General features: G+C 33.8%; 7 protein-coding genes and 1 long non-coding RNA gene across 11 annotated transcripts; 3 read left to right on the plus strand and 5 right to left on the minus strand.

Moving 5' to 3' along the window:
- Positions 1-1,268: 1,268 nt before the first annotated feature.
- LOC117692383 (uncharacterized) lies at positions 1,269-12,726 on the minus strand. The gene is made up of 12 exons (XM_066085239.1): positions 12,457-12,726; positions 11,039-11,248; positions 10,579-10,899; positions 9,542-9,645; positions 9,283-9,442; positions 9,066-9,169; positions 5,789-5,837; positions 2,822-3,031; positions 2,358-2,678; positions 1,935-2,038; positions 1,672-1,831; positions 1,269-1,562 (listed from the first exon to the last, which is right to left on the minus strand). Exons 1-12 carry the CDS (start codon positions 12,458-12,460, stop codon positions 1,456-1,458), a joined length of 1,854 nt encoding a protein of 617 aa, XP_065941311.1. The 5' UTR covers positions 12,461-12,726; the 3' UTR covers positions 1,269-1,455.
- A 1,164-nt stretch (positions 12,727-13,890) lies between these two features.
- On the minus strand, positions 13,891-39,320 carry LOC105323293 (sulfotransferase 6B1). Its single transcript, XM_066085435.1, has 6 exons — positions 39,013-39,320; positions 16,559-16,768; positions 15,452-15,772; positions 15,141-15,244; positions 14,874-15,033; positions 13,891-14,756 (listed from the first exon to the last, which is right to left on the minus strand). Exons 1-6 carry the CDS (start codon positions 39,251-39,253, stop codon positions 14,650-14,652), a joined length of 1,143 nt encoding a protein of 380 aa, XP_065941507.1. The 5' UTR covers positions 39,254-39,320; the 3' UTR covers positions 13,891-14,649.
- Positions 26,562-28,186, minus strand: LOC117681287 (uncharacterized). Its single transcript, XR_004595933.2, has 2 exons — positions 27,572-28,186; positions 26,562-27,259 (listed from the first exon to the last, which is right to left on the minus strand). It is a non-coding gene; the product is annotated as an uncharacterized lncRNA (long non-coding RNA).
- Positions 39,321-45,565: 6,245 nt separating the features above from the next.
- Positions 45,566-48,620, plus strand: LOC105323266 (uncharacterized). The gene is made up of 5 exons (XM_011422335.4): positions 45,566-46,073; positions 47,047-47,128; positions 47,620-47,769; positions 48,071-48,165; positions 48,394-48,620. Exons 1-5 carry the CDS (start codon positions 45,798-45,800, stop codon positions 48,460-48,462), a joined length of 672 nt encoding a protein of 223 aa, XP_011420637.3. The 5' UTR covers positions 45,566-45,797; the 3' UTR covers positions 48,463-48,620.
- A 241-nt stretch (positions 48,621-48,861) lies between these two features.
- LOC105323264 (ras-related and estrogen-regulated growth inhibitor) lies at positions 48,862-55,237 on the minus strand. The gene is made up of 5 exons (XM_011422333.4): positions 55,047-55,237; positions 54,584-54,950; positions 51,494-51,550; positions 50,787-50,860; positions 48,862-49,607 (listed from the first exon to the last, which is right to left on the minus strand). The coding sequence occupies exons 2-5, from the start codon at positions 54,675-54,677 to the stop codon at positions 49,182-49,184; spliced, it is 651 nt and encodes a 216-aa protein (XP_011420635.2). The 5' UTR covers positions 54,678-54,950; positions 55,047-55,237; the 3' UTR covers positions 48,862-49,181.
- Positions 55,238-62,655: 7,418 nt separating this feature from the next.
- LOC105323263 (uncharacterized) lies at positions 62,656-66,739 on the plus strand. 3 transcript variants are annotated; one of them, XM_020065262.3, is made up of 7 exons: positions 62,657-62,808; positions 63,532-63,629; positions 64,598-64,717; positions 64,893-65,003; positions 65,299-65,412; positions 66,216-66,315; positions 66,534-66,739. In XM_020065262.3, the coding sequence occupies exons 2-6, from the start codon at positions 63,532-63,534 to the stop codon at positions 66,298-66,300; spliced, it is 528 nt and encodes a 175-aa protein (XP_019920821.2). In that variant the 5' UTR covers positions 62,657-62,808; the 3' UTR covers positions 66,301-66,315; positions 66,534-66,739. The 3 variants fall into 3 exon arrangements, 2 of the variants coding, with proteins under 2 accessions (XP_011420634.2, XP_019920821.2); XM_011422332.4 differs by lacking the exon at positions 64,598-64,717 and having other exon boundaries at positions 62,656-62,808; XR_899260.4 differs by lacking the exons at positions 64,893-65,003; positions 65,299-65,412 and having other exon boundaries at positions 62,658-62,808.
- Positions 66,740-70,972: 4,233 nt separating this feature from the next.
- LOC105323262 (uncharacterized) lies at positions 70,973-85,805 on the plus strand. Of its 2 annotated transcripts, XM_066085445.1 has the most exons (20): positions 70,973-71,061; positions 75,438-75,487; positions 76,664-76,760; positions 77,209-77,350; positions 77,797-77,908; positions 78,415-78,503; positions 78,727-78,820; positions 79,195-79,348; positions 79,664-79,793; positions 79,947-80,093; positions 80,427-80,490; positions 80,693-80,802; positions 81,132-81,278; positions 81,521-81,601; positions 81,853-81,988; positions 82,680-82,779; positions 83,117-83,217; positions 83,416-83,498; positions 84,032-84,110; positions 84,463-85,805. In XM_066085445.1, the coding sequence occupies exons 1-20, from the start codon at positions 71,000-71,002 to the stop codon at positions 85,773-85,775; spliced, it is 3,291 nt and encodes a 1,096-aa protein (XP_065941517.1). In that variant the 5' UTR covers positions 70,973-70,999; the 3' UTR covers positions 85,776-85,805. The 2 variants fall into 2 exon arrangements, with proteins under 2 accessions (XP_065941517.1, XP_019920811.3); XM_020065252.3 differs by lacking the exon at positions 70,973-71,061 and having other exon boundaries at positions 75,353-75,487.
- LOC105323261 (endoplasmic reticulum chaperone BiP) lies at positions 71,428-75,172 on the minus strand. Its single transcript, XM_011422329.4, has 7 exons — positions 74,943-75,172; positions 74,493-74,746; positions 73,640-74,119; positions 73,294-73,524; positions 72,881-73,040; positions 72,619-72,768; positions 71,428-72,494 (listed from the first exon to the last, which is right to left on the minus strand). Exons 2-7 carry the CDS (start codon positions 74,636-74,638, stop codon positions 71,691-71,693), a joined length of 1,971 nt encoding a protein of 656 aa, XP_011420631.3. The 5' UTR covers positions 74,639-74,746; positions 74,943-75,172; the 3' UTR covers positions 71,428-71,690.
- Positions 85,806-144,179: the final 58,374 nt, after the last annotated feature.

Here is a 144,179-nt window from a genome sequence, read left to right on the forward strand (position 1 = left end):
GTAAGTGAAAATTGCCAAATATTACAAACAATGTGGAGGACGAAATGAACAGTAAATATTAAATGAGTACAACCTGTGGTGAGAACAATTTGGACACCGACATTGCTATGGTGTCTGAATTGTTTTTACCACGGTGATTGCTACAGAGCTGGCTCTTTTGACTTTGGCTATCCTGCTCATTTTTGGTGTTTACATTTTAATCATTTACTCAAGACTGAGTACCGGTAATATCAATCGCAAAAAGTTGCCATCGAAATGAAGCATGCGCTAAAAAATACCAATTTCTTGTTTTAAGGTTTTGGTTTGGTGAAAATGGCGAGTGGGCGGGCAGCTGCCAATAGGGTACCTTTATTGTTTAAGATAGATGGGGAGCTTTTGTTTTGCAGATCAATTTGTGAATATATCAGAAATGTATATTGAATATCAGTTAGATTTTGATTTTTTGATAATTAATACAAAAATACCAGCCGTTGAACTTAGTCTTTTTTGGCATAGTATTGCATGTATAAATATGTGCCTATTGCATTTTCAACCTTATTATATATTGGGTACATGATATTTTCCTTAATGAAAAACAACAAAGAAAATCCTGTTCTAAAGCTCTGTAGAGTGCAAGAAAGTATTTACAGAATAAGTAAGGGTCATTTTATAGGTTATACTAAAGCAATGCGGGGTTCCAGAAATATGAATTTACCAGCCGTGTAATGGAACCAACAGTTTCGAAGTTCAGACAGGAGTGAGACAGGGATACACTACGTGTTATATCTGGGTTCCGGTTCATTATTGTGATCGACGGGATATTTCGGAACAAAAACAACAGGAACAGTAGTATCTGCTGGAAATTTTTGTCCACTCTAGAAGACAACGAATATGCTAACGGTCTGGCAATCACAGCGACATGCAATTTTAGAACAGCAGGATAAATAAAATCAAAACCACAAGATATACGGGACTATAAAACAAAAACAAATACGACGAGGACAAAATAGCATCAGTAAAAACAATAGTACTATCAACTGGAACAAAAGACTATCATCTGTTAAATATAAAGTCATGGTTGTTTTCAATGATTATATAAGATTATTCGAATTCCAGAGTAGAGAAATTGACCACCCTGCCATCTCTTGAACTATTTCAAGTTATGAAATGCTTCTGTTTTATGACTAAAGAAGCTGGTTACAAGATTGTTTAATATTCAAAATTTAATTTTCAACGCAATCTATATCATAAACATTAACGAGAACATGTTTCAAAACATTAAAATACACTAAGTTTAAGATTTTTATTTCAAAAACAAAAAAATTACAAGCACTGATGTATACACTCGTCAGGTACATGAAAGAGGAATACATTTTTACAGTATAAAGCGTATTGGTGATTTAATGGACATGTATTTTAGTGACAAAAATTTCATTCATGTATTTATAATCTGACGCCCAGAAAAGTAGTCCTAGTCTAGATATCATACGTATACACCGAGGTCGTTGGATGACGCTGTAAATACTGGTCAAACTTCTCGTTAAGCGCAACGGTGAAATGAGTTTTCCAGTCTCCAACCTTTCCTAAAAATAGTATTTGAATAGTGAGTAATAGGTATTTTTATTCGTTAAGATATACTGACCAACACTTTTCAAAACAAAAGCATGGCGTGAATCAAAAGTAAAAACGCACCCTTTCTGAAAACTGTCCAGCTCTTTCCCCCTTTTTTGACTTTCAAAGTTGCGTCTTTAAGATTTTGAAACGAGCATTTTTCGGCAATGAGATTGGCCAGTTTATCGTCACATGGTGTCTTCAAAAAGGTGGCAAGACGCTTGATTTCTTCGACTGCATTCTATCAATGAAAGTGCCCATAGTACATGTACATTTTTTTAGATTGAACAAAAACATTACTTTGACAGCAATACCATTGCGACATATTTCACCAAACCACACACCTGTTGAAGTTGTTCGTACATGATGCAATGAACAGGATGATCTGGATTTTCTTTGATGAACTGTTCCCATTCTAATGTATATTTGTACCAGGCGCAGTGATACACTACAATGTAAATATCATAAAATTGTAAAACTGCTCTTGTTTACATTTCTATAATGATAAATGTCGCAAAAATATTTTTCAATTTTACTCCCAGTAGTAACAGTGGTGTTAATGGTGCCACTGACACGACCGAAACACGATCTAACTTGTTTAAAACACTTTATTTGCGTTTATGAACAGAAAAAAGGTTACTTGTTATAAGTAAGTGAAAGTAAAAATTGTTCTTTCGCAAATACGCATTTACCCCTCTTCAATGGTATACACAATACTTTCAACAGCTGCAGCACACCTTTTTGCTGCTATTTTAATTGAAATTTACCTGGTTCATCTTCTTTCAAAAAGAAATCCATAAACTGTTCAAAAGTGCCACCAAATTGGATCAAGTTCTTACAGTGGTAATAATATGATACCGCTATATCTTTAGGGTTACGTTGAACAAACACAGTTTTGCATCGTTTCTCAAAGAACTGTTCCGGCAGGTTATTTGGACGGACGTGGGTGTTGAACACACGGGGTCGTTCTAAAGCCTGTAGCGTCTCTGGAATATGGAACTCGTACATGTGACTGTCTTTTTCGCGGGGGTGATATTCAGATCTCTGTTGCAGAAGCATGGTCATAATTTCCCAGGTCCAATGTGTTCCTGTTATGAAAAAAAAACCCCAAAACTAGCTACTATTATCAGTGTTTCAGTATGCTCTATCATGTTTTTAGTCTATCCATTCAACTTTGTCATTAAAATATTTCAGCAAGATTTTCTGCTCTTTTTTTCTCACTACACCATACCTGCTTTTGGATATGCACAGAGAAAAATGTCATCTTCGTTGACGTTCATCTTTCTCAGCCTAGGGATGTTAGTGACGGGGTTAGGGTACCTCCCCGACCTGACACTGCTCGCGCTGAGGTACTGACCCCCGCTCCCCAGTAACTCTATGGTGTTACCATGGTCGTCGTGAATTCTGATGATGTCATCTTCTGATACATTTGTTTCGGACGCTAAGAAATATGGAAAATAATAAGTAGCTGAATAGTTAAAAGGCGAGAGCCCATAAAATCTGAACAAAACTGTTCAAATAACGAATGACAGGCAAGAGTTTATAAGAAAATGTACGGGAACCGAAAATACGGAATCGCTTGCTATATTCAGGATTGTGGATATATTCATTTTAAAATATAATTCATTATTTATCAGAGGAACTATACAAGGTTCAGTATAGATAACTCATAACCATAAGTTATACACACAAAAGCATTAAATAGATGGCTTTGCCATTAATAGTTGGCCAGAGATTTTTTTAAACAAGACCCGAAAACACCATTGTGAGACGAAGATGTGGCAGCTGACAAAGTTTTGCACATGATCGAATATATGAAATGTTGTATAAAAAGAATTTTGCTGCATGACTTCTTACGGTACATATACAATATATAACCACCTTCCAAATGGCCGTAAATACCGGTATGCCCTCCTATTAATAGCAGCCATTAATTAGAATTGACTGATTTACAAACTAACTAGTAACCTTCAAAAGATTTGAATATTGAAGTTAAGATTTTTAATATTTCAATATATTATATGGACACCGATAGAGTATGTATCTTCTCAAAGACAATTTTTTTAAAAAGGAAGAAAAAAATGTTACACTCAAAAATGAATTGACATGTATTCAAATTGGTTTTTGTCACTATTGGTTTGGAAGATTTGCCTTGAACTTACATGGATCCTTTATTTAGGCATGAAACGGAGTGAATGATACTGTATCCATTTACTTTTGATTACCCATCACATTTTTCAATGCTTTTTTAAGGTGCATTGCTCTACACATCCATTCATTATTTGATAAATTTATTCATAACCTCTTTTAAAACATGGTATGATTTCACATTTTAAGCCTTATTCATTTAATTCGATTAATTTTTATTCATTTTCTGTTTTTTGAGGAAAACTGGTAAAATTGTATAGCTTGCTGATAATATTTTGAGTTGAATATTAGTAATTTCTGTTAATTAATGTATGATATGATTATTAGCATTTTAAAATGTAATTATTTTAAAATCAAACGTGCCAAAAAGAGTCAGGTATACTTTTTAATTACTGAATTAAAAATATATTGCTTTATATATATGACTGTCGATAATTGTTATACATGTATATAAGTCCCATAAACTTGAAGATTATATTCTGAGTATAAAATATCAACAATTTATTTTTCACTAATAAGAGCTTCAATGTTTTACTACTAAATTGACATAAAAGATTATGGTCTATTTATAAACATCTGACGGTAGTTGTTTTGGTAGGGGAAGTTATTTAGAGGGTGTGTTTTAAGCTAAATTACATAGTTATTGTCCTGTATAAAAATTGGTTTGCTAAATATTCCTTAGAAGAGAATATTTCTTATTATACAATTATATAATTTTTTAAAAGTCTTTTTTTTTAATCATGATAATACATGTAGCAGTTTTTTCAGCAAAATAAAATTCTTAAAAATACAGCTCAAATCATTAAAAAGCTTTGAATATTATTGAAAGGAAATTTCAAATCATGACAATAGCTATCGAATTTATTAAAGAGGTTCGTTCCTCTGATTTTGGGTAACCATTTTCGGTCACATCTAGTCTGGAAAGTTTGTGTCATAAATGAATTCTACTTGTAAATTCTTTTTTTTTTCAATGCCAAATACACTATATTAAATGAAATAGTTAAGGAAAATTGCATATTTACAGAGTTTAGTGAGGAACTGTATTTTGTGGCGGAAGGTTTTTAGGAAGAAAATGAACATTTTTCATAACTCAGTTGTTTAAGAGTAGGCCTACCGTAATTTTAGCGTTCTTTTTTTTTTTTTAGTGAAGACCAAATTTCCAGATATAGTTTATGCATTGGGATATCTTCGTGTTGTTTCAAAAAACATATTTTAACAATATTTTAATATTTCTATCGGCATTTATTAGCATATTCAACTGATATTTCATAAAAGTCAAGAAAAAATAAACTAAAATTTCCCCATAAAATTTAGCTTATTTCATTCCATGATTCGTAATTTACATTATAGACCAATATTTTTGGGGTTTTTTTTCTGAATTTGTAAGTTTTTTTTGACAAGTCTGTCATAATTTGAGAAAAAGATTGACTTTTAAATAATTTCATCGCATGTTAATTCGTTTATAAATAGTGGGTTTTTTTCAGTGCATAAAGGTAAAAAATATCAATTAGGTGAAGAAATTGCAAACTTTTTCTTTATGATAATTTTAATTTTATTAATTCTAAACAATGTAAATATAAATTTGATACCATGGTTCATTTCGATAAAAAATTATAGAGGGAAGCGATTTTTGTGCAATTTGTACTTTCAGTGCAGAAAGTACGTATATTAAATACACAGTAACGCCAAAAGGTACCAAAAGGAGCATATAGACCCCAACATTTTGTTTTGAATTTTGGTTTAGTTATATGTGTTGATGTTAAAAAATACTTTAGAAAAAAAAAACTAAGAGACGGTTTGATCGCAGGATCCAACGTCCTTAAAAGTAAAAACGTAAGGTAATGCAAACCCTACTGAGCTTCCGTAAATGTTTGACACAGATAAGATTCACGAAGCGGTATAAGTCGTATTTGATATCATTATATTAACCAAAAATAATTTTTAAGTTTCAATATTGACAAAGAAGGCTAAAAACATTCATTACTATAACTGTAATCGCATTCGTATGAGTAATGTATTCAAACATTGAGTAATTGATTTGTGTACATACCCATTTCGTCACCCAAATGACCTCCTATGTGGGACCGTGTGTACGGTAATCATATGTACTCGGAAGGACGAGCGTTTTATGTGGAAAGTCTCAGCAGTAAACCGTTTGTATATAATAGTACACCATATATACTACAAACCACAAGATTCAGTAAATGCTGAATACCCATTGATTAGGAAATGTCTATTTAAACTTATTAAGAACATAATGTTAAAAATTATGGGGCGCCGTTTTAATATTTTTGAGGTATTTTCTGATATCAGAATGATTTTTTGATATCAAGAATTAGAATTTCTGATATCAGAAAATGATTTTTTGATATCAGAAATTCTGTTTCTTGATTTTTTTATATCAGAAATTCAACTGATTTTTTGATATCAAGAATTTTATTTTCTGATATCAGAAATTCAAATAAAATGGTTAATAAATTTCACATGATTTATGAATACTCCCTTGAACCAAGATTAAATTGCTTAACTACAGAGTCCGATTTGCATTTTAATATTTGTTGTTTGTTATTTGAATATTTATTTAAGTAAAAATCTATTAAATGTGTTTATGTATTGAAAGCGCTAACTGTACGCCAGTATATTTTCCTTTACATTATGCGATGATGTCATCATTTCTTAAAGGGAATTCCATTCAGAGAGCATTGCTAAACATTGTATATATGGACAAAGTTGCCAAAATGAAACCAGGTTAAAAAATTAGGCATTCAATATCATTTTTAACAGGCATCTACAGGTTTTTCTGATATCGGAAAATACAAGTGATTTTTTGATATCAAACAATTATTATCTGATATCAATAATTCAATTTTTTGATAACAGAAAATCAACTTTAATTCTTGATATAAAAAATCTATCTTATGATATCAGAAAATATTTTTTTGATATCAAGAAATCGAATTTGTGATATCATAAAATGATTTTCTGATATCACAAAATATTTTTTTTATATCAATAATTGTTTTTATGTCAATAATTCGAATTATTGATGCCATATCAAATACATTTTTTTATATCAGAAAATACCTCAAAAGTATTAACACGGTGCCTCATACAAAGTATGCCCATGGATTTATACAGGTTGTTTGGAAATTGGGGTCAAAAAATAAATGCTTACTTGTTGATACAAGCACTAAGCTTGGATAAATACCGGTCATGAAATTGTAATGATAAAGGCAGCCTTATATTTAGGTTAAAATGATTTGTCCATATCGATGACCAACATCTGTACAAAAATACAATGTAATTTACTATTTGAGTTTTCTATTCCAATTTTGGTTTTTTGTTTTAATTTTTTTTCAACTTGTTGATATTTTTCTTTTGATATTTTATCATAGCAATCAACTCTAACTTTTGCATGAATAAGGAAGTATATACATGTACTAGTATATCGCCTACCGTCAAGAATACGAAAATCAATAACAACGAATACGCATTTTCTTCTATCAGGATACATTCAAATTAACTTGAACATTAATAAAACATTGATAAAATTTAAATTTTTAAGAATGACGGATGGCGGTGAGGATCCGATCCTAAATGGGACTTTTCTCATGCATAGTGTATGTAGTGTATGTATTGTTATCTTGATTTAACTTTAAAATGTAATGGAAGTTTCAACTTAGCTACAACAGTTCTCATGGAAAAGGCCAGAAATACTTTAAGATGAACTAGATAACCCATGTAAACTTTTAGAAAAACTGTTTAACTCTATAGTAACACCAGGTCTTCTCTGATGAAAATTCTCTTTCAACCATCGGGCTGATATTGGAGTCTCGGGCTGATACAAGATGTGATATTGAGAAAGGGTATGTATTATACTCTGTGTGATAAAAAAATACTTCTGTTTATGCATATAGCAGGCCTTTGCCAATTATTGTAATTGTGTTTGTATCAATAAAATATTTGTATTTGTATGCATAGGGTATACATGTTATGTACTGGTCAATATTTGATAAACGATCATGTTATTTTAATTTAAAAAAAAATAAAATATAGTAAAATCAAAGGGGTTATTCATATATCTTTTACTTTTTACTTTTTGACAACTCCTATACTTTAATTTATATTATATAGGGGTAATCAAAAAGATATCATGATTTAGTTATGTTGAGAGGACATATAAGTTACAAAAGATTGATAAATTCATTTCATTTTATTACATGGCTTTCATATTATTCTATATATCAGGGTTAACTCTTCAAAGTTTTGTTAAGTGTTAACCTACTCCATACAATGATATCTAGAATATTCATTCTTAAATCTGACATAAATGTATTTTACTAAAAAAAAGTACCTATGGGATTTGATAATCAATTCTGTGTCCAACCCTTGTTGAAGGCACAGATATTGTTAAAGGGATCGCTAAAAATTTTACAATACTTAAAATTTGGGATTTTTGGACATTAAGATAGTTATATCACATGAATAGCTGCCCTTATGATTTATTTAATTTGTATTTTAACTTCATAAAATTATGATACAAGTCATAATTTCCTCCATGAAATACAAAGAAAACCATATTCAAAAGCTCTGTAGAGTGTAAGAAAGTATTTGACAGCACAGGGACAATTATAGGTTATATTAAAGCAATATGGGATTCCAGAAACATGAAATTACATGATGTGTTATTGAGAATGGGAGAACAACAGACTAGTTTAAAGTTCAGAGAGGAGTGAGACAGGGATGTGTTATATCTGGGTTCCTATTCATTATTGTGATCGACGAGATATTAACAACAGGAACAGTAGTATCTGCTAGAGGATTTTTGTCCACTCTAGAAGACAATGAATATGCTAACGGTCTCGCAATTACAGCGAAATGCAGTAGAAGAACAGTAGGATTAATAAAGCCACAAGATGTGTGGGACTAAAACACAAAAGCATGAGGATTTAAAAAAGACATCAACCTATAACTAAACAACAAGGTTATGATCTGTGAAATATAAAGCCATGGTTGTTTTCAATATTAACTATTAAGATAATTTGATTTCTAGGATAGAGGGATTGATCACTCAGACAATCTTGAACTATTTCAAGTCATGAAATGCTTCTGATTCATGAAATAAGAGGCCGGTTACAATTTCAAGATTGTTTAATATTCAAAATTTAACTTTCAACACAATGTACATGTATATCTGAAACATTAACAAGAACATTTCAAAACATTTATAATGAACTGAATTTAAGATATGTTGGACATTTATTTTAGTGACAAACATTTTATTTCTGTATCTATAATCTGACACCCAGTAAAGTAGTCCTAGTCTAGATTTCATATGTATACACCGAGGTTGTTGGATGACGCTGTAAATACTGGTCAAACTTCTCGTTAAGCGCGACGGTGAAATGAGTTTTCCAGTCTCCAACCTTTCCTAAAAATAGTACTTAAGCAGTGAGAAATAGGATATTTTAATTCATTAAGATATAATGACCAACACTTTTCAAAATAATATAAGCATGACGTGAATCAACAGCGTAAACTTACCCTTTCTGTAAAGTGTCTCGCTGTTTCCCCCTTTTTTGACTTTTAAAGTTGCGTCTTTAAGATGTTGAAACGAGCATTTTTCGGCAATGAGATTGGCCAGTTTATCGTCACATGGTGTCTTCAAAAAGGTAGCAAGACGCTTGATTTCTTCGATTGCATTCTATCAATGAAAGTGTTCATGGTACATGTACATTTTTTAAATAGTTAAAAAACATTTCATTAATAGCAATACTTTGCAATACTTCACCAAACCACGCACCTGTTGAAGTTGTTCGTACATGATGCAATGAACAGGATGATCTGGATTTTCTCTGATGAACTGTTCCCATTCTAATGTGTATTTGTACCAGGCGCAGTGATAGACTACGATGAAAATATCATATCACTGTTAAATTGTTCATGTTTACATTGTTATGAAAATAAAATATCGCAAATAATAATTTCAATTTTACTCTCTAACAGTAGTGTTCGTGATGCTACTGACATGACCAATTCACGATCTAACAAGTTTAAAACACTTTATTTGCGTTTATGAACAGAAAAAAGGTTACTTGTGATAAGTTAGTGAAATCAAAGTACTGAAGTAGTACTGAAAGCCGGGCTCTTTTGATGTGTCATTATGCATATTTTGAAGTAAAAACTGACAATCTCTCTCTCTCTCTCTCTCTCTCTCTCTCTCTCTCTCTCTCTCTCTCTCTCTCTCTCTCTCTCATGCTTTTAATGTCGGAAACGCGTCAGAGAGCGACTGAATTTTTTTGTTAGTGGCTATTAATAAAAATATGCCTGTCTAGTGGGAAAAAAAATCAACAATTGCATTTAGATTTGAAACACGCGTTATAAAATCATCCCCCTTCCCCGCATTTCTTCTACGTGCAGCTAAACACCAATGCTTTGTAAAGTAGTCAAATAAATTCATGCGCATTGTTGTGCCCAAAACGCATAGTCTTGTTTAAAAACACGTAATTAATAAGAAAGGAAAAAAATTCAATGCTAAATCTATTCGCAAACAAATAAAAAACCAATATATTTGACAAAACATGGCTCTCTGTGTAACTATTTGGTATAGCGGAAGATTTTACTTTGACGCTGCTCGGTTTTTTGTTTACTTCTGAAGTTGTGCTTTTTATTGTATCATTGGCGATTTGCCTGCCTACAGCCAGGACCCTGCTTTCAGTAAAGCCCGGCTAAAAAATCGTACTTTCGCAAATATGCATTTTCCCCTTTTCATTGGTTTACATAATACTTTCAACAGTTTCAGTACAACTGTTATATAGCTACTATTTCAATTGACATTACCTGGTTCATCTTCCTTCAAAAAGAAATCCATAAACTGTTCAAAAGTGCCACCAAACTGGATCAAGTTTTTACAGTGGTAAAAAAATGACACTGCTGTGTCTTTTGGGTTACGCTGAACAAACACAGTTTTGCATCGTTTCTCAAAGAACTGTTCCGGTAGATTATTTGGTCGGACGTGGGTGTTAAACACACGGGGTGGCTCTAAAGCCTGTAAAGTCTCTGGAATATGGAACTCGTACATGTAACTTTCTTTTTCGTGGGGGTGATATTCAGCACTCTGTTGCAGGAGCATGGTCATAATTTCCCAGGTCCAATGTGTTCCTTGCATTAAAAAAAATAAAACTAGCTACCATTATCAGTGTTTCAGTATGCCCTGTATCATAATGTTGGTCTATCTTTTCAACATTGTCATTAAGATGTTTCAAAAAGATTTTTGCTCTTTTTTCTCCTTTTATCATACCTGCTTTTGGATATGCACAGAGGAAAATGTCATCTTCGTTGACGTTCATCTTTCTCAGCCTAGGGATGTTAGTGACGGGGTTAGGGTACCTCCCCGACCTGACACTGCTTGCGCTGAGGTACTGACCCCCGCTCCCCAGAAACTCCATGGTGTTACCATGGTTGTCATGGATTCTGATGATGTCATCTTCTGATACATTTGTTTCATACGCTATGAAATAGGAACAATAATAAGTAGCTGATTAGTTAAAAGGCGAGAGCACATAAAATCTGAACAAAACTGTTCAAATAACAAATGACAGGCAAGGGTTTATAAGAAAATGTACGGGAACTGAAAATACTGATACGCTTGCTATATCCATGATACTATAAGTTAAACACACCAAAACATTAAATAGCTGACGTTGTCATTAACTGTTGTGATTTTTAAAAACAAGACCCGAAAATCACCCTTGTGAGACGATGCTTTTTTAAAACATGAGTTGATTTCATATTTTGAACCTAAATTTAATTCGATTTTTATTGGTAATATAGATTGCAGACAATATTTTAGTTGAATACTAATATTTGCTGTAAATTGATGTATGATTTATTTACTAATATTTTAAATGAAACGTGCCAAAAAAGGTCAGGTATACTTTTAATTTCTGAATTAAAAAATATTGCTTTAAATATGACTGTTGATAATTGTTTTAAATGTATATAAGTCCCATGCAATTTGAAGATCATAGTCTGAGTATAAATTAACAAGAATTTATTTTTCAATTTTAATAAGAGCTTCAATTTTTTACTACTAAATTGACATAAAATATTATGATCTATTTATAAACATATGCCGTTAATTTCTTTTTTTGTGGGGAAAGTTATTTAGAGGCTATGTTTGAAGCTAAATTACATAATTATTGTCTCGCACAAAGCTTGGTTTGTTAAATATTCCTTAGGCGATAATATTTCTTTTTATACATCTTTTTTAAAATCCTATTTATGATAGTGATTTGGGATAAATGCAGAATTATTATAATAGCATATTTTTGCCTCAAAATAAAATTCTTCAAAAAAACCCCGCTCAAATTGCTTTTAATATTATTGAACTGAAATTTCAAAAACTGCTTTTTGAAGACCTGGTTAATTTATAATGAGAGCAAAGTATCATGTTAATAGCTATCAAAGTTATTAAAAGTAAAAAAAGCAAGTAAATGCCAACCCTTCTGGGCTTCCGTAAATGTCTGACCAAGATAAGATTAACGAAGACATTAAATACGGTAACGTTATAAGTCGTATTTAATATGATTGTATAAGCCAAAAATGATTTTAAGATTCAAAATTGGCGAAGAAGGCTAAAACATTCATTACTATTATTACAATCGCATTTGTATAAGTTCTCAATTCAAACATGGAGTAATTGATGTGTGTACATACCCATTTCGTCACCCAGTTGCACTCCTATGTGGGATCGTGTGTACAGTTATTATATGTACTCGGGAGAACGAGCGTTTTATGCGGAAAGTCTCAATAGTAAACCATTTGTATATAGGCCTACACCACATGTACTACAAACCACAACAACCAACAAATGCTTAATTCATATCCATTGATTAAAAGGCGAAAAGGAAATATATCGAGAACACGTACGTACAATGTTCAAAGTATGCCCATGAATATATATACAAGTTGTCCGGAGATCAGGGTCAATACATAAATGCTAACTTATATTTGCCAAGCTTAGATAAATACTGGTGTTGTAATGATAAAGACCGCCTTATATTTACGTTAAAATGATTTGTCCACATCGATAACCCAAAATCTGTACAAAAATACAATGTAATGAACGATTTAATTTTTCTATTCAATTTTTCCAAAAATTTTTGTTTTAATCTTTTTTCAACTTGTTGATATATTTTTCAATATTTTATCATAACAATAAACTCTAATTTTTGCATTAATAAGGTCCGAAAAGGAAAATCAAAATACGAGGGTTGTCCCAAAATAGTATAGACAGAGCACAAAAATTTAAATCAGCCTGTTTAATGCATTTTCATCAGACTTCAATGGTTTCTTCAATTACCATTTAGTAAACAATTCTCAGGATTTCATATCTGTACTTTATTTATTTAGAGAAAATGAATAATTTGAATTAAACAACAAATTTTGCCGGGCGGCGCAATGTGCGACGTTGAAAATTTCCAGTCTTTTTTTTTGCTGTTTAACTTCCACAACGTTTTCGAAAACATTTACATTTTATTTCCGAAAATGTCTTGGAAAACATATTTTCTTTGAACATGTACCACGAGTGCACACCCACAGTACATTTCTAGTTAAATAAATATTTTAAGTACAAACGATCTGCTAATTCCAAACTTGCTTGTATTTCTTGTTGTCTAACGTCCGTCTTACCGAAATGTGTCGTTTAGCATTCTGACATCCATTGCTATCGCTCGGGGTTTCTTGTTTCACTTATTGTCATCTGAATTTCTTCAATTTTGTTAGACCACTGATTCACAAAATGCAGTTTTAAGTTATGTTGGATGTTGTTAATTTAATGTACTTTAAAAGTCGCTTTGGACTTGTTTCAAGGCCTTTACAAAATTTGTTCCGTTACCGCTGCGCCACCTTATAAAACGCCGACGTCGTCATTTTACAATGAGTTAACAGTTCAACTTGTCACATAACTCGCTATAAAATCTTGAAAAGTTATGTTATAGCCAAATTTTTAATTGCGAAGTTTAGGAAGAAGTGAGACAGGGAAGTGTTATATCTGGGTTCCTGTAAAAATATCACAGATATGCATGTTACTTAGATTTCTGATTTTTGATAATTTATACATTTCATTTTTCATCCCAAGTTGATGACACTAATTTTGTTGAAGGAATCGCTATACATTATACAATGATAAGAATTTGCTATTTGGACATTGAGATAAGTATATCACATAGATATGTACCTTCATGATTTATTTATTTCATTTTTAACTTAATATATAGGATACACATCATTTTGTAAAAGGAAAAACAACAAAGAAAACACATTTAAAAGCTCTGTAGAGTGCAAGAAAGTAGTATCTGCTGGAGATTTTTGTCCACTCTAGAAGACAATGAATATGTTAACGTTCTGGCAATCACAGCGACGTGCAATAGGAGACCAGCAGAATAAATAAAGATATTCGGGGTTAAATAAAAAAGAATGGGGATTAATTTTTTTTAAAAAGTACCATCAATTTAAACAACAAGGCTATCATCTGTGAAATATACAGTTCTGGTTATTTTCAATGGTGATGAGATTATTCGATTTTCGGGATAGAAGGATTGACCACTTTGCCAATTTTGAACTATTTCAAGTTATGAAATGCTTCTCTTTCATGAGTTAAGAAGCTGGTTACAAGATTGTTTAAAATTTAAAATTTAATTTTCAACACAATGTATATCATAAACATTAACGAGAACGTGTTTCAAAACAAATAATACACTGATTTTAAGATTAAAAAAAATCACTAGCAATGGTGTATACAGAACATGAAATAGGAATATATGTACATTATGCGTACTGACATGTATTTTAGTGACAACCATTTTATTCCTTCATTTATAATCGGACACCCAGGAAAGACGTCCTAGTCTATATATCATACGTATTCATCGAGGTTGTTGGATGACGCTGTAAATACTGGTCAAACTTCTCGTTAAGCGCGACGGTGAAATGAGTTTTCCAGTCTCCAACCATTCCTAAAAATAGAACTTTATTAGTGAGTAATAAGTTATTTTAGTTCACTAAGTTAAGTAAGATATACGGACGAACATTTTTTATAATACACATGACGTGAATCAGATGTGTAAACTCACCCTTTCTAAAAAGTATCTTGCTCATTTCCCCTTTTTTTACTTTCAAAGTTGCGTTTTTGAGATTTTGGAACGAGCATTTTTCGGCAATGAGATTGGCCAGTTTGTCGTCACATGGTGTCTTCAAAAAGGTAGCAAGACGCTTGATTTCTTCGACTGCATTCTATCAACAAAAGTGTTAATAGTACGTTTTCAATTTAAAGATGTAGGTTTTTTTAAAAGTTTCATTGATAGCAATACCATTGCGACATACTTCACCAAACCACACACCTGTTGAAGTTGCTCGTACATGATGCAATGGACAGGATGATCTGGATTTTCTCTAATGAACTGTTCCCATTCTAATGTATATTTATACCAGGCGCAGTGTAACACTACAATGAGAATGCTTGTATTATACCTTTAAATTGTTCCTGTTTACATTTTGCAAATTTTATGAAGACAAAATGTCAAAAAGGGGTTATTTATAGTAAGAAAAAAAAGTACTTCCGCAAATAGGCATTTTACCCTCTTCATTGGTTCTATTTACATTTGCAACAGCTGTAGCATACCCTTTTGCTGCTATTTCAATTGAAATTTACCTGGTTCATCTTCTTTCAAAAAGAAATCCATAAACTGTTCAAAAGTGCCACTAAATTGGATCATGTTCTTACAGTGGTAATAAAATGATACCGATATATCTTTTGGGTTACGTTGAACAAACACAGTTTTGCATCGTTTCTCAAAGAACTGTTCCGGTAGGTTATTTGGTCGGACGTGGGTGTTAAACACACGGGGTGGCTCTAAAGCCTGAAGCGTCTCTGGAATCTGTAACTCGTACATGTAACTTTCTTTTTCGTGGGGGTGATATTCAGCACTCTGTTGCAAAAGCATGGTCATAATTTCCCAGGTCCAATGTGTTCCTGTTATAAAAAAAAATCCCCCAAAACTAGCTACTATTATCAGTGTTGCAATATCCCCTGTATCATTATGTTGCTCTATTTTTTGGGAGTTGATTTTAATCAACTCTCCTATGCAGTCACTCTGGCAAACCGAAAGTGAAACAGTGTTTGGACCTAAGCCTAATCACCACCGCTGACAAGATTTAGTTCTTGAAAATAATAGAAAAAATCGATGTAATGTATGCTAGAGCATTGTTTTTCAAGGAAACTTATCTATAAACACTTCGAAAATAGTCAGATTTAATATAATGCGAACAAGTTAGATATTTTTGTAGTCTCATGTATTCCTACGCCAGAGTTTAATATAGTCTCGTTCAAAGAAACGCTCGGCTGTCTCCGTTAATCTCCGACAAGCAGAAAGGCTCTCTTGCTTGTCGGAGATTAACAGAAACAGCCGAACGTCTGGTTGAACGAGACTAGAGTTCGATATCAAAAGTGCTTGGATCCAAACAATTTTTAGAATTTTTTCGATTACTAAGTAATTATACGTAGTTTAAAATCCATCTTTAAATATTACACATCATGATTTATATGGGGTTTCTCGAAATTTTTGTCAGAAAAGTCGAAAAAATCCATATTTAAAAAAGTGCGTAATTCAAATACAGATTAGAAACTAATTGCCATGCAAGATAATAAATGATAATCGATAAAATCAACTCCCGTCAGTACTTCAGTACTTTAATTCAACATTAACATTAAAATATTTAAGTAAGATTTTAGCTCTTTATTACTCCCACCACATCGTACCTGCCTTTGGATATGCACAGAGAAAGATATCATCTTCGTTGACGTTCATCTTTCTCAGCCTAGGGATGTTAGTGACGGGGTTAGGGTACCTCCCTGACCTGACATTGCTCGCGCTGAGGTACTGACCCCCGCTCCCCAGTAACTCTATGGTGTTACCATGGTTGTCGTGAATACTGATGACGTCATCTTCTGATACATTTGTTTCGGACGCTAAGAAATAGAGACAATAATAAGTAGCTGAATAATTAAAAGGGGAGAGCCCATAAAATCTGAACAAAAGTTTGTTCTAATAACAAAAATGACAGGCATAAATAGAATTTTAAAGTAACCAGAGGAACTATGCAAAGGTCAGTGTAGTTAAGGTATATATATATATATATATATATATATATATATATATATATATATATATATATATATATATATATATATATATATATATATCCCTCAATCATCTAAATACAACAAATTTCTCAAAATTGACGTGTTACATGTAAAACCCTTGTTTATTTACGGATCGAAATGGTGTTGCTATGCGAAATAAAGTTACTATACTGTTGTACTGCGAATGTCTAAAAACATAATAATATGTTAATAATGAAATAACTGAACACATGTACATTGAGTTAAATGACATAAAGTGTATTACTGTTATTCATACATATCATTATGTGAACAATTATACAAAGCCCATTTATTATACTTTAGATCATTGTCGGGTCCAGCTTTTTTAGAGGTAGTTCTGAGAAGGACCCCATCCCTTTTTCAAGGCATATGTTTTTGCTGGTGTATTACTGAAGATTCCTTATTTTAAGATTTTAAGAGAGTACCTAATGCCTTAAATTTCGATTCAACAGTTTTGCATCAAATTGCGATCGCGTATATGGGAGATAAAAAAAAAAGTGGCCACATGCCTATTTTCATTTGCTAAATGTCTGTTTGAGGCAAACATTCCCAGATTTAAAAAAAAGATATGATGGTTATAGGTAATAGCAAAGTTGCTTTACATTGGAGTCGATGTTTAAGCGTTATCGCTTTGTTACTTTTTTTGGTAAAATGATTATGACGTAAATTTTAATGAATATGATCTATTACATAGTTTAAGTGTCGGACAAGCGCAGACCAGGAATTACCAATAAAAATCCGATTTTGTGCATACAAGTATGCATACACATAGATTACTAGTCTATTAACAAGAACCCGAAAGTGATAATTTGGGTTAAATATATAAGCACAGTCTTGTTGTTTTGCACTAAAACGAGCGATATCTATTTAAAAGTGTAATCCATATAAAGAAATGCACATGTTTACATACGCGCATTTTTTATACTTTCATTGCGTTTCAAAAGAGACTTGTTACTTCTAAATTATACACTATAAAATATATTTTAAATCAAAATGGACTGGTTAAAAACATTTTATTTTCCTCGAATTTGTTTTGTTTTGTTTAGTTTCGGTAGGTTCCGTTTCGTTTTGATTTCGTTTTGTTTCGTTTTGGTGGATCTCGTTTCTTTTCGGTAGATTTCGTTTCGTTTCTATTTCGTTTTGCACTTTACAGGTACCCGGTTTTTGCAGCAAAAAAGGAATCCTAAAAATACGGCCCAAGTGCTTAAGATACTATTGAAATATTTTTTTTTTAAATTGAATGATATTTGAAGATTTTGTTCATTTGTAATGAAAGCCAGTTATATGACATTAACTATCGGTAAAAAAGGAAGGTAAACCATACTGGATTCCGTAAATGTCTGACCCAGGCCGTAAAATGCTGTATCAGTCATATTTAATATAATCATATAGGCCAAAGATAATTTTGAAGTTACATTATTGGCAAAGAGGGCTTAATAAAAAAAAGTATTTTCTACAACATTGTATTAAACAAATCGCTTTCGTTAAAGTTCTTCATTCAAACATGGAGTAATTGATGTGTGTACATACCCATTTCGTCACCCATATTCAGTGAACTTATACTTGGAGTGACGAGAGTTTTACTGATAAAGGTCACCTTATATTTGTACGTTTAAATGACATGTCTAGTCCTAATTTCTAAAAAGAGCTCTAGAATTACGTTTTAACGGCAAATAATTATTATTTGGTCCAGCATGGTATTTTATCATAATTAAAGTATGCTGAGTCTGAAAAAAATATGCTGGCCTTCATGAAAATGGCGTTAAGTAGGTCAAGTGATGCTTTTTATGTCAAAATGGCGGACAGCAAAATATTATATTTTTTTCTTTAAAGTTTCTTAAAACGGAAAAAGCATGAGACCAACAAGTTTTTGGTCCAGCAAAGTTGTTCTGAGACACGCTGAGTCTTAAGAAATATGCTAGCTATGACGGAAATTCCCTAAAATAGGTAAAAATGGCGTTTAAAATGGCCTACAGCCAGATTTTTTCATTTTCTAGGTAAGTTTTTTTAAGCAAGAAACAAAGCATTAAAACAATTATAGTCCGGTCGAACAAAAAGTTTTTATTCATAATTAGGGTATAATGAGTTTGACGATATATGCTTACTTTTACAAAAATGGCGTTATTTGGGTCAAAATGGTCGACAGCCAGAATTCATAATTCTCTTTTAAAGCCGTTAACAGGGATGAAACGTGTAGATATGCACATGAAAAATTAGATTGGAACACTTTAACGAAGAAAGAGAACAGTTCAATAATTTACTAAAAATTGTTAATTTCTTCCGTTCTGTCATATAAACATTCTGTGTTTATGATTTTCAATATCCGTCTAGTTCCTAAAACTTTCTGGGTTTTTATTTTAATTATACTTTATGAACCGATTTCTTCGACCTGGAAGTTCGTGAAATACAACAAATGCTTACAAAGCAAAGTTTGAGTGAGGACTATAAAACTTGTGTTCAGGCTTAAAAGACATCGATGTCATAAGCTAATATGATAACAGAGATACAATCAGGTACTGAGGAACAGTGTACGACATGAAGAACTATTCTAGTATGTGTCTGTCTCTTCCTTTAATACCTTTCCAGCAAATAAATCTAACTAAATTAAATATATCATCATATACACCGGAAAAGCTCGTGATTAAAATAAGCCGAGATCAACATATCGTCTAGCTGTATTTATAGTAATAAGTATGCACAATATGTTTTGGGCAACACAAAGAATTTTACTCTTTTTAACATTACTAGGGACAGTTTATATATTGTATAAGGAATCAAGCTGTCTATGTCTTTGTTAAAGATAAAAGAACCTCTTGCAAAATTGTTAACATGTGTTTGGTCAAAAGTGCTGAGGAAAGTATAGCAATGCGTGTCCATATTCAAAGGAAAAGTTGAGGCTTTTTTATGCTAGACCATGCCAGTGCTAATTTGCAACATATCCTCACAACTAAGTTTGCTGATGGATGTATGGACCTCTTTTAAGCCGATAAACATCCCTGACATTGTTGTTGAAGAGAAAATGTTCCCCTTTTATAGAACTTTGAATTAGCACTTGGTTCATTTCATTCACTGATATGGTGTGACCCAACTTCTTATTTCTACAGCATGTCGAGAAAATCGACATAATATGTGAACAGAAATAAGTACGAAAAGGGGAATTAACTGACCAGAAAATCAAAGAGTTCGAATAGTTCTTTAGTTATATGGATAACAATGACATATTGGCTACTGACACGGTTTAATTTGCTTTCTTCCTAAAATCAAAGCCCGGGAATATGTCCCAACTTAGGATTTGCCTTACGTTGCTTATGAAACAAACAAAACCAAGGTAATGATAGGAAGACAGACATATATAAGCATGCCCATATTACCATGCCCAGCCAAGATGGGATAAAAAAATTAAGTGGTGGTTGTTTGTTGCTAGAACTGATGACCTTAAGATCTTCTACCTAAAGCTTACTTATATTTGATAGCTTGCAACTGCCCCACAGGTTGAAGAACCTTTATGTGTGAATGTAAACGTGCCTACTTCCCGGGTAAAGACATTTGCAAATTTCAAATCAAATTTTATCATTAAGGTCTTCCGTTTCCAACGGAAGACCTTATAGTGATTGTAAGGTTTTTAGGGTTTTCCGTTTTTCAACGGAAAACCCTTCTGTTATTCTACTGTTTCTTATTAAGGTCTTCCGTTTTCCAACGGAAGACCTTATTGTTTTCGTTCGGTTTCTTTTTCCCTATTATTATTTTTTTTTTTCTTACAAAATTTGTGCAGGCGATTTCTCGGAAATGGCTGAACCGATTTTCGTGAAACTTTCAGATCTAATAGATATTAATCCGAACTTAATATACATTTTTTTATTTTGATGACGTCATTTCCGTTCTTGAGAAAATGACGTTTTAGCGATTTTCAGAGGGTCGGCTTGTCCAGGGATCTCCTCCTAAACGGTAAAAGATATTGAGTTCAAACTTTCAGGGATTGTAGACAAGAGATTGTAGATGTGCAATTTGGCATTCATATTTGTCATGCTCAAAAGGCGTTAAAGCTCGCCCGGTCCCGAAAATTGAGACTAAAAAAACGTCGTAATTTTTCATGGTTTTCTTACTTTATCTCTTTTCTGAAAAATATTTTGTTAACACATGTAATGCAAAAAAAGCTCATATTTACAAGACCTTTCATTTGATATCAAGAAAAAGGGGCTGGCCCCTAAAATTAGGGGACCAAAGGGCTCTAAAGTCTTTAATCTGTAGCCCTTTACTGAGAGATATTTTGTGAAATGTTATAGAAGCAAATATGTTTATCTCACAGTTATGTATCCAAGCAATGTAACGATTTTGTCATGTATTACGTAATTAAGGGTTTTTAGGGGCCAAAAGTCCAAAATTTTGATCACCCATATCTCAGAAAGGAAAAATATTTTGTAATGCAATACAGAAGAAAAGTTGTTCAAATTAATGTTCTTAACAATATGCAACCTTCAAAATTTTGTTAAACAGCCCCTATAAGGAGATAAGGGATCGGCCCCTAAAACCTTCTATCTCACATATCTCCAGAATGGTAACAAATTTTTAAGCACTTGTTGAATAAAATTTGTTTAAAATTAAATGACCTTTCATTTGATATCAAGAAAAAGGGGCTGGCCCCTCAAATAAGGGGACCAAAGGGCTCTAAATTTTTTAATCTGTAGCCCTTTACTGAGAGATATTTTTTGAAAGGTTATAGAAGCAAATATGTTTATCTCACAGTTATGTATCCAAGCAATGTAATGATTTTGTCATGTATTACGTAATTAAAGGATTTTAGGGACCAAAAGTCCAAAATTTTGATCACCCATATCTCAGAAAGGAAAACTATTTTGAAATGCAATACAGAAGAATAGTTGTTCAAAAAGATGTTCTTAACCATATACAATCTTCAAAATTTCGCCAAACGGCCCCTATAAGGAGATAAAGGATCGGCTCCTTAAACCTTCTTTCTCATATATCTCTAGAACGGTAACGAATTTTTAAACACTTGTTGACAAAATGTTTTCAGAATTAAATGTTCTTTCATTTGATTCCAAGAAAAAGGGGCTGGCCCCTTAAATTAGGGGATCAAAGGGCTCTAAAAAAAATTATCTATAGCCCTTTAATGAGAGCCATTTTGTGAAAGGTTATTAATGCTAGATTAGGTATAATACTTTTCTATATCCTAAAAATATAATGATTTTCTCTTGCGTTACCCAATAAGGGTTTTTAGGGACGAGATGTAAACAAAATTAATCTTTTCAATCTTGATTGGAGGAAATGCAAGCATTTAAAAAAGCAATGTAATAGAACTTATAACAAGCGATGCAATGAAGCATAAGTACTTCACTCCTTTTTTTCATATCATGTTTTGTTGTCGAAAATCAAAGTCGATGATGTCATATATTCTTCTAAAAATCGGACGGAAGACCTCCTCGTTGCTCGCAACGAGATCGTGTCTAGTTATTATTTTTTTTTTTCCCGCAAATTTTGTGCACGAGATTTCTCGAACATTTTTTGTCTGATTGCTATGAAACTTTCAGGGTATGTAGATGATATTAATATCTCTAGACGTTTTTTTCAAATTTTTAAAATTCACTTCTGGCTATGAGTTATTGCCCTTTAATTGAAAATTGGGGGGTCTTTTGTCCAGAGTTGATCTCGGGAACTACAGATGATAGATGCATGAAATTTGGCGAAATTGTCGGTAACATTTTATAATTTTGCTGGCATGAAAATTTTGGTAATTTCTTTGTTAGTTTTTGAGCTATTTGTCGCCAAAGTTTAAGATTTTTTCGGGGCTGAAATTTTGCTGCTTTTTGTATTATAACCTTTAAACTAAAAATATTTTGTTAATACATATAGAACAAAAGTTGTTTAGAATAATGAGAGCTTTCATTTAAAATTAAGAAAAAAGGGCTGGCCCCTATAATTAGGGGTCAGCAGCTCATACACGTATTTTTCTGATAGCAAAAATCGTTATCATTTTATGAAAAAAAATTAATTTAGTTATTGTTAATATATTAAATAATGTCATTTGGTATCAAATTAAACAAGTTCTGTCCTATATTTTTTTTTCAAATTTCATAAAACAAATATGTGAGAATCGTACATGAACGAGTTAATATGTCTACATAGACACACAAGCGAACAAATGCCACATTAAGGCCCAGGCATTTACTGCATTACGTTGTGTTGCGTCTTAGATAAATTGTTGTGATTCAATTTCATTTTTTTCATCTATATCATTTATGAATTCAATGAACACACATTATTTAAACGTTCTATGTGCAACTATTTGTCGGGGCGCCCCTGTTTGTGACCCCCGCGCGCGCGCGCGCCGAATGTAAACAGTAACGAACGGCATTGTAGAAAAGAGAGAGCCGTAATGCAGAAGAGAAGTTGTGTATTCTTTCGGTGTACACATGCATTTTCAAGTTACTGTGAAACATATGAACATGCACAGGGAACAATACTACATATTTGTTTAAGGAGGATATTTTTCTCGTGTGAATCGTTTACGAGGAAATTCTGACAGCCACACTTCTGTCGACGATCAGCCGTTGATAAGCTACGAGTAATAAAGGAGAAAAGATGGACATTAAAGTGTGTGATTTATGTGGATGTTACTGAAGAAGGTGAGGCTTTTACTCCTTTTAAAGTTTCTTGTTAACTGGTTAAAATTTAGTATATAGTATAGATGTACATGTAAGTACGTGCACACTGTTAGATGTTTTTGTTATGGTGTGGGTGTTTGTTTACTAACGTGTAATTTTTACATGTTTCATGGGTGTTTAGACTCGCTCGAGGTTCATGGGGGACTGGAAAGGGTAACTGAATTTATCTATTTAAAAAAATAACAGATTGTGAATTTTCAACTCAAAATTCAAAGCAGGGTCTAATTAGAAACATATCATATATTCTTGTGCAGAGGACTCCAAATGTAGTCATGAATACCCTGTAGACATAACTTCAAGTAAATAAAATTGTATACTTCAGACTTCAGAGTTAAAACATGACTTTAATATCTTTATGATGCCGATCATTGTATCATTAAAGAGGTATAGCAGACCAACGGGTACCCGGTACATGTACTTGTACATGTAGGTTACAAGTTAGAACTATGCCTACCATTCTACCAGTTCACATAATTTTTCTTGTTTAGCAGTTATGATGTGTACTTAAATTGTCCTTGTTAATGTTTTAAATGTAATTTTTTATTCTCTTTTTTTAATCTGACTACTGGCAGTACTGGCGTGCGAGCAGTTCTCGCCGAGGACCATTTCTCGCTGGTGCACTGTTACATCATATTTTCGTATATAATTTTATGTGTTGATAAAATGACGTAACAATGCACTGGTGAGAAATGGTACTCGGCGAGAACTGATCGCACGCCAATATTGATTAATTACAGACAAAAACTGAAGATTGCGAGTGTTTTTTTTAATTGAACAACATTGTTTAAAATAATTCTTTATATATGTGACGATCAGACCGGTTTGAATACCAGTGCCAGATAGCTCAGTTGGTAGAGCACCTGACTAGAGATTCAGGGGGCCCAGGTTCAAATCCCTTCATTATTTCTCCCATCCTGTTACAATATTGGTGTTGTGACCAACCCCTGGAACTAACAGGTTAACTCGATCCTGCCAGGGATGATCTTCGAGGGTGAAGATCATTTAAGGGGGAGGAATGTGACGGTCAGACTGGTTTGAATACCGGTGCCAGATACATGTAGCTCAGTTGGTAGAGCACTTGACTAGAGATTCAGAGGGCCAGGTTCGAATCCCACTTTGTTCCGTCGTTATTTCTCCCATCTTTTACATATACATGTATATCAGATATATGACAGATGATTAAGGTCATCACATGTTTTGCAAGATGCAATAAGTGTTAAAAACCTTTACTTTACAACAGAATACATTTAAGTGAATATTTATGTTTCTTGTTATTATTTGGTGTGGTTTTCTTGACAGTGTCGCATAAACAATTTACCCGCTCCTAAAACACAAACTTTCTTTTTGTGGATTCAGCTTACCACTGATTGGCTGCTGTTGCAGCATACAAATAAGATATGCACGCACAAAACACAATGAACTTATCAGAGAATGAGTTGAGTTTATTTAAACTGTTGGAATTTGGGTATTTTTTTTTTAAATGTATACTTGTGACAAAACATATATGTGGTACATACAGCTGTAGCTTTATGAAGAAAATTTTGGTTAGACCATATATACCTAATCATGCAAGTAAATGATATTTACAAAAAACTTGCAATTTATGGCGCACGAAATATACGCTAGTTTTATAAAGATTGACATACATGTAATGTACCACATTCTTTGAAAAATAATCTATTAAAAATTCTTCATTAAGTTTACTCATACATGTTTTATGCTTATTACACGTAGCATTGTTTTTAAAACATGTAATTTATAAGAAAATAAACAAAAACCCTCGCTAAATTTATTTGCAAACAAAAAATACACAGTAGAATTGATAAAAAATGGTATACCAGAAGCTAATACCAGTACATGTACTTTGACGCTGTTCGGTGGGTAATATTCGTTTGTAATTTACGAATTGAAATATTGACTGTTGCACTACAAGTATGGTAATAAACTCTCTCTCTCTCAAACTCTCTCTCTTTCTCAATTTGATAAGTGTTTATACCTATGAAAATTTTTTTAATATTATATTATGACTTGATATGCAAATTTTTGATCTTGTACTGCCTAAATGTTATGTCATGTATTGGGATATGTCATACTTATTACACTGCATGGTCAGTGTATTTTTTACAGAAATACTATGCATATGTTAATGTAAACACAGCTATTACTAGTACATGTATGTAAACACAGCTAATTATTTTTTTTATTTATTTCAGCTCAAAACAGCCCCTTACCAAAATATTGACCTTCTGGCAACACATTCTGGCATTATTGCAGCAATACTGCAGCAACATTCTGGCAACACATTGCGGCAATGTTGCTGCAGTAGCGTTTTTCGTATGCAAATGAGATTGCGGCAATATTGCCAGAAAGATGTTGCCGCAAAAGTTTTGCCGCAACATATTGTTTCGACAACACCTTTCTGGCAATATATTGCGGCAATGTTGCTGCAGTAGCGTTTTTCGTATGCAAATGAGATTGCGGCAATATTGCCAGAAAGATGTTGCCACAACAACACCTTTCTGGCAATACATTGCGGCAATGTTGCTGCAGTAGCGTTTTTCGTATGCAAATGAGATTGCGGCAATATTGCCAGAAAGATGTTGCCGCAAAAGTTTTGCTGCAACACATTGTTGCGACAACACCTTTCTGGCAATACATTTGCATAAGAAAAATGACATTGCAGAAATATTGGTTCAATGCATTTTCTGTGCTCTGGCATCAATGGTTTATATATGCAATATTTATAAATAATAAATGTATACAGTAAATCAGTCATGTATATTATATTAATCTACAACCAAAATGAAAAAAAAAATCTTTCATTGCCACTACAGTTTTATTTTTTTAAAGATGCAAAAAGGTTACAACAAGACTAACATTTTGCATTACATTAAATTTGGACTTTTCAAAAATAAAAAATAAAAAAAAGTTTGTGATTACACAATATTAAAGAAGTAAAAAAATTATTTTATTCAATGTAACATGCACAAAATAAGTATTGAATTAAAAATATAATGTATAATATTAGAGACCTGAAACTGGAATTTCAACATGCTTATAAAGGACACCAGTTAAGATTAATAATCTTTAAATTTAACACATTTTATAAATACAATAAACACAAATATGATGAACAAATCATGATGAAACTTGACTAAAAGTACTCAGCCAATCAGTGACAATTTGGTGCTGCAGAATAACATGTATTGCAGTTTGATTGACACAACGCGCACAGACGGATTGACACAACGCGCACAGACGGATATGGACAAAAGTTCACTGTTTACCGTAAGCAAAGCTCAAACCATATTGTTTACAAGTCCTGCACAACCACTTGCTGTATTACGATTGATCAAGGCATTCGTCCTAGGCATTCCAAATGTCCTTTTTTTGAGTTCTGATTTCACACATAAACAATCACAAAAACAGCTATCAGAATATCACAACAATATCCACATTGGAATTCAGCACTGTTGTGTATATGTTCCTCTCCATAATCTTAAACAAATTATGCCATCATTCTTTTTTGGTTGCCAGTTGCACCATTCATTTAATCAGTAAGGTGACAGCTTTTTTCATGGTTTTCTTCAGGTCTGTGTAACACAGGGCAGACCTACTGGGAAGATAAATGGATTTCATTTAAGCACATTGGCAATTGTTTTCATATTTTAAGCAGTTCCCCTTCAAATTTTTTTAAATTACATTATAAAATTACCAAAAATATCCCTCGGACCCCTTCCCCTGGCAAACTCAAATAACCGTCGGACCCCCCCCCCCTCCCCCGAATAAAATTCTAGATACGCGCATGGTTCTTAAACAGTGTTGAACCCATTGATATAATGGTAGATCGCAGTCTTTCGGTTTATCTTCTTATAACAAACATGTTTAAACTGCTATTCAATGAATATATTTTTATTGCTAAACTTACTTTTTCAAAAACGTGCTCATGCAGATGGTGCAGGGGATGTCAACACTCGATTCGTTCACTCAGATTCGTCCTCAGTTCAGCCGTTGATATTTTTTTCACAGATAAACACTCCGTTGACAGTGGGGTTTTTTAACCTTGTTTACAGATAATTCCCGTATTTCATTCATTTCACCATCTCCAGTGATGGCAGGAGGCTCGATGGCAGACAACATGGCAGCTTCGAATGTGAAAATTGGCGGCTAGCGATTTGATCGACCAATCAGCGCGCGCGTAACTTAACATTGAAACGAAAGTAAAAGTGGAAACAAACAGCAAACGAAAATTCTTAATTCAGCATGCATCGAGCAGTTTAGATACTCAAATCTAAGTAGACTGATATTTTAACTTAATAAAAAAGAACATACCGTTACAAAAGAACAGACAGGTGGGTATTCACGTAAAACATGAGTTGGGGGGGGGGGGGTGATTCAAACTGTCTTTTATAGTGAAACATCGTAATTAACCATGCATAACAGTTATATGCCATTGAAGAGAATATCACTGGATTTTTTTAATTGAGACTTTCGTAGAATAAGACTTTAATCATAAAATGTTTATTAGATTTAATTTTTTCGACTTATTAATTTTTTTTTTTGGGGGGGGGGGGGGGACATGTACATCATGCAATTATATACCAGTTTTAGACTTAATGTGATGAATGTGTAAAATTTTATAAGTCTAAATTCTGCTAAAGCTTTTGCAAGCTCGGTAAGCATAATAAATCAGAGAAAAAAGACAAGTTTGTGGTAAACTTCTGGCAAATTTTGAGGTGTTATAACTGAAATTATATCTAAATAATTGACAATTTTTAACCCCCCTCCACTGCTTGGCTTCTCCTTAAATTTTAATTAAAGCAGAAATCAAATATGATGCAGTATTGCCAGATCGAATAATATATATTATGTATAAATTAGTTCATGATTAAAATTATCAAATACATGTAGATGTTACCAGAAAATTATTTCTGGCAGTATGATACTTTTTGTAGCCAGAATATTACCAGAAGTCGTTGCAGCTAGTGGCAATATTCTAGGTGCATGTTAATATATTTTTTTACAGAAATAACTCTAATAGTATTGCCAGAATGTTGCCAGAAGTTATTGCCGCTAGCGGCAACACTCCAGCAGTATTGCCAAAATGTTACCAGAAGTTGTTGCAGCTAGCGGCAACATTTCACTAGTCTTAAAATCTGGTTTCTGGTAACAAAAATGTGTTGCTGCAATATTGCCGCAATATTGCGGCATTGTTGCAGCAATAATTTTACTTTGGTAAGGGAGACTCTTGTTACCACATGGCTTTTACCGGTACCTGTTGATTCTTGTGGGTCAGCTCCTGAGATTAACCTGTCACCTCTATCCACATGCATATTCCTTGTGTTCTACAGACTATTTACTGGTAATTCAAATTAAATCCGATAATGCATGAACAATAATGGAACTTGAAGAAAGCATCATGCCATGTTGTGGTTTGTGTTTGATAAGAAATTATGAAAACAAAATTAAGGCTGTTTAAAGAAATTCATAATTGCTGTGAAAATTTGTTTTTCAATAAAAGTATACAATTATGTTTCCTTTATTTTTTATTTCATAAAGATATTTAGATGTGTTTACATAATTGAAACCCCCCCCCCCCCTCTATTTAATTGTCTGCATTAAGATTACATGTAGGATATGTAAATGTACATTTGACTTTGAAATAACATCTGCTTTGATAATTACTTTTGAAATGAACAAGAAACAACCTATTTCTACCTTTCTAAGGTATATATGCATAAAAAAGTAGAAAAACATGTCAAATTTGAACATTTTTCATTGAAATCAACTCTGTCTCCAGCTACCTGGGCGTGTTTGAATTTAATTCTAATTTAAGGCAGATGTCTAACTTGTAGGTTGTAACTTACTGTTTTAGCATGGTTAGAAGAAGACTAGAAATCAGAATAGATTAGATATTCACTAAATATGATTGTTAGCTTACTTTTTTCATGAAAACAAGAAATCACAAGCAGGACAGCTGTCTATTTGTTAATTAAAATGGTACAAATCATACAATAAACAAATAAAGATCACATTTTAGAATCATTGATGATTGTTTTCAAATATGTGTGAGAAATGACTCAAGGAAATTGCCACATGTTTCATAAAATTAGGTAAAACATTTCAAACCATGACTTTTTATGAAAATCAAAAGATTGGGGGGTGGGGGGTATACATGTAAGGGTATTTCTAAGTGATGTGAAGCTTTTATCATGATTATATCATGTAGGCATATGTTGTATTGAATAAGGTTTCTTTTTAAAGGTGGTTGAAGAAAAGTTGACCTCTAAAAGGTCAGATAAAATTGTTTTACTATGGAGAACCCTGTAAATCTGTGTTTACTACCGGGTAAAGGAAATTGGAAATGGTGGGTTCACTTAAATGGCCATATTTTTATTAAACCTCAATGGAATTGGCAATATGTGGTATTCTTTTTCTCAGAATTGCATTAGCTTTCTTATTCTAAGACAAACCGTCTTTTCATAAAAATGTTAGTGTACTAAGTTAAAGATACAAGGAACAGTTTCGGATAAAGTACCGTCAATATTTTTGTAAAATTGAGAGTGACTGTACTTGAAGGTTTATCATTGTTGCGTAGATTCATGAAATGAATTTTAATGATTACCAATAGTTAGAGGGATGTCTCTTGTTGGAATTGGTAAGCAATATTAAGACCCCTAATTTTAAGTACATGAGAAGCAGAAATAAATTGTGAAACTTGCGGCTATGACAGATATGTTGACTTTACAGTGAAATTGAAGGTTACAAACGGGAGGTTATATAACATGAAATGTAGGTGGATGGGATATTATATGCCTATTTAGTATTTACTGGGTATGAGGACAATAGCAAGTTTATTGTCCCCCAAGACAGCAAATATTTAATGAGGCAAAGCCAAGGGAAATAGTAGCTGTTGAATGGGACAATAAACTTGCTATTGTCCGAATAGTCAGTTAATTGGTATTTCATTATACAGAAGAAAACTTTATTTGTCAGCGATGCAGAATTTCTTGATGATAAACAAATTAGAGTTAAATCAAACTTTGTATTTAATGCGGCGATCTTATTAGGTCAGAGGTGTTCCGAGTTTAAGGTGATATGGGACACTTCCATGTTGTGACGTATTGTTTATCGAAATAAACAATAAAATAAAGTGTAATTATATAAGTACATGTAGTTTCTTCTCAAAAATGGTCACCTAACTCCTTAGCACAGTGGGTTAGAGGGTTTACTAGGAACCTGTAAGTCATGAGTTCGAATCCCGCTGGGGTTTTTACAATTTTTACCTTTTCAAATATTTTTAAAAGCTATTTTTTGGTTAAATATTGTAAAATTTGAAAATTCTAAACCGGTGAAAAGTTTTCAATTATATAGTACTTTAATCCACATTAATATCGACAGATGTCCCATACCACCTTAAAAAGGAGGGAAATCAAATTCTGCTAATGAATGGTTTTGATGACTATTCACCATGGGCAGATAGCATGGATACTATTTTAGATAAAAAGGCATGTTTATGCGGGCGCCTTCTAGTGATCAATTTGTCGGTCTGTCCATCCGAGATGGCTTGACAGGAGCATAGCTTCTCTCCCCTTGGCCCAATCTGGCTCATACCTCATCCACAGGGTTCCTTTGGTTGAAGGATGTGCAGTGACCTTGAACCATGTTTTTAGGTATAAGGTTAAGGTCATAGCAGAATTATATATATAAAATCCTTGTCTGGGGCATATCTTTTTTCCCTTTGGTCCAATCTGGCTAATACTCACAGAGTGTCTCTATGGTTAAACGATGTGCAGTGACCTTGCATGAAATTTCTAGGTAACGGGTGAAGATCATATCGGATCATGCAAAAATCCTTTTTTGAGAGCATATATAATTTCTACTAACCCCTATTTGGCTCAGACTTCACATAAGCAGAGCTTTTGAGTAAAGGGTGAAAGGGTGTGTAGTGACCTTGAACCTATTTTCAGTGAAAAGAAACTGTGAAGGTCATATCAGAATTATATTTTTAAAAATCCTTGTCCGGAGTATATCTTCTCTCCCTTTGCTCCATTCAGCCTCATACTTTACCCACATGATGCCTTTGTTCAAAATATATGCAATGACCTCGAATGATATTTGTAGATGAAGAGTCAAGGTCATATCAGATCACACAAAAATCCATATTTTAAGAGCATAGATATACTCTCCTTTTAGCCCCTATTTGGCTAATATTTTACCTTTACAGAGTTTATTGGTTAATGGCGTGCAGTGACCTTGAACCAAGTCTGTCAATGTGAAGGTCATAGCAGATCTTTTTAAAATTAGTTTTAAATAGTAGATTATTTTCCAAATATGCTTAATCTTGGTCAGATTGAACAAAAATGCATGTATGTTAGGGGGAATGAAATTGAATTAAAAGTTCTATGCCAGCTGGAAAAATTTCAAGTTATAGGTCAAGGTCAAAGCAGAATTCTCTGAAATAACATAAGCGGGGCCCTTTGAAATGTTCACCATTTCAATGTTGTCTGGTTCATAGTAATTTTACATAGAAAATATTCACAGAAGTACAGTAAAGTAAACTTAACATCGATAAGTTTCTGACAATTAATGACGCAACGAGCACACAGTACGAAAGGTCAACCTTTTGAAAAGCAGTGAAGAGGAAAAGTTGCTCAGAATTATGTTTTAAACAAAATTGATTTTTTACATAAATTTTAAATTTGCATTCTGGGTTAAGAAAAAAGATGTTAGTTCAAGGTAAAGTAAACTTGTACCTAAAATGAAGTCAAATTTGTTAAGTCGTACTTAAACACATTGGTTTTTTTTGTTAAGTCGTTCTTGAAATGGTTAAGGGTTTTTGGTTAAGTCGTACTTAAAAACATTCGGATCATGTTAAGTTGTACCAAGAATCATTCGATTTTTTTAGAACTCTGCTTCTTAGACGTACTTCTAGCGTTGCTTTCGACATGAGCGGAAAACCCACTCGTTGCTTTGCAACGAGCTTTGCTCTAGTTAAGGTCTTCCGTTTCCAACGGAAGACCTTATAGTGATTGTAATGTTTCTTATTATTATTTTTTTTTGTCCGTTTTTTGTCCACAAGATTTCTCAGAAATGGCTGAATAGATTTTCTTGAAATTTTCAGGACTGATAGAAAATGATAATATCTCTAGGCGTTTTTTTCATTTTGTCAAAATTCACTTCCTGTCGTCCATTTCCTGTCCCGCGTTGGAAAAGCTTGTATCAACGAGATCTCAAAAACGGTAAAGACTTGAACATCCAAACTTTGTGGGATGATAGACCCATAGCTGTAGATGTGTTCACACTATTTTGTTTTGTTCGTCGTAACTTCCGGTCGTCACCGGAAGCACTTCAAAAATAACTACTTTTTCGCATAAAATTCTTTTTCCATAAAATAAATATATAAGTATAAATCTATGCATAGATTGTCTATGCGATGTTAACTCAACAAAAAAATCTACTTCCGGTGAGATATCTAAAATATCTCAGGTAGCTTTTTTGAAACACATTTTGTACAAACGAGATCTCAGAAACTATAAGCGATCAAAGCACAAAACTTTCATGGATGATAGACATTTGATTGAAGATGTGTTTAACCGGTTTCGTTTTGTCTTCCGTCACTTCCGGTCCACACAGGAAGAGTTCAAACAAATCGAGCTGTTTATCAGTTTAACTGTTTTCCTTTGATATTTGTAGTGAAGTCGATGAACAATTAAGTAGAAAGGGCAAGTACAAAAAAACTATTAATTGCAATTTACATTGAGCACTTCCGTTTGTCCGTTTCCTGTCCCGAGACAAAAAAACCTTGATTCCTGGAGATCTCAAAAACGGTAACGACTTGAACGATCAAACTTTGTGGGATGATAGACCTATGTATGTACATGTGTTTACACTATTTTGTTTTGTTCGGCGTAGCTTCCGGTCGTCACCGGAAGCACTTCAAAAATTTGTTTTATTCATTTTACATAAAATGAAAATATCAGTATACAATCTTACATATGTCATCTATATAATTTTAAATTGGCAAATAAATTTTACTTCCGTAAATCTCAAATATCTCTATGTAGCTTTTCTTTTTACAAATTTGATGTCCGCAATATTTTCGTCATTGTAAGTGATTGAGACACGAATCTTTCATAGATTGTTTGATAGAATTTTGATTGGGGATGTGTTTAACGGGTTTAATTTTGTCAACTGTCACTTCCGGTTCTTACCGGAAGGGTTCAAACAAATCCTGTTTTTAACAAGTTTAGCTGACTTTTTTGGAATTTCATCTAGCCTGATAAACAGTGATGTGCATTAAGCAAATGTAAGAGAAATACCAGCTTTTGTTTTTATTAATCACTTTCGTTCGTCCGTTTCGGTCCCGAGACAAAAAATATTGTTTCAAAGAGATCTTAGATTTGGCAGAGTCGTGAACAACCAAACTTTGAGGCAAGATTGACTTATGATTGTACAAATGGTTAACATTTTTGTTTAGATCGGCGTTACTTCTGGTCGTCACAGAAAGTACTTAAAAAATTGATTTCTTTTTCATTCTCGTTGTTTTACATGTAAGTAACGTCTGGATATATCATTCACAATAATTATCATATCAACTTTTTTTGCATGTAAGAGAAGCAATGTCTTACAGTTAAATTGATACATGTATATCAAAACGGAAGACCTTTTTGTTGCTTTTGCAACAAGTGTCTAGTTTATTATTATTATTTTTTTCCCAGTTTTTGTCCACAAGATTTCTCAGAGATGACTGGATAGATTTATGTGAAATTTTCTGGAATGGAATAAAATGACAATATCTCGAGGCGTTTTTTTTCATTTTATCAAAAATCGTTTCCGGTCGTCCGTTTCCTGTCCCGCGTTGAAAAAGCTTGTACCAACGAGATCTCAGAAACGGTAAAGACTTGAACATCCAAACTTTGTGGGATGATAGACCTATAGTTGTAGATGTGTTTAAACATTTTTGTTTTGTTCGGCGTAACTTCCGGTCGTCACCGGAGGCACTTCAAAAAATTTTGTTTTTACATATCTAATTTATTTCCCATAGAATAAAGATATTAGTATAGATCCTTACATATGTCATCCGATACAATGTTAAATAAACAAAAAAAATCTACTTCCGGTGAGATATCTCGATTATCTCAGGAAGCTTTTTTAAAACATATTTTGTACCCGCAAGTTCTCAGGAACTGTACGTGATTAAGACACGAAACTTTCACTAATCATAGACATTTGATTGAAGATGTGTTTAAACAGTTTCATTTTGTCTTCCGTCACTTCCGGTCCACAGCGGAAGAGTTCAAACAAATCAAACTGTTTATCCATAAAACTGTTTTTATTTGATAGTTTTAGCTACTTCGATGAATAATAATGTAAAATAGGAAAGTAAAAAAAATTAAATTTCATTAAGCACTTCCGTTTGTCCGTTTCCTGTCTTGAGACAAAAAACCTTATATCGACGAGATCTCAAAATCGGTAACGACTTCAACAACCAAACTTTGTAGGATTATAGACCTGTGTATGGACACGTGTTACCACTATTTTGTTTTATCCGGCGTAACTTCCGGTCGTCACAGGAAGTACACCAAGTTCGGATTTTTTAAAAATATGTTGGTTATTTAGCATGGAAGTAACTTTTTAGTTATAAAAATACAGGAAGTCATCCACAGATCGTAAAAAACCCCAAAAAAGTTCTACTTCCGTTGAGACATCTCAAATATCTCAGGTAGCCTTCTTTTTAAAAAACAAACTACCCCCTAGATCTCAGAAACTTTGAGAGATCAAGATACAAAACTTGTATGGATAATGGACATTTGAATGAACATGTGTTTAACGGGTTCCATTTGGTCGTACGTCACTTCCGGTTTTCACTCGAAGTGTTCAAGCAATAAAAGGTTGTTGTTTTTTTTTAATTAGAATTTTTTTTAGCATTTTCTCAATGTGACGAACAATAACTTATCATAGGTAAATGTACTAAAATACGTATTTTCAATTTCTTAATCACTTCCGTTCGTTCCTTTCCGGTCCCGAGACAAAAACCATTTCTCAACGAGATATTATAACTAACAAAAACTTGAACATCCAAAATTTGAGGAAATACAAGACAATGTATGAAGATATGTTTACTATGCTTTGTATGATCCGGCGTAACTTCCGGTCGTCACAGAAAGTACTCAAAAATGACGTTTTGTCTTTTTGTTTTGTTCATTTCTTGGGAATTCCTTTTTAGTATAAATAATATCCATTTTCTGTTTACAAGAGAAATGGATCTTTTGTTCAGATTTATACATGAGGAACGGAAGACCTTTTTGTTGCTATAGCAACAAGAGTCTAGTTTAAAACTAAAATTGTATAAATAACATAATTATATACTGTAGCTTAATAAGGGAAAACAGATTTTTTTTCAAATAAAAAGCTGGTGGAGTTTTTTCTATTAATACAAGTGTTCAAATTTGATTGTCAGTTACATCATTAGTATTGAAATTATGATATTCAAACATTTTCCCCATTTAAGAGGCCTTTAGTAGTCTCTATAGAGTTTAATGAGATTTGGCTACTAGTATACACCAATTTTAATTCCTATTTTGACAAAATTAACGTCATTTTCATGAAGACCAACAAATTTCATCAACTTGCCACAACCTAATTATGATAAATATCTTTGCTAGACCAATTTGTGATTCTGTATAGTTATTTTTTTCCATTAAAGAGACTGTGAGACGAAAAATGATGAAAGCTGGCTGTCCACCATTTTTAACTATTTATCGCGATCAATATATTTTGTGGGCTCAGCACACCTAATTATATATATATATATATATATATATATATATATATATATATATATATATATATATATATTTAGACTTAAGATTATTATAGAATTTGCAAGTCGACCATTTTGGCCTCCATTTTGACCTAATTAGCGCCATTTTTGTCATAGCAAGCATACTGTTTAGACTAAGCACGACTTAATTAATATGCAAAATTAACTTTGCTGGACTAAATCATTATTGTTTTTTTTTTGCGTTTTCCCTAGTTTAAATTATTTAGGAAAAAAATTATAAAATCTGGGTATCTGCCATTTTGAATCGCCATGTTGACCTAATTAACGCTTTTTGGGGAAGGCCAGCATTTTTTTCCAAACTTAGCACACTTTAGATATGATTAAATACTAAGCTGGATCAATTCATTATTGTTTGTCAATAATGAAAAGACTTTAAGAAAAAAAATATAAAATTTGGGTGTCCGCCATTTTGAATCGCCATTTTGAGCTACTCAACGCCATTTCCATGAAGGCCAGCATATTTTTTTGGAATCAGCGCATTTTCATGAATTATGATCAAAAATCATGCTGGACCAAATAATAATTATTTGCCGTAAAGGTTTTTTTTTCGACTAAATCGGACTAGACTACATCGAAGATCAAACATTTGTGAAAAATGACAACGTTATGCACTTTTTAATATTTATCTGTTTGAATTATTTTATTCAATATTAATCGGTTTAAACTTTCTTCACTTGTTAATATTTTCCGCCATATTTTATCCAACAGTTCAATTCATGTATCAAGGTCCAAAACAGGAAAAGAAAATTTGAAGTATATATACCAGTATATCGTCAAGAGTACGAAAACTGTTAACAATATTAAGCGTTTTCTTCTTTTACTCCACACTCAAATAAACTGAACGTTGAGAAATATTCGATGGTGACCTCTAATGACGGCGATGTCTTGAACACAAAACTATTAATACACGTAAAAACAATATCTTAGTTTTACCTAAAGAAACTGTTTTCAACTTACCTGACACAAGGATTTAAAAAAAGAATTGTACATTACTTTTTTATTCATGTTTTACGCAGAATTGAAAAGCGTTTGGTTTTTTTCCCAGTTGCAAAGTGGTAATTCTTTTATTCTTTTTTATATACCGTCTTTTCATTCTAGGGGAAAGTATTTTGAATTTGAGCTTCATTACTGAAGATTTTATATATTATTATCGAATATATTCCGAATCATATTAAATATATATTTATATATTAAATTTATCTAATATTCAAAATTCGACGAGTTTAATTTCATATTTCTTTAAATCTGGGAAAGTTTATCAAAGCACGGGGAATATATTGAATCAAGGACAAGTCCATACATGTAAACCAACAGTTTAGGAATTCTAACAGTTTATTGGTGTTTGGGGGAAAAATGACATTTAAGAGGTTTTTTGTAGTTGCTGCCCTTTTGATAGTGTTAATATGTATGAGGAATATTGCACAGACAGTCTATTTTAAAAAGAAAATGATAATTTACGACAAAAGATACACATGGCGACAAGTTTTTTTTTTTTAAACCTTTTTAAAATATTCGCGCACGCGATAAATAAAAGCTAGTCACAAATGATTTAGAGTCATGTAAAAAATAAAATGCTTAGTTTCAAAAGTAGTTACTAATAGTTACTCTATATATGTACATAAATTCCGCTTTACACAATCAGCATGCTATACATATAATGCAATTTCACGTTAAAAATCTGTTGCCAGCTCCCATCATGATTTATACTAATCTAAGCAGACAGTACACTTTTCAGCTTAATACAATACCCAATAAGTACGTATACAGAACACAATAAAACAGTATCTACTGATAATCGGGTCATAATCATTACACACATCCTTGATCTACATGAAGCATTCAATCCATCACATTCAAAACAGACTAATCAATTATACTCTCTCTAAGATGTTATACTCAGTTTGTCTTGCGTTAGTTTTAAGTAAAACATTGATACCCAAAATGAATAAATCATTAAAAAAATACTTGTAGTCAAATACGTATTTGAACAATAATTCTACATTGCACTGGGAAAAAAACTCTACTGATCAAAAGGTCATAAATGCATATAAAACATGAAGATCATAGATGGGAGATCCTCGCTACATAGGAATGCCAATAAAGTGTATTTCTTTGAAAATTGCATTTGACAAATTAAGAATTAAAAAAGGTTGGAAAAGTATACAGTTATGACTTGGTATAAAAACAATGATTTGTTGGATCTTCAGCAGAAAAATATCGCCCATGGTACATGATGCAATGAACAGGATGATGTGGATTTTCTCTAATGAACTGTTCCCATTCTAATGTATATTTATACCAGGCGCAGTGTAACACTACAATGAGAATGCTTGAATCATACCTTTAAATTGTTCATGTATACATTTTGCAAATTTCATGAGGACAAAATGTCAAAAAGTGGTTACTTATGGTAATAAAAAAAAGTACTTCCGCAAATAGGCATTTATCCCAATTCATTGGTTTTATTAACATTTGCAACAGCTGCAAAATACCCTTTTACTGCTATTTCAATTGAAATTTACCTGGTTCATCTTCTTTCAAAAAGAAGTCCATAAACTGTTTAAAAGTGCCACCAAATTTGATCAAGTCCTTATAGTGGTAATAAAATGATACCGCTATATCTTTTGGGTTACGTTGAACAAACACAGTTTTGCATCGTTTCTCAAAGAACTGTTCCGGTAGGTTATTTGGACGGACGTGGGTGTTGAACACACGGGGTGGTTCTAAAGTCTGTAGGTTCTCTGGAATCTGGAACTCGTACATGTAACTTTCTTTTTTGCAGAAGCATGGTCTTAATTTCCAAGGTCCAATGTGTTCCTTTTATGATAATAAAAACCCACAAAACTAGCTGCAATTATCAGTGTTGCAGTATGCCCTGTATCATAAAGTTGCTCTATTTTTTTCAACATTGTCATTAAAATATTTAAGTAAAATTTTAGCTCTTTATTACTTTCACTACATCATACCTGTTTTGGATATGCACAGAGAAAGATGTCATCTTCGTTGACGTTCATCTTTCTCAGCCTAGGGATGTTAGTGACGGGGTTAGGGTACCTCCCCGACCTGACATTGCTCGCGCTGAGGTACTGACCCCCGCTCCCCAGTAACTCTATGGTGTTACCATGGTTGTCGTGAATTCTGATGATGTCATCTTCTGATAAATTTGTTTCGGATGCTAAGAAATAGAGACAATAATAAGTAGCTGAATAATTAAAAGGCGAGAGCCCATAAAATCTGAAAAAAAGTTTGTTCTTATAACAAAAATGACAGGCATGAATATAATTCAGAAGTAATCAGAGGAACTATACAAAGGCCAGTGTAATTAAGTTATTTATACAAGCTTATACACAAAGATCATTAAATAAATACTTAGCTTTGTCATTTTCCCCCATAAAGCCCTGAAAATCACCCCTGTGACATGAAGATTTGTTAACTGACAAAAATTTGCACAACATTTTATTCGTTGAAATATTGTTTAGAGAGAAATTTGCTGCATTGCCTATTAGCATATTTATGTATGTACAAAATATAGCTACCTTCTATGCGTCCTTAGATAAGCTATCCAAGTAGGATCCCACCAAGCAGCTATTATTGATAGCAGCCTTTAATAATAGTCTGTCCCAAGATATTTATGCAGCACATTTGGACGATTTTTAACAAAAATACACATACCTGTGAAAGAAGTGCAATTGAATTAGTTGAAAGGGATAATTTCCAAGAAAAATTCATTGACACATCATCTTTCACTCGGAAAAATTCACAGGAACGAAAACAGACTCCTTACGGAGATTTATAATGGGGAATGTGTACATCTTTTCTCTATTCGGAATACATTCGGAATACATCGAGCAATTTTTCAACGTTATCATCCGGGTTTGTTGCAATATAAAATTCTCGTAGACATCACATTTTTTAGCATTGTATTGAAACCTGATAAGCTAACAGGGGCGTTTCGACTGATAAATCTTGAAAAATTTTCATACTTTTGAATTCATAAATATCAAGCAATTAAGCCAAATGTGAATCCAAGATATCTTGGGACCAGGGATGGGGTAATGGTAATTTGTAATGGTAATTGAGTGTAATTAATTACAAATTTTGATGTAATTGGAAGTAATGTGTAATTGGCCACATTTTCAATTACATGTAATGGTAATTTAATTAATAATTACTTTCAAAAAAGGCATGTAATTCCAATTACTTTTCAATTACTTTCAATTACACACTGATGGACATATAAACATTAAGCTGTCCACTACCCATTTTCCCCCACACAATGGTACATTAGGTCAAGTTCGAAGAGTAGTTAAAAAGCATTGAACTATTATTATATATATCATACTAAATATTTTTCAAAATGGATTTTTTCAATGATTCAATATTTAATGATAAGTTTCCCAAATGTATTTGATGATTTGTTTGATCTCTTTTTTCTTACAAATACTTATTTCCCTTCTTATTTGAATAATTAGTGTGTCAATTATCATTGAGTTAGTTTAAAACATCATTGTTTAATTTACAAACAAAATCAGTGTTATCGAAATTATATAAACTATCAAGTCATGCTTTGTAATTGATAGCCTAAAATACACAGAGCTAAAATGTATGGCTTCAAATGGGTTTAAGTTTTTGATGCCTAACATGTCCACAGGGTATGTTCCCTTATTGCAAACATTTTGATAATTAGAGAACAACAGGTGTGAATTGTGTTTTGATAACAATTATAGTCTGTCCTCTACCTGAGATTAACCTGTACTTCGGCATTGTATTTACAAAAGAAAAAAAATAGTGTATAAAAATGCAAAGGAGAAAGTTTTTATATAATAGTTTTGCATGCAAGAAATACTTTAGTTGACATGGTAGGTGTAGGTTAAGGGATATGACATTTAAATGTTTATTGAATATCAGGGTGTATGGGACACCTCCTTATTTTGACTACCAGTACCTGCGTTTTAAAATAATCAATAAAAACCAAATATATATTTTTTCTTTCCAAAAATTGTAACTAATTATCAGAATAGTTAGCAAATTCTCAAACAGTGAAATTATTTTGATTATGAGGAAATTTTATTCATTTTATAGATATACCTCCTTAAATGTTTATGTGTTGTATATAAATCATGGTTTTAGTAAATTTTGATGAAAATGTAATTTGTAATTTAATTAATTACATCTGCAAAGTAATTGTAATTTAATTAATTACATTTGAAAACTCTTGTAATGGTAATGGTAATTTAATTGAAGAATTTAAGCGAGTAATTGTAATTTAATTAATTACTTTCCATTGTAATTGACCCCATCCCTGCTTGGGACAGAGTATAGGATATTGATTAATTTACAAACAAACTAAGAATCTTCGAAAATATAAAACATGTTTATTAAATGTACGCCCAAAGAGTAAATGTTCCAATTTTTTTCTACTTAATTGACATTAAAATTCACAGTCTATTGATAAACATCTGTCAGCCATATATTTTTACAGATAAAGCTATTTAAAGGTTATGTCATGATAGAAGTTAATTTACATAAATGTCGTCTTGTACACTAATTGGTTTGCTAAGTATTCCTTAGAAGTGAATTTTTCTTTAAATAAAATTTAATGATTTTTTTCCGTAAGATTTTTGATAGTGATTTGAGTTAAATGCAGAATTTTTTAAATAGCTGGTTTTTGCAGCAAAATAAAATTCTTAAAAATACGGCCCAATTGCTTTAGATACTATTGAAATAAAAAATTTCAAAATTTATTGATACATGTATTTGATGATTTGGTTCATTTATAATGAAAGCAACGTATATTACATTAACTATCAGTAAAAAGGAAGGTAAACCCTACTGGACTTCCGTACATGTGTGACCCCGGCCGTAAATGCGGTATCAGTCATATATGATATAATTATATAGGCCAAAGATAATTTTGAAGTTACATTATTGGCAAAGAGGGCTGAATAAAAAAACCTATTTATTACAACATTGCTTTCGTTAAAGTTCTTCATTCATACATGGAGTAATAGATGTGTGTACATACCCATTTCGTCACCCATATTCAGTGAACTTATACATGGAGTGACGAGAGTTTTACTGATAAAGGTCACCTTATGTGTATGTTTAAATGACATGTCTACATGGAAGATCCAACATTTGTGCAAAATTAAATTGTTATGTACTTTTGAATTTTTATATTATATTTTTTTAGATTATCGGTTTAAACTTTTTTCAACTTGTGTTAATATTTTCCCTCATATTTTATCTGTTAGATTTCATGTATCAAGGTCCGCAATAGAAAAAGAAAATTTGAAGTATACATACCAGAATAACCAGTATACCTTCAAGAGTACGAAAAATGTGATCAATAAGCTTCTTTCAGTCCACACTCAAATAAACTGAACGTTGATAAATACTCGATGGTGACCTCCGATGACGACCCTGTCTTGAGCGCAAAACTATTAATACACGTAAAAACAATATCATTTGGTTTGGGTTTTAGTTTTACCTTAAAAAACTGCTTTCAACTTGAGGCGTTTACCTGACACATGGATTTTTTTTTTATATCTTTACATCTTTTATATTATATACTTATATTACTTTTTTATTCATGTTTCACCCAGAATTGAAAAGCGTAATATGTTTTTTCCCAGTTGTAAAGTGGTAATTCTTTTATATATAGTTACCGTCTTTTCACTCCAGGGGGAAATATTTTGAATTTGAGCTTCATTATTAAAGTTTTTTTTATATTATTGTCGAATATATTCAAAATTATATAAAATGTATATTAATATATAAAACATATTTAATATTCAAAATTCGGATTAAATTTCATATTCCTTCAATGTTAAGTTTATCAAAACGACGGGAAATATATTGAATCAAGGACAAGTCCATTAACGTAAATCAACAGTTTAGGAATTCCAACAGTTTACTGGTGTTCGGAAGAAAAAATGACATGAGGTTTTTTGCAGTTGCTGCCCTTTTGATAGTATAAATATGTATGAGGAATATTGCACAGACAGTCTATTTTATTAAAAAATGATAATTTACGACAAAAGATACCCATGGCGACGAGTTTTTTGGGTTGTTTTTTTTTTAACTTTTTCAAAATGTTCGCGCACGCGACAAAAGCTAAAAGCTAGTCACAAAACATTTAGAGTCATGTAAAACAAATAAAATGCTTAGTTTCAAAAGTAGCTACTACATGTAATAGTTACTCTATATATTGTCTTTCCACAAATTTATTTAAAAATTAAATTTGTTGTTTTGACTACTATGTAGTTTAAATAAATTTGTGGAAAGACAATATGTACATAAATCCCGCTTTACACAATCAGCATGCTATACATATAATGCAATTTCACGTTAAAAATCTGTTGCCAGCTCCCATCATGATTTATACTCATCTAAGCAAACAGTATACTTTTCAGCTTAATACAGTATCCAATTAGTACGTATACAGAACACAATAAAACAGTATCTACTGATAATCGGGTCATAATCGTTACACACATCCTTGTATATAATAAACCGGCCCTGGAAACATCTACAATGAAGCATTCAATTCATCACATTCAAAACAGACTCATCAATTATACTCTCTCTAAGATGTTATACACAGTTTGTCTTGCGTTTAGTTTTAAGTAAATCATTGATATCTCAACTGAATAAATCATAAAAAAAAATATTTGTAGTCAAATACGTATTTGAACAATACTTCTACATTGCACTGGGAAAAAACCCTATTCTGATCAAAAGATCATAAACGCAAATCAAACATGAAGATCATGGATGGGAGATCCTCACTCTATACATAGGAATGCCAATAAAGTGTATTTCTTTGAAAATTGCATTTGATAAATTAAGAATTAAAAAAGGTTGGAAAAGTATACAGTTATGACTTGGTATAAAAACAATGATTTGTTGGATCTTTAGCAGAAAAATATTGCCCATGGTCAAAGGTCAACGTCAAAAACATTTTCTGAGAGTCCTAAATAAATCATATCATGTCTAATTTAACTATCAACAACTGTTATCCTTCGCTATAAATATAAGTACTAATTTTTCATGTAACAAACAGTCTTTCTCATTATTTCATTTTTGCACAGCATTTCTGCCATTTCCGTTTCGTTTCGACGAAAATTTATCATATTTTCATTATATTTCTTAGACCAGTTGATTAAATATTCATTTTGATGGATTTTTTGTTTGTAAGAAATATACCAAAGAATATCAATAAAATTCTTGACAATCCAGTGGATCAATTCAATTTTGTTCCAATTATTGTAAAGTGTTGTTATTTAACACCTGATGCGATATCAACATTTTAGGTTTATTCTCAGGATTGGCAAAACATAAAAATTAAATAAATCAATCTAAATCCAACCTTTGATATAAACGTTTCGGTTGAAGAATAACTTAATTTACAATAGATGTAGCAAAGACAGTGGTAGGAATCCCATCGTATCTCAGCCCAGAACTCTGCCAGGATATTCCTTACAGCTCCAAGTCTGATATCTGGGTAATTTAAGTAATCTTTAAGTATAATATCTGGGCAAGTCATCTCCTAATTCAGTATCTTAAGTCACTTTCGATCAAATATCTAAGTAAGTCATCTCTCAGTCTAACATCTGGCCCCTGGGCCATAAAACTTAGACGAGCTTACTTTTTATTTAAGTCTCACTTTTACAAAAGGAACCTATAGCGGAAAAGTGAGCCTGAGATCAAAAGTGAGCTCGTCTAAGATTTATGGCCCCGGGGCCAGGGTAAGTCATCTAGTCCATTATATGGGTAATTCCAATATCTAGCCCAATATTCATAAACTAGTACTCATTATCCAGTTGTCATAATATCACAATGTCAATCCAAGGTTAACAGATCATTAACTGTCCTACCCTGACATCGTTAACCTCTCAGAATTTCTTACTAGTATATGTACATGTTTGCAATGCAGTTAGCTTTTAAAAAGTTTTGTTATCAAGTTGTTGTGATGCTGTCTGTAATAACAACTTTTCTTTTTCTTTAAAAATCCAAGTATTTTTATTTCATTTTCTATTTTTTCGCAGTGGTTGACTGAAATCCTTGTTTTTAGGAACTTTGTAACTTTAAGTGAAAACTCGAATTTTTTCAAGGACAAACACGTGCAGACAAAATATTACAACACTGAACAATTATCTTACTCATCAGCCGCCTGGAGAGCTCTCACCCTTGTTTTGTTTGCGCTGAAATAACTCAGTCAGATAACATCAAAGTTCACCCGATAAAAGCAGTTTCAACCACCACCTATGAATAGCAAAAGAGGACACTACTAATACAAAACACAATGGTCCTCCGATTTGTATTCACAGTTGTCTGCTTAATTGGTGGTCTTCATGATGTAATCTCGCGACAAGGATGTTGCGGTCCAAAACAGTGGACTGGTGTTGCGATTCAGAAACTTGGGAGATACGACCACGATTTGGATGTTGCATCTTTGGCCGATATTTCAACGAATGTTGCTTACGACTATGTCGCGAAAAAAATATCCCTTCAACAGAAGATACACAATATTACAACGGATAACACGGATTTAGTGCATGTTATATATGACTTCAAACAAGTTAGTATAGTCCAAATTTTAACTATCATGTATTCAGATTTATATAAATAGCTAAATGATTTCTAACACCAACCCAACTACACCAGAGTCATTAATTTGAAAACTTCTCTGAAACTCCACCAACTCTCGGCTGAGCGATATTTGGACTGACGCTTTCGTCGTAACTCGAAACATTCCTTCATAATTCGTGTCAAGAGATTTGACCCGAAATTAGGAATATACTTTGTCTTATCCGAATAATTTCTACCACTCCGACGTCCGCAGGATCAAATTTCAAAGGGATGAAGAGCGAACTTTTTGGTGGGGTCTTACTAGTTAACTCGTAATAACGAGATCGTTTCTCCTAATAACGAGAAAATTAACTCATAATAACGAGATATTTTCTCGTTTTTACGAGATCTTTTTTCGTAATTACGAGATACAAATATTTTTTATGTGGCCCTATTCGTCTTCCGTAAGGTTATGAGAAAATACAAACTTCATTTGAAGAAATAATTCGATAATTCTTCAAGCTGCAAAATGGGGACAAGAAAGACTTGTATCTTGATTTCGAGTACGACAAGAAATCAAGGTTGGGGCCGAATTTTATGAATTGAATTATGAAGGACTGTCCCGGGTTCAGTGAAAGCACATCGGTCGAAATAGCAAGCCGAGTTTAAACTCAGCCTAGAATTATCCCCCCCTCCCGTAAATATATGTACGAAGAAAATCGTATCCGTTAACAGTTAAATTATGAGAACAAAACTTTGACATCATACTTATAATTTGAGGACAATATGCCTAGAAGTGTGAGTGGTTTTCCTATTCTCTTCGTGTGAGTCTTGGTGAATGGCATTTCACCACGCCAGTTCAACACGCCGGTCTTTCAAGTAACACTTCAGTCAATGAAGAGATACTGACAACCACTGATTACTGTACTTCTTGATGCCAAGATCTTGTAGAGTACGACGATGCAATGCTTTTTGTATTTCAGAAAACAGAGTACACAATAACTAATGGAAAAGTTTGCATCGCGACCCCGATCAGCGGAGAAATGTGGCCTAACTGTGTACCAGGCATGTACAATTACACATTGTTGTGTTTAATAGATCGTAATAGATGTCCTTCTATTCATGAGCTACAATTGATAATAAAATGCTCAATGAGTTTGATTTACGGTTCTTCCCAATTGAAAAAACAAATTACTTGGCTGGTGCATTAATAAGTGTAAAATACTCTAGACGGGACTTTAAACATCATTTATTTAGCGTTTGCACAATAGTGATACGATGTCTTGTTTTTAATTGATAGCACAATGCCTGTAGTTATAACTAAATTTACACTGAATTGATTATAACATGGTCGTTTAACGTTTAACGTACATGTATTTCTGTGAGATATTATTAAAAGTGTTGAATAAACTTGGTAATTAAACCAAAAAAACAAAAACAAACACAAAAAACAAACAAACAAAAAACGTGTTAATGGGAAAAAAATGTTTGATTGAATTTGCAGTCGGAACTTGGAATTCTTTTAATTCTTTGTTTTATGCACTTTACACGTACAGAGAACGCAAGTCACTTGGGAACTTACAATATTTCCGGCCCTGTTGTGGATGTCTACAGGGTGGTGACACCAGGTGGCGCTACAGTCAGATTCAGCGTTACGTACGAACTTTGTTATCCGGGCACCGAGAGCTTACTTACTTCCGGTCCGGGTGAGTAATTGTTAAAGAATTTTCAATCATTTGTTTTTTAAATTGGAATGCAAGTACTGATGCATTAGACGATCGATGAATTTGACTTAATTTGACACACAAATGAACGTTATTCTTTTATATCTCTGTCATAACGTAACAATCGTACAATATTTTTCATCAATGATCGATGCAAATGACGTACTGTTCGGGCGCAAGCGGGATTTGGATTTGATCACGACCTGACCAAAATTATTACATAATGAAACTCAAAGAATGAACGAGTCCTTGTTCTTTTAACAAATTCCTGTCTGTGTTTCAGTGTATGATTTAACCGTCAGTGTGTATGAAAATGTGACAAAAGGAATCACCGATCCTTCCGTGTTCAACGTTCCCGTGTTTTGTCATCATAGACAGGTTAGTACTGGCCGTCATCAACTATCCTCATCTACACGTTAATTTTCAGCCTCTTAAACACGAGGTTTTACCTTAAAAAAAGAACTTTTTCTTGATTTGAAATAATAGCGTAGTGGTTGAGTAATTATATAATGCTGATGACAACAAGGCAAGAAACGACGTTACTTATACATTAATTATTCGAGCATCCTTCTTGCGAATTCTATAATGATTTTTGTGTACTTATAGATGAAGACAAATTATACTTCCTCCACCATCACAGAGCTGATTCACAGATCTTTATTATCCTGGAGATAAAGAACACTACTCCGACTATCCTTTTTACATGATGCCAAAATGATGACGTCCGGAGGCAGATGCAATCGTTGAAAGATTTGTCTGATTATATGTATAATTTATAAAATATCAGTTTTTAAATCAACTTTTTAGTTTACATTTATAACTTTAACAATTTTACAGCGTAATAAATGTGTGTTGATTTTTATGCACTATTCAGGATCGTAATTCATCAACTGCCTGCTTTTAATGTTCTTTCACGTAAAATATATGTCATGTTCAACACGCCCTTCACTTTTTCCTATTCGTTGCATATGAAGATAAGTTTTTTTAAGTTATTATATAAATTTTAATGAAAGAAGAAGAACAAAATTTTAAGAGAACTAAGATTTAGTAGGAGTTTTTGTTTTGTCAGAGACGAGATGACGCATCAGTTCACAGTGTAATGAATTTAATATAAATGACGCGTGAAATCGGTGTCGCGTCACTGAGCGTCAATAGGGCCGCCATTCACGTGACACCTGGTTTACATCTGGAACAGGAATATCATAATGTTCAAAGTGCATACAGGATAGGCAGATTGTGGTAATCTTAGGATTAGATGTCTAAATAAAAGTACATATGTAAAGTCAATCCAAATGATTCATAGTCGGTTTAAACACCTAGTGATACGGTGGTTCAAATAAAATTCTATCTATTCTTGCAGACTGGAAGGGAATTCATAATATAAATAAGGTATATCACATAGAGCTCTGTCTGTTTGTCTGTTTGTTCGGGTTGAACATTTTTGTGAACACCTGCTTCACTTGAGCGGCCGAGCTTCGTCGGCGAGATTTAGTTTCTATCAGTTTGCGCCTTTTGACTTCTCGCGCCACTTCGTAAAAGAGTTCGTAGATCTCCTCACTTCCCTCACAGACGGAAGTCTCGAAAAAAGCACACGCCATGTCCGTTGCGAGTTTCATTCCCTCTGCCGTACTCACATCACGTTCACGCATGAGGTCCACTTTGTTTCCGACTAATACACACTGGACGTTTGTTTTCTTGACATCGTCTAAATGATCCTTGAGTTTCACGATCTCCTCGAAGCTCTGTCTGTCATTAATGGCGTAAACAAAAATAAACCCGTCCGCCCAACGTATGTGGCCCTCTCTTTGCAAGGTTTCAATCTGAAAAGAAATGTCAATGATAAGGTGAAAAACAACAAATTAAGGTTAAACAGTTAAGATTTTGAATCTGATTACTAATTGAATGGTCAAGTGAAGCAAAAACATAATATTTTTACATGTTATATCTAAGGACTAAGTTGTTTTGAAACTTATAAAAAAAACCAACTAAAACTAAACTTCTTTATGATCGTGTTGTAAATAAGCTGAAACCAAGAACATAATGATATAAAGGTTAAAACTTTACAATAAATCAAAAATTGATGTATTTGAAAAAAAAAAAAAACATGGTTTTTTCTTTTCACCCAAAGGTAAAAACTATAAAAATGTGACATTTTATTTACAAGTTTTTCTTCATTGCATAGCAAATATTGTTGATGAAATCATATTTAAATGCATAGAATTTAAGCGTTGTTCTTGTTTGGTTTGGAATCAATACATGTTATTAAATCGCTCCCAAAGTACTAAATTATTGCACGTATGCTCATTAAGTGGTGGTTTGTGGGGTGGGTGGGGATGGTTGGTTAGAGAACACTTACCCCCAAAAATCTTGCCAAAGTCATACTTGTATATAATTCGCCACAATCCATGGGTGTGGGCTATAGATCGTTTATCTAAATAAATCTGTTTTAAATACCAACGATTGAGATAACTTTTAAACTATCTACAAAACATGGGAGGCTAATAGGATCTAATTTATCAAAATATCAATGTGAGAAAAAAAATTGTTGCCGAAAAACTGGTAGGGTCATCCTCCCTCCCAAAGGTTGCTGCGTGTCTGACGTCTTTCTTTGATTCGAGATGCTTTTCATTCAGCTATATACTTTAAACTTGATGTTAACAAATAAAAACGGACGTAATGTTAATATGGTGAATTTGAATGTGAACACGACAGGCGATCTTTACTACCAAATGATATTTAAACAACTGCTCTAACCTTGACCGTTTTACACGATCGTTTGAGAGATATAATTTTAGCAACTTGACTCTCTTCTTCCGATTCGGTGAATTTACATCTTGTAAAATTAACATATTAATATAAAAAAACCTCTATCAGACTAGACGTACATGGGGCACTGTCTTGTGACATACGACCGTCACCCGGTTTTCTCACGCTGGGCTGTGAGGCGTTATAATTCTCGCCATTACACAACTAACTTATCAACTTTCTCAATTTTTTACCTGTCCTGCCGTGTCTAATATCTCCATGGTAACCATTTCGTCGTCTAAGGTCGCCACATGCTTGTAGGTACATTCTGCAAAATCGGCAAAAAAAGTGTAAATAAGTAAATGTATGTAACATTTATATATTAATTCCAAATTACCTGGCGTGATTGTTAAACTTCATATTAAGTGGATAATTTCGAAAGGGAGCTAATTGGAAGAAAATTTATTTCATAGTTTGATTATTAATGATAGAGAGAGGAGAATTTACAGCGAACAGCTGTTGAAGCTTACAATTAATTGCAAATATTTAAGTAGGGTACTTGATTTAACTGGTAAAGTACAGTATGAAAGAGAGATTTGAAGATTTACACAAGAGTTACTGCAATCTTAACATCAGGCAATAGAAACCAGTTGTCTGAATGCACTTGTTCCGTAAGATAATATTTTAAAACAAAGGCGTGTCCAAAAGTTCATTTTTTGGGGTGGGGTGGGGTTACACATTTTTAAATTCATTTGATGTTATGTAATTCATTCTAACATGTGTCATATGGAGTTGAGCCAGTGACAAGAAAAATGAAATGTTCTTAACCCTTGGCTATGAACTTTACATATACACGCGTATGTTTTCTAGTAGTATATATATGCATGGCCAGTAACGATAACGGAATAAGATGCAAATGGCCGAACCCCCCGTGAAGGGACAGCGACTGACTGACACTCACCTAGAGTTGGGTCGTACTCCCAGATGAACCTCCGGGTCAAAAACCTCACCACCAGGGCTGTCAGAAAACAAGAATTAATCACGCTTAATAAATTACAAATTAAAATCATGTCACATGAATCAACGAAACAAATAGCGTGAACTGAGATAAATCGCCGCCCAGGTAGAAAATGCCGAGATGGTACATGTACAATACAAAATGCGTAATTTGAGTTATGATTTTTGGGGAAACAAGGGGCCAAGATTCGTTCCGTTAATGTCGGTCAGGTAGATAACCGGTGGAGTCTGAGGAGACACAGATGGTCCGCGTTTCCTGGTGATTGGTCAAGATATGTATGTAAACAAATATATGGGTGATTAGAAAATTCTCCGCGTCAGCATTATTTAGAATCGCATTGATTCAACACTTCAAAAAATATCTTATCTCGGACTGCTAACATCAGTGTCTCGGACTAGGAAACTTGGTCAATGATTTTTTTTTTCTTTCCTATCAATGAAACATTTTACGGAACCATGTCCGAGATGAAGAAATATGGTCGGGTTTGATACATTAAGTCAGCTTCCAGTTAAAATGTTGTCTTTTTTTCGGCTTGTGGGATATCTTAGCCGGTTTACAACCAATTAGCTCTAATCATCGTTGTAGAAAATCCATCTTTGTTAATTAACTTTTTTTTATTAACATAAGACATGCTGCATGCCAGACTATGGGTTGTTCTTTGTTTATATATATAGCATGTTTGTATTGATTTATGTCCTAGTTTCCAACTACGCATCCATACACCTGTTTAAGAAAATGAAGCAGGTTAGGTTATGTATCTATTGTGCACATTTATTATTTGATCATCGCTATCAGCGTACTTTGCAGTGGTGTTCAATGTGGCATACCGCCCATTTAATTTGGCGTATAAATGCGAAAAGGCACGCTCAACACATGAATCTTTGAGTAACAATTACAGTGAAATTACAGGTTTCATCTGTCTCGAATATTAGATTTTTTTGTTTCTGCAGACGATTGCTCAAAACTTGTAGGGATGCCACGATTTAAATTGCCAACTTGATTCATTCATTCTTTGGTGTATTCGAAAAATCGGTCATTTTGTAATTGCCTTTTTATGTAAGAACCCTTTCTTTCATGTTTGTTGATTTTTCCTGAAGTAGTTTTCATTGAAAGAAAAATGAAGGAATGCAGTTTTATGTCTGGGTTACACAGATATTTTCACGGAAACATATAGAGACGAAAAACAGTATTTAGGTTTACGGGGTTTGGGGGTATATTCTATAAAATATGAGTCGATTTTCTAATGAGGCCTTCGTTGTGTCTTTATTATAGAATCTGGCGCTGTGGTAATTACTGGCTATAAGCATTCAAGTCTCATCTACTCCTCCTAACTGCCATCATTTTCTCCCTACACGTCCATCCCGTAATGGTGCCCCGTAAAATACCAGAAAAGAGGCGAGGAATTTCTTACCCTAGTCATAACGAGGTCATGATTCACATCATCACAGACCTTTGACAGACATTATTCTGACATTTTGAACTCATTTAAAAAGTATGTTTTTATCTCCAAGGAATCTGGCGTTGGTAGAACATCCAACAAAAACGAAAACAGCAGACTCGTTGCTAATATCATTTCTCGACGAGCAAAGTGTATAACCAGTCGTTCAAAGCAAATAAGAGAAATCCAATCTACAGGGAAATTGATTGATAAAGTTAAACTAATTTAGAATATTTATCATATCTGAATTAAATAGTTCACGATTTTTTCAGGTCGATCATTTGGTAAAGTGGCCAGAAAGCCTCACAGACTAAATTAATATTAGCCATTTCCCGTTTTAGAAGACCTTTAAGTCGTTAAACAGATTGGCGTATTTATTGTAACAAATGCAACGTATAACCACAAATTTAACTTCAAGATAATCCTAATTGGCCGTTAGATCTTCAGAAACACGGAGCACCCAGCTCTTTCGACCCGTTGACCCTTGACCCCGCAGTACTTGCACGTACTCACACTGCACGCAACCGCGGGCGTATAGTAAAGATAAGTAAGATCAATTTAATTGAAAATGACGATTCTGGTGTTTGGTGTAAATCGTTACGCCTTGTGGTGAATTTGCAATGAAGACATTGATCCATTAAGCTGCAAGTGCTTTGAGATTACAAACTCCTTTAGACATAGACCTAGCGAGAGTACTGACACACAGATACTGGTGAGGCAGGGTCGGGTCTTCAAGTATCTTTCCTAGCTGTCTTATCTTGCACTTACAATTCTGAAGGTTGTCATGCAAGCTTCGGTTTAAAAACTCTAGCAGTGCCATCAGTGAATAATACATTGCAAAACCGCTAACACAGTTTTGTGATGACGAATTTCTCTTTTCATCGTTCCACGTATTAAGTAAACGATTTCAATTTGTAAATGGCCAAAAAAAAGCTTTTATCATGTTATTAAAAGATGATTGGAATTTTAATAGAGTTTAATCTCTACCAGACGAGACCTCTTCATAGCAGTTCAACAACTTGCGGTTTGTTCAAAAGCCAGGCCAATGTGTCTGAAGCATTATTTGCATAAAATATTGATAAATAATGTATTTTTTATGAAATGACTTTAAACTTATTGATTTTTCATTTCAAAACAGGAATATATTATGTGTGTTATGGGATATCAGATTCTTCAAAGGAATATGGGACGTTTTAGGGAAAGATGTCAAGTTGTCAGATCGTTTAAGATAACAAAACGAACCGATTATCAAAAATGTTTAATCTTGTAATTACTCAGTATTTTTTACAGTAATTCTTGAAGCCTTGTCTGTCCGTCTGTCACTTCCGTCTGTATATTGTAACTGTTTGAACCCCCTGTCTCTCTCTCTCTCTCTCTCTCTCTCTCTCTCTCTCTCTCTCTCTCTCTCTCTCTCTCTCTCTCTCTCTCTCTCTCTCTCTCTCTGAAAAAAAGAGATTAGCAATGTTTTGACATCAACTCTCTCTAGATTAAATAGGTTTGTACTTTTCCCGTTGTTTTTCAAAACATAAAACTGCACTTGTTTTAAGAAGAGATGTCATCTCGCAAAAAATTCGAAAAATCAAATGCAGACTTACCCGACTTCCCGACTCCGGCCCGCCCCAGAACGGCCAGTCTGACCTCGGGGTTCGGCTTCGTCTTTCCATTTGACGTCATCGCGGACACCGGCATGAAAATAAAACTGTCGATTTGTTTTGCAAACTGAATTGCAGGTGACTTGTCAACTTGAGAGTTTGAGGCTGATAAGAGGCACCGATGTTTGATATGAAATCACATCCTCAAGGAGATGACAGTCTCACCAGCTTGTCAGGTAGCCCCGGCGTGGTGCATTTTTGCTGATCCGAGTTACAGTCCAATACGTAAAACCTCCAGGGACCGCGGAGGAGCTTAGAGCCTCTGAAAGGTCACCCTCTTTGATCGGGAAACAATGAGAGCATAATAATCCTAAATACAAAAAAGACGAAAATATATTTTTTTGTCGAAAGATTCACTAAAATACCACCTCTAAGCCGATTTTTAACCGAGCTATTCAATACATACGGTGTCCTGATTAATAATCCGAGCAAAAATCCGAATTCTTTAAATTCATCAAGATGAAAAGGAAATATCCATGTCTGCTTCAAGAGGTCTAAATTTAGAGTTATCTTTTGTTGCTTTGTGATATATATTTTACACCGCAGCTTAGTTGCACTGTCACAATCCACTATGGAGAAAGCGAACTGAGTTGGGATTTTCCCCCGCCGCGAAGGCATGCGCGTTACATATCATGTGATTTAAACCTCTTTTAACTTTCTGTTATATCTTTTTAATAGTGAAAACGCAGTCTCAGTACAGAAATGTTGTATCGAATATTGTAAAAATTCTGAATCCTTATAAATTCAAATTAATTCTAATCCTAGCCTTCCCATACTTGATTATTGACCTTCAAAGTCAATGCATGATTTTTTTCCCAAATAGTTTGTTGCTATGAAAGGGGGAAAATTGCGGGCACTAGATTCCACTTCATATATAATATGCATTTGTTTCAGTCATACATTTCCACATTTACAGAGTACTAGTGTCTTGATTCATTATTTACTAGGAAAGAATATTTAATTTTAATTTCATGTTTAATTAGTGAACACACACTTGAGAGAGAGAGAGAGAGATAGAGGGAGAGAGAGAGAGAGAGAGAGAGAGAGAGAGAGAGAGAGAGAGAGAGAGAGAGAGAGAGAGAGAGAGAGAGAGAGAGAGAGAGAGAGAGAGCTTTGATATTACTCTGCACAGTGTCCAAAGTTCTGATATGTGTGCATCCTCTAAAAAAGAGATAAAAAGAGATAAGAAATTCTGACCATGTGGCTTGAGTATTGGAATCACCGTGTATTGAAATCAACATTTCTAATTACCACCTTGGGAGTTTTTAAATAATATGATTAAACAGAGTTCGTTTGGGTATTTGATTTCTTTAACGTGATTTATTTTAAATCTAATTCATTTCATATCTTCCTTTCTTTTTCACAATTCTTTCATACGGTTCAATGGTTCCTCGAAAAAAATATTGACTTAATAGTGTCAGGTGTTAAACATGACAACTGCCACCTGTTAAATTTAACATATCTGTTCAATTAGGGTTTTCAAAAATATTAATTCCGAATAAAAATTGTTATTAGGAAAGCTTTCCACTGGCTTTAAAATTTAATTTATCTGTCTGTTATGCGTTCCGACGATCCATTTCGTAAATTTGAGAACTTTTAAAACGTTCAGACGATTATTTCAGATAGAAATGAATGAGTAAAGATATTCAATGATAAAAATCTATTAAACATCACTAATTTTATGCTGATACATGATAACACAAATGAAGTATACCGGTATTTTGAAAGAAGGTTTTCTGTAATAACTCTGAACTGTATCTTAGCTGATATATGTTGGTCTTTTTGTTCTAGATACACTGTATAGAGGGGAAAATATCAACAGATGCAAGAACGATCACTTGAAAAGAGAGAGAACAAAAGCAACTACAAAAATATCTCTCGAATATTAAAACGAAATAGCAATACTAACAGCAAAAAAACCAAAAAAAAAAAAACCAAACAAACACAAAAAAAGAAACAACACCCCCAACCCCCAAAACAAACACCCCCCCCCCCCTCAAATAAAATAAATGAAAAATAAAGAGAACCCTCAAATAAAAAGAAAACCCCAAAAAGTAATATTAATAAGGAAGCTCGCTTATCTCTGTAGAGGGAAGAAAAAAACCCAAAAGTAATACGAGTATTATCAAGAACGGTCGCTCGAATAGAACGAAAAAAAACACCCCAAAAGCAACATTACTAAGAATGGTAGCTTGATAAAAAGACAAAACAAAAGCAACATCGCGCGAATATAAAAAAAAAAACAACAACATAAATGCAATACAATAGATTAAAAAATAATCTAAATAATAATATACGTAAATAACAACAACAAGAGTGATTACTAGGCAACAATAACACAAAACAACATTTAGAACTGTATTGTACTATATAGAGTGGTCCCTGGAAAAGAGAGAACTACAAGGTAAAACGAAAATAACAGGAACAATCGTCCGACACAACAGAAGCAACACGAACAGACAGGAAATTTAACATGTACGACTGCTCGAAAAGAGAGATAACACATACAACACATCAAGGGCGATCTACTCAAATCAGCCGAGTTGAAAGCGAGACAAATCAGTTTGCAAGCAAGCAGAAGGTTCGCCCCAGTCTGCTGCATTAGCTCTATCGGAAAATTGTCATGAACAGGTCGCCTATTAATTGCATGTACATACACAACTGAAGTGATGAAGAGGTTAAATGCAGAAAGGCATGACTGTCCTTAATATAGATTATAGTTTGACTTTCTTTAAAACTCGTCAGTGAAGATGAATGTCTATTAATATTAAGATCTCGCAAGTTTCTTCCGTAAAATTAAATTCCTTACCTCAACTGAGCTACGTTGTACATTGTTATCTAATTCATTATATAATTAAAAATATTCATTAATAATTTTGCTTTGGATCGTCTTTCTACTAGCATTCAACAGCCATGTACCATTCGATTCCATTAAAATAAAACCATAAAACGGAAGTCGCTTTCTTTTTGCAGCTATTATGTTATTATGGACTGCTGTTTGCTCTGCTGACACATTTACCATGATGTGCTATAGCTGCAGCTCATAACGTTGATTCATTGAAATAAGATCGTTTATTGCTTCAAATGACAGGTCATAAAAACTGTCACATTCAAGTACAAATCCCTGTTAAATCATTTGCAAGCGACCATAACGTGTCTGGCAGTCTTGACCTGAAACAATCTTCATTTTACAAATTCCAGTTGTTAAAATTGTTGATCTGCAATTGATCAGGAATCGTTCTGATTAACAGTATTTTGTCCCAGGAAGAACACACCCACATGTACGTTTCAGAGCAGCGGTGAGTATATACGAGTTGAATTCTATGTATAGGTCACTGACTTTAGGTCAGCTAGTGGGAAATCTTACTGATAAATGTATATACGTATCTCGATCAAGATCTAATTGCTTTTTTTTTTTACACTTATTGAAAGTAGGATTTACACCATGCTAAGCAATAGGTTATTATCCACTTTACAAGTACATCGCAAATTTGTACTGTATGCCTTTTCACTAACACCTTCAAGAAGTACAACATAAGTAAATATACATATACATGTATAAGAATATAATCTTATTCTGTTATTTCTGAGAGAGAGAAAGGTTTATGTTATACCTATAATAAATTTTAATAACATACTCTCATACCACTAAACTTAATTGTGGAATGTTACAAGGGTTGATGAGGTATTGACAAAACCGTGCAAATAGCTTGTAGCATGAAACAAAAAGGAATATTAAAGGAATGAATTCGACGCAGTTTTTAAAGAATTGCAAACGATTTCAACCTAATTTACATGAATATGATTTCAGTAGCTTTTGAATTTCAGTTTTCTCCAACGAGTGCATAAAGTGATGACGAATTATGTGTATCAATATCAATGATTTTACAAATTGAAAAGTGCTGTCATGCGGATTGATTTTTCGTGTAATAGTGAAAAAAGTTTACATATGTATAATTCATTTTTCTTAAAGTTAAGTGAAAATATACTAAGTTACAAAAAACCAAAAAAAACCAAAAAAACAACAACAACAACAACAACACAAACACAAAAAACACCCAAAAAGGACACAGAAAAAAGCTAGTAATGTCAACTTTTCATTTTTAATTATTTTTAATGGGTTGTAAAATTCCTTATTTTACATATAAACCTTGATCAAAATTCAATTAAAAATATATCATTGATATTTGTATAAAATCATTTATAAATTAGAAGTAAAAGGCTTACTTCTTTTCAACTTTAATTGTACGTTCACATTTTTTAAGGTTGTTCAAGGTCGGGTTAATTTAATTAATTTAAGGCTCTTAGAACGTTAGAAACGCAATAAAACAATTTAAATCTTTGCTTTTTCATAAATCCACCGCCTTGCCCTATGGCGATTATTTAACTCTACAACCAAGAGGAGGATTTTTCGTTCTATCTTAAAATTAAAGATATTTTCAGAAATTTAAAATGTCTATAGTGTCTTATATCTTTATACAGCTCTCTTCTTCTAAAGGAGATCAATAAAGTATCAAAACGGCTATGACCAACCAGCCTCCTTAATGATTAAAAAGGATAAATTTAAATGCTCTGCGTTCTGTTCGTTAGAAAATAATGATTTGTCAAAGTGAAATGATCAGCTCCCAAGCAAACGTTCTTGTCGATCTAAACGGCGCGCTGATTTGTCGCTTGTTTGTATATATTCATCATCATTGCCATGTTTCTGCAAAAGAAAGCTCCGCGCTTTTCTTTTTGTGTTGTTTCCATTTTGATAAGAAGTAATTGTACAAGAGAGAGGAACAAAGATGATCGTTTTGTTTGCAGGTCCTCTTGTGATTTTCTTCCAAGATAACGTAAAAGCAATGAAATGCCAGATGTAAATACACAACAGGATTTTATACGTTGTTAGGACAAAATTAATTGTGAACAATTGATGTCGTATAAAATAATGTTTTAGCAAGTGTAGAAAATTAAGTTCATTTATTTTTATAAATGACAGTAAATTGCACAAAATTTAAACTTCACGAAGTTAACGTCATGCAAATATGTATCACAAAAATGCATATATTTGTTCAATAAACATCATATTTAATTTAATTAAGCACACACAACGATTTTTACATTAAAACTTATGTTCACCCATGCAGGTACAGGCTAAACTGAAACTTCAAAAAAAAAAAACTTTTAACAGATTCAAATCAGAGGATTTAATTTGCTTTTATGCCGGAGGTCATGTACAGTAGGAGTTTAAGTGCCAAGTTTGACTAGGAAGTAATTTACATTAAGGACTTTGCGGTTAGCCCGATCACTCCCAAATTTGCCGGTACTAAATGAAGTCGACAAGTCCTTGTTGTACTCTTATGGAAACTAACGAACCAAGCTCACCTAGTCCGTCCTTGTATGTTTGTTTCCTTTACAAATAGTTGGCTTTTGTTAAATAAATTTTTATTAGTTAAATAGTATATGTTCGACACATATATACTAAACGTAAAGACATTCGTCAAACCCATTAAAAAAAGAAAGGAAAACATTAAGAAAAAAAAAAAAAAATATATATATATATATATATATATATATATATATATATATATATATATATATATATATATATATATATATATATATATATATATATATACATGAATAAAACCTCAAGTTAAAAAAATCAAAGACTCCCTCGGAGGAAGAAATAGTTGACGCTTTCCAAATCTCTTGTTCTTTAGCCGGAAGACATTGCTTTTTAAATAAACAGTAGTTTCTGGGACGAACCTGTTATGTAATATGAGAGACAAATGATGGAAATCTAGCGGATGTTGGGGAGTTTTAGTTTGCTGTCGGTAACAGATTCTCGGTCGGAAATGGGAACATTCACTCCACTTCATGATAGATCGTCATTTAAGTAGTTGGCAGTCATTGCGTTCAATACATTGTCTTTTCTCTACACACTAAAAGACTTCAGATACAGTTGATTAATAAAGTATTGCCAGATCGTCTGATTAGCTTCTACCCCACATATCGTTTTCACATGATCAAAATTAGAATAAACACTTTGGAATGCAGCATATTGATTCTCAAGAATCCTGACAAGCCATTGCTCCCTTAAGTCAAATGGTAACTAGATTTGCAAAACTATTGTGACAAAGTCTTTTTAGTACTTTTTCTATTTTCTCTTAAGTATACATATGCAACGATAAGTATGCATGAAATATGCTAATAACACACTGCAACTTATACGTAAATTCAAATGAGTCTAGAACATCAAACTACCTATATACCTGTCAACTTTTCAAAGCTTAAAGAAAACAAGAATGGCCCTCCCCCACTGGTTGCCGAGTCATGATCGCCAGGACTTAACTTTGTATTGTCACCAAACAAGTGTCCATTATCAGAGAATGTCGAGATTTTGTGGAGAACTCTCTTCCCTGACCATCTGCCGGGGAAGGACCCTTCGTCATCCCCAATACTTTCCCCGTCATGCCTAATCTTTTGTGCAAACCAAGACGATAAGGCGCCCCTACCCAAACCAAGATAGCTGTCAAAAATACATGATTCTGATAATGGTCTCTGGAATAATCGGGATGGAATGGAGGAAGGGGCTCTGAGAAATCTCGTAGGAAACCCCTGTTTCTGAGCTATGTATGGGTGTCTCCGCCACTGGCAATGATCGACTTCGTGACATGGGACCAGCCCTGTCATTCGATATATCTATCCCGTATTGACATTCCAGATTTACGATTTCCACCCAAACCGCTGTATTATTTCCAGATAGAATTCTAAACTATTTTGCTTTTTTTTCTTGCTGCTAAAATGCTTTAGCAATTTTATAAACACAACTAAGAATTAATCTTTAAATTTAATCATATATCAAAAATGAAATTAATATTTTATGATTTTGATATTTTTTGATTCAGTCAGTGTTATAACATTCTTCCAAATAAAAAATGAATTGCTGTCTTCAAATCTCTCTTTTTTTTCAACTTTAACGGTGTACACTTATTTTAAGGTTTTTTCAATTGATAACAGAGATTTTTTTTTTACAGTTTCCGCGTCATCTTCAGCATCTGTATCACATTAGATTCATATTGAATTGAAGGTTTTCTGATTTATGAATTTTTAAAAACTTGTTGTCCACCTTACCAATTCCTAGAATACCGCTCTCTAATATTTGCTTCAGAATGCAAGGAATAAATCTAAAGATAACTGTACAATTTGTTTTATGTTTGAACCAAAAATCCTTACGAAGAAAGATGAAGCAGTAGATATACCATAAGGTTAACTAGGTCTCTTGCATTAATCTTATCACGTGATGAATTGTTCGTCGAAATTTAAAACGTGGCAATGTCATTTTTAATCATTGAAATCCAAGGTCAACCAGTATATTAACAACACTTCACTGTGGCATCAGCAGCTACGCATAATCTTGATAATTTCCTTTACAATTTCACCAATTCATATTATGAACTTAAAGTATATATATATACCAACTTAAATCGGTGCATATTACTATTTTTACAACGAAGACTGTGACTTTTTTCTATTAATAAGAAGGTTGAAGTGGTAATGGGCGCATGCCAGGGACTAAGTTCAACATACAGAGTAATTTTCGGCTGTTGACCCACTACTGACCCGCGCGACACTTTGGCAATTTCCTCCCATTCATTCCACACACGTACGCACAAAACATCTGTTATTGACAGAAATCAATCTCAAAAAAGAAAAGAACAATCTCAAACTTAAGCATATACAGAACATGTAAATTGGAGTTCGTCTTTCATTGCTACAAGCAAATGGATTTTTTTCCTTGAGTTTATCTTCAAAGTCATTTTCACAATCGTAAGACAAAAAGAAAACGTATTTTAAAGACATGAAAATATTACTATCTTATTATCTAGTACAAGAATTGTAAGCTTCTGCAATTTCTGCTAACACTAAGAAGTTTAATGAATTGAAAAAGTAACGAAAATAAGCGTAGAAGCAATATCTCCTCCTCGGTACGAGGATCGTCATTTCTGATGTAAATGAACGGGGTCAGGTTGGAGGTACTTCAAGACCGATTGGTCTCTTAGCTGCCTACGTGATTTTACTAACGACACAGCCGCTATAAATTCGAAAGGTGAAAATGTTTCATCCATTCCATTATTGATAGGTGCTAAGGGAGAAAGAAAGCGGATTATTCAGAAACAAAGGTTAGTATTTATATAAAGGAGACATGCTTAGGAGTTTGCAAATTCAAAAGCAATTTCTATAAAATTATTTCTTTTCATTTGATATTTAATCAATTTGGAATTTTAAAAAGATGAAAAAATTAAAGAAAAAGTAATTGATGAGTAAAAATACTAATAACTACAACATTTAACTTTCGAGGTAGCATTGCTAAATATTTTGTTAATAAATTATTTTCATTTATATAATTCTGTAAGTAAGGTAACTAAGAAAAATCACATTGCTTTAACTGTTTAGGAAAGACTCATAATCGTTAATTTCCCCCCAGAAAATTGTTCTTTTCTTAACATTGACCGTAAACATTTATCTTCAATAGCATTCAATTTGATAAGTGTAATTACCATAAGTTGGGGGTGGGGTAGCTAAATGCGTTCTTTACCTTATTTTCAACCATTCATAGAAATAATATATGTGAATTAAATCTATTCCTTTTTCATTCAATGAGAGAAATATAGAACAGTGTTTCAGGGCCAGCATCTCAGTGTTGAATTTCCGAAACCAGCATACACAGAAGTAACAAAACATAACAAAAACAAAATTTTATGAAAACTAGATACTAAAGTGTTTTGGGTTGCTACAGTTCAGTTTTGAATGAGAGGCGACAAAAAAAAGAAGAAAGAATATTTACGGAATTAATCCACCGGATTCGTTTTGACAGTGGAATTAACTGTTCCTTCATGTTGCAGATGCTCCGAACACAGATCTTGGCCAGTGTGTGTTGTCTGCTGATAGCTGTGTCCAGTTTGGTAGATAGCCGGTTTCTAGATCAGGACGAGGAAGCGCGGTAAGTTAAATCGAGTTTCTTGAATTTTATTTTCGCAAATTTATAAATCAAAAATTAAAATTTTGGTACAATATCAGTTGTAAAATGTCGCCTTTTTTCTGATAGAACTTGTAATTAGTTTTTCTTGAATTTCTTTCTTGTCAATTCTTTCCAATACTTTCCAGCAAGCTGTACTTTTCTAAACTGTAAACCAATGTTGTAAAATATATAGATATTTCTCCTCTTTAAATGCTGTTATATAGGCACTGTTTAATACTATACCAGTTTAAGATTAACATAGAAATTGAAATTGACAGCATACATTTCAATTATCAATATGTTGTCTTTACAAGCAAACGATAAAATATCTGAAAAAAAATAATCATACGGCAAAGTAAGATTTCTTTAGAGCAGTTGAAAATAACTGTTTTTTAATTCCAAATGCTGAACGACAAATCAAATAGAATTTGCGCATTTTTATTATTAACGATATGCTTTTATTGAGCATGTGATAAATGAGCATCAAAGTTTAAAAAAAGTGGAAACCAATCATCGATGACAAATATTATAACTCTATGATCTTAAGCATATTCAAAATTTCTGTGTCGTGATTGCAAGCCCTGGTCTATCCGTTAACTTTCATCATCATAAAAATGTTCTTTTATTAATTACAATTGATCAATCTTCCAGACGAGGTGATGCGCACTTGACATCATTATCACAGTCTTAAAAGGGATTCAATCTTTTTCTGCAATGTGGCTGAAACGATCACTTTTCTTAGAACTTCAAAACTCGTTGATCATTGCAATTATGTTTTTAAAGACATTAGCACTGGTTCAATATAATTTATTGCTTTTTTCCTGTCATAATTTTGTGCAAGTCCATTTCATATACGTTTTATAACTCTTCTTTATCTCTAAAATACTGTTTTGAATTGAAGTTTGTTGTATTGCTTTGTGTGTTTTTGTTAAGAACTATGTCATTTACAGTTTTAAACGACAGACAGCAGATATGAGATTATCAGAATTACATGCCATACGAGAAATACTCAACAGATTACCGACCGGATGTTCACAATACGCATGCGGATTAGTGGACATTTTCAGAAGGTATCGATACGCATGCATTAATATAAATACAAATGCATGCTGGGAACCCGTGTTAAGATGACTCCTCCACGAGACTGAAGTTCGGCATTGTATCCGACCAATTATGGTTCACGAATGAAGGGTTACCAGCATACATTTAATTTTTATTACATATATATCGTTTTACATTATCCAGATATGACAAGAGATCATGGTCCGATCAGCGAATGGCCGAAATAAAAGCTCTGCTAGGTTTGAAGAACCAGGGAAATGTTATAGCTCACGGTCTTTATGACCCTTACAAGATGTAGGTAGTAATGTTATAACTGTCGTCTGCTTCTAGAGTGACGTGGTGACTCCACGCTCTGTGACGTCATTTGTGTGTGTGCTTTTCTCCCAAATGCTTCTCTCAGTCTGGCTAGTTGTGAAGGTATATCCTTTTTCTGTCTCGACCTTTTTGCTAAACCAAAAACTGCGTCCTCCAACTTCACTCAACTTGTCTTCTGGTTTCTTATTATCTGTTTAGTAAGAGTATTTCTAAAGAAGAAAAAAATTGTTCCTTGATTGACTTATGATTCTAATGGTATTCTTACAATATACAGATTTATGAGGAAACGCACTTCTTCTGATCAACGCATTGCGGAGCTTCAAGCGCTTATTGCGTTAGTTCATGGGCGCGGTAACGTTGCACACGGACAGTTAGACCCAGCTCTGATGTAGGTATCTGGACGGGCTTTATATGTTCACAGACATGCGAAATTCTTTTCACTGTCTCTTCAAAGCCCTCTTCTTCGTATTCTGTGTATTTGTGGACCCTCTTGTGTCGAACCTTGGCTTTTCCCCTCAGTCTTTCTTCTATCGTGTAGATTAGTTTTAGTGGGTGCACATAGTACTAGTAATTCGTTCCTCTGTGATTTATTCAATATGTCTAAACAGCCACATAGAGTATATCATTATTATCCACCTCCGTATTTTTTTCTTTTCTAGTTTCTACATTTGCTTTATACAAACGTACAGAGATGTTTAATCTTCTTTCATCATTGTTATGTTCTTCACAGTTTTGTGCAGAATTTCATCTTTTTTCTATTTTTTTTTTAAATCTGTCTTTAAATGTTGCTAAGTTATTTTTCTTGTAACAGTGTAAATTTAATATTTCCCAAAATATGCAACAATTCAAACTTAGGTACTATGTATTTAAGTTTAAAAAAATAATGCGTAAACGCTTTAATTGATCTTTAATATTCTTATATGATTTACATTTTTCCTGGTCATTTTTCTATCGCCTGTGACATCTAAACATTTACTCTATTAAGTGGTAGAAACTTTCATATCAAAGTCGTGTACCATCTACGTTTCCCTCGGTATATGTCCTTGGACTTTAAAAAGTTTAAAATTCCTATCTGTGTCCAAATCTTTAAAATGCCAAATAACGAAGGTTAATCGGTTTGGTTGAAGATTTATGCATTGGTCAGTAGGTCGGCAGGGGCAAGGCTTGTAATACAATACATTTCTCCTTTAGCGGAAGACGGAAGCGTGCAGCAGAATGGCTGAGTAAGACATTTTCAAACGGAAAGAATTTTGCAGATGAAGAAACAAGCCATTGAAGTGTTGTGATTTTGGTAAGTCAATCTGGTTCCGACTTTTCTATGATTTTTGCAGATTAATTATGATTATGTTACAAGATTAAGTTAATATTCATATTGCTCTTATTGGGTAGCAAGATGCTTTGGATTCTAAGTTATCGTATCAGACGTTTTTATTCAGCTCAGATTATTTAATCCGATGTCTGATCAATATCTTCTAGGATTTAACAGGAGGTGTTGTTTGCTTTTTCCAGATTTTATTTATGGATCTCATAAGCGGTCCTGTAAAGGTACCCGGATACAGTGTATTTATATGGAACGTGAGGAATTGGATGACAGCTTAATAAATAAATCGTCCTATGTCAGTTCATCTTTTTGTCTCAGGAATACCAGCTGTGCTGGTTGTCTTCGTCTGTTGTGTGTTTGTTCATGTGTTTAAATTAAAATAATATTTAATATTTTTAATTTTCTTTCTTTTACACTCGAGTTTTGTTTTGCGAGCATTGGTTCTTTAACATTGAGATAGACGCCGTCTTCTTTCTGTATTGGCTATATGACAGGGTTTTTCTCCACTGATATGCAAACGCGTTGATGATATGAACTTACAAAATGTATTATGTAACAGAACCAACCTTTCGGAAATGGTGCTTCGTCAGTTTGAAACATTGCTTTCTACGCATTCATTTGTATTATCAATTGGATGTTTTTCCCTAATGTACTGACTTATTTTGATCTTATTTCTTCAAATCTTTAATTCACTATTGAAAATTTACAAACAGTACATGTAGAAATGTTACATTTTGGGTAAAAGGCATGCACCTCAAAATTCACGAATTTGATGATTGGAAAGTAAAGGGACTTTGGATTGTATCGATAACATCTCAACAAAACGGAAACGGAAACCCTGCGCATAGATATGAATACACTTGCAAGGAATCAAATACTAGAAAGAGATATATAGCACGGAAGGTAATTTCGATTTTATTGCTAGATATTATACTAGAAAATAATTATGTCGCATGTGAGAATGGTAAGATTGACGAGTGGAGCAGATACATCTAAAATGTTCTTGATTATTACGTGCCGTATGTTCCTTTAAACTCGGAGATTCTGTTACTTTTATACAAATTGATAACGTAACCTGCAAGCCTGTAAATTTCAATAAAACCACGCTATAGTTTCGTCCTGAAAGCCAGAGGTTAAGGAAATTCCAAATAAAAGTCCTTATAAAAGCCCTTATTAAAAAACGAATCCCATTACAGCTATGCATAGAAAGAATGTTAGTTTCATTGATACTGTCTTGTTAATATAAATGTTACAAATGTATGACAGTACCAAACTATATTGAAACAAAGTTTTGCTGCGGACGGGACTGTCGAAAATTTCTTTTTGAGAAGAACTTAGAAGAATAATCCTAATCCGGAAAGATGCTTAGAATTCAAGAGTAAACGGAGACAGACGTTATAAAAAAAGAAAATATACATGTACACGTGAACATCGCTGAACACCGGATTAAACATCAAAATGATTTATTATACATAATGAGGAGATACAATGTCATATTATGAAATCAGATGATACAATACTTATAGTGTAATCTCATGTGGGCCTTTAAACGCCTATTGATAGAGTAATTTCCTAGTCCCAGGTTCATGAAACTGTCTAAAGTCCAAATGGAGACTTGGCATTTAACGTTAAAAGAACATGCAAACATTTGAAATGTAATGTAGGGGTGTTTCTGATATTAATAGATATACATAGTTTTAGTGTTGATTTAAAGTCTTTGAGTATCTGACGAATCATTGACATTTGACTTAAGTCGAAGATTTTATATGATCCTAGGGACAGGTGTAACATTTTGAAGACGTCCTCTTTTCTACTAGAACAGAAGAGTCTTTGCTTTTACATTGCTTTTCACATACATCAAGCAATTTCAATATTAAACGAATATCAATAATGAAAATTTGAAAACATTTTAAGTCTTCTGATGTCCTGGACAGTTAGTTTAAAACTAATTCCAACAAGTTTCAAATTTTAAACAAGATATCCATTTCGTTTGAATACTGTAGACACATAATACTGTTTCAGTAAATGGACGGATGCACCGTACTCTAACTTCCGGTTCCGGTTTCGCTGCCGACTATGTCAAATTGACAAACTTATTACGTCTTTGTGATGGCACGATTTGCATCCTTCGATAAACACAACCAAACCCAAGAGTTATATTTTGTTTCTCCTCAACTGTATAACAATGGTCAAATACAGACTTTTTTTTAAACGTCAAAACTTCAATTTCAAATTTTTCGCAGACGCCGTTTGGATTGGGTCCGCCATTAATAAGGTCTCTACAATGCCTGGGAAGGCCATTGTCGTTGGCGTAGCAGCCACCATGCTTTGGGTGAGCGTTTAAAATAAAGCGCGGGAATCTCAATGGGTCTTTTTGGTAGATGTAATACCATGGGCAGCTGGATCTATCCTGCAAGAGATCTGAGTCCTCTGTCTGAAGGTCGTGGCACCTGTACGATGGATTGAGATTTGGGAGAGGGGTCTCATGTGCAAAGAACTGGTACCCTCCCGAGGAAAGAAAGGTCTCGTTGTTCATCCGATCCAGATATTCTTTTAACTGGGCTTCATTGCAAAGACGGGGTATCGTTCTTGAATAAACCAATTGCAATAGATATCCAGAGGTCTGAAGAAAAAATGCATATAAAACTAGGTGTTATAACTGGTTATAAAGAATGGGTAGCAAATCTTGCTGAGCTGAGATGTACAACAAACAACAACAACAACAACAAACGAATAGTACTAGAGATAAGTTACATCAGCTAAATCTATAGGTGATCATTAGTAACTAAGTTATCAACTATTCATCATTAAAATGCTCATTATCCATATACTTACCAAAGTTAATAAAAGCATCATGTCTTTACAAATCGTAGTCATCCAAATAAAAAGAGCTTAACGTGGTAAGTGGTTTTTATAAAGCCAGAGAAACAGGAACTACCGTTTATTCGGAACTAAGAGATTAATTTTGAAATGATAGGAAATTTCCCTTCTAAGTTGTGAAACGGGAAAGTATGACGTCTTGGATACACTAAAAATAGTCGCGTCACCTTCATTTTCTCCAACTGGGGTTATATTGACTCTGAAATTGATAACAAGGTATAAAAATTCAAACATCTTTAAATATTTTTGCATGCATCCGTCTTTTTCAGTCTTTGAATGTGATATGATGTATATTCTTGAATGCATGGATGTTTGAAGACTTGCATTTCGACTATGGAAAGACAATTTTAACTGCAAAATTTATACATTCATATATATTTAAGTTAATAACCTGTGTGTTTAGTGCTTAGGGGCAATGCTAAATGGCTAGAACATTGATACATTATAATAGCAAAGCAGAATGTAATGAAGCAACGATCAGACAGCAAAGAAGTAAACAATAACACAGGACTGAGGGCAACCGTCGACCTAATCACATGGGCCATTCATAAAATCCGAGGTTTTCACCTGGATAACTAATTCAACTTCCGAATTCCTGAAGACTTCCCTTGCATTAGATTATAAATATAGACTCCCTCCCATCAACAAGCCACTCTGATAAGAATTTAAGAGGAGTATTTATATATATTAGCCATTTCAAATCTTACAACAAAGCGGTCTATGCTCACTAACTTTTCAGGACTGAGCCCGTTGAATCGCTTGTGCGATTCGTTCGTGAATTAATTGCTTAACTTTTGTTTATATTTCTATGAAATTATTAAACATTGAAATGATTATGACTGGCAAGATGACATCAATGACGTACGAGCATTTCAAGATTCTTTGATATAGTTATACTGATAACTACTGTGGATCAATAAATGTATAAATTCACCTTCCTAACTTGAATTAGTTAAAAATACAATTGCAATCTTCAAACGTTTTTGAGCAAATAACTGCCACACCAACATTTTTGCATACTAGGGTCGAGATGTTGGAGGATGAATTCACAGTGTGCACCCACTTGAAAGAGCTAATACGTGCAGACTCGAAACAGTTCGAAAGTTTGGGGGAAACACCACAAAATACTACATGCAATTATGTAACAAATGACCTTTGAACTCTGTTTTTTTTTTTACAACGTAAGGGAGTAAGGGATGCACAAGCTAATTGATCTTCAACTCCTTATGCTCCTTCTTGTGACTAAAAAACAAATAAAACATTGTCAAATAATGTACATAGAAATAACCCTTTATCACCAGAATTTGCGAACAACCCTTAAAGGAAAAGAAATCTAAGTACAGACTTGTTATTTTTTAATTCATTGCTTGCTATTTCTCCTATTTTCCCCCAGACACTGTTTCATGGACAATATTACTAGTAATGCAGAATTATGTGCCCTTGATGGAGTAGACGTAAACACATACAGATAACATATACTAGTATATATATATTTACTAGTATATTGGGTTTTTTTTTTACCATCAAATGTTAAAAACTCTTTGTTAGTGCAAGGGTAAACAAACAACATAATATACTGCGTCTTTTCAATAAATGACGATGTTTCTTTTTCTTTACTGAAACAATGTTGCTTTGGACTGATCACATCGGTAGTTAAAATACCGATTTCAAGTGTTTACAACCAAGAAAGGAAACGTAGTATTATTCATTATGAAATCTTATTACAAACCAGTATGCATGATGGTTTTTTTTATTAAACATACGTTTATTTGCAATGCATTTTTTATTGTTTATTTGCAACGCAATTTCCGTTTTCCATTCCCTTGTTCCATTACGGTAAGTAATTTGTTTTTAAATATTTTCTCGTTAAAAAAAATTGTTTCATGTTTTTATATTCCAGCTCAGTGGTAAAGACCTAGTAAGTTGTTAGAACTTGTGTCCGAACCATTTGCATATGTATTTTAATTATATACCATAAAAAATGTTCAAATCAAACCAGCTCAATTTGAAATATATAGTTAATCTACTAATGCGCCCCTTGATGTATATGTAACCTCTGAACGAGGAATAAATAAACTCATAAATTAATTTCAAATGATTTGCTGTGCACAATCATTTTGATATGAATTGTGTTTTAAACATTTCGAGTTTTAAAAAAATAGTTATTAACCTGTCTAAAACAATAATAATTCAAATATCGTGTATTTTTAATAATTTTATTGTAAAACAATATTTACACGTTTGTGTAAATAAATAACCAACAACATAAGTACAGGGGAAACGGATCTTTGCATATACAAGTAACTAAGTTATGTAACACATGAACAAACGTGAACTCTGTCTGAAAGACTCAAGAGAGATCAAGGAGTTGTGGATATCGATGAATGACGATGAATGAACACACTACACAGAGTTAATGACAATGTTTGTATGAAATCACAGATTGCGGATGGTCGATGACGTCATCACAGATCCTCCCGGTCCTCGGATTTTGAACCCGAATTTCCTTGGTAAAGTTTGCTTGTGATTGGTTGCACAATATTCTCCAACTCTGATTTCTTTTCTTTGAGTTCATCGAGTTCGGCACTAGGATGAGATTCAATCCAGCTAATCGTGGACTCTACAGCCTCTTGGATGACCTTTTTATCATCTTCACTTAGTTTTTCACTTAGCTGTCCCTTATCACTGATCTGATTTTTCAGTGAATAAGCAAAATGTTCTAGGTCATTCTTAGCATCCACGGTTTCTTTCACCCGTTTGTCCTCTTCCGCAAAGGTTTCCGCATCTTTTATCATTTTTTCTATTTCCTCTGGGGATATCCTGTTATTGTCATTCTGAATCGTGATTTTATTCTTACTTCCGGTCCCCTTGTCTTCTGCCGACACGGTCAATATGCTGTTGGCATCAATTTCAAACGTGACCTCGATTTGGGGTACTCCTCTCGGCGCCGGGGGTATGCCAGTCAACTCGAATGTTCCCAGGAGGTGGTTATTTTTCGTCATTGTTCTTTCTCCTTCATATACCTGAATGGTTACGGACGGTTGGTTGTCGACAGCCGTCGAGAATATTTGCGATTTTCTGTTGGGAATTGGTGAGTTGCGAGGAATAAGTTTGGTCATGACCCCGCCCACTGTCTCTATCCCCAGGGTGAGTGGATTGACGTCAACCACCAGTACGTCACCGACCTGGTCAGCCCCACTCAGTACCGCCCCCTGCACGGCGGCCCCATACGCCACCGACTCATCGGGATTCACACCGCGACTTGGTTCCTGATGAGGAAGAAACAACACAAATTTCAAACATCACAATGCTATTTTTTCAAATCAAACATTACAACGTTTTACCACGTGTTTTTAACATATTGTACGTGCCAGCTGTGAATTATTTCATTACCTTTCCATCGAAAAAGTCCTTGACAAGTTGCTGAATTTTAGGAATGCGTGTGGATCCTCCCACTAAAATAATTTCATCAACGTCTGATGCCTTCGTGTCACCATCTTTTAAAACTTTTTTCACGGGATTCAATGTTGATCGGAACAAGTCCTATATGAAACAAAATGCATGTTTTAATATACAGCACGTAGATATAAATATACCCTGTCAAATGAAGTGTACGCTGTATATCTATAATTTTCACTACAAATTTAGAACCTACCATATTGAGTTCCTCAAATTTGGCCCTTGTGAGCGTGTGTGAAAAGTCCTGACCGTTAATCAGAGATTCGATTTCTATCCGTGTTTCATGGCGGTAGGACAGTGTTCGTTTGGCTTTCTCGACTTCACGGCGCAGTTTTTGCATGGCGCGATTATCCTTCCTGTAAATTGAAATGAATGTTAATAAATCGTGAAAGTTTTGCAGAATGTACTAGTATAATTTTACGACATTTAATTCTAGTTTTGAATGTTGGTATTTATAATGAATCATCTTTAAGTCAAATGAACTGTAAGTCGAGATCTGCAAGATCTTATAATTACATGTGAGAATTGGAGAAGATTTGTTTCAATATTTTTGAGACTCTAGATAGTAGACTTTATAGACGTTATACATGTAATTTTGAATTAATTAACCTGATGTCTACGCCAGTGTTTTTCTTGTGTTTCTTGACCAGGAAATCCATGACTCGTTGATCAAAGTCCTCCCCTCCAAGGTGATTGTCCCCGCTGGTTGCTACGACTTCAAACACACCCTGATCTATGGTCAATAGGGAAACATCGAAGGTACCCCCTCCCAAATCAAATACTAATACAGACTTTTCTCCGCCCTTTTTGTTTAACCCGTAAGCTATGGCAGCTGCAGTTCTGCAAATTAAATCATATGAAAATTATAGTTTTCATAAATTATTTAAAATACTCATAATATCGAAGATTTCTTTGCTTTGTGTGAAGGTTGATGGAATAAAGGAAGACAACTCACGGTTCATTTATAATTCGTTGGACATCCAATCCTGCTATCGTCCCGGCATCCTTTGTGGCTTGGCGCTGGGCGTCGTTAAAGTAGGCTGGGACAGTAATTACTGCCTTCGTCACGTTGTGCTTAAGGTACCCTTCGGCTATTTCCTTCATCTTGCCTAATACCATGGCGGATATTTCCTCGGGAGCAAACATCCTCTCTTCCCCGCCAATTTGAACCTGTACATATGGTTTGTTGTTCTTCTTGACTATGTTAAAGGGATAATACTGTACGTCTTTTTGAACCATGGGGTCATCCCATTCTCGCCCGATGAACCGTTTGACGTCGAAGACGGTGTTCTTTGGGTTGGACGTCAGCTGGTTTTTTGCGGAATCCCCGATAAGTCGCTCCCCGTCAGCGTTGAATGCAACGTAAGATGGAGTAATTCGATTTCCTTGTTCGTTCGGGATGATTTCAACGTGTCCGTCTTTAAATATGCCAACACTGAAATAATTCAAAAACGATGGAATGGTTCGAAAAAAATAATTACATACATGTAGATATCATAAATAAGATATTTTTAGTTCATTTGAAAAATACACATATGTACATGCATGTCAGAATAGTATTGGTACTTAAAAGTTAAATAGAACAATAAGCCTTTGTGAATCTTGAACTAAACACACAAATGTAACATTATTACACGAAAATGTAATTTTATTGCACGTTTAAATAACATGACAATTCCATTACTATGATGTCGATGTAATCCATTTTAAAAATTTATACCTAGTTGGTATCGATCTATTATTTCAAATTAAATACAAAATGCATGACAAGATCGGTTAATTATTGTAACAAAAAGTAAACCGCTTACCATGAATACGTGGTGCCCAGATCTATACCTATGACGGGGTCTGGTCCGTCCCCGGGGGTGGCGGCTGAAGCCGCCAGGGCTAGTAGGGGCAACAGGATCATAGGACCTATATGTATCATAGGCGCTCTTCTCTTCTGGTTCTCCATTGTCAAGCTTGTTAAAATGTGATCTCAATATCTTTGTAGTTCCTGACTGTTTTAAAATTCTGTATGTGGATCTCAAGCTTCTATAGATGCCCTCTAAATTATTACAACCTGTTTTGATAAAATTAAAAAAAATATATATATGATGTGTATCAATTTAACAGAGTTTTTTAAAAATGGGTTTCAGATAATACTTCGTGATTAGAAAGAAAAATTAACATTGTTATGTACATTTAATATGGTACGTTACAATAAATAGGCCTGGATGCGAATTTCATTTTTATTACAGTGAAGTTAGATTACGTACCTTTTAGAAATATTAGTCGATGATCCCAAGATTTAAAATGTTGAATGTTATTCTTTATAAGTTCAAGCTGAATTAAAGTAAAGGTAATATTTAGGGTATATATACTGTTGAACTTTAGTGTGTTTCAACTTCATTGGCTAAAAGTTTCATCACACATCGTATTTGCGCTGTTTATAATTTCATCATCTTTATCAATCGTCCACGTGTACTACACAGAAAATTCCATGTCTATTTTTAGAATGTAAACAAAGTCAAAGGTGATCATGGATAAACGATAGAGACGTGATACATGTATTTGTTCAGTTTTTCTTTCTCATTTAGATGATCATAATTCTTTTAATTTTTTCATTATCATTAAAATAAATAAAATATGTTCTTCTAGATTTTTCCGGAATGTTCTGCGGCACGGGTTTTGTTTATCTTTTATCTGCGCGCGAATAATGAAAGTATGTAAACTGTTTTTGTCTTTAATTTCGTGATATATCTCGAAAATAGGAGAATGGAAGTGGAAGACTCTTCTTGCGATCAATGCAAAGAATTGAAAGGTATATATAAACTACTTGTGGGATATGTTGGAGATGTACATACATACACCAATAAATACCAATACACAGATCAGCAGATAATTCCATTTTGAGAAGTGGACAGGCATGTGTCTAGGCTATGTCTGTCCTTTTCTCAAAAGAGAATAATCAGCAGATATCTGTTGCTAATCCCATTAATCTCTGGTTGCCTGGTTGTACAGGCACACAATTTTTGTCATGCTTCCTGACAAATGGGGGGTGGGGGTTGGGGTTGGGCAACTCTAACTTTATCAAGTTTATGTACAGTATACAAAAATGTTTGCTGCGAGAAAGACTTTTTTTTTTAGAGTGGGGAATCAGCCCCCAGTCCCCTGATGCTACATGCCTGTTGTAATTGTCAATATCTTCTGATATGATTCCCATCTTGTAACAACAATACAATCTGACTTGATTCAGATCCTACCACTCAAATGTATCAGAAACCAACACAAATCTTTCTGGAAAAGGACTGTTTAATAGACCCCATGTGTGTAACAGGCACAGTACTGTCCAGAACAGTATAGGCACTCTTACAACCTTGCCTTCTTACAACCACTGTGCACTATAGCAGGGACGTATATACGTCCCTGACTATAGTGACCATTGAAAATTCTCATTCTTCTTGCATACAATAAGAGAATGGAATGCACAACCACCAGATTTTGTAATCTTGCATCACAAGTGTCTAATAATGATTAATCAGTTTTTATTTTTTATAAACATTCAATTTTTGAGCTTTTTACAAGCAGTGGTTGGTGCCATTACCAGGCAAAAGTAGATAGTAAGTTGAACATGTTGAACATGCATGTCGAGCTCAACAAATTTACCAATAATTTTTCAAAAGCAATAGTAAAAATATGATTTTGAAGCCAGACAAACAAACATAAGGGACAGAATAAAAGGGCCAAAGTTACAGAACTACCAACATAAACATGGGTATTTTCATTCATCTGACATTCAAATCATGACAAAAATTTATGTATCTAGACTGCTGTTGCCTGGTTAGTCGACAAAATGAAGTCTCAATGAAGGAATTACAACATTGAAATAGGATTCTGGGTAATTTTGCTCTAAATTAAAAGGGATTAAGTATAGTATCATCTTTTTTAAAAGTCAACGCTGTCTTGAATTTTTTCATTTATCATATTGGTCATATAGATGCATTGTTGGCGTTCTCCTTGGAGCATCACAAAGATGACTTGGTTAATGTACTCCTTCATGAGGATCAGAACGACCATTTTTCCATCTCGGTAAAGTAAGTTCTGATTGTTTGCTCTTCATTAGTTTATTGTACACCAGGCAGTCTTACTGTAACACATGTACATTTCACCTTGACTTGAAGGAAGACAGAATACCGTAGTTAACAATGCAGCAATAAATTTGTAGAGTCAGCAATGATTCATAGCTGATTAGAGAGTTTATCATGTTTCAAATTCATTATTACTGTAGATTCCTAATTAAACACGAGAAATTAGTTTACGCATAAAATCGCGAGATTTAATGATCTCGCTTTTATTTTTCAGACAGTTTTGAACTATAGGAAATTAAAAAAAAAATTGATGCTCGAGATTTTATATTCTCGCGATTTGATACAAAACAGTAGAATCGCAGAATTAAGTACTCACATAAAATAACTTAGGTATTTACATTATATTCATAGCCTCTGATGTTGTTATATCGATGTCATTTGTTTATCTGTATAGTGCCTTGACCCTCTTTGAGAACAACATGATGGTTTGTGACGTATTGTTGTCCTCCCCGGAGAAGACCTTGAACTTCTTTGACCTTGCCCTTCTGGAGGCTCAGAGCGTCATCATGGAAACACACCTACAGAAAGAAGACATGGTAAAATGTCTAGTAGCCATTTGTAAATAATGAAACATACCCAGGGGTTAAATCAACCAGAGAAATTCATGTATGATATAGGATAATGTCAGGTAGCCTGTTTTAAAGAATAATGTTAATTAATTTTTTGGAGTTGCCCACATCATCCTAATTGATGAAAAAAATAATTAGATAAGAATAATTACAAGTCCTTCTTATACTAGTATGTATTTAAAAAAGCCCCTAAAAGTATACAAAGAACTTAAGAATCAAGATCCTTGTGAGCAAAATAGTATGCTGCCTGCTGACAAATACAGATACCCATAACATAAACATTTGATTATGATGTACTACAGAGTCTGTCACTCTCAATATATAATCACCTGCTCTTTATAAGTTTAATTTTTTTTTTTTTAAGTATTCATGTATGTTGCTATTAACATGTGAAAATGAATTTCAATTTAAAGGGTGTAAAGAAGAACATCCATGCTCGAGTTATGTCCCTTCCAGTTTGTCCAGAACTACACAGAACTTCTGTACCCAGGGCAGGAGATGTTGGAAGCTTTCTGGCCATTACAGGTCTGTATTTATCGTGCCGACCTTTATTTGAAAAAAAAATCTTGAGTTTCAATGAGAATAAAGCAGCAAAATAATGCTCATAGCAAATATAAAGCACCACTGGCATGAGACCAATTCTTGCCAAGTACCATTTCTTGCCAGTGCATTGATACGCCATTGTTTTATTAACACATAAAATTATACCGGTGTAAGAAAAGTGATGTAACAATGCAGTGGTGAGAAGTGGTACTTGGTGAGAAATGGTTGCAAGCCAGTGTAATTGTTGATACCGGTATTTCTTGAATAAAATGGAATTCTCATATTTAACCAAATTTTGATTTTGTATCAAGTGCAACTATTCATTCACATCAATCAATTATTATTATAGTAAGTGATCAATTTATTTCTGATATCTTTAAATCTTCAAACTAGGGAATATTTGATTCCATATTTATTTTCACAGCTGAAGTTACAAAATGACTAAGACTGTAGAAATTAAAATGCTCATGATTTTTTTTGGTCAACAGGAACTGTAATAAGAACTACAGTTATGAAAATGTTGGAGCATGAGAGAGAGTTCCTGTGCACCAAGTGTAGAAATGTGTGCTCGGTCCAGGTAAATGACTAATCATATTTTTACATAATGATGGAGTGCCCATATGCTAGAGGGCATCTAATGAATTTGAACAATACCAACCAAACATTTGAATTATTTACAAAATATGTAAAATGATGAATTTTAAAGTTTATGGAACAAAAATTGCTATAAATATGTTCTATAATGTCAAAGTTAGATCTCCAAAAATATATCAATCTTTTGCACTTACTTTTGATAATAGGCAGACTTAGAACAGTTTTTCAATCTTGCCAAACCTAGCAAGTGTTCCAATGAGACCTGTAACTCTACAAACTTTACCCCACTGTGTGATACAGGTATGTTTACTACCCTACCAATGCAATTATATGTAACCTGTTCTACATGTACAATGTCATGTGTATGCATTACTATCAAAACTTTATTATTACAGGGTTGAAAACTTTCAATTTAATGCATGTACAAGATTGCATATAATTTTATACTCAAATTTTACACCTCCTACTGATACTGGCATATACCGTTATTTCTAACAGTGTGAGCTTGCTTAATGATTAGATGCAAGTAAACAGTGACTCTAAAAAAGTACATACTTGAACAATAATGTAAAAGCTGAGTTATCAAATCATGGACAGGTCTACCTGATTTACTGGAGTATTGAGGTAAAGGCATTGAGACCAACAGATTGATTCAGTGCGTAGATGTATTCTAGGTGGTCAGCCCCAGAAGTGTCGGAACTACCAGGAGATAAAAATTCAGGAACAAGTGCAGCGTCTGGCAGTGGGGACCATTCCAAGGTCAATGTGGGTGGTGGTTCTGGACGACCTCGTGGATAAATGTAAAGCGGGTGATGATGTAATCATCTGGTAGGTAACAGATTGTTGTAAATAAACTTATACACTTGTATTCACAATACTCGCAACCCCCTCTCTATGTCTCACACTGTCTCTGTCTATGTCTCTGTCTGTCTCTCACAATCTCTCACAAGTAGATGCTTATGTACAGTTTTGAGATAATTCATGATTATATTGTCTGTGTACTAGTACTTCAAAAGTAAAAAAATGTAACCTTCTGGCATTATTTAGAAAATATTGAAGAAGAATGTTAGATACAATTTTTTAAAATAATGCATGTAAATTGATTTGTGTACACTTTACACAATGTATTGTTATTGTTCACAGTGGAACAGTTAGAAGAAGATGGCGTTCATCAGCTGTTGACTCTCGTTGTGACATAGAGATGGTTCTGGAGGCAAAACACATCCTGGTCACTAACGAACAGAGAAACACTGTCCTGGTCACACAGGAGCTGGTAGGTTATTGGTCAACTCCCCCCTCCCCCCAAAAAAGATAACAAAATTGAAAATTCCAAAGTACAGAACAGACTGCATAAACTATTCTTATTAATTGTACTTACTGTAAATATTCAAGGAAAAATCACATGTGTTTGGAATTTGAATTTTAGAAGTCAGAGATCATGAAATTTTGGGAAGATAATAGAAATGATCCCCTGAGTGCCAGGAATCGGATACTGGCCAGTCTATGTCCCCAGGTGTATGGTCTGTATGTGGTCAAACTGGCTGTGGCTCTGGTGCTAGCCGGAGGGGTACAGGTAAGACTGGAAGCACTCAGTAGTCAACCTACATGTAGAATTACCGTAGATGTTTGAACTTATAATCACTGAGTGGTCACCGAGTGGTGATGTCTATACTAAATATATTTATTTCTTTGTACCTATATTTCAATAGATAGTATCCAATTGATTTGTTCAGGAATTGCATTAATTACGGTATTATATTTATTTAGAAATATATATTTGCACCTGTTCTGTAAAAATGCAAATATTTGTATCTGTAGAAAATAACTACCTGTAGTTCTCCAGTATTTTCATTAAATTTGTTTCAAAATGTTTCCTTAGCTCCTTTTACTTTCATTATTGTGTTAGCGTGTGGACGAGTCAGGCACTCGAGTTCGGGGAGAAATCCACATGCTGATGGTAGGAGATCCAGGTCAGTAAAACACTTGTTAGATAATGTAACAAAAAACAGTTTTCCTTTTATACTGTGTGAGTCGATGATGAAATTCATTGTTTTTAAATTCAGAAGGTAAATTTTTTTAAAAATCTGTTGATTTTTTATTTTTGAATTTAGACATATTTAGCTGATATTACAAATTCTTGGAACTTTTATTGAATGACTGCTTAAAATATAGGAACAGGGAAATCTCAGTTTTTAAAGTATGCTGCCAAGATAACGCCAAGATCAGTGCTGACGACTGGGATAGGCAGTACCAGTGCTGGACTGACAGTGACAGCTGTCAAGGTCAGAGTTCATAGTACATGGGTTGGGTGTTATGGTCATCTGAATGGGAAGAATCAAAGAAGTAATGAAAACAATTTTGAAACAGTTTGGTTTTAAAGCTCATCTGAATAGTGAAAAAAAAAATCGAAAATAATTTCAAATAAAGTGAAGTTCAAGAGAAGAACTCATAGTCATATGTTATAAGAGCTTGTCGCTAATCCCGTTGATAAAATCTATGAAATAATAAAAAAAAAAATGAAATTATAAGTGTTTGAGGGAAGAGTGATTTTATGACATGATGTTATAGCACTGATTTTGACCCGTGTCTTATCGTTGATCCCCTTCATTAGGACGGTGGCGAGTGGCAGCTAGAGGCTGGAGCTCTTGTGTTGGCGGATGGAGGTTTGTGTTGTATTGATGAATTCAGCAGTATCAGAGAACACGACAAGGCCAGTATCCATGAAGCAATGGAACAACAGACAATCAGTGTGGCCAAGGTGAGATGATGAAGTAAAAATTAGGTGTGCTGAGTTCATGTATTTAGACTCACAAGTGGCTGCCATTGAATAGTCATTGCAGTATATATTGTATGAATCGCCTATAGAAATTGTTTACATATTTTAATAGTGTGTTTAAGAAAATAAAAGTATGTTAAGGGATAGCAATTTTTCCTGTGTAAAGAGTCCAGTGTTTCTTTTGAGAGCTTTCACCACAAAGTTCCTTCCCTTTTTTATTACAGGCTGGTATGGTGTGTAAGCTGGATACCCGCACCACTATTTTAGCAGCAACTAATCCTAAAGGACAATATGACCCTAATCAGGTAGATTACTATTATACTAAATTATACTTTTTCAAAATTTTTGGGGGACTGATCAATCAATCTAATCATTCTTGAATACACGTGCTTTCAGTAGTGAAAGTGATGGTGCAATTCATTCATAGTTTAAATATCAACTGCTGGTTTTTAATTCTAATGTATAAAGTATAACCAATAAATACAACAATTAATATTTGATGAACATGTACCCTGTTGCTCAGAGTGTATCAGTTCTTTTTTGTGTTCTGTGACAGAGTTTAAGTGTGAACATCGCCCTGGCCAGCCCTCTCCTCAGTAGATTTGACCTTGTCCTTGTAATGTTGGACTCCCAGAATGAGGAATGGGACAGAGTGGTCTCCAGCTTCATCCTAGAAAACAAGGACCCCTTAGGTTGTACAAAGTGTCGTTTACTGTAGATTTCTTATTTTACGCAAGTATTTAATTCCACATTCAACTGTTTTGCATCAAATTGCGAGAATGAAAAATCACAAACACCGAATTTCTATCATAGCTTCATTTAGTTTACATCTGTATAAAAATAAAAACGAGATTTTAAAATCTGCAAGATGTGCCTCTCTGGAATTTTACGTGGACATTAATTTCTTGGATTTAATAAGAAATCTACAGTTATGAAGACTCTCAGTAATTTATTTTTACCCCTCCCTCACAACCTTTAAAATAGAAAAAAAATTATCATTTCTTGCTGAAAGTAAGCAACCAAAACTAAATTAGTACCTCTTATGTTTAAAGAATATAACGATTTTAATATGAACTTTTTTTTACTGGTTTTTTGATTCATTTCTTTATACTGTAAAAGTATTACATTTGGCTGTGTATTCTTTTTAGCGCTTTTGGCAGAAAACCGCTTCTGCTAAATCAAGTACATGTACATTGCAAAATCTTTATAGAATAGGCACATTCAGAAAAATTAATTCAAATCCACGTTAGTTTGTTGAAAAATGATTTTCTGCCAAATACTGTATCGTACACGCTAAATATTATTCATGTACAGTATATATCTTTTGAAACAATATTGGATTTACAATGAATATTTTCCTGTAAAAGGCAGTTTCTATTGCAGGTGATGTTGATCCAAAGGCAGTCTGGAGTATGGAGAAAATGCAGGCTTATCTTTCTTTGATAAAAACCATCAACCCTGAACTGACTGCAGATGCCATTAGGTGATTAATACAGTGGTCTTTGAATTATAGGACCTTTTGAATTGACAGCACTTCAAAGTTGTATGATTTTAATTTTTATGTGCTCTATAGTCTAAGGCAATAAAATCTTGTGATGTACAGCGGTGGTTTTTTCCATTAGACTGTAATTTTGTCTTATCCTGTCAAAATTTATGTTGCAGAGATGCATCAAAAGTTGATAATGAGCTAAAAGGTTGCTTTTGACATGATGATGTATTATGGTCTTTAATCACAAAATCTAGGAAATAACAGTTACGAGCAATGCACATTGGTTCTGTTTGTGAAGACCTAGTTCTCATTGTATAGTATTATTTGACAGGGTACTCGGTCAGTATTACAAGGCACAGAGGTCAGCTGACGACCGCAATGCCGCCAGAACCACGATGCGTCTTCTACAGAGCATGATTCGACTTTCACAAGGTGTGTAAAAGTTTTTGCTAACTATGAAATGATTTCCACGCTATCAAGTTTAGAGTTGTTTTATCATCCACACACCGCTATGTTTAAATACTAGAGCTGATTGTTACATGTAAGCATGCAAAACAAAGTCAAAAGTTAACAGTGCCATTACTGTTTCTCCATTAAACTGGTTAAATATCTGGTTTGACTATCGCACAGCCCATGCTCGGCTGATGTTCCGAGACCTGGTGACTGTGGAGGATGCTGTTGTCGCTGTCACTCTGATGGAGTCCACCATGCAGGTAATCAATACCCCATGTATCACATACTGTATACAGGAAAATATTCGCCCCGTCTTGTTTTTGCCCGTTTGACCTCTTTGTCAGTGGGTAAATTTAGGACTAAGTGAATTCCACTGTCTCATAATATTTTGCTTTAAACACAACTCTGTCTGGGTGAATTCAAGACAGGGCAAAACCGTTTGCTAGTGTAGAAGGGCAAAATTTACATGGGGCAAAAACAACTGTATACAATAAGCTACTGTAAATGCCTTATTTTATGCGAATACTTAATTCCGCACTTCTGCTGTTTAGGATCAAAGCGCTAGAATATAAAATCATGAGCACCAATTTTTAGTAATAATATCCTATAGTTCAAAACTGTCTGACAAATAAAAGCGAGATTTTAAAATCAGCAAGGGTTGCTTCTCGTGATTTTTTACGCGGATATTAATTCCTCGCATTTAATTAGGAATCTACAGTATTCTGGTTTGGGAAAATTTTGAAAAATGAAATTATATCAAAGTGTAACTGTATGAGATTTTTTTGTATTGAAGGGAGCTGCTCTACTTGGTGGTGTTAATGCTCTACATACTGCTTTTCCTGAGGATGCCATTGAGGAATACAAAGTGCAAGGTATGTACACATGTATTCTGATATCATTCAATATTTTAATGAATAATATTTTAAGACTATTTGCTCTTCAATAATTGTGTAAATTTCAAAATGAAGGAACCTTACTAGATTTTCTCTGTGGAAAATAATTTCAATTGAAAATGTAAACCAAGTTAAGACAGGTGATTTTCATGGATTTTTAAAAAATAATATTTCAATGTGAAACTTAAAATCAAGTATTTTGCAAAATAAATCCTCTGGTTCCTAGGAATTCGCTTTAACAAATTTTTAATGTAGCCCTAAATTTGCTATTGATAATATCTTTGCTTATTATATTTCAGTTTTGCTGCATTGCATTTACTTTTTATTGTAGCTGACCTGGTTTTAAACAGATTAGATTTACCAGATCTTCTGCAACAAGAAATTGAAAGAATAACAGTTCTTGAGGAAGCTAAAACAGAAGAGGCTTCTAACACACAAGCACAAGAAACAAATACATGTATACAGCAAATAAAGCAACAAACTGAACAATATCCGAAACAACAGCAAGGCAATCAGTTGTTGATGTCCCAAGACAAAAATAATGAAGATGAAGGGAAGAAAAGCCAGCAAATCAGTAATAAACTGTTTAGAACTGAGGACAAAGTGTGTGATACGTCCCTCCAGGATCTGTTCAATTTAAGCACTGTAGAGGATTATGGGTCCCCAAAGTCAGACGATCGGCCAATGACCTCGACCCAAATTCCATCTGCTGAACCAAGGAGGTCATTTGATGTATCTGAAGTCACCTGTTCTTTGACCAGTGTTAATCCGAAGATCCCTTCTCCTGTTTCCACAGCACAGATTATGGAGGTACAAGATAAAGAAAATGGTGGACATGATCAGGATGAAAATGTTGAAAAATCTGAAACACAAGTTGGAAAACTGGTTTATACGAAAGACAGAGATCACAAAATGTTGATTAGAAAACAAAAGAACAAAAATTTAGTTACAAATTTGAAGCAGATGATGGAGGCACAAAAAGATACATGTAGTGAATCAAAAGAAACATCTGTTCAACATGGTGTCCATGATGAGGAAAAAGCATCGCAGCAAAGAAATAAAAAAACAAGAAGTCCCCAAAAAAACAGTGCAGGGGATAGTTCCTTACAAGAATCATGTGTTGTTGGGAATTCTTATGAAGAATCAGATAATAAAAAGGGAATTTCTCCATCTACACTAACCAAACTAAAGAAATTTCAAAGGATAGAGGCAACTACAGATTCCACAGATACTAGTGATAATAGTGATAAAAGCTTTAATAAACCGCAGAGTAAAGAAAACCAAGGTCCATTGAGTGGATACAGTGAAACTATGACAACCAAAGGAGAGGCACTATCTCAGAGTTTTGATGAAAAACAACAGCCATATTCCAAAAATATTTTTAGAGTGGATAAGAAAACAGTGACAAACATGAATGATTCTCTAGACGACTTACTGAATTCTCCAGAATCTACAAAACTATCGGTTCCAGAGAAATTAAACAGCAGTGCTGTAAAATCTCTGACTTCAGGTCCATCATGGTTAACTAAAGTTCAGTCTCTAAAGTCTCCATTATTTAAGTTGGACAATGGGGACAATGATGATTTAGATGATTTAGACATTGACTTTGATTTTAATCCCTCAAAAAGAGTCAAAATTGGATAATAAAAGAAAAACAAAATACAAAAACTGTCACATTGAATTCTTGTTGTATAGTAGATGCATTTTATAACCAATGGGGTATAATGTTTTGAACTGTCCCGTCCGTCAATCTAGGTTATTTTTTTATCATGGCAACTCCTCTAACATGTTGATTAGAAATTCAAGAAACGTTGTCCATGTAGTTCATTGTGACATAATGTGTAGATATACATTATTGCAGAAAATTCATTTAGCTGTAATTTTCTGGGATTTTGTCCCTTTTAAAATCAAAATCAAGTTTTGGCCAATGTTAAATATACTACTGTCCAGAAGTTGATCAAAGAAACTTCACTGAATGAATAGAATTTCAAGAAACTTAGTAGATTTACACTAAATTAAATATTGAGAAAATCTTTTCCTTGACACTTCAAACTCTATAAACTTTTTTAAGATGTTTGTCACTATCATTCCATGATTAAGACGACCCATACTAAATTGATTAACGGTAGATTAGATTTATTTGCGTTTGTTATCTAGCTCGGCGAAATTCGGCTCGGCTAGAATACTCGAGATATGTAGGACATTCTGAGTCTCTCACATTGCCATATGAATGACATTACATCATATTCAAAATAAAATCACAATATTTTAATAAAAATTATTCATTTTTATCACAGATTTCTATAAATACCCAAGCGGTTTCCAACTCGGGTCGTACAGATCAGTTTTGACGCTGTAGACAGAGCTCGGGGAAAATACTACTTATCTAAATGACCACACGAGTTTCCATTAAACACAAATATCGCAAAGGTATAATGAGGGGCAAATGTCGCTTGACACTCATCAACAAATGCGAGACTCAAGCGACACGTTGCATCAGTTTAATTTACAAAGAGGAGTAGGACGGAGATTAACCGCAATTTTTGACAAGCAAATAACACAAATATTTTGCCACCTAATTTTTTTTTGTGGGGGAGGGGGCGGATATGATTTATAAATCAGTTTTCAATATTTTTTTACTGTCTCAAAAAAAAGAAAAAAAGGTTATAATCCTCTTTTAAAAAAAAAAATAAAATAAATTTTTATTATATACATGAATATTTACGTTTTCCAACCAGTTTTATATCTAATTGCAGTGACAAAATATTGTGTAGCCTTCTTTCTACATTTCTTCGTGTTTATTTTTGATGAAGAATATTCTTAAGAAAGAAATGTCGAATACTGGATGCGTGTTCAGGTGTACAATGTACGTTAATTCTAAAGATCTTTATAAAAACACTTCAAAATTATCAAGTGTGACGTATTCATCTTAAAACGTGTCAACTATATGGAAATACTATTTCATACCAAAATCCTAAAAATTAGGTTAAGTTTAACCTGCACTTTTACTTGCTTCGATAGATTTTTAGCAGCATAGTTCTTGAACTGTACAGATAATATAGAGTTATTGCTCTTTTGACCAGTATCTTGCTTACTCCCCCCCCCCCCCCCCCCCCCCGCGCATACACAAGATTAATTTGACAATAAATATAAATACTGTTGTTGATATTTGCCAAGCGTCAATAATGCATGTAAATTATTTAATGAGGTAAAGAAAATATACATCAGATATATCCTGAAATTTTATATATGATATCAAAAGCCATAAACTATTTTTAGAAAAAAAAAATTCGATCTCGAACACTACTGCCTTTAATGAAGCTAGTGTTTTTTGATTTTTATTTTTCGTAGTAAAACAACTAAACATGAGATACGCAGTTTCCATAAATGTCATTTATTTAAAAACGACTTTTAAGTGAAGAAGAGTTCAATATATTTTAGCTTTGACATTTCAATATTTTCTAGCTTTAGGCCTGTATTCTCATACAAAGCTCTTCTTCTCAAGGAGATTAATAAAGTCTAAAAATGGCCACGGTCATACAGCGCTCTTAAAGGTTGGGTATCTGTGAAATCAGACTATGACATTCGCGGAAACGATAACATCCAGGATTATGTGTGTACGCCTCCTAAACTTTACATTCTGAAAGAATTACGAACCACGGATTTTATTCAATCAAATCTTCACGTCACTTTAAGGCAGTACAAGACACAAAAACTATAATTTTTCCTATAATTCGATTTTTCTGAAAATTGATTATTTTGGTCTTTGGAATGAACCTGTCATTTTTTTTTTAAATATGAATGAAATCAGATCCGACAATTTTTACCTACATCGCCTCAAACATTTTCTCATTTCATTGTAGTAAAATCAAATAGTCATTGTCAGAATTTGCTACGCTAGAAAGTTACTTTTTATGATATTACAAAAGTTTGTGTTGCTATATTTAAAGGAGACATTTTGTTATTTAAATACACAGACTGGTAACTTACAATTAATTTTAATGTAACGTAAATTATTGTAAAATATTACTTAAGAATTCATATTTACTGATTAAAAAATTTGCAACAATTAAATACGTCTCTTAAAAGAAATGTATAATTTGAATTAAAAAAAAAAACCATCAAGGAGCATGGTTGTTAAGACTCCGTTATTAAGATGGCCCATTCAAATGATGAGAATACGCTGTACTTCGATTTTTTTCTTCCGAAAATAAATGAAGGGTATGATTTACATTTTTTTTTAAAGATAAAGGATTGACATTTATAAATAAAGACAGAGAGTAATGACATTACTATTACTTATTCAATATCTTGCTTACCATTGTTTAATTGAATGGCACCAATCTTAGAATTAGGTACCTGCAAGTCTGTAGCTTCCGGTCTGGAAAAAAAATACGGACGGACGACCCGGAAGCTACAGTTCCTTACATGTACGTCTTTAAAAAAAGTTTTAATTTACGTCGCACTAAAACTTGCGCTAGATTTGGACTGATTAATTTTATTCTTATCTTATTTCCGAACACATTCTGTACAATTATCCGATTCCAAAAATTTCATTGGGCATTTTACTACAGATATCGTCACTTGCCTCTGATATTCTTTTAAACAGCATCACCAGCAGCCCCGTAAAGTGAATTATTGAGTGTGTTTTAATGTAATTTAATTAACGACTTTCCATCTGCGCGCGAATTTAACATACTTCTTTTTCAAAGGTCGGTTTGCGTGTTTAAGAGAAAGTCTAAGGCGAGCAGAGCGGCGGCATCAGTAACTGTATATTGTCTAAGAAATTTAATGGTACTACTGTAATTGTTTTCATAAATTTTGTGTGAAAATAAAGTTAATCAGTCCAAAGTAGCGCAAGTTTTTGTGATCAGTAAATTGCAACTTTTTAACACGCTCGGAATTGTAGCTCCAAGGTCGTCTATTCGACTTTTTTTTTCAGACCGGAAGCTACAGACCTGCAGCTACTGTCAAGGGTCAAACTTTTCTGGACATATAAAGATATATCAAAGTGTGGTCTCGATATGGAGGCCATATGATTGTTCGCTCAATATCTTGTGAAATTTTAATATTTTTCATTATTTCCCCACAAAGGGCACAACATGTATCTTTAACATTTCTTAGCCATAATAATGTTGAAGAAATTAAAGAGCTTTGCAATACCCAGAAATAAAAGTATTGCAACAATGTTTTTTTATACAACAACCAAAAAGTTAATTAACAACTTTAAAGCTATTTGGAGATAAATTAACACTATTTTTGGGGGTCATAATACATATTTCGTCACTATTGAAATTTCAAGCTTCCGGAAACCAAAAATCTTCGAATCGAATCGTCAAGATCACGCTTGCAAACATGAATGTGATAATTGCAGCATGGCAAAAAATCGGGTAAATAGCCAAGAAGTAAACATCACTATTTTTGACTGAACCGATATCATCTCTTATGATACACTATAAATTACTGGTCTGCATCTTTTCGACTACAATTATAAATCCCGATACTATTTTCTATATTTATTTTTATGTTTATTTGTATGAATATTTGTGTATCGTCGTATTAAAGCCATTTTATTTACATTCAGTACATATTTTCCCGTTATGTTTGCAGTGGAAATCTGCGACGTTCAATTTCCTGTAAACAATTCGCTGTGTCACGGCGTATAAGCACAAGTATATTAACATGGCTGGTCCATCTATGTTTCATGTCCCCGACTAAGAGCGTATATAATGGCTTTAAAGCGAACATACACAAATACATATATATATATATTATATAAATAGTGCCTGTTTGGGAGGGTAACAGTTGAAATTGACACCCCGAGAAAACCATTGTCAACCGACGCGAAGCGGAGGTTGACAATGGTTTTCGAGGGGTGTCAATTTCAACTGTTATCCTCCCAAACAGGCACTATTTATTTTGTTATACTGAATGTCTTTTTAAAAAATTTTAAGAAAATTTTACTGCTTTTATATAGGAATAACGTGAATTCTACAGCAAACCGTACGCGCATAATTTTCGCGCATGTAACATTTTTTAATGTTACCCGTTGCCAAGTGCGTTGCTAACGCTGAGGGTAATAGTAAATATTATTAACTGCGTCTTAACCAATCAGATTTCAGTATTTAACATGAAAGTATAACAAAAAAGCATGGAATCCTTACGTTTGGATGTCGTAGGTCCTATAACACACCAAGGCCGTGCAGACAAATTATCATACTGCATTTAAGCGCGGTATTCAATTTGTCTGCACAGCCTTTGTGTGTTATAGGACCGACGACATCCAAAAATAAGCATTTAGTGTTTAAATATACGCTTTTTGCCATGGATATGAATAATAGATGAAACAGCTTTAAAATCTGCCACTTACTGCGCTTCTGCGGATGAACACATACTAGTGATTGCAGAAACTTTACCGGGAAGACTATTTTTTGAGAAAGGATAGATATTTTAAATATTATTTTTCTTAAGAACACATCAAATTGTTTATGTTTATTTAGACATTTCATTAAATCTGACAATAATTTATCTTTTCAGAACTCATGACGGCATGATCAGGTCTGTCGTGTGTTATTGAATATTGAATGTCATCGACTTTAAATGTAAACTTTAAATGTAAACATATGAAGAAATATAGTATTACACTAAATTTAAATTTAATAAATTCAAAGTGGATATATGAATGTAAATATTCTTCAGGTGAGATGAGATCAGATAATGTGCATCAAATAACAGATGAGCAAAATGTCACTAAATAATATAAATATATTTGGTGTAAAGTGGTCGCATTAAAGATTATTGGTTTTTGTATTGCTAAGATCTTAGCAGCTACGTGGGCTACGATATCGAATGCTGCTCTGGTAAGCTGTGAAGTGATAATAAATCTCTCCGAAAGCCCATATTTTTTATAGAATTAAAAAATGTGACATACTTTATCGAGTCACTTAATAAATAGAAAATAAAACAAAAGTTTATCTGAAATCATTAATTCCTTATCAATATGCGACACCGATCGATAATTTTGGATGCTTTGATATTAAATTCTTTACCGTATCAATAGATTTGAAAGCATTTGAAAGCAAATGTTAACATTTTTTGAGTAATTATAATGTATCAGTCGACATGAAACAGAGAGTTGATAAAATGAATTTGACCCTTGGTCATTTTCTTTCTCTGTTGTAAGTCTGATTGTCAGTTTCTGAACAAAGCCCATCCCTTTGATAGCAGCTTAAGCATATTGTATTGTATATGTTTTTCTTCGTTTGATAGTGTACAATTAACCTTTGGACTACATTAAACATATAGAAAACATCACAGGTGTTTGTGTCAGCCATAAAGGTGGACAAGACGCTTGACCATTAACATCTGAGAGCCGGAAATGCATCATGGATGCGCGAGGACGGAACACGAAGGTATTAGTGTTTACTTTACATGTGGACATCTAACATCACACGCCACCGGAAGTGATTCCGCGATTAGGACTAAACCCAAGACAAGACCGGACCTTTTGATAGCTATGTACCGCTCTGATGTTTCCAATAGATGAACTCTGCGTACCCTTCCATCGAGCGCCTGTGGCATTCTGCTGACTTAGGTCCACACATTGTAATTACCGGAGACAACCCTGCAGTATTCATATAATATCTTACGATTTTGGAATACATCCCAAAAACCATTGTTTTCAAGTATAGAGTGGCAAGACTTTATGTTATTTCATCAGTTTTCAAGTACTCGAATAAACATGTCACTTTAGAAATCCTCTTTTGTTCAACAATTGATTAACGCTGGGCGCGGCTGGGAAACGGGTTAAAGTAAGTAGAAAATTAACGAATAAATTTACGAAATAAATATTGGAGAAATTCAGATTGTTTACACGTTGGAGAAATTAATTTCAGTATCTTTGACACTTTTGGGATTAGTTCTCTAGAGAAGAATCCATGCCAATATTCTTGTGTGCAACAACAAAAGAAATCTGTAATACCTCTGAATTATTGATGAAGAGAGCAAAGCTCTCAACTTAAAATTACAAGAGAAAACCGGACAGTTATCAACCTTACAAATTCCGGCTTATGTGTTTTGGCAGAAGGAAGCGTCACTCTATGACAAGTGGAACAATTTGAATGACGCACTGAAGCAATATCAACAGATACTTGAACGGTGTGTCACGAATGGTTATATGTAAACCAAACGCTACTCAAGAAAATATATCTTACAGATGATAAATAAATTACATCATTCGACACTTATCTATACTTCTGTTCCATTTTTTTAAAATGTAAGACATCTGTCACGCGATATATTCATATATATATATAAAACTTCACAATTTTTTAAACTTGAAAATACTTTTAAAGCATTAAAATGGCTTCAACTATTTTCAAATGAAAAAGTACCCCGTTTTTTAACTGTTTTTGTCGATAATTGCAGAATTCCTTAAATTTTGAACACGACTGTGCTGCAAGAAATGGGTAAAAAATTTGACCTCAAATGATTTTGGCCTTCTCAAAAAGGATTTATTCGCAAGTTACATCAATAACGTCAATTATAGTGTTGTCCTTGTGACAAATTATGCAGAAAAATGAGAAAAGATCTGACGAGCTTTATAAATCTGATGGAATGGCAATTAGGAAATAAACATTAAGTATTATTGAAACCACAAAGAAGTTCAGAGTTTCGAATTGTAAAGGTGTCATAATGAAGCACAATTAATCTATTTTAATTATCTCCAAAATGGGTGGACGTGGTTGTATCGATAATGTGCAGTGAATTTTCTTTTAAATCGTGGATAATCTACCCCAGCTGAATTGCGATGTTTATGATATCGTAAGCACCTGATTACAGTAGAAACTCGAGCACAATGCGCAAAATCATAACAGTCACAAAACTGCTCAAGATGTTTTCATTTTATCCATAAATTAGAAACGAAAAGAATTGGGAATTTATAATGTGTGTAAAGACCTAATAGTCATTATTGAGCGATATGACACCTTAATGTAAAGGGACGGTACAAAAGAATGAAAATTAATAATCCCAAATCATAAGCTTATATCTTTTTTGAAGGCAATAATTGAAAATGATCCCTGTAATTAGCACGAAATGCTCGTGTTCTGAACTCAAGCACAAGGGTGCGGCAAGTCGTTTGCCAGAAGGAAAGGCGAGTAGTTTGGGCGTGGCGCGGAGACTGGGGCTATCGGAGAGGATAATAGCGAGGGACAACAATATCCCCCGATCTTGTTTCCGATATCCTGCCAGATCGGCGTATTTGTGTTCAGTTTAATGAACCATTGTCAAGCTCACAGAGGCGCTTTATTTATCCGTAATGACAACAGTAATTAATTTTTTTTCTTATCTACAATCGAATAATTCAATAAGTTCATTGTCTGTCGAGCTGGTTGCACTTTCCGGAGCCAATGCATTTGACAAGAGTTGGTGAACACACGGTGTCGCCGGTGAGCCAGTGTCTGACACGGCTCGAATCTGACCGGATTGTAAGCCCCAGACCGTAGCTGAACGAACCCTGTCATACAATGGCGGAACCTTGACCTATCCCTAGGTCCATTCATTGCTACACGGTCTTTTAAAAATCTTCCCATCATTTTGCTGACTTTGAAAATTAAGAATGATTATCGATTACTAAATCTATGGAGCACCTTATTAACGATACCCATGTAAAGAAACAACACTGGCATACAGCTTGTTAGGGTCTTTGGCATCCATACAGATTAAAATAATTTATCTAGCAAATCTAAAAAAAAAATAATCTAAAGACTCTTGAGTTTCTGAACAGTTAGAAGGTTGTTGATAAAAAATGTATACCTTCCAACATTTTCAGACTTTACACTTGGCCAACTGGTTTACGAAGAAGAAATATTATATATAATTTGGTATTAATTTGGCAGACGGTCTTTCAATTTTAGATTCAATTGAAAAGCAACCATGTGGGCCAACCATTTTACACGATAATTATTGTAAAACCATTAAATCTTGAATTAATCTTTCTCATCAGCTCGGTGTAAATTGACATCTTGTATATACAGTGAACAGAATGATATTGGTTCCATGTTATATCACGAGATTATCACAACATGGTCACTGAAGACGGTCAATCGGACACAATCTCCGAGTCGACATGACGACCTGCCCTTTGATCGGGTGCCGTGACATAAATAACGACAGAAAATTAGACCAAGTACATGTTGATGTCTATCGCAAAGGTTTCCTCAAATGTCAACCTTGAATGTACATCGGTTTTGGAAAAAATCGCACGCGGCTAATATAGACTCATATTAAGGAGGCCAAAATCTAATTAACAACTTTTATCGGTCGGCACCGACTTTTTGTCAAAATCGTCAATGACACGCGAGAAGCTCGCATGCGAAGGGGTCAGGAGGCCAACCTGCAGTTTTACGATTTATAAGGTTGAGTGGGAGCAGAGCGTGCCCCTAGATGCAATAGCATCTACATTAAACCACAAATGCTTTAAAGGAGAGTTTCCGAAGACTAGTATGCATTGACTTCAGGTTCTTATCTGTCTGAAATGTGTGCCAAATTTGAGATCATTAAATCATGATGGACGACAGATATAGCTATTAAAGTGTTATCTTTGCACAGTTGTATTGTGAAGGTGTGGGTGGTCTAGTGGCACTGTTTGTGGGTAGGTTCTAATTGATAGTATCAGGAAGACCGTACAAACGGAAACCTCCTCCATCTGATTTTACTACCATTCTAGGATATTATGCATCGTAGATATCAATCGACTTTACTTTCAGCAAAGTCCACATTAAATCAAATGTTAGGCTCTTAAGCTTGAACGCAAAACAACAAAATCCAGAGAACATTCGCTCTGCATTAAAAAAACAATATCCAATGACCAACTATTTTAGATATTCATAACATGTTTCAGTTAAAAGTATTATATATTACAACCCTGCTACCTTTGTCGGTTCTGCTTGGAGGACAGACTTTGCTGGCGTTTCGACTTTGGACTTTACATGTATATTACTACATCCGATGTTAAAAGAAACCAATCTTGCAGCAAGCAACCTTATTTTGAGTTTCTGTAGAAATAGAGGCCAATTTGTTGTATGTTGTTCCTTACATGAATACATGTTTCTTCTGCGATTCTATTATCATTGCATAGATATAGACTAATTATCGGTCCAAAGATTTTTGAAAGACATAATTTAAAGCTGCTTGAATCGATTCTAATGTTGCCAGTTGTTAATTCAGATGCGTAGTATCAAGTCCTTTTTACATGATGTAAATCATTCATTGTAGGTATTTTGTTGATACCATCACACAAACAACATGTTAAACTCTTTCGGTCATTGCTTTCACATTCTTATCACCCGCACAACCGTGTAATAAGAAATAATCATAATTTGTTGAAACGTTATACAATCTTTAGAATGATTAACTGTTTTTAAAATAACATTGTGGTCTAGGGTTTTATATGCATTATCTATAATATATTTAGACGCCTCATTAGTCTTTCCAAAAGCACTAATTACACAGTTTTTTTACGGTTCGGATATCTTGCATGCAAATTTGACATTATATTGATGAGACAATGATAAAAGATTTCATTCACAAGTAGTAAAGTGATACGAAAAATTCGTCGACGATTCATATCAACAAATCGAATACACCCGACCGCCGTCATGCAATATGGTGTTGGAAAAGGAATCGTGCCGATAACATCGCCCAATCTAAACCAAGTTGTCTAGCGATACAAATCCTTTTTTTCGCGCCTCAATACGACGAAGAGCTTACACAGACAGTGTCTTCAAGCTTTATTAAATTCATAATCTTTTTACTTCCGTATGAAATGAAAATTATAATACCTTATATTTTTCTGACTGCTTTAACACTATGTAGAATGGAATTCAAGAAAACTGTGAAGGACACATAACTTTGTCGAAAATTAAAATGATCCTTGACTTAAACATTAAGCAACACAAGGACAATTGAAAATTAAGGAATGAACATGGTAATTATTTCACTTATGACTCGACATTTATATTTTTTGTCTCGAAGACTCCTTTTTCTAGACATACAATTTAACGTAAAGATCAACCTATTATTACCCTCTAGCTCGCCATATTCAGCTTGATTTACTTTTTTGTAATTCTTTTTCCTTCAGGGTTTTCTCAACAAGAAGTTGCATAAATTTCCAAGAAACCTACGATATGCACTCTATATACCTGCTTTCGGAAAGATGATTGTGCTACTAACCCGAAAGACGAAATACATCGAGGTCACACGTGATAGACTATCTTTCCGTCCCCATTGTAATTTGAATGTATTAACAGTATTAAACGAATACTTTTGTGCATTGTACTTTAATATTATTCCTTAGCTAATCATTGATCTTACAGGTGCAATTAGGAATTTCACTCATTCCCAAGTGGAACAATGCGCACATTCATTATAGCTTGGTACCCCTAAACTCGAGCCTAGTTATGCAAGTTATTCTATATGCATGTTATAGCTAAAATTGAGTGCTTTGTAGCTCATTAAGGTTGAGACAAATGAAAATCTATGCACTTTCTTCTGGAAGCCCTTTTGGCAACCTCTGTGTCCTTGGCGGAAGAAAAGTAGGTCTAATCACAGAAAAGGAACTCTTTATTCCATCACTAGAATAAATCATAACTCTCAACTTCTGTACAATAGTTCACTGTTTTCTAAAACGTAGTTTTCATCAGGGGGAGGTTTTGGTGCCCCAAAGGCCGACCTTCTGACACAGAAGGTATCAAAGACCCGTTCTTTGTCTACCATGTTTTATCACCTTTGTCAGGCTTGGCTCCAGGGTCCACCGACACAGACCATGTTCCGAAATGTCAAAAGACAGAATGTCAACCTACTCTTGAAACAATACATCCTTTTTCCCGAAAATTTCAAATAGTTGATCTAAATTCACCTCCAACTATTCGACTCCCCCCTCTAATCGCGTGGTTTATTTAAAAGTACACATGCAAAATGTACATCGGCAGATTTAACACGAAGTTTTTATCAATTTACCGCAACTATTCGTTACATTCATGGTATTTCCTAATTAAACTGAAAAAAATCCAAACTCTACCTTTGCAAATAAATTTGTTGGTGATCATGCATTACATGCATACATGTATGTTAAAAATACTTTAAACTATATATCGTGAAGGAGTTTATAATAACAACGCTTATGATTCATGTAGTTTGTCTATATACAATGTAGTATATCCTTTCTCTAAGAAAATGTTCGAAGGTGAAGTGTTTATTATTCCGGATTTGTTCAGGTCAAACACAAATTTTAAATAAGCGCGCATTCTACACATCCTTTCCTTTTTATATTTTTTAATCCATTAAGCGGTTAGGTTTCTCTTGAAAAGATCCTCTGAAACATCTATACCTATAAATTCAGACATTTTGCTAATATACTAAAAATTGCCTACACCAGAGTAACTGCTTACAACTTTGGTATTTCAACACACGAACTATGATGTCCGTAAGCTATGATTGTAAATTACCTGGTAAGTAATTATTGTAAAATCAATTAAAAACATACTTTTATTTTCGATAAACAAGCCCAAATTAGCAAAAATAAGGGTTATTAAGGCGGATCCAAGTCAATGGTAGTTAGCATTAAAATACTCGTATACTTGCAATGAAATAATATTAAATGATTACGTAAAGAGTGAATATATTTACTGGAAACTTACTACAGTGTAACTTAAAGTATGCATAGAAAATTAGATTTGATACGTGTTGAATAAATAGAATAAGGCAATTCATTCCTTGACTGTAGGATTTTTAGTTTTGATGCTACAAAGTGGTAACTAAGGTGGCCATCTTGAATTTGTTGCTTAGCATAAAATATTCAGGCTACGAATATCTACGTAGTGGCTATGTTAGCTTTTTAATTTCAGTTTTAAAGAATAGGTTAAGAAAGCACTCTTAAAACAAACATTTTGGACACAGTATATACATACATGAACAAAAAATAATGTTCAACTTATTTAATTAGCATTGTATCATACATGTATTAATGTGTAAAGTGTTAATTTCCGCGCTTGGCGGGAAATCATCTAGATTGATTAATGTATATAAAAATTTGTTTCCGATATGTAATTCTAAATTACATTCAACGTTAAACTCAGTCTTTGCTAATCTTTACCCCCAGACCCCAAAATGTGACGAGGTTAATATTTTCTTTAAAAAAATATCACCAAGGTTATAGTGCTATAGCTGCTATGGTTGCTGGGATGCTGACAAATCGCATTTCAGACAGACAGACAGATAGAAAACCAGTTTGTTCACTTCTTTGCAATTTGCTTATTGAACATCCTTAAATAAAAAGAAAATATTTTTTGTCTTTAAACGAGGTAATACCGGTAAAATTTACAGAAACCACAGAAATAGAATATTTCATTATACAAGTTATCTCAGATTGCTTATGTACAGTATCTTCTCGATTTAAAAACAAATAAAAAAATATACAAGTGACGTCAATGTGACAATGAGTTCATTTTTCTACTTTTAACAAATCAACACCAAAAAACCCCAACCACACCTTACATTGTCAAAGATTCGACACCAATCTGTACCACTTAGCAATTGTTAACTCACTTCAGTAAAAATGGATTGAGAACATTGTTTCTGTTAGCTTTTGGTATCACGTCAATACAACCTCTTGTCACTATAGATTTAATTATGGATTTTAATTCCCGTTTGACATTGAACTCGTTTACCAAGGTCTCTCTTTCTTTCCATTGACAATTCCATATACTGTGAAAATAGACAATGTTAAACGATCAGCAAACCAGCAAAGAAATTAATCTGTTTGTTTAAAAGGGTGGTGCAATTTTAAGCACTTTCACATAATACATGTAATTTATACTATATATCTATCATCAATAAAGAACAGCTTTGTCCAGAGATAATAATGAAAGTGTCATCTACAGTTCTTGCCAAATTTTCAAAAAACAATCAATGTTGGCATTTGAAGACTTGTATTCTTTCTCTTTCATGGAAGGGTTCATATTGTCCTGACGTCTTTAATATCGTGTCAGATATTTTAAAGGTTCGTGTCTTTGAATAGGTATGATATGAAGTTTATTCTTCTTCTTTCAAGTCCTGACAATTTGTCAATATCTGAAACACTCCCTTTTTTGATTATACAAAATCATAATCATTATGCTGCGAGGACATATTACTTTATCTGAAAATTGTTGATCCCGTGCTTTCATTGAAACATGGTGCGCAAAAATAAAATCTGTGACAAAGACATATATATATATTTTTTTTTAACACAGATGAAATAAAGATAAACCTTGATGAAATTTTACCTGAATGAAACGCACACCTGAGACAGGTGGTACGGGGAACAAACACCTTCAATGGCCTGGTGATGATGCCTAATTCTTTGGCAGTGTCAATCACCATCTATGTTTATGCACACACAAACGTAAGGCGATACTGTTGATATACCGGTGTGAAATTCGTGTGAAGCCCAAATTATATGTCATTCAGCTTTGATGCAAAACACAGGAGTACTGTACACGCGCCTAATATCTTCTCATTGTTGTTTATATGAAAGCATTTAATTCCTTATACTCAATTCAATACTTTTTTCTAGCTTTTCGAACAGATGTGGGGGGGGGGGTGTCTGCTCTTTCATGAATGCAGTGATGATCGTAAACAGGTGGGTGACGTAATTCATATCTCTAGGATAACAAGATGAAACTATTATACTCTTAGCTAGTTTTATGTCTGTAACAATCGTAACAGTTTTATCTATTATTTATACGGACTTCTATGAATAAAATGTAAGATGCAAGATGAGAACAAGGGAATAAGAGTGATATAGAACAGAAACAAAAACCCATTGCACATCTCAGGTTTTTTTAAAGCAAAGTCAAGGATTCGTCTCTTGCTATCAATTTATAATTGCACTAGAGAAGTCAGTACACGTAGACAAGACATCGCCTCGATTTATGAATCACGTTATCTAATACGGGTGTTAGAACGTTGTCAACAACACGAGGCGTTCATTAAGGCGACACTAGCACTGTCCCGCGCTCCTCGCGTTATTTGGCAGTTAAATCCATGCTTCAAATTGAAAATGCAAACAAATGCTTCCTCTTTCTATACCGAATCAACATAAGATACATAATGCCAGTGTATTTGTTTCATGTCTGGGACCCTTTTATTAAAAGGGCTAAAGGCCCCTATAATCATTCTTACACCTCAAAAGTGGACCGCGGCTTTCTCCTGACTTACTACTTACAAATGGCCCTAACCATTCAGTTCATCTGAACTTTACTACGCGTGCCAGGAAACTTTTTGACATTTTATCTATAATCGCAGAGAATGAATTCTGCAAAAACTGTACATGCTATTTTCAGGATCATTTCCGTAGCAGATTTCCTATTTGCAAATTATCTTACGTGTGGTGGTGGAACAATGTTCCATAAGGAATAAAAATTGCAAGTATCCCGAATAAATCATTGGAACCATGGTTGACATATATTGAAATGGAGATCGTCATCTCAAGAAAGATGGCGACCAAGATTAGCATCCCACACTGCATCGCGTGGTTGGTGTACCCGGAAACAGGAATTTGTATCTTTTCATCGAGCTAAAAACACTAATCACCTGAAATGACATCCTTGTACAATTATGCTGTATGATATTTTGGCAACAAAGATTTATTCTTGTTCTTCACATCTCGTCTCACTACAGTTCTCAGTTTCTACTGATTTTGTTTGGCTTATGTTTTATCTGTTAGGTATCATTAATTGGATATATCCTATAAATGTTTGCTCATATTACCCTTCCAATACAGACTACAAACTAACCACCTTGCCAGACTACTAGGAAGAAACTGCAACATTATCGTGTGACAAGCCAATCCTCCTTGCCCTGGGCCGTCAATGTCGAAGATCTAGCCGTTCAGGAGAGTCAAAGATGGCAAAGAGATAATGTCCCAGAAAAATAATTGGGATCTATTTCAGTTTATCAGATCATACACACATTTAATGACGAAAAAAAAAAATCGGAGTGACAACAAACAAGGAAGAACAACTAACGGTGTGGTCTGAAACTTGAAATAAATACAAATTGTTAAATGTATAATATATAAAGTGGAGAATTTAAATAATTAGAAAGACTCAATATCAGCTTTTACTATATTCATGCACATTTCGCTGATAACATTTTTTTCTTTTTTGTAATCTAAAATCAATAATTTGCGGTACACCGCAACGCTGACTTTGGTATTCAAGTCTCCCTATAAATTTGTTGAAATTGATCTAATAAGATTTACTTTAGAAGAAATTAGAGATCCCGTTCAATATATAAATCAAAGCACGGTTAGCATTTAATGCAATGGACACCTCTAGATTTTTATTAAGGATCTTATGTAACTATTAAATTGCGGTTTTCTTAACAATGTACCCTATAACAAAAATTGGCACTCATTCATGGCGTAAATTTTCTGAATGAAACTCTGTATATTCAATCAATGTCAACTTTATCTCGGCCCTTTACTGCTCTTTGTATTGTGAACTCAAAGGATTGACGATCAGTTCAGTTTGAATGAATTTCCCATGTGATAAGGTATCAAATAACACCATATTCATTCATGACCAGTTATTTATATTCACCACATTAACACTTATGTATACCCCAGCTCTGCGGAGTCTTCCCTATTTGGACATCGCTTTACGAAGCACGGCGCGGACGGGTGAGTTTCTTTGCTTAATGCGCCAAAAGGTCGTGTGTTCGAATGATCCCTAATAAACCGATGACTTGATAAGACGAGATGGCGACTCTTTCAAATCAAAATTGACGGAGGGGTCTTGATTAATTAGGTTAGATATATACATTTACTCATAACGTGCAAATTATGTAATTTCAATGAAACAGGTAAACATAATCCAAAATATAGCAAGAGACTTCATACGATTGCATTTTTGATAAGTGACGTTCAGGGTGATTATTTTTGGAACATGTATTAACTTTATGAAAATTTTAATGAAACAAAAACACGCAAACAAAAACTATTTGAAAGTTTCTTTTCTTAATTGTGTCCAGTAGTATATTCTATTTATATCCATATATGTAATAATATAGGCAACAAACCGGAAACAATGAGAGTGAAATAATTTCAAACCCAACACCTGGTCCAACTCGCCAAAACCCAAGTCTCTCAAACGGAACATTGAAATCACATATCATATTTCTGAAGATTTGTTTGCTCAATTTTACACGAATATTAAAACACAAAATGGAATATGTCTGAAATCATATTTGCGATTCAATAACCTTTGTTTTTTGTGTAAAATGAAAAGGCACAGCCATTATCAACGCTTTACACAAGGCTATAAAGGCTTTTTCAGTTCTATTTTGCATTGGTAAAAGACTCCGGGGATGTAGGCCCCACGTTTTCACCTTGTGTTATAAAGTACTAAGTTGTACGAGAGAGACAAGAGTCTTCGGTAATAAAGATATAAACGACTTGTGGGATCAGCAATATTCGTTTAAGCCATTTTTGTACCTTAATGTCTTCTTAATCCATTCATCTATGTTTAAATATCAGTTTGACAAAATATGGCCGATTGGAGCAAATAACATAGGTTCCTGTAGTTCTTTCCTATCTTAGCGATTTAAAACGCCAATGCCTTCAGCAATATGACAAATATCAGAACAGAGGTTTACACTAGCTAAAGACAAGGTTAATTCCAAGAGATGTTAGCGCTAAGGAGCAGGAAAAACTCATTGAATCTAAGATTAAGTCTCTCATCCTTTTGTTAAAGAGGTTTATAGACCAAGGGGGAAATAAAAGGCAGTACAGGGTACGTTTATCGAATTTTAAAATTCGACTTGATCCGTGTAAGATGTTATGAATGGTATCGTACGAACAAAAATATTCCTCCTTAATATCTCTGTAGACTTGCCTGGTTTTTATCCATTTATTTTAGGCTTTAATCTCCATGAAAACAAGACAATATTTCGAGCAACCAAGGTGACTCACTATTCGTACCCCAGTAGAACCTACTAGTAGCTTACCTCTTTCCTGGAAAGTTGGGCAATGTTACATGTAATAAGAGTACATTGTACGTAAAATAATACAAACTTAGTGTGCACAGTAGGAACACGTGTACAATAGGAACATGTGTACAATAGGAACATGTGTACAGTAGGAACATGTGTACAGTAAGAACACGTGTACAATAGGAACATGTGTACAATAGGAACATGTGTACAGTAGGAACATGTGTACAGTAGGAACACGTGTACAATAGGAACATGTGTACAATAGGGACATGTGTACAATAGGGACATGTGTACAGTAGGAACATGTGTACAATATGGACATGTGTACAGTAGGAACACGTGTACAGTAAGAACACGTGTACAATAGGAACATGTGTACATTAGGAACATGTGTACAATAAGAACATGTGTACAGTAGGAACATGTGAACAGTAGGAACATGTGTACAGTAGGAACATGTGTACAGTAGGAACATGTGTACAATATGGACATGTGTACAGTAGGAACATGTGTACAATATGGACATGTGTACAGTAGGAACATGTGTACAATATGGACATGTGTACAGTAGGAACATGTGTACAATAGGGACATGTGTACAGTAGGAACATGTATACAATATGGACATGTGTACAGTAGGAACATGTGTACAGTAGGAAACACTGATCAGGATACGATTCATATTTTTCTTAACTCAACAAATAATGCAAGTTCGACCTCTTTGGAATCAACATAATATAATTGAGAAAATATGATTTCTAAAGTCAACATATAAAGCAAGCTCGAACTTTTTAGAATCGCCATATATAATATTTGAGAAAATGTGTCATTTGCAAGACTTTTTAATCGGCAGAGCAAGTGCAGCTATCGTTTACAGGCATTTCAACTTCAAACATGAAAATTATTGAAACGCGTGACTTGGGATGGGGAGTGCAATAGGTGAAACAACATCGGTGAATACGTTTAACAGTATAGATTATGGCGTTATTTTTATCGTTTTCCTGTATTACCGATATAAATTCATGGAATAATGTGATTCGAATAAAACACTCATCTGGGGATAACCTTGTAGCCTCATATAGTTTGATATGATATCAGGATATCTTGTCTGCAAGAAGCACTATTGACCATGACACTGATAAAGTATCTATACTGCCATTATCAGACGTGTAAACAATAAATGTACATAACAAGGGTGTCAAAACACAATTTACCCCAACAAGTACTTGTTCAATGGCCATCATGATAACATCGAAACTCCGAAAGCGCGGGAAGCCCGTGCAAAGTGACGCAGACGACAAGAGAGATCTCCAAACGAACTAGCGCGGTGGAATCCTGCAGTGAAAACAAAGACTCGAAAGAGACAAACTGCTGAAGTCTCGCTATCGCTTTGAGATTATACTTAATTTTTTGACCAAACCGGAAGCAATAGACGACACAAGTGTTGACACAATTGCTTGCTGAGCACCCTAGGCATACGTCTTCTGTCTATATATTAACACAAGTACGTTGTATCATCAAAATGAAGTTAAAAGAACCAACATTTTTTAATCAAAATTTTGTATGCTGAATATTCACTAGAGAATATCATTAACGTTTAAATGCATATTACTCACATGTAAATCATGCAATATTGAAAAAAAGAACCAAGTCATAAAAAATTGAGCGTTCAAACCATTGTTAAATGAAATAACATTAAGTCATGGTATTAAAGTCTGTCTCAAGTTATTGCTTCCATTACTTTTTGGTAATTTTTAATAAAAATACACATACCTGTGAAAGAAGTACATTTGAAATCGATGAAATGTAAAATATCCAAGATATCTTCATTGACAAATCAACCCTTTTCACTTATTAAAGTTTACAGGAACAAAAACAAATTTCTTACGGAGATTTATAATGGGAAATGTTTACATCTTTTCTCCATTCGGAAGTACTCGGGACACCTCGCGCGATTTTTCAACGTTGTCATCCGGGCTTATTAATGGCTGATGCAATGCAAAATCTCCGTAGACTTTCTATTTTGGGATGAGTATTGAAACCTGAAGCGGTAGAGGCGGCGTTTCAAGACAGATAATCTGGACATTTTTCATATTAGTGGCTGAACGTAGTTTGAGCATAAAGGTATTTATTATTATCAAAATATCAAGCGAAAAGTGGTGGAAGCAAAAACTCGGGACAGAGTATAGTTTATCCGATTCAGCAATATTTCATAGTTTTGGTGTCGAAGATAAAAATGAATCGAATGCAGTTGAAGTCTGACAATTAGGACCCATTCACTTTTGGATTAAACCTAAATTTATACTTTTTATGCTAAAACCCTATGAGAGTTACATCTCTTTGAAATTATAGAAAATTTTTAAAGGAATTGTCTCTTTTATTTATGGAAAGCAAAATGGCAGCCCTTTCTCAATGTCCCCTCAGTCCTTTTGAAATTAAACTGTCCATTTTGCTAAAAAATTGAACATAAATCAAAGTAATACATGGATAAAAAATAAATGTAATTGTATCAATGACTTGCATTTAAGCTCCTAGAAGAAGGTAAAAAGTGAAATAGTACATGTACAAACACCAGTGAATATTATCGGATTTCTTAAAGGGACTTAGACAGGACTGGAAATCAAAAAAAAATATTTTTATTTATTATGTATAAAATGGTTTACTTGCGCATTTTAAATGATTGACCAAAATATTGAATGTTAAAGTCAAGTTACAAGCGAGATACAGAGGTAAGACTTGATTGTTATGTAATTTAATTATGCAATTTTTAAAATCTTTTACATTAGTATATATTATAATTAATTTACACCATTATTTTATAGTAACATTAAAGGGACTTAGACACGATTTGACTTAAAATTTTCAAATTTTATTTCTCCATTTTCAATGTTTATAATGATGAGTATAGATGTGTATAATGCTATGTCAAAATTTTAAAGTCATATTAAATTGCTAGTTGCTTTGAATGCCAGAATTCGTAAGCAGCGAGATTTATTGGGATTCTCTCTAGATCTATTATTTGCCTTTAAGTTCATAAAAATGAAAAATAAATTAATGTAGTTAAAGTAAGAATTTTTTTAAATATGTTTTAAGCACATAGTATCATAGTTTATAGGCATTTTGGAAAATGATAAGAGTTTTAACTGTTAGAAGTAAAAGACTGTTATCTTTTCTATTTGAGAAAATTTGCAACGTTGCAGCAGTATTTGAAAAGCAAAAAATCAAACAGCTTAGTATTTGTTTGTAGTAACAACATTGAATTAAAAACAAAACAAAACCAATAAAACCCCCATAAAACTTATAACTGGCATTTTTAAGAAGATAAAAATGATTTTTGAAGATCGATTTATTCGGCCCTACGATAGATATAATTTTGATTTTTAAAAAAGTCAAATAAACATATTAGAAACCAAACAACTCAAGTATTGAAAGAAGAAGAACGGGTCAAAATGCCATAATACATGTCAAGCTTCTCTCTTTGGTAATATTTTGCAAAGTGCAGAGACTTTGAATGGTGCTTTTGACAGTGATAACTAATTTCCGGTTCAATTATTGTCAGCCAATTTGAAACTGCGCAAAATACCAAGCACCCTTATTAAAACGAATATTTATAGTAATTTGGAATATGATTACGGTTAAATTCGGTCTTAAATGAACCGGTTCCTAAAGCAAAAATTCAGATGATTTCTCTTAGTTTCATTTTCGTCCTTTGCTGATGAAAATTGAGCACATTGATCTTAAACTACGAATATTGAAATTTATATTTGACGACCAACGAACGCCAAACACAAAATAAACCATCGATAATCATTGGAAAGGGTCACTTATTTGCAATCTCGGCAGCGCGCTTTTTTGGATTGCGTGCTTTTGAGGTACAGTCCAATTTAGCCAATTTTCTTCCTTAAACTTCTAATTTCGTCACTGGCATTTTTTTAACGCGTAGGTTATTGGGCGTCATTGAAGTTGATGAGCAAAATCAAATATCTCAAAATAAAATCTAGACTATGGAAATAACTGTTCATGTTAAAAATCTAATGGAATATAATGTACTCATAAACGAATCGTGTGTTTGCTCTCGATTATTTTGAATTCTTTGGCTGCCATTTTAGAACCATTTTAATCAAACATATAACACCCGCACAAACAAGTTCTCAACTTGAGGAAAGAACAGAAAAATGCACATGCCATACCTTGGCACCAAAGTGTTCAACAATGGATAATCCGGCCTTATTTGTAAAATAAAATCAGAATTGTTTAATATATTTATCGAAGAAGGTGGGACACAAACATGAAAAGATTTATTAGAGGCTTGCAAAAGCATGATGCGTTTTTGCACAGGATTCTATCAAACTCATTAATCTGTGCAAGGATTTGTCGGACTTTAGTTTGGTCCACTTTGGCACCTGAAGACATTTCTATGTTGTCTGTAAATATTATCCTAGATAATTAGTGATAGCGCTGCTAATTAATGTGTAATTGGATTTACTTCATTCAAATGCTGAACGATTTCAATTCCTTTGAAGTCATCAAGTACGATTGTAAATAAATTTTCATAAATAGAACTTTTGCATTTTCATCAAATTCTTCTGTATAAACTGAGTTCAATAAGGACAAAATGATAACTTTCATGCTTTTATGCGTCTTGGTTGCATTTTTTCCCTGTGGCACACATATTATCGTATATAAACATTTACCGGTTTGGCAATTTATAACTCATATAACATAAAAACTCTTGGGTCCTGATTGTTTAACAATATGTATGTATACATATGCGTACTTAAGTATGCATGTACATATACATGTACTCATCTATAGCTAGCGGATTGAGAACTGATTTACGATGCCAATTTAAGGAATCGTTCATAACAGTTAAGAAAGGTGCTTTTGAAAATTTTGCAGATAATCTTGTTTTCTGAGTTTTCCGAGACAGACACTTTTATACTTTTGACCACTTCAAGACAAAAGTTACGATGCCAGTTCTCAAACGAAAATGTTCAAATGGCTTCAAGGTAGTAGTTAATAGTTATCAGTACCTAAAGTTCATTTAGCTTAGTAATTGAGCCATGATTCACCAGCAGTTATGTCGATTAACGTTAGTTTACTCGAAGTTAATTCAATTGACGTGAAAAAAACTGCGCTCTTGCACAGTGTGAGTCAACAGAACAAAGAACACAAGCTACCGTATCGGCTGCTATAGTCTTTGAACCCGACTCACGGTTGTGGCGGGAAATGGGATAAAACTAATCTTCGGGCCGCAGTTTCACATCTAACAGTCGGAACGTAATGTCAGACAAATAAAAGTAATAAATGGTCATGGTTTTGTTCTTCTTCAAGGGGCCCAAGGGATAAATCTTTTTGATAAGTGATTCATTTTGAAGTTATCGTCTGCAAGGGCATCATTTCGTGCCCTTGCCAACATCTTCTTGTGAATATTTTGATGATCTAAGCCTCATCATTGTCAATATCACATTATTAAGACATATCGCTCTCAGCTGAATTGAAATTGATCCACGTGTTATTTGTCAAGTTACGGTGCTTTAAAGCGTATATAATCGAAATAATTATATGCATAAAACGATTCAGAAAATATAACAATTGAACTTTTGTTTTAAAGAAAGACATATTACTTGTTTGTTAGGTTATTACTTACTCGATATAGAATTCAAACCGATGGTAATGGAGGTTTATCAGCGTCTACTGAATTAGGAATAACAGTGCTTCTTTTAAGAATAAAGTTGAATGAAGTTGAAAGCTCGCTTACATGTATAACGCTTAAAGCTGCTTGGTCCGATTTTATATAAAATTTTATGCACGCTTTTAAACGATGGGTATGCTAAGTATATGTATAATAATAGACATTGCAGTAGTTTTTCCAGTCAATTAAGCCAAATTTCAATGAAGAAAATTACGTACAAAATTTGCTAACAAAACAAACGACATAAAAGGGTACCGCGTTATTTCGCCTCATGTTAAATTTCACCCCTGACGACGAGACGGGTATGGTTGTATTACGACTTTGTCATCGCTTTAAATAAAGGTCGAAACGATCAGACAAATTAGAAATAAACATGCGTACGTTTTGTTCCCTAATATTTCTGAAGTTTGCTTTCTTTACAATCGATGCATAGTATGCGTGTTGAATGATCCCAATCATTCGGGGGACGAAACCAAACGGTTTCTTTTTCTAAACATTCCCTTGATGCATTTTGGTTTGTTTTTTCGTTTGCCCAACAAGAAATTATTTTTATTTACTTTGAATATTTCTAACTTTGAAAGGAGACTGATTCTCCTGGTGTAAATAGGAGAAAGTCCATAACTTTCTAAGATAAATGGTTTGTATGGAAAAAATTGTGATACTGTAATAACAAATAAATCGGACCAAGCAGCTTTAATAATTTTGGTCATTGTTCCACTTATACTTATGAAAAATGCAATGCAAACCTCTATCATTATGTGTACATTTCTGGTCTATATTCTGCACAATGGTTCAGAGTTTATGCCTTGATTTGATTTGAACATATTTTTATTGTACAAAAATACAATTGGGATTGGGCACAAGTTCCATAACTTAGACCGCCCTTTATGCCTTAAAACTAGTTGTCTTATCAAGCCTAACATTATTGCATCATATCCTTTACTCTAACAATATACTACCGAAACAAGTTTCTATCTATTGGTCTACCGCTAGCATCGGTTCAAGGGTTTAATTAGATTTTTTTCGTAGAATTACAAACCACAAAGACACGTGTAAATTACCTGAGATTCTACAATAGGCTGTGAGAGTCTCGTTTTCTACATGAACAATAAACGTTTTTTCTCAATTCTATCTTGCAAGATTTCTAAAAGAGGGTTATTCTAATGCTATACGATGTTTTCTGCTTTTGGTGTTAACTTAAACGACGGTTTGTCTCTGAGGGGATGACTCCCCGCAGTCAAATTTATCAATGGCGACAAATATTTTACATCTAGATTTAGATAATGTCGCTGTCCAAGACCGTTCCATGCCGTCCTGCTATTGTTTTGATGTTTTCCTATGTTTAAGTTAACTAAATAACATTTGCAGGTTTTTCCATTGTTCTGTTTGACGTTATAAAACTATTTTCAAAATCTGTTTCCATATAAATTACCGAACCAGTGTGATGTCAGACAGACGAAACCTCTTTCCTGTCATGCGCAATCCATTACAATTTCCGCAAGTTCATGTCCTCCATATTTTTCTGCCTAAATTGCACGCTAGCAATTCATTCTTCTATTATCGTTACTTGTAAAAAAAATTCAAATTTTATCAAGGTAAAGCAAGGTATAGGGTCTTTATTGATAGTTTTTACAGAACAAAATGCCAGTCTAAGGGATAAATGAAACATGCAGTATGTTAGATTTCTTAAATATTGATAGGGGTAAACAAAAGGTTTACATATTATGTTTCGCATAGAAATATACCATATAATTTAAACATGCTATCAAACTAAGTATATATTTACCCCCCAAAAAAAGACTAAGTAAAATAATGGATTTTGCTACTATTATTACATCTCGAAGTTCTACTAAGGAACAAAAACAGTAAAAATTCCGAAACATCAGTGTGCAGTTGAAGCGTTATCACCACCTCTAGGTCATTTCTATCTCCCTGTTCAGGGGATTCTCTTCCCTGCGTTAACGTAGAGGATTAATTGCTTACTACGTAGATTTGAATGAAAGGTTAAAATTCACACGAATGCCAAACATTATCGAATTATAAAACTCAAGCAATCTGACATTTCCAATTCCTTATTCAGCCCTACCCTTTTCATTATACGTTCTACAAATTTAAAAGTATTATTGCCAGAACTTGACACTTGCGCTTTCTCGGACGCGTTTTAAGCCGTACAAAGTTGAACTGCATTGCGCTGAAGGAGTTATAAAATGTTGACACTAACCATCTGGATAAAACGATTTTGTGGATTATACCTGGCTTTTCCTTCCAGAAGTTATCATTCATTACTTCCAAAAAGCCCTAAGTCGAGAATGGTCAGGCTGAATTGTAAAAGCACTTAAGTGGTTTAATTTTATTTCGTTGTATGTCTGCGTTGGATTTTTGAAGAAAGAAAAAATGCGTAATTGTATAAAAAAAAAACTTTTCATCGATTCTATGAATGAAATGTGCTGACAGAACATTAAGAATCTTAAAACTAATGAAAGTTAGATAGTACAATGTACATATTTTCATTAATCTTTACGATATTTTTAGCTTTTGTAAATCTTTCTCAAGCAATAGATAAAGCATACAATCCATGCAACAACCAATGGGAGAGGATTCAAGAGATCCAATCCACAGACCTTTATCCCGTACACGGCATTGTTTGGATTGGTGTCCAAGATTACAAGCTTTTTGTGAGAAGCTTTTCTTTTCAAATACGGTGTATCTGAATTACGTCATTAGCACGTATTTACAAACATTTAATCAAATTATCGACACAGGAATAGGTTTCCCAGCAGGCCTTGTTACCATTGATGGCATTTGATGCTTTATTGCAGAACTCTTAGTAATAGACGTGTAAGCATCGGAAATCAATGGTTAACAGGTCCCCATCAGATATGTCTAAGAAACCACGAGAAAATAGAAAGGCAGCACCAATTAACTGCCTTAATTAGATATTTTAAACTATTTAGGGTGACATGTGACAATAAATGCCATATTTGGAAGAAACACAAGTGCAATTCGATAACTGACAGTAAACTAGGCGATTATCCACTTGAAACTACGCTCGTTTTATTGTGTGGGGAGAGGTATGTATGTCAAAGTATCTACGTTACAAATTGTTTGGTTTCTTATCTGTCTTCCCTTGACGTAAACGTGGTAATTAGCCGTCCCGTTAATTCTTGTAATTAATCGTGTCAACACCCGGATAGGTTATTTTCGTCGCCCGTGGTTAATTTTTGAATTATGACAAATTGGTACAGAGGTGTTATAAAAAAGAATAATATTTCAGATCGTCTGCTGAATCCAACCGACTTTTGGCCGGTGCCATAAAAAATCAAATAAAATCACCGAATTGAGCCTACAGTTAAACTATAGTCTCGCCATGGTGTCTTTATATCAATTTGTTCTTTTTTGGTCAATATTCTTCAGAAATGGATGTTATTAAAACACATCATATATTTATGACAATAGTGAGAACACTTGTCCTTCATCGATCAAAAATATTGACGAACTGTAAAATGATTTATAGAAGATAAAGATTTACATTTTAATTTGATAGTGAACTTACGTAACACTATTCAACAATAGTTATATATGACAGAGTGCAGTCTGAATGCAAATTTCGGTTTATTTTTGTGATTCATAATATTAGCTTAATTTTTTAAACGCTAACCTGTGTGTATACAACATATCTATAAGGACGTGCGTGCAATATAAAGTACGTGTTATATCTCATATATAATAACGACAAATAAAGTATTGCTGCTTTTCTTCTAATGTGCTGCATGTCGACGCAAGTTGCATGTCGATATACGCGTATTGATAAAGTTAAGTTGCATGTTGACTCAAGTTGCATGTTGACACATACAATCTGGATATCTCATGATCTAAATTCATTTATAAGACAGTCATCCGATAAATATTTACTTATTGATAATATAAGTTTACATAACATTAATGTATTGGAAGAAAAACCCTAGTGACACCCATCCTTAATTCCGTTGTATAATCTCGTTGTATTCTCGCGTCGTACTTCGACAACATTTGTACAATGATCAATTTTATAATGTTTGTGTATATTCCCGATTTTAAACTCTTTTGATATGTGAAAGCCAACCTAAATGCACTGAACAGCTAACAAATGCTTAAAATTTTAGACACTAGAATAAATTAAATTCTAAAAAGCATGCATTATACTTTGTGAATTTTTTTAAAAATAGGTTTCTTTTGGATTTTGTTTTTGGGTTGTATAAAAACAACCACCCTGAAAAAGTCACAAAAGCAATAATGAATCGAAGTTTTACTTAACAGAGAAATATTACATAATATGCTAATAACCCTTACATCCAGTATCTTTCCTCCTTATATTTTCCTCTTGACCTAGCAACTTTTAGTGATTGTTCACGCTTGACGAAGCATTAGTCTGCAGCACTCATATATGACGCCATGTAAGTAGTCATTTGTGTTTCGTGGCATGCTAAAGCGCCAAAATCTGAATGAAAAACTACCTTTATCTTCTCGAGTAAACAGAAACGTAGTATTACGCTGACAAATGGACTTGTGAATGGAAAACTAATGATATATTGGCCTATATAAAACCCCCATCAGGATCGGGGTAGATAAGCTATGCCGATGACACCCGGTCAAATTCAAGGTTATGTAGATAGGTAAACAGCGACTTCTGGAACAGACGGGTATATAAGTAAATGGTGATTCAACCCGACGACAAACGAAAGCCGGCAGATAAAACGTGCCAATGTGCATACTGTACGTCCAACAGCAGATCTGCATGATGCGTTTAAGTAGGCTGCCATTTTCTGCTAAATCAATTTCAAAAGCAGAAAAGGAAAAAAAAACCCACATGCTTAAATTATACGATACGTTGAGGTTATATTATTGATGTTATCTAAACGTGCATGTAGATTGTGTGAATATTCAATTCATAACTATCTTATGCTAATACTGTTTGTGATATCATATTTAAGTGTATGGCGGTGTCTCGGAGACTCCGTGAACAGGGGTGTCGTATTTCTTTTTATTTCTGTAGTATTATCTAGATTTCATAAAACCTAGTCACTTCCTGTGGGTTAAAAATACATAACCTGCACTTTTTGCAAAATAAATGATAACGATTTGACGTAGCAAGAGCACAATTGGGTTGTTAAAGGGGTAAATCGAATAGAGAAGGGACCTTTAAAGGAAGAAAAAGGGTGACTGTCGCAAGAAATTGACAACAGAATATAAGTTTTTGTTGTTTTCTTAAACCTTCACCGCTAAAGAATACAAATAAACAATTTGAATGCAAAAACAACAACAAACAACACACACACAGTGCTAAAAGTCTTATTTGGCAAACTGAACAATGTTTATTTCAGTTTAAGAACACCTTCAAGGTAAATTACAGAAGTCATCATTTCAAGTGTTTCCGTTTTGTACCAATACAAACGAAACAGCAAAAATAATGTTTACTCATTAATGGGATTGCACTATTCACTGTATAATTTTCAAATACGGCAAATATGTAAAAGAACTTGTTTCAACTGTGAAAAAAATATGACCGATTCATGTATCTAAACTATGAATTATAAATCGGGTAGCATACACTGTTTACTGTTTCAAGTGAAGCCAATTAATCTAGGGCATGGTTTAGTGTTTACGATAACGATTATAAAATGAAATGAAAAACAATCTTTTTAAAACAAAATATAACTGAATATCTATCATAAGATAATAACTTGCATAAAACAATGCAAGAGAAAGATTCAACTTTCTAAAAATATTATACTGTATAATATCTGGCTCTTTTTTGGGTGGAAAATTACGGTAAAAATGAAAAAAAAAATATAAAAAGCGTAAAATTTACTAAATTTCAAAAATCATGGCTTATCCCTAAAGTTGCAACCTTTTCATATATCATGCAGGGGACTGAAGATGTGAAAATATAATCTCAAGAAGATTAAAACAACAGGCAAAGAAGGAACCCATTTATGGCCCCTTCCATTTAACGCTTTAAACAATCTGATAATGAGATATTCTAGGTCCCTATCATGTTTAATATTTCTTCTCCCCTTGTTTCAATCGGCATTTCTTCTTACTCATAACGCCATAACATTATTTTAAGGCGATGGCTTTGTCTAGACCTAGACGCCGCATCGTACATTAAAAGAGCCGCATTTACACGTAATCCTGATGATTAAGCGCCATCTATTGGTTAATGCAGCCAAGGCAAATCCTGATTGGTGTAAGCCAGCAGTCTCAATATTTCTGTTGACCAATAAGACGGCTCGAAACAGATTCTACATTGTACGACAAGACCTTTTAATTAAAATCTGTCTTAGAATCTGATAATGGAACGTAAAGTGTGACAAACAAAACACGTATTGCTTTTGTTAAAGGGTCATGTAAGCAACCTCATAACAAAATGTTCGATCGCCGACATCTCTTTATTTAGCGATTTTACGTAACCAACGATATATTTTTATCAATCACGCTAATTGAAGTCGACAAACTCCTTGCTCCCTTGTTCATTGCTGATTTTAAACGAATTTTTCAACTTATTTTTCAAAAGATGGTATTTTCATTGGTCTGTTTTGGCCAACGGCAGCATATAAGCTAATATTCTTGTCCATGGAGGGGAAACGTTACGGTAAAACGTTTAATTTCCTATTCGATACTGGCCGTGTCATCTCTTCACAGCATGTTGATGTCAATAGTTTGCACCGAAACTTTTAAATACGATTAGACGGTAGTTATTGTTAATTATTGTTGCTGATTCCTCTGTAAAAATAGCGAAACCTCTTTAAAATGTTTCAATAAAAAACCGACACTTAAATTTTAATGTCGACGTTAGTGTCCTTCTATGGCGTTAATATATTTTCTTTTATATAAGACGATACCAATCTATGTAAGAGTCTGTTTTGTATATATCAGATTTAAACGTGTCCCAATAATAAAAATTAGTGACTTTAAGTATATAAATAGGTTAGACACTTCCAAAATTGACACAACTAAAGTGTTGATGATTCACAAAATTCAACTTTTATTCTTTATAAACAAATATTATCTGATACGTGTACCCAAAAATGTTGACATCATGGGAAATTTCTATCATTTCTAAACAAAATAAATATCAGGATGATGAAAACATTTTATTTTCTTTCCTATTCAATGAAAATCAGTGCGTATTCTATTATGGAATGAATAAACGATCAGTTATCCTAACAACAGATGAAAATTTCGTGTATTAGAATAAACAAAAACACGAAATTTAAATGTCTTCAGGGTTTAATGAATAAAGGACCTCCTCTGGTATGGAAAAATCCTACTATAAAAATCATTAATCGTCAAATACATGAATGAAGACTGTACATTCTCAGAACTACGTGACCTATTTATTGATAAGTCTCCATTAAGTCGATACGAGGTAATAAATGTAGGCAGTATAGCAACAAATCTCGTGCAAGGAACAATGTCGGCCAAGCGAAATAATCACACAAGAAAGATCCCCTCGTCATTTCTATTCTGTCCAATACAATTCTTGAAAACTATAAATTCTCATAAATTCTGGGCATTGTTTGAATGCATGATTAGATGTAATCTTTCATATTTTGAGCGAAATCAAGAAATAATGAAAGGTGGGGTGTCGATATAAACGGAAGCATGGTGAAAATGTTAATATGTGTTAACATACAGAACCATGAGGGGCGATATACAATACATCAATAATCGATCAAAATAATCAGTTCTTCTAGATATCAAATGCCTTCACGTCAAAAAAAAATTGAAATAAAAAAGTTGGTCGTTGAGGACATGTAAACCGCAAACCCTCTGGTTATTTTAAGGCTCTTTTTTTATTCTTATATGCACATTCTTTTTCAAAATTCATTTTTTTTTTTTGGACACTTTTACATTGAAACTTTGAATAAATCGTGTCAATATGCGAATTGAAACATTGAACGATTTAACAAAGGAGGTAACAATCTGCCATGTCATCAACTCTTAGTTTATTAAAACTGACATATTGGCGCTGTAAAAGGGAACTTGTAATAACTGATTTGTTATTTTTGCACCAAAGATGGCAAACTTTATCAAACACCTCTTTCTAGAGGTAAATATGTGGTATGTGTTATGACAACTCATGGCGAACGTAATATATGAAAAAAATTATTTTGATTCAGTATTAGTTTATATATGGAATATTGTGGCAATCGCTTAATGATTTAGAATTTGTTTGTCTGGCGTACAATTTTTTGTGTGTAAATCAAGCAATGAAATAAAACCAAGCATATCACAAATATTCCCCTTTGAAAAAAAGTGTTTCAATGACCTTTTTTAAAAAACAAAGATAATTGACGCCGAAGTCGAAAAAATAAGTGATTACATGTATTTAAGCATAAATATTCCGACGTGATTTTAAAATGCGTTATATTCCTTTTTTTGTCCATTCATTACAAGCCACTTGCCAATGGAACTATATTTATCAAGAAAGATAACTGAAATTTCAAATAATTTCATTTATATATCTTTCTGTTTTATTTGACTTGTATTAGTTTATATCGCATATTTTCGCATTTGCTTTCGATTAAACCTTTCAAATGGAATAATTGTTGCAGATTAATCAGTTATATCATATTTTGCCGCACGTGTAAACCGAAGTACAAGAGAATCCAACCTTACACTGTGAATGATTCCATGTATTATGTTGGGGGACAACAGGTCAAGTTGAGTACAAAATGCATGTTTCTTGGGCTCTTGGTTGCAGAGTTAAGGTAAGAGACCAGGTGTTTGTAGAACAGGCAGGTGACAATAACAAAGATCCCTGTATTTAAACCATTATATAAGAAATTCTTAACGGTGTTAAATTGCACTAAATTGGATAAGGGGCATATGGGTGTGTCTAATTTACGAAAACAACCCGACAGAAACAGAAGATTAAACTAAAGAAATGAGTTGACTATTTCTTTTAAGTCGTTTGCCCTGGCATAAAAAAGAAAGAAACAAAATCTTACGTTTCGGAAATCAATAGCGAGTTTTCGTAACCTTGTTTGATATACGGTCATAATTGACATTGTGTTTGGCAAAGTCCTGTATATCTACCTGTCGAGCATTCAAACTTAATGTTAAAATATTTTCAAACACATTTCATGTTTAAATCCATCACAAGCATTCTCGGCCACGTTGCAAATTCGATCCAACCTGATTTTTGCATGAGAAAAAAACCCCTCAATGAACTAAACGCTCGAACCCTTTACAGTTAATTTTGACATTATAAATTATTCAAAAATCACAATACCATATTTATATGCAGAAACGACCTGAATGAAATAAATATACACTAGCTTAGCGTTATCTTTCCTGTTTCATAAAATCTTTCACAATAACAAATAAAACCCTGATTTGGCCCAGGTACATTCATTAGAATAAATATGCGTGTGATAAGAAATCAACCACCGTGTACCCGACGAAATATCGCAGAGCGCAGTGGACATTTATTTTTCTGTTACTCTTTTCAGTCAATCTATTAAGGAACCTTTAACAATTATCGTATATATAGGGAAAATTCGGTGTACAATACAGCTTTGTATTCTTCTTTAGCGTGATTTTTATCGTAAAGCGAATTCATTGACAATCCTGCGATCGCCTGATTGACGGGTTTAGCTCCGCCCCTCAATTGGGCCCTGTTCGGTGGTTTATAAAGTATAAAGCATTTTGACTAAACCACGATAAAAAAGCGGTGCGATATTCAACAATGATACCAAAGAAGGGAAATAAATATTATTGGGATAATCGAAGTGGAGAATATGTGTAAAATAGTCTTCTTGGTGCAACTAAGATCAGGAAATATAATGTGATAATAGAACAAGTGCGAGTTAAATGCAGGTAACTCTCCTATCCCATGCACCATGCGCAGACTGCGATTTGACTCACTAGTATTTGTGATTTGTGCATTTGTAAGTGTTTTTCAATGCATATTCAGTTTCTCAGATATTTCAATTAAGGATTCTAATAATCTCAATGCAATGGATCATAATTCACTGAACTCGGCCCAAAGGAACTTTACGGAGAACGACTTCAAACAATTTTATTCCGATGCAGGTAAGATCTTAATTAGAGTGCAGCCAAAGCAAAATGTGTACTGCACTCCAGATTTATTGAGTTAAATATCGAATGTTGACTTAACTTTATTTATAATTCAATTTATAAGATTAAGCAAATGAAAACCTCTTGCGAGTGCTGTATTGTTTGTGGGGTTTTAATAACGGGGTCTGAATGAGCACCAGTGGTTCATTGGGCCCCCAGACTATGTGAACAAGAAACCCATCTGAAAGAAATTAAAAAAATCACCTCTACTGTAAAAGATACGCAGACTATATGGTATTATTGATAATAGGCCTAAAACAGTCTAAAAAAGCAACTGATTTCCTAAAACGATACGCGAATGTGCATTGAAGCAATTAATAAGTAAAAGATGATTGATATCTCTTGGAATTTGCATAATGTAAATGTTACATTGAAAATGTATTTTATGTAAAGAAATAAATAGGACTGGAAAAAAAAAGACTGGCAGTGACGTTCTACCTTCGACAGGGTTCCCCCTTCACCTGATTTCCATTCAGATATACAAGACTCATTCATCAGAAAGAAATTAATGATATAACGCTCATTCGTAAACATTTGGCAGTAAGCTTAGAGCCTTGGTAATAATACGCGTGGTTTTTTCCTGTGTTTTGAGGTTAGGCCGACGGCGCGAATACAGGTTTATGGTCCATTTGGTTTCTCTAGGTCTGTTATAGGGAAAACGGTCTAAAGATCCGAGTTGTAGAGACCATCACTAGCAGACGTGCATGTTGAGTGTAAATACCATATATTTAAAAAAATCAAATTTCGAAACCTCATCAATTTTGTGCCCTCATTTTTGTATGACAATTTGAAAGTGTTATTTTGGGCGGAACCCCGGCGGTGAGAGCTGCTGGAGCCGGGTTGCTAGTTTCTGTTATCCCGCCAGTCTGAAGGCTAACCACGCGTGGCACTAAAGCGTTGAAAGAGTACACAGTATTAGCATTTCACTCAAAGCAGCTAATCCAGCATGCAGTAATATAATAAACCCCTTATACAAGAACGTCCTGCAGATAACTTTTGCTTAATACTTCGAGCATGTGGTGTATCTCGTTAAAATTGACAAGAAAACACCTTTTTCTCCCGCATTGACAAATTTCAGCGTCATTTTTTTTTGCATCTTGGTGTGCAAACTCTTTCTTCCGTTTTCTCTTTTCAAGTGCAAATTGCCCGCGCTAAAAAATAGCGAATCTCATAAAAAGTCTGGTTAATATGCGCAGTATTGTTATTTTGAGGGAAAGGAAAAGAATGAAATTGGGCCGAACTTTTTAAATGGAAGCTAGCATTACTGTTTGGCCGCCAGTTGCTGTACACCATACTACACGTGATGCCATGATAGGTGTTTGCGTACTTACTCCGTTCAGTGTGCAGTCCTGAAGATTTAACACCTCAGCGCCTCGTCAGCGTGCTCTGATCCTCTTACTTCTGTGAATCTCCGCAAAACAAAACCAAAACAATACATTGTGGTGCCTGGGACAGGATCTATCCTTTTATGGTCTGACCTACTTTGAAAGAATAACTTCAAAGGAACGCTCCTTCGTTAACGCTTTTATTTCCATTTATTTTCAAGTTTTTTTTTTTTGCCTTCTCTTTATGACCAAAAAGGGGTGAAATACACGATAGCCATGCTGCACACCTTATGTACATATTCTTAACACCTGTTCAATTTGTAATTGAAAAGCTGCAAACTTTTCGGAACCAAGTAAAACGTCATACATTCATGTAAAGAGTGCTGAATACACAGTTCATTTTTTTTTTATTAATACATGTAATTTATCAGAAATTGTTCTCGGGTGCCCGTTAAGTCTTCTGTATTTCTAGCACCGGGGTTCAAAACGACGAAAATGATATGTTTAATCTATTAAACCCAGCAAAACCTGATATAGCGTTATCGAGACGAAAAAAGTCAAATCTACCCTAGTTAGAAAGTTTCATTGATAACACGTTATGACTCATTCATGTTTTTAAAAACCGCAGTTTTATTTATTACTGTAAATATTGTCTATTTGACCTTAAACGGTTAATCCGCCAAGTCTCCCGGTATAACCGACGAACTGCTCGTCGATTAAGAATCCTCTTTAAATTTGTGGTTTTAATAAAACATACAGATGTTTAATCAACCTGCCTTTACTCTCAAAACCCAATAAACGGATCCTTCGCTGACAAATCAGTAAGATAGGTTAACATTATCACTATCCTAACTTTTTACCTTCGAGAGTGGCAGACAGTCTCATCAAGTTTGGTTAGCAAGAAGCAGGAAGTCTGTACACAATTATGTACTTTCAACACGCATCTCATATGGAGTCAATAAATTCTAGATCAATTCATCAAAACATGATTGAATTTTGAAATACCTATGATATTGAACTCTGTTCGCCAAAGTCGTGACATCGCAGCGTAACCTTATGTTCACAAAAAATCCAATGATTCACCTCAGTTGTTCTTGAAAATTCCAGCCAATGTGAGTTATCCATCAGAATTGCAATTCTCAGAATTCACTTCTTTGATTATGCCAAAAATTTGCGACCATTTTGGAGACCATGTGCTTTTGACGCTCTCGTTCATTTAACAATTAATTCAATACGAAGAAACTTCCATAACCCATACCGTTTTGACTACAAATAAAAGATTAAGAGCCTTAACAAATGAGATATTACATTCCTTGCTGGAAATATTTTCTGCAATACATTCAGACAGGAACTCAGTTTTGTCTAAATGATGAAATTGTGCAAGTAAAATTGCAATGACCGGGTCTTTTGCTTCAGATGCAATACCTAACTTAGGGCTAACAAATATAGAGTCCCCATTCATCAATCATACAGTTAAGTTTAAAATAAGATTTTTTTTACTAGATACTATTAAATAACATATACTATGTTGACACCGATAATGTGAATATAGTAAAGTGTACAGGGTTTTAAGCCAACAAACTAGTTGTAATAAATGTAGGGCAATGGGGCTTGCGTTGTCAGTCAAATGTATTTTAATACTTACAAATTGCACGTGGAGGACACAATTCATTCGACAAATTGCTATTCAATTCATATAGATTATTATTTTTTTAACATTCTATAAGAATTCGGCGGTTTTACATCGAATAAATTTAAAAATATGTTCATACAATCAAATTGCTGTTTCAAAAATTTAGGTATCTCTATGAGAGACAAAACATTTTTTTTGTCAATTCAGCAGACAATTTATTTTCTGTGATATATGAATGTATTTCATCATGCCCGTTTACAAATAAAAAAATGGACAAAGTTGATTCCAAAAATATCAATGGTTGTTGGGTGTGTGGACTTCATATTAAAAAAAAAACCAACAACTTTATTTTTGCTTAATGTATCTCAATGCTGATAGCTCGTATGAAAATAAGAATGGAAAAACATCCAAGCTCTTAACTAGCTCTGTGATTTTATTCGTAACGTCGATTTATCATTATCCTAATTCGCCTTGCACTTCTTAAAATAAGCCGCAGATTAAAATTCTTGGATAAAAATATACATGCACTAAAAATAGAATAGCCCTGATTTACACCATAAAGGGTGTCTAATACGCCAACAATGCATTTTATTTTCATTACTGTATTTCAAGAAGAAAACGGCGATTTAATCTCGCTTTTACGCATGAGGAGGGCATCAGCATAGGGAACCTTTACTAAACGACACATACATTTTTACCCACCCCTCCTCGATCCTATTCAAAATCAACCTTAAAATTTTTATTTTTTTAATTTTTGAAATTTTAACCGAAAAAACTTAGAAATCGTCTCCATTTTTTATAACTTTTGATTTTTTAAAATTACCTCCATATTTGTTCAAGAAAACGTATGAAAGTTTACTGTCCTCACACTTTTGACTCAAGTGGACAATTTTGTTCTCGAGGTACGACTATTTGATAAATGCCAATAAGAGTGGTTGATTGACAGATGAAGTGGTCATATAGCCCTTCACTTTCAATATATGATAAAAGTGGACGTGCCTAATACATTTTCACTGCACAGTCTCACAAAAACTAGATTAGACCATAAACGTACTTTACAACTGTCTCTCTCAAAGTTTCCAACGCAGCTGTAATTAATACTTTTTACAATGTGCAAAGAAACCGAAAATGTTATTGTCAGCAATCCAAATTTGGGAATCAAAAGAGTGGAACTGGGTCATTTTACTTAGTATCTTAAAAAACTTCAACAACAGAAAAATTAATCAAGTTAAAAAATTAGATTGTAGGGAAGGAGGAGAATATTTGAGAAGACAAGAAACATGGTTTATTATCACGCCTTCTACTACGTAAAACTGCCAAGAAAATGGATTGTACATTAAACAAGTGTCAACACACGCGAACAACACGAAATTGTTGCTCGGTGGGTTGAAGTACGCATGTCCAGCGATGGACTAACATCCGAGTCATGTTAGACAAGCTTCGGCACCATCGGACTACAAGAAGGTCACGTGACTCAAAACACTGGCGTCTTTTGTAGCACGACCTTTACTTGACATCGTAAAACATACTTATAGGGTTGTTTTCCATACATTTGAGCAAAAAATGTATCATACGTTTTGCAAATCTGGAACTACACTTTTTAAGGTTCGAACGCAACTCACATAATTGAAGTCACCAGTAGCATATTTTAAAAGGACTCATAGTCTTCGTCATTGCTGACAAATATAGTAATCTGAATCAGCATCAAAGGGAAACATACGAAGATTGTTAATTATTTATTTTGAACTCTTTTTTTGTTGTGACGCATATCTTCATCAACTTAACACCCATGTGTATGCTAAATAATTTCGTCGATAACCAACATACTCGTAATAAATGGTTCGAAAAATGTATTTGACTTGAAAAAAGTAAGAAGTAAGTAATTCTCTTCGAAAGATTACAGCCATTTAATTGATTAAATAATTGTAATGAAAACCTCATTGAAGGAAACAGGAAATTTCATCAGTGTATTCGGCATCTTCTATGGGTGTTTACATTAGCAGGGACGATGACAAATAGACGTGAATCACTCTCCTGCTCTCTACAAATTCATTAATTTGTGAATACAAAAAGCAGCGGCTGTGAATCATATTGAAATTACTTATCCGTAAAGATAACTGAATCAGAGCATAACTATCGATAGATTTGATGCTAATTTTTAAAAGATTAATCCACGGTCTTTTATTGCTTGTATGATAATGGTACATGTATGTCTGTGTGAAGGTTTTTTTTTAAATTTATTATTTTTTCATATGCATATAAACATTTTAATAATATAATTCAAGTCTGTGTGAAGGTTGGTAAAGGGTCTACACAACAATTTTTACACATTGCGATATACCAATAGATGTAAGTTTTGAAAGAATCAAACCACCAGACAAATAACAGGTGGTTTTCAAGAACTTTTTGTTTTGAGTCAGATTTGAAATATTGCATCATGTATTTCTGTCGAGTTCATGGATGTACTCTCTTCCATGGTCTGGTTGCATCCCGTCTTCATTGGAGGGGAACTGCTTGGATCGCCGATTTCCTCCACTCCTCAGAACTTAATGCAAAACGCTCTGTGACGTCAGGCACACGTACTAATGATACCCAAATTTCGAGTCCATGTAATGTCGTTGTACTTACATTACTACAAAATTATAGTCTAGAATAGAAGGGCGTTTGCTTGCGTCAAACCCTGACAGCACCCCGGAGAGGCAAAAATATGTCCATCCCTTTCAAAATTAGGTCAAGTGGCTAGTATTCTCTGACGCTTTGGCCATGTTTATATCAAATACAGTTAAAGGGTGCCAGCGCTTTTTGTCAGCGTTGACTGTAAGAATTTAATGTCCGTAAATAGGTAGTTGTTTTGTGCTTCAACCATGCTGATTGACAACAAAAATGCCATATCTTACTGCGAGAAGTGAGAGTTTAACATAGTTGATACCTAGGTAGTAACGTGTCAGCCACCACTTTCCCGATGTCCCAGTGCTTTGCCAGCTGGGTCGGTTTTATTCTGGTCCAAGCTTGAACGCGTGTCTTGTGCTACTGACACAAGTGAAATAGATTGCACACAGAGTGACATTGTCTATAAACGCTTCAGAATTTATATGGGTGATGTAGTGTAATAAAGATCTCGGTTTTAATACTCTGAATATTATATAGCTGTTAGACGATTTGATGTCCAGCAATCTGAAAGGATAATGACCTTGATTGGGTTAGGGTTTATCTGTGCGATTTCTTCCAAGTCCATTTTCACGTTCGCAAAATGCATTGACCGTTTGGTTTTTTTAGTTTCAGGATTTTTTTAATTTTCGTCTATTAACTTCATAGTTCAATGTGCACTATTCTGTGGATTTGGAGAGTAAAATGAGAGCGAAAATTACGGAGCACCAACAAACAAATAAAACAAAATCCCAAACATCAAAAATCATGTTCATCGTCCATGGTTTTCATATGACGACTTCCGGGATTTATTTTTACAAACTAATAATAAATATAGAATATATTTTTTTCTACGTTTTTATATTTTATCAGTCCATTCATCAATCAAAGTCGAGACTGAGTTATATATTTTTTAACGATATTAATAAAACATAAGAATGATAATACTAACTTTCAATTACGATATAACGTAACAAGCTTAGGATAATATTCATTTTATTACACTTTGTAAACTTGTAAATAGCTTAAACTAGCAAGAAATGAATTAAAGTATAGGAGATAGTGAGATTGACGAACCAGTAAACAATATTGGTGACATAGCCGAAATTAATGTTCGCGGGAAATACTTCCATTAAGTCTAATGTGTAATCAAAGATGTCAATCGATGCAGTTATCTTGAAATATTTTGCATTCAGTCTCATAATAATTTGAAAAAAAAATATATTAAGGAAATTAACAGGGAACAGACGGAAACAGCAAAATACCGGTATTCCATATATAGGTCGTAATGTAACGTGACGATATGTGTGTATTGCATCATTACAACCACATAACTACTAGCAATTTGTCTTATAACGGGAAGCGAGGGTGGATGGATGAATTGTAATTAACCTTTTAGAATAACTGAGTTGTTCAAGGATATATAGAGATACGGTACGCATATCTCCAATGAACATCTTGTAATGCCTAAAAAGCAAGATATTGAGCACTTTGAACTAAATTCACTTCGACCTTGCCGAGTCGACCTAGCTTACGGAGAACAAACGAGAAATCATTTTGTCTTTTCCGTCAGAGCAACATCGCTTTTAATACCTATACTGTTCCTGTTCTATCAACAACACTATAGTCCCACGCAATTTTCCTGCTATGTTTATGGCCTATTAATTTAACATCAATGGGAGGGGAGACCTTGGATCAGAAATTACTGCCTGAGAGGTCCGTTTGGTATCCCCCTCACGGTAGGCGACAAGGGTCGTCTTGTGAACTTTATAGGTAAAAACATGGTAGCGACGCCAGTAATATATTAATTGAGAAATCAACCTTCCAATAAGTGAAAAACGCTTAGGTTTTTTTGGGCCCGTGGAAGGAAAAAATAAGTCGCCGTAATTTGTCAGAGGCTTATAATTTGAAATATGTTCCATGTTTTTGTGTTGTTTGCAACACTGGAGAGGCGTTCTGTTGGTTAGTGGATAAACTTAATCATTAACAAGGCAGTACGGTCCCTAGAATGTCAAACGACATCCAGCGTCACGTCACTGCCAAAAGCTTTGGGAACAACTCTCAAACGTGTCAATATTGCATTCATTATCCCCCTCTTTACTCTGTCTAAACATTTCCGATTTAAGCTATCCTTGAATTTATTTGACACAATTAGGGCATGTTCTACACAGATTATGTACAATCAATATCACGACATTTCCTTGTATGTACTTGAAATTTGACAACAGTGTAAAACTTTGGAGTGAGTACTGCCCTTTTTTGCATTTGTAACCCTGGACTTGAATTTTTCGACATAGGCATGACAATTCTTAAACAGCATATAGGAGAATACTAAACCAATGGGCTGGAAAGCAAGAAATCCAATTGATTCAACAAACCAGACTTGCTATACTACGACTTACGTTAGATGCCGGAATACTATAGTTTGTACTGATGAGGAAAAGAAGAGAAAAGATAAATCAAGTCTATGTTTGGTACGAACAAAAAAAAAGCCCTTGTCAATCATCCATATCCCGTTTCATTGACAGGAGACAATATCTGACTCTGGTTTCTATCAATCACTCTCTCGTCTAACCACTGTGTAGTAATTCGGGACAGCACAGTTCTACCACTCCATTCATAATGTGTCGTTCATTCATGAAATGACAGCGCATTTACAGGTGAAGCTCTATGACTCATCAAGCGCCGAGAACATCAAGGAACTGCACACTGAAGGTCGATGGGACTCAAAGTAAACCATATGTTTGTCTTGAAGTCACTTTGTCAATATACTTGTGGCCTGGAAAGAGGAAAAAAAGACATCTGTTTTAAGGGTTAAAACTATCCGACTGGGAACAGACGCTCTTTAGAATTTGCACTTCAACAATTAAAGAGTGCAGAAATTTTTACTCAATTCATGATAACAAAAAATATGGAAACAAGGGTTTTGTGAAGATTTTCCTTTGAATTTTGAGGTTCAAGGTCATCTTTGGCTAATTCGACCGGCGATTTTTTGGTTTTTGACTTTGTTAGGATCAGTGAATGAAACAAGTGGGAAACGCATACAAACTTAAGTTTATTTAGCCCCACGTGTGCATCTGGGGTGACATAGATACCCAGTCACGTCGGCTGATAACCCTTTACAGGTCTAGATATATGTGTTTAGCAATTATAAAATCTGTAAACCCCGGATAACATTAACTTGTGTATTTATAAAGATAGTAGTCTTTGTCGCTTTGTAGGTCAGTCGTAGTTCGTAAGTCAGGCCCAACATTTTATTCAATACATGTGGACGCTCAACAACATTCGAATTTATGTCGTAAGGCATCGGGCCTCGTTTTGAAATGCAACGGTCGAATCCTCTTGCAAATCTATTAAAAAAATCCATGGTAATAAACTAATAATGCTCAATATTGTAAAGAACCCCATTTCTTACTCAAAGGTAATTAAACAGAGAAAAAGAAATCTTTCCATCCCTGCATGTGCATTGTGCGGAAAATTGAGGGCTTTGGATTGGTATCAATTTGGATACCCTGATTCGAGACGTCACAATAAATCTCACAACGCCAACCTTGAAACAGGAGCACACATGATTTTATGGGGCCTCAGACCTTTATATTAAAAGCATGCTTTGTTGCCTCTGTCATATATCCGTTTGTTGCAATGTACCGAGTAGAGAAAGTTTTGCTATTTCTATCCTTTGTTCAAGTTCAATTTCTAATGAAAGTGTCTTTTGGCTGCGTTGAAAGGCGCTTTTACTATAAACACAGTCAGGCTGTCTACCCACCACTTACGCTTATAAGGTAATGATAACGTACGACTTAGCGATGGGTGACGGCCCATCTAAATCGAACTTTAAAAAGCTGTTTTTGTATCCAGTATTCAAATATTATTTAAAAGTTTGAACATCCTAATTTTTTTTTTACTTTTTTTTTTTTTTTTTTTTTTTTTTTACACACCGGATACGCTATTTGGGTGGTTAATGAAGGAAAACTAAGGAGTTATACCACAGTATTTCGTTCACTGTCATGTTTCGTTTAAGCTAAAACTCAGTCAACATTGGCCTTTTGAAAGAGAATATTCAATGAAAATATGTAAAAATTTTGTCGATTATGGTTAAACTGACCCTTTTGAAATAAAACAGCTTTATTGATATTGATTAATAAACTGGCTAAATCATCCTTACTTTTATGAAACAAATGTTGTATGCACGCAAATAGTGATAGGAAACTTACATTGTATATCATAGAACGAACCTGACTATAATCGCATTATAAAAACAACTGAAACGATGTGACTGTACTAAGGACAAGCCCTAATCTTATTCCGCCATAGAATATTAAGAGGATTAGTGGATTATCAGCGATAGCATATATCGTTGAATTGTAATTGCTATCGATTCTTATCAATTAAAGAATTAGGATTATTAGGGAACTACTGTGTATTCTTGCAAGAAAACCAGAACAACTTGCGGTTGCGCTATCGTAATCTGCTTGAAAAGCTTTGCCAGTTAAACAAACAATTCTTTATCCTTTCGTGTAATCCATTCGATTTACTAGTTTAAAGGCTTTCAAAATTTGGCATTAAAAAAGTTATCAAATTGTGGTGAAGAGTAACTATTTTTAAAATAAAGATAACAACAAATACAGATAATTATTAATTCATCAACTGTAATTTCTCCAATTCTTTAATGAAACAGTATCAAATCAAACGCAATAATTGAAACCTTTGACAGTTTTCAAAACTTGAAATACAGTTTGATCAATTTAGTACAAAGCAATGTTCTTTTTTTTTGTTTTTTCATGGTATCCATTTCATTGTTCATTGTAGATAAGGTTCCTGTGGGGTGCAAGAAGTTACGATCGAAACGGTATTTTTCAGATGGAGATTGCTATTCTGCTAAACCTATAATAGAAGAAGTGTGTGTTGGTTCATGTGTACCAGTGAAAGAATTTGACTTTCCTTGGTGGCCAGATTTCGTGAACTACTGGTCAGACAATAAGCAAAAGGAACACAGGTGTGTCAATGACAAAGTGAGGAGGAAGAAAATACAATTAATCTGCAGGGACGGTTCTCTTCGGACTTATACTGTCAAAGTTGTCAAATCTTGCAAATGTAAAATTGTGAATAAAAAGCGAAAAAACCGCCGAGGGAGGCGGCGGAACCGGAAAAACAAACGACACATAAACAACAAAAACAGAAACAGAAACAGAAATAGAAATAGGCGAAATAAAGGACGCTTTGAATTCAAAAACATGAATACGTGAAGCAAACCAGTGATTGCTAGGAACACAAAACTCAAAATGCCAAAGTGTCAGTGTGATATCAGCACAAATCGAACACACTTATGTGCATGCGCATACTGTGATGGAGTAACGGTTTTTCAACAATCGTCTCAACCTAGTCCAAATATTCCGGAAGAGGGTTTTGTGCTACGCATGCGCCGTGCACTTCAAGTAACGCTTCGTCTGTGATCTAAGTTGTACAAATCAATGTATTTGTTAACAATGACAATGTATTACACTTGGCAATTGTATTACAGTTTTAATGTATTTTCCCCAAACCGTTCATTCGTTTCAGATATATCATTCGTACACCTCGTGCAACCAACTGTCATTATTTATTTTTTATCTATACTATCTTGCCCCTTTCAGCATTCAATGTGTCCTATGTACCAGTAATTGTTTTACAACTCATTCACCAAATAGTGTCAAAAATCAAATTATTCATTCATAATTTGTATATAAGGCATGATAATCATCGATCACATTGTCATAACACATTGAGCTGGTATTTATTCTGGAAGCTCCAATTATCCCGCGGTTTTGTTTAGAAATCCTTTATGTCTTGACTGTGGAGGTTTATTCAAGTCGGCAATATTTGTCAACCTATGAACGCAGAGAAAAAAACTCGATTTCCCCTTCTCTTACATTCCTATTACACACCCTGAAATTTCATGTAACATTTAGATTGTCCGAACTAGGGATTTAATCATGTATGAACCGTGTAGAATTATTCAGAGATAATTGGAAACACTGCATTTAGATTTGAATGCCGTTTCTGGATTTGGCCGAGTGAATATATAAGAGGTGTTTATATTCGTAATAGCATTAATTGTTATTTTATTTTTAAAAAATGTTGTATGCATCGTTAAATTAAATAAACAAAGAAAATAATAAAACTAAAAAGTGTGATACCTTTTATTTCTTTGCGTTATAAGCATTGATGGACTAAGAGATCCTATTGCAGATTTTGTTGTACTTATTCAGGAAGCAACTACTCTCTTGCTAAAAAGACATATAGTACACACGTTTAAAAATGTATTCGGTATTATTTTTAATATTTTTCACTCCAATAATCAGCATGTACATGTATATGCTGAAGTTGTCTTGACTGGAATACAAAATATCGAGTTCCTCGCAGGAGAAATTCTGTAAGTGTCATCTAAGACACAAGTTGTAAACACTTATTATTATTTGGGTCATTTCAAAGATAATTCTTTTGATTTCTAAAGAAAAGTGGTTTTATGTCACCTGTAACACTGTTTAAAGCTGGTATACATCTACAACAATGACTAAGGATTTTTAACTATGCTTTGCGGACCATTCATATACATTCCCTCAGAAGAAACCTCGCTAATTGGGACCGGCTTTAAAGGATTGTAGAGATTTTGTGTAATAACGATCTTTTATCAATGAATGTTATCTAGAAACGATGAAATATAAAATGATAGGGCTGTATTACGGGACCAGCACATTTTCCACATACTTTCAACGCCATTCTAGTTCTTGTAAAACATATAAATGATAATGTTAATCAAGTCCAAATTATGAAGAAAAATCATATAAATTAAATGCAATAATTAACATTCTGAAGTATTTTTTTTGGGGGGGGGGGGTCTGTTTGATGCCCAGCGCCTTTAATTTGTTAAAGTACATTTACCGTGATCAACTGGCCCTCATTAAGAAATCATTATGGTTTTCACCCCACGTTAAACACGAAACATTGCATCACTGAAACCAGAGGTATGTGGAAATCAGTCGACAGTCGACGATTTATTTTAATACCATTTAATCTGAAATACGATGAAAAAAGTTGAATTTACACAAATAAAAAAGTTAATATAAGGAAAATAGCCTAATACTTATATTGGTATCAAAATCTTTATTCGATAGAAGTTACTTAAGAATTCCAAAGTGTGCATAGAAACGGCTCACAGTTGTGGCGTTTTCAAAATGGAAACATAGGCTTGTTAAGATTTGTAGATAAAACAAGATGTAATTTGGCCATTTTAGTATACAAAACACTCATTAAATTAAAATGTTTATTACCTAAAGTCGACAATGAGCAAATGTTCCCCTAATTTGCGTAAACTTAAAAGTTTTTTTTACGGTTTAATAGCAAGAAGAAAAGGCACCACATAAGGGTCAAACACGCCAAACAAACCGTCTGGTAGGCGAGCTGTGACTCAATGCTACTAAACAATAATTAAAGATATTCAAAGAATATTTAGTCTATAAAACCACTCTATTGTAAAAGAAAACTAAAATCATGTATGAAAAAGGGAAAAATTTAATCTTTCATGCGTTTGCAGAGTATAACTGTATGAACTACGTCGATATAATTTTTTTGGAAGGCATTCATTCATAAAACTTGGAAAGAATAAATTTTGGATCGCTGCCATGTACAAAACAAACTGGCGATAACGCCTTTGACTGATTGCAAGACATGACCGGCCTTTACGCCGATATATCCATGTATAAATAAAACTACACGCTTGTATACGTAACTTTATGATAGATAACGAAAAATTATTCACTGATGTAAATCATTGCCATTTTATGTTTCGTATTCTTATGAGAAACAAAAGAAAACCATTGTAATAATTTTTGTACACTTTAAAGTTCATTGACAGAAAAATGTAAACATGCTTACAAAAAAGGTATACTGAAAAGTTTGCAGGTTTTGTAAAAACAAAATTCAGAGAAATTTTCAAAGAGTAGTAAAGTTTTTAGTGATATTGCATCATCATCATCATCATCATCATCATCATCATCATCATCATCATCGACGTCGTCATCATCTTGTTTAATCTTTCTGCACCCCCCCCCCCCCCAAAAAAAAAATATGTTCCTGATATAGGCAATCGCTCATCATTGTTTAAATCATTGCAATAGTGAATACGTGCCTAAAATAAAGAGGATCTTCATTTGCATCAATAGTGAAATGTCAAAGCAAACCTTAATCGGATCAAAACAACAAGGAAAGACCAATATACATGTATTGACATTTGAAAAAATTCTAATCGTTACGCGGTTTATCGCTTGATAAACAATAATATTATAAACAGACATGCAATTTTATGCGTGTTCTTTAAATCAAAATGTGAATAATCCCATCTTTCATTCTGAATAAATTTTTCAAATTATCCATGACCTTGACCCAAGGTCACACATTTTTTGTTTTAGTCCATTATTATTGTAATTCTGATCGATACAACGCACCTCTACGAACCGGAAACAACTGACCATTACAACATCCGGTGACTACACTACCCAGACATTTTGGTGTACAGAGAGTTGGGGACTGTTACCTTTATACCCTATCCTGTGGATAAAACTCGAAATGGCGAGTGGGCAATGTGGAAATAAAGTCATGCTGTAAATTATGATGCTGTATATATCCCATAGGTGGTGGAGAGCAGAGTGTAGATTACAGATTTCTTCGGAGTTGTTATATGCATTTTGTTTTACCATATGCATGACAAGTAATTTTTAAACTTTAAAAACAACTCACCACAAACTATGGAATGGAACAATTCTTTAAAGTATATAATTGGTCTGTAAACCAGACTGTTAAATGTCCTTCTCGTAAGAAAAAAATAATTTTTGCATTCTTAGAATTATTGCCATCGTTCGGCTTCCTGTTAATCTGAGCTAGATTTGGTTCGACCTGCTTCATACATTGAATAATTTGTTCCTATTCATATGTTGTTAAAAGAGTAAGTGTTTTTTATTTGCTTATTAGATTATACTTACTACATATAGAAATTTGATGTTTTTAAAAAATATTAATATACACATCCTTTATTCAGAGGTTGGTGTGAAATATCCATTATTTAGATCCATCCTCCTTAAAAGTTTACTAAAAATTTGTTGTATATTGTTTGTCACTTTTACATCATAGATTTAGTTTTTTCGTGTAAATTATCCTTAATGAATATTCTAACGTTAGAAACAAAATAACTATTAAACACAACGGTTATAAAAGATGGGGCGGATTTTAAGGAGATGTATTATTCTTGTACTCGACGAATTCGCATTTTTAATGTTCCTTTTCTAAGAAAGAAGACTAACGAATAGTTACAAAAGTAAAGACATTTCCTACAGATTCGAGATTCACTTATGTTACAATGACGTCATAACTATCTCATTTAGAAGACGTAAAAGGGCGCAGTATATTTTTTTTGTACCGGGAGAAACTGAACTATAAATCCTTTACAGTTCCAAAATATATTTCAGCGTAACCACGAAAAATGCATGACAGAAAAATGGAAAGGTCAAAATAATAAAATGAAAGTGAGTTCATTCATCAATCTCACTCCAATCGTGGTATAGCTACTTTTGATGACGTGTATACAGCTAACTGTCTCTTTTGCATTAAAACACTTCACTTCAAAAACCTAATTGATACGAAAGATCGTTTAAACTATCCACTTGCCTATTCTGGAGTAGAAGATTCTACAAAAGAGAACAATTAAAGGCTTGTTGTCTCCTGGCACTGATAACTTAAAGTTATATCTGAAGTCAAAGGTACGACGGAACACCTATATTCAGTAATTGCCAAATAGGCCACACCCCAAAAACCTTAGGGAATGATCTTGCCAGAATATTTACTATGTTGACCTAGTTTACTTCCGATTTTTTAAAAGTGTATAGAGATGAGTTTTTTCATGAGATGGTAATATAGTAAGTAAACATTCATTTTAACAAGGTACATGTAGATGAATAACAATTTGTTTTTTTTTTTCAACTTGTCAGTTCTAGTTTGTTTTGAAGTGCAAGAGTTGAAAAGATTCGCAATGGTTCCTTCTTGCAAGGACGTCTGATTTATACCCAGATTTCATGACAGTTTGATTTTGGGTTACAGAGAAGCAAATGGTGTTTGAATAGCTGAGGCAGAGTGGTAAAGCAACTGTTAGGCAAGAAAATCCTCCCCGCGGCCCCAATCCTCATAAACGACAATGGCTATAGCCTGATGCTACTTCATTTGTCGAGGGTGGGTACATTTAATCGTAAATCTCAAACTGCCGGGACCGCAACTGATTTAAAGAAACACCTGGCATAAATTTCAATGCATTTCCATATTAGGGTACAAACCCATTTTTGAGGGTGAATGTTAGTTTTTACAGTCTTTTCGTAAACATTTTATAGCTTTCTTCTATCTGGGCTATGAAAACGTTGATGCTTTTTTCACTGTATTTATGTTGGATCAACATTCAAGGTTATACGGTACCAGAGAAACCTCTGGTTCTGAAAGGAAATCATTGAGCAGTTGTATGTTTTTCGGTGATGTTTTTGTAGCGTCATCATTGTATATATAAACGAGGTCAAAAGGATCCTCTGTAGTCTTCTCTGTAGGGTCTGTATGGCGGCCCTACGTATATACATGTAGGTAAAAGTTGTTTAAGTTCCTTGATCATTATATTCATTAATTGTTGCGCAATAAATCTTTTCCTCTTGTCCACTTTAAGCTAATTAATGTGCTAAAATAGCTTCAATTTCCATGCGACCATGTACGGAATAAGTATTAACACTAAGTTTATATATATACACACATCAAAAGAACCGATAACGTACAACTGCCATAAAACCAAATTGTAAAGAAATCGACGGGACGAAAAAAAACCGCTCTACTTTTTTTAATTTTCTACAGATAGCACACAAGTAGGTAAATATTTAATAACTGCAAACAACTTTATCTATACTAACAAATTTATAGGCCGCTGTTGTCTGATCGGGACTGATGGTGAAGTTGTTTATACAAGGCAAGCTGCATGTCAGGTTAGGAGTGCACTCGGTGTACCCTCATTGGAGAGTTGTCAGTGAGCAGACCTGTCTCAGGTCAATTGGTTGGTCTGATGTTATATAATGATAAATATTTTACCTCACTGTCATCTGAGGCGCAGCAGTGTCTGCCGCTGTAGGCGACCGGCCTTAACACGGGGAGTGTGGACTTGTCAGAGTTGGAGGTCATGAGTGGTCAATGAAATCAGGCCAGGCTGCTTCGGATTTTTTATATTTTTTTCCTGCGAGGTACTTCGAAAAGTTTCGACTTCAATCAAGAGCACCTGCAAAAGCCGTTTTTATCGGTTCTCAGTCAAACGTTCTAATATAAAATATCAGTTTACACGGCAATTTTGTCAATGTTCCAAGTTTCACGTACAAACAAGTTTTCAATAGTAAGGTAGAGTTTTTAGATTTTCATTGACAACGAGTTGTAATTTGATCACGTGACTGGATTTATTACGACTTTATGTCACATTAATGGTATACAAAAGCTCGGGCAAACAATGCCATATCAGAATTAATAAATCACTTCACAATGGCCAGACTTTATGAATGAACGTTCTCCCTGTGTTATTATTTGTATTTTCTTTCATTCATAAACCCTTAATTGTTTAACACATCACTTTATACTAGCGATATTAGATGAGGACGAATTTTAAATCAGATTCGCGTTCACTTGAGATCTAGATTGCTCCTATTTCGTGTAATGGATCAGCTTTCAGTATTTATCAATGGAAAAGTGAATAAATTTTCAACGCAGAGTATTCAAATGTCCAAAAATGAGAAATAAACTCTCTCCGTGTAAATGTTGCGCTGTCGGAAACCTCGACCCCAAGCAAACCTATTAAAGCTGTAACTCCAGTGATAGTGCTTACTCAGATACGCGGCAATTTATAAAACCCTTCATTTTGAAAAGGATTGTAATTTCCATCTTCTTACGATTCAGAGACGCACTTGCGTGACTCGTAATGTATCATTGAGAGAAATGATCGAGTGGCGTCTAATACTTGTTGAATATGTATTATCTGGGACTATTTGCGAACAAGTTAGTAGGATATGTGTGGTATAAAAAAGTCTGAATGAATTGCGAATATTATAAACAATTTCATGTCACAAATTGAAAGAGAACGGTCATTGAGCGAAGTTTCTCCTTGTACGTTTACTTTAAAATGAAACCTTATGAAAGGTTCCTATTTATTTAGGTTTTCTGCATCTGTTTGAATACAGTATGGTTTATATAAGGAAAGTATAGTGATTAAATGAAGACAGATGGTTAAACAGAAATAGTACTTTATCATTTAATCATGCCAAAGAAGGTTGTTCTCAATGTCTGCATCCGACATCTGTAACGTCTGCTATTCCATCATCCTCAAATAGTTCTTACTAGGGCAGATGACATGAAAAGCCTCTTGTGGAATTTCTAACACAATGTTTCGCTGATATTTTAGGAAAAAAACATACACAAATGTTCGGAAGAAATTCCAAAAACATACTTTTTAGCAATAATAAGTAACGAGTACATTTAGTCTGAATTATGTGTAGTTTTGTAGATACAGAATAATATTGCTGTATGTATTGCTGTAAAATCGGCGATCGGTTAGAGACGCCAATGACAGGAAGGCTAATGGCTTGTTCAGAAAGATTGAACATAAATCTTTATTTCCTGGAATAACATGCCATACCAGGGTGAACACACACATGCAGTTGGGAAAACATTACATTGGAAATAGAAGGATTCCAATCTGTTTTAAGTAATTTACAAGAAAAAGAGGGATTAATTTGTTACAAAGGTCTGCTAAAGGATATATTTGTGTAATTTTTGTTGTTTTAATTTGAGAAACGTTTTGTCAATGACTCAACATAAAACTTGAAATGGGCAGCCCTTGAAATGATTCTAAAAGTCAATGTAACCCTTTGCCAACCGAAGACCACAAGGCCTTATATTTGTTATTAGGAGAAGGGTGAATAATTCTCGACCTGCCTGGATTAAAGTTATCAGAGACACACGAGACAGGTAAAAAAAGGCAGCATTTAAACTAAATCAAATTAAAATTTGTTTGTATACAATCTCTTTTAAATGGACGTATGGTAATGTCTGCTCTCCCTCCCCCAGGGTGACACTGTGCGAGCCCTTGGCTCCCGTCCCAGAAGCAGAACTCGTGTAGTCAAAGAAGGTCAAATACACCAAAACATGAACTTTGTCGTACATATATATATGTAGATGTAGGAGATTGTAAGTATAAGCAGATAAAAGAAATTCTACCAAATCTTTTATACAATATGGAATCGTATACATCTATTAGTACTATAATACACAGCAAACGCTTGAAATGTTTAAGTCTACATTTAGGTACAGTGGCACCCTCGCGCCGATTTCAATCAATAGTGAAATGGATTGTTCCAGTTCCTTAAAAGTGAACTGGAAACGTTCTTAAGGAAGTAAAACAGCGATGAAAATTCATCATTCTGTGAAGTGTAATGGACTTTGAAATCCGGCAATAAAATTTTCCCAACATCAAGTCGGTCTTCCATTGCGGAGTGCGGTGAAACCCAATGTCATTCTGTATGTCAAATTAGATTTGTTTTCAAAACAAAAACCATAAAAGATTCGCAATATTATTGTTACTTGCAAAGGCCAGTTTTCAGAAATCGCAGTTCTTTGACAAGTTTTCTTTTATTTGTTCCAATGGTGACAACTTTTATTGCAATAATCCTTCTCCTGGCAAGTTTTCTGCATTTCTCATTGCGTTTAATGACCCATCTGGTAATTGAGTCACGTGCATTCTTTCAAAATCGATTAATGTTTTTACTGATTACTAATTTTATTTTCTTCGATTACAACATGTTGTAGCGAAATATTTGCATTTTTGTCTTCAAGTGAAATTCTAACATTTTGCCGCAACGTTTTCTCACGAATAAAAAAAGTGGCCTCTTGCAAATGATTTTCTACATTATAACGTTCAAAAGATGATTATTTTGAGGAATTGAACCTGCAATGGACAATCCGACATCTATTATAACAAAGAGTAAAAGGACTTTTGAGTACATGTACTCTTCACCAAGTTATTTTTCATTTGTATGATAATTGTAATGAATATGTGGTTTATATTAACTATAATAAGCAATCTTTCTTACATTACTTTTCTTTAACAGCTTTTCAAGGCTATGTTCTTATTTACGGCGAAGATCCCGCCTAATACGGTACACCTGCGAGAAGATGGGATCTATGGAAATCTGTAGAGACACTTATTGGGAACAGGTGCTTCGTTGATGGCAACGATAAGCAAATACACAATGAGGTCTCATCACGTGACCAGGGAGCTGAGTTCCGGTGTGGGCGGGGCCCAAAGTATATTCTTTCTCAAAGGGTTCGCGAGTCTCAGAAATTAGCGTTTGTCAGGAGACAGGACTCGGGCTTTGTATTAAATGACTCTTTGTAACCCTTTGCTTATAATGGATGATGTTATCACCGATAGATTACAATCTATTAAATGTGGTTGATGTACTTTAGAGAGGTTGACACATATTAAAGTACAAGGAAAATGTAAAAGAAAATTACATGTTAGGAAGAAATAATAGTTTGTTTTCAAATTATTCAAAAACTTTACTTAAAGAAAATGTCTTCACAATAAGTATGTATTGTCTTCCTGTCATAAAAAATACTCGGGCCAAAAAATATTTTATTTGTTGTTTTATAGCCCCTTTTTCGTGGAAAGTACAATTAAAGGAATACTTGTCATGTTTAGACACCTGACGAAGGGGATGGTATTACATGTAATAAAGTCTGCGTTTGTTTTGTAAGTATAGATTTATACAAATTTTCTCAGTTCATGGGATTTTAAAATCAACACTAATCAATCAATCAATCAAATGAATGATTTTGAAAACGATGTTGAAATCATTTACTTTGTGTGTTTCATTCTATTGACGCTTGAATTTAATGACCAAACAAAAACGATTGGTTTGAATTCGTTTACCCGTTGATGTTTCTCAACTAAGACGAAACTTTGACCATTTTCATTTTGCTTTTGACGCAATAAACTAAGAAACAAGAACTGTTCGTGACATAGTTATGAGTTCGAGTTTATAATCAAGGAATGATACGTCATGGAAATATCTGAACTGTTTTTATTATCGACTGCATGCATACATGGTGTGTATGATAAAGAGATTTTGAAAATCGTTTCCATTACTTCTGATCTGGTGTTTTTATATTGTGGAGGTGGTAGGCATTTTGTAGTTTTCTATAGTTTTCATTAAAATCAAGAGTATTTATTTCAGTTTACTTTCAATATCCATCAGTATGCGTTTCTACTCATTAAAAAAATGATATTTAAATTCGATTTGCTTTAATTCGTCACCGACAATGGGCAGTAAATAATGTAAATTGAAAAATCTATATCAACTTGCTTTTCGCGCCTTTTGTTCCCTTTTTGCACTATTGTCGTAATTATCCTACCTACCATCAAATGTAATAGGATGCCGCTCAGAGTCGGGGGAGGGGGAGGCATTTTTGTCATAAATTTGCCTTAAGTGCTGCATAACCTTTTTTTGTTTTTTGAAATGACGCTTTGATTTTAGACCAAATTGAGGCATCGGGGCAAAACGGAGATGACGCACGTGTAATAAAATCCGCAGAAAATGAAGACGGGGTACGTTTAGTCAATCATCATTACCTAAACAGCAAAAGAAAGGAATTTTTCCTTCGGTGTTGAATATTGAATATTAACAGCAAAGAAAATAATAAACTAATGTTTTCATTACTTTATGTAGTAATACTTTAGACCATATGGAATACATCTTTTTATACAATTGCCCCGGCGTGTAAATGTACATGAAGAATTATACAGAACTCAAGTACATTGAACAAGAACACTTCACATTTCTTAAATCTCCATTTTAAAGTTTTTGCTATTCTTTAAATTTTCTGAATTCTCTCTAGGATAACAGGGTTAACAATTGGAATTTCATTCATACGTTTTTTGTGATTCGCGATTAAACTTCTTTGCGAAACACAAATTTGAGAAAATTGAAGGCAACCAAAACACTTCATTATAATTACACGTATGCTTTTAAAATGATTGTGTAACATTTCTCCTCATTTTTGGCTGAGTTGATGTGAGTACATTGTAATCTATAATCAGCAAAGTAAGGAACAACAAGAAGTCAGGAGGTTTGAAACCTACCCATTACTTAATGAAAAAGTTTCAAAGGGCTTACCGAATGTTTTAATCGTACAGCATTTACGCGAGAATATATGAATATTTACGGTCGTTAGCTGGGGTCACTTCTGAGAGTGCTTTACATACATAATGGAATGGAATGTGTCCATAAAATTCATCACAGCGGTGCGAGACCCCCACATAGTCAGTATCTTCATAGGGACCATTTATATGCCATACTGGAGGTTTTTACATTTCTGGAATGAAATGGAAACAGTGACGTGCCAAAAAACTAGGCGGTCATTTTCGGGCCGTTTTGGGTGAATAGCCTCCGTCTGCACAGGTGTTATTTTGTTGGGATTTATTGTCCGTTTTTACCCCCCTTCATACTTCCTACATCTTATCACATATTTGTTAATCCAATCGAACCATTTTGATCATGGCTACGTATCGAAATCAGAGAGAAGGAATTCAGAGATCTTACGCCGAGCATTGCATGCTGGGGGTCAGACTGCAAATCATAGACATAAGCAAAGTTGCTTTGTTTTATATTACTTTGCACTTAATCTATTTTGATTTGCAAACCATGGTCTGTTAAATTGTATATCTATAGGAAGTTGCTTCCTTTTCCTTTTAGATAAATGAAGATAAGTTTCAAGTAGTGCAATTGAAACGTATCAGTTTGGACCTAACCCTGCCTTACCCTATAGGACTAGGATTCATTGTATATTCCTTGTGATAATCTTAAAATGATTACTGCTTTTAAACGAAAAAAGAAAAATACTGATCTGTGCCCACAGACGAGAGGTGTATCGTGACACAGATTGTTATCTGCCTTTAAAGAGTTCAAAGAGTTAAATTAAAGGAAAATTTAGAGATAATTTCAATTACAGTACTATACATTGAGGTCAGAGCCAATTAGGGACTATTATCTGGCTGAAAACCAAGACAGACCTCAGATTTATTACCGGTGACGCCCTGAAATATAATGGAAATTAAAACTTTTTATTTGAAAATATAAGCTTTTTTGATTGCCTATGACGTACAAAAAATATCTGAAAGCAATGTATGTAAGAATGCATGTAATTTAAATTATGGACAAAAGAGGACAATTATATTGTTATTCATCGACATATTGTTAGATTTGCAATAGCGACCGGCTTTCGATATTCTGAATATTTTTTTTTTGCTTTGCCTGTCCTCAATACACGCTTTGGAATCAAGAAATTACTCTTTTGCCAAATTCCTCCGAATGTTCATCCTCTTAGTGAAAGTACACTTATTAGATACCTACATAAGATTTAATGTCTCTACCAAGAGGTGCCATCAAAAGCATTTTGTCTCCAGGAGATGACATGGCACATTTCGCCGATTAGTGTCATCCTATCTTGATGGGATAATCCCTTTGGCTATTGATAACCTCCTCACAATTCGTCTCCAATTCGAATCCACCGTTTGTTGTATATGCCCGCTGTATTAGTATAATCATCGATGTTACGCTTAGTTTTTATTCTTTAGAATATTTTTTACCAGTTGTTTTGTCGTAAAATTAGACTTTAAAAACTTTATTCGTTGCGCATCCATACTCTCTGCAAAAGCAATTTTACGTAAGCAAAAAAAAACTCTCTAGTATTATATTTGTTTTTTTCTCTAAAAATTGACGTGCAAATTGAAAGACAGGACAAAATGATATCTCAACGCACGCAGCGATGTGTTTGTCTACAATCACACGACTCGATTCCTGCAAATGAAGACACAGCTGTCAAGAACATCTCCTATTATTTCCACTGACGTAGACAGAACATTCGTTTTTAAAGTGTTTTTGAATTCGTGAAATGACACTTGTTAATTCTAATTTTTAATATGAAGATATGATATTAATAAAATGAAAATAATATTAAGGGGGCTCTTCGTGCATGGGATTATTTTCTATTATCTCGATCGACTTCAATGGAATGTGATTTTTTCAACCCTGTGTTAGGAATGTGGGCATAAAATTAAGGTGTCAGACACATATTTTTGATTATTCGTAACAATGCATAATGTTTGTATTACCCTTACCTCTAAATAAACGACTAAAGTGGATTTCAAGAGGAAAATTAACTGTTGATATGACGTTTTTTGTGATTGGCATAAGCGATTGTGGAGAAAAATATGCTGGTCATAAGGAGCCTTTCCAACTTTATCATTTCCATTGTGAGCCTCGGATTCCCGGGGTTTGTCAGCCATTGTTCTGTGAAATAATTGTTAGAATAACTTTCCACCTCCAACGGTCCACGAGGAAAGATAAAGTGCGTTGTATTGACCATAACTGCTTACACAAAACATTGTTCAAATGGGATAAAAGGTTTAAATTTCCCAATTCATTTCATCTGTTAGAAAACCTCCCTAATTTATTCAGTCACTTCCTTACCAAAGCCCCCCTGGAGAATATTGAATTTATATCAGAAATTCTTATAAAAAGTAGTAAAGTGCCATGCGAAGTGACACTACATTATACTCTATGGGGGGTGTCCGTTCTCGTGAGAGATTAGAAAGGTTTTTCCTCTCAAAATCTCTGCTTGCTCCGCAAAGAACGTCGGTTTCTGAAAAGATTTATTATATTTTGTTTAGAGATAAATTGCTCTCTCTAACACTCGTTCATTTCACTTTGTTCTTAATTATACATTTATTATATATTTTTGCATAGGAAATGGAGATGTTAAAATACTAATCACAACAAATTAATGAAAATGTCTGTCAAATTTGTGCAAGTTAATTAACAGTAACGGGTGTACTAAACCAAATAAAACTAAACCAATAATGAAATCTTCTCTTTATGAGTGACATGTACAAGCATCAGTTTTGACATAGTACCGGCATTTTCTTTGGACGTTAATATTTTTACTTTTAAGATAGTTTATCCAACTCTAAATAATACCTGCATAAATGCGTTTTCAAAATATAAACAATATGAATGATAAAAGCAATTTTAGCTGCAATTTTCATGCTGAATTTTTTTTTTACGAAAATGTTATTTTCTACTAAAATGACAAAAATATCATGGTTTTTAAAGTTCTGTTAGCCATATTTTTATTGGAAAAGCCGTAAAGAAGCCTTAATTGAAGCAAAATAATATTGAATTATTGTCGTCCGGTACAAAAATTGATCTGCTATATATTCCTTAGAAGAGAATCTCTTTTTTTCTGACGAAAATTGGTGATTCTTTCAAATCTTACTTATCATAATTAAGAGTTTAGGTTACATGCAGACTTATCATACAAGCAGGTTTTTGCAGCAAAATAAAATTCTAAAAAAATACATCTCATATTGCTTTAATTAAAGAACATATTACTAGACGAATAGCATATTCTATTTCAGGACATCCTCCTAAGTT

This window comes from Magallana gigas, chromosome 5 (genome assembly GCF_963853765.1).
Source record: "Magallana gigas chromosome 5, xbMagGiga1.1, whole genome shotgun sequence".
NCBI lineage: Eukaryota > Metazoa > Mollusca > Bivalvia > Ostreida > Ostreidae > Magallana > Magallana gigas.

What these genes read in the sequence shown, in the direction of transcription:
- LOC117692383 (XM_066085239.1), bottom strand. An exon ending in TGTACGAACAACTTCAACAG is followed by an intron (nt 9,443 to 9,541) that starts GTGCGTGGTTTG and finishes TTTCATTGATAG; the next exon opens with AATGCAATCGAAGAAATCAA. An exon ending in CTGTGCATATCCAAAAGCAG is followed by an intron (nt 2,679 to 2,821) that starts GTATGGTGTAGT and finishes TTTTCATAACAG; the next exon opens with GAACACATTGGACCTGGGAA.
- LOC105323293 (XM_066085435.1), bottom strand. Translation starts at nt 39,253, where the DNA reads ATGTACGAGTTCCAGATTCCAGAGAACCTACAGACTTTAGAACCACCC. An exon ending in CTGTGCATATCCAAAGGCAG is followed by an intron (nt 15,773 to 16,558) that starts GTACGATGTGGT and finishes TTTTTATAACAG; the next exon opens with GAACACATTGGACCTGGGAA. An exon ending in CAAGATACTTTTTAGAAAGG is followed by an intron (nt 14,757 to 14,873) that starts GTGAGTTTACAC and finishes TTCTATTTTTAG; the next exon opens with GAATGGTTGGAGACTGGAAA.
- LOC105323266 (XM_011422335.4), top strand. Translation starts at nt 45,798, where the DNA reads ATGGTCCTCCGATTTGTATTCACAGTTGTCTGCTTAATTGGTGGTCTT. An exon ending in CTTACTTACTTCCGGTCCGG is followed by an intron (nt 47,770 to 48,070) that starts GTGAGTAATTGT and finishes TCTGTGTTTCAG; the next exon opens with TGTATGATTTAACCGTCAGT. An exon ending in TGTTTTGTCATCATAGACAG is followed by an intron (nt 48,166 to 48,393) that starts GTTAGTACTGGC and finishes GTGTACTTATAG; the next exon opens with ATGAAGACAAATTATACTTC.
- LOC105323264 (XM_011422333.4), bottom strand. Translation starts at nt 54,677, where the DNA reads ATGCCGGTGTCCGCGATGACGTCAAATGGAAAGACGAAGCCGAACCCC. An exon ending in GGAGTACGACCCAACTCTAG is followed by an intron (nt 50,861 to 51,493) that starts GTGAGTGTCAGT and finishes CCGATTTTGCAG; the next exon opens with AATGTACCTACAAGCATGTG. An exon ending in TATTAGACACGGCAGGACAG is followed by an intron (nt 49,608 to 50,786) that starts GTAAAAAATTGA and finishes ATTTCTTTTCAG; the next exon opens with ATTGAAACCTTGCAAAGAGA.
- LOC105323263 (XM_020065262.3), top strand. Translation starts at nt 63,532, where the DNA reads ATGCTCCGAACACAGATCTTGGCCAGTGTGTGTTGTCTGCTGATAGCT. An exon ending in GATCAGGACGAGGAAGCGCG is followed by an intron (nt 63,630 to 64,597) that starts GTAAGTTAAATC and finishes TGTCATTTACAG; the next exon opens with TTTTAAACGACAGACAGCAG. An exon ending in CAGTTAGACCCAGCTCTGAT is followed by an intron (nt 65,413 to 66,215) that starts GTAGGTATCTGG and finishes TTTCTCCTTTAG; the next exon opens with CGGAAGACGGAAGCGTGCAG.
- LOC105323262 (XM_066085445.1), top strand. Translation starts at nt 71,000, where the DNA reads ATGCATTTTTTATTGTTTATTTGCAACGCAATTTCCGTTTTCCATTCC. An exon ending in TCAATGCAAAGAATTGAAAG is followed by an intron (nt 75,488 to 76,663) that starts GTATATATAAAC and finishes TTGGTCATATAG; the next exon opens with ATGCATTGTTGGCGTTCTCC. An exon ending in AGAAAACAAGGACCCCTTAG is followed by an intron (nt 81,989 to 82,679) that starts GTTGTACAAAGT and finishes TTTCTATTGCAG; the next exon opens with GTGATGTTGATCCAAAGGCA.
- LOC105323261 (XM_011422329.4), bottom strand. Translation starts at nt 74,638, where the DNA reads ATGGAGAACCAGAAGAGAAGAGCGCCTATGATACATATAGGTCCTATG. An exon ending in AACACTGGCGTAGACATCAG is followed by an intron (nt 73,041 to 73,293) that starts GTTAATTAATTC and finishes TTCAATTTACAG; the next exon opens with GAAGGATAATCGCGCCATGC. An exon ending in AATTTGAGGAACTCAATATG is followed by an intron (nt 72,769 to 72,880) that starts GTAGGTTCTAAA and finishes TGTTTCATATAG; the next exon opens with GACTTGTTCCGATCAACATT.